This window comes from Candoia aspera, chromosome 4, assembly GCF_035149785.1.
Source record: "Candoia aspera isolate rCanAsp1 chromosome 4, rCanAsp1.hap2, whole genome shotgun sequence".
NCBI classification, from domain to species: domain Eukaryota; kingdom Metazoa; phylum Chordata; class Lepidosauria; order Squamata; family Boidae; genus Candoia; species Candoia aspera.
Window position 1 is genome coordinate 1,501,366 of NC_086156.1, and position 113,477 is coordinate 1,614,842.

General features: G+C 48.4%; 2 protein-coding genes, 1 long non-coding RNA gene and 1 other non-coding gene across 6 annotated transcripts; 1 reads left to right on the forward strand and 3 right to left on the reverse strand.

Annotated features, from left to right (window-relative positions):
- Window positions 1–1,808: 1,808 nt before the first annotated feature.
- Window positions 1,809–70,158, reverse strand: MYO1G (myosin IG). Of its 2 annotated transcripts, XM_063303217.1 has the most exons (22): window positions 70,004–70,158; window positions 64,969–65,177; window positions 62,493–62,586; window positions 61,967–62,132; window positions 56,611–56,664; window positions 55,937–56,035; window positions 53,934–54,050; window positions 51,776–51,982; window positions 50,597–50,742; window positions 50,373–50,487; window positions 49,213–49,383; window positions 47,261–47,331; window positions 45,767–45,841; window positions 44,514–44,646; window positions 42,858–43,024; window positions 41,045–41,252; window positions 37,978–38,201; window positions 36,670–36,814; window positions 27,644–27,748; window positions 26,100–26,213; window positions 21,374–21,528; window positions 1,809–2,695 (listed from the first exon to the last, which is right to left on the reverse strand). In XM_063303217.1, exons 1-22 carry the CDS (start codon window positions 70,096–70,098, stop codon window positions 2,539–2,541), a joined length of 3,027 nt encoding a protein of 1,008 aa, XP_063159287.1. In that variant the 5' UTR covers window positions 70,099–70,158; the 3' UTR covers window positions 1,809–2,538. The 2 variants fall into 2 exon arrangements, 1 of the variants encoding a protein (XP_063159287.1); XR_010067922.1 differs by lacking the exons at window positions 1,809–2,695; window positions 21,374–21,528; window positions 26,100–26,213; ... (1 more) ...; window positions 36,670–36,814; window positions 37,978–38,201 and having other exon boundaries at window positions 41,130–41,252; window positions 44,514–44,641.
- A 3,241-nt stretch (window positions 70,159–73,399) lies between these two features.
- On the reverse strand, window positions 73,400–76,755 carry LOC134497516 (uncharacterized). Its single transcript, XR_010067921.1, has 4 exons — window positions 76,312–76,755; window positions 74,461–74,585; window positions 74,043–74,274; window positions 73,400–73,505 (listed from the first exon to the last, which is right to left on the reverse strand). It is a non-coding gene; the product is annotated as an uncharacterized LOC134497516 (long non-coding RNA).
- On the reverse strand, window positions 74,670–74,807 carry LOC134498140 (small nucleolar RNA SNORA9). The gene has a single exon (XR_010068006.1). It is a non-coding gene; the product is annotated as a small nucleolar RNA SNORA9 (small nucleolar RNA).
- Window positions 76,756–77,324: 569 nt separating the features above from the next.
- Window positions 77,325–107,144, forward strand: CCM2 (CCM2 scaffold protein). 2 transcript variants are annotated; one of them, XM_063303204.1, is made up of 10 exons: window positions 77,325–77,536; window positions 94,134–94,307; window positions 95,136–95,219; window positions 96,105–96,288; window positions 98,943–99,079; window positions 100,596–100,731; window positions 101,747–101,804; window positions 102,723–102,861; window positions 104,043–104,181; window positions 105,819–107,144. In XM_063303204.1, the coding sequence occupies exons 1-10, from the start codon at window positions 77,507–77,509 to the stop codon at window positions 106,097–106,099; spliced, it is 1,362 nt and encodes a 453-aa protein (XP_063159274.1). In that variant the 5' UTR covers window positions 77,325–77,506; the 3' UTR covers window positions 106,100–107,144. The 2 variants fall into 2 exon arrangements, with proteins under 2 accessions (XP_063159274.1, XP_063159275.1); XM_063303205.1 differs by lacking the exon at window positions 77,325–77,536 and adding an exon at window positions 91,485–91,563.
- The last annotated feature ends 6,333 nt before the right edge of the window (window positions 107,145–113,477 follow it).

Below are 113,477 nucleotides of genomic sequence, written 5' to 3' on the forward strand. Positions count from 1 at the left end.
GTCCGGAGCCAGGGAGGAGAACAAGAGGGGAAGAATTGGCTGCACCTGCAGGATCCCTGCAACATCAGTGGGATTTCCTGCCAGCCCTTTGAGGTAGGCCAAGTCAAGAAACAGACACTGCAGAGATTCCAGGAAAACTTTATTGTTGTAGGGTGTAATAACGGAATCTTGAAAGCCTGCCCAAGTTTCCCTCTGCCCTCTCTTATGCTAAATAAAATCAAGATGGGGTTATTTTGAGCTTCCCTCTTATACTGGCTTCAATCTCTGGACTGTGTACAGGTAGACCTCACTTAGTGACTGCCTCATTTAGTGACTGTTCACAGTTACGACAGTGATGAAAAAATAACTTTGCAACCAGTCCTCACATTTACGACCTTCACAGGTCTGTAAAGCAAGGGAAAGCTGATAAGCACACAGTTTCACTTAGCTACCACTTTGCTTAATGACCAATTTGCTGGTCCCAATTGTGGTCGCTAAACAAGAACCGCATGTAATTGCTTCTCCAGATCCCTCCTTAATAACTTATTCCTTCCTCCCTCCCTGAAGGCCAGCTCTAAATTCCTTTACATTTCCCCAGAAAGCTCCGAGTCTGGCTGCAGTCAAGAGCTGGGGGGGCTACAAGTGTGAGGTGGTGGGGCAATGTTGCTTGGCAGAAATAGCCTACTTGGCCGTGACCACCATTTTAACGGAACCTACTTGATCCAGTTGTTTTAAGACAGAGGCTTCACATGGAGTCCTTGGCTGGGAGATTCATGGCTGGGAGATAAAACCAGTCAGTTGCAGGTGACCCGGTGCTGGGAACGTTTTTGTTTTTGTGTGTTCCTGCACCTAACTCCAGAAGCCTTGTCTTGTCCTCTATGACTGACCGCTTGGCTCAACCGGATCTGGACCCTAACCGGCACTCTCTCTTGGACCTTCTTTGGTGCGGCCTTCCATTGCCACCTGAGCTGAGGGACTCTGCTCCTGGCTGGTTGCTCTTTGATAAGAAGGAAGGCTTAGCAAGTCCTCTGTTCCTGTCATCATGGTGTCTCCTGTGGTATCCCTCAAGCCCTATAGCCTCATCTTTGGACACGCAAGGCTTCCTTTTACACTGTTTTTGGCCTAGAATGGGAACTTCCAAGATGCAGCTGCAATATTATAAATGACCACCAGAGGACAACAGACAGAAACTGTAACTTGTTGGTGACATCTGGTGGTGGGACAGATTTTTGCAGCTCAGATCTGGCAGCCCTAAGAGAAGATGAAACCAGAACACCAGAGTGTTACGGCTTTGAGATGATCGAGGTTTCCAGCCTTCACCACCTCCTTCCCCGTGGGTTCCACACCTCTGGTGTTTCCTTTGTCTGGACCGTTACTGGAAAGATCCTGCAAGCCCCCAGTCTCTGCTTGTTTAGGGGACAGTTTGAGTCGCGGATGTGCTAACTCACAGGGGCAGAACCGGGTCAGGGAAGTGATCCCCAGCCTTTGGCATTAGGACTTCGAGTTTTAAGGGCACCTTGATTGAAGTGGGAGACTACAGGGAGTGAGGGTTTCTGGAAGGCCAACTTCCTTATTCCATCCTGTAGGAATGTTGGCCGAGTTGCTCCAACAGAGTCTGCTGCCATTGGAAACAGAACCTGGCAGAGGGAAGCCACCAGGGTACCTATTCTGTGCTGTGATTACGTCTGCTTGAGTCACCCATTGATAAAGAAGGAATGTATGACACACTTCTGCCTCCAAAGGCGGCGAACCAGCCATGAGACAGACCCCCTTCAGACAACCACCCTCTCCCCTTCCCTTCCCAACTGTTCATGCACTTGTCAACACACTCCCCCACCTTTTCCTCCCCATCACCTGTTGCTGGATCCCTGGATGGGCGTCAGAATAGGACAGTGATCCAGTCCCTCCTTCCCCCAGTGGAAGGGCAAAAGGGGTGGGGGTGGGCGTGGGGCCTCTTCTGGGGCTGCTGCATCAGGATGCTCAGGGGGGGGGCTCCCAGCTGAACACCCTTCCTTCATCAGCAGTGGAGAAAAGGGGGCGGTGGGGCCTCCGCAGGTGGGAGGCCTGGACTGGTGACCAAAGGCACTGTGTGTTGTGGGGGGATCCAGAGAGGAACAATGCCCCGAAGCTTCCTGTCGCTCCGCACGGCTGGGCTGTGCCAGGGGAGCACCCAGCCATGAGCTCACGCAGCCTAGTTCATCGGATGAGTTACGGATTGGGTGGCCGTGTTGCTCTTGCGTGGTTCTTAGCCGTGGTTAGAATTAGAACCATGGTTTGGGACACTGGGTCGATTCCATAATCGGGATACGTGCATGGCAGGAGTTTAAGCCAGACTGTCTAATAAGGAGCCCCTGCTCGGCATTTCTCCATCACTGAGACTGAAGGAAGAACTTCAGGATAGAAATGAATACAGCTCCTCTCCCCCCCCCACTAACAGAATGCCACAATAAAAAAGAGGGATGCGGTGCAGAAGGGGAGCAAGAACTCGTGACTCTTGACCTGTCGGTCCGTTTCTGCCCCTCTTCAGGACCCAGACCTCAGCGTGTTCCTTCTCCTGGTTCATCTCCTGGGCCAGTAGAGCACGAAGCCATCACGGCTCTTTGCAAAGTCTGGCACCATCATGTCGCTGCGCATCTCCGCTGTCACCAGCCGCTTCCGACTGTTTAGGCTAAGCTGGATGCAGTCGGCCACCCGCACTTGCAACTCCCGCTTGATCCTGCGAACATAGGAAAAGATTGGTTTGCAACAATGGGCAAGCTTTCAGTAACCCAGCCGAGACAATACAATACAGGTAGTCCTCGTTAACAACCATTCATGTAGTGACAGTTCGGACTTACGACAGTGCTGAAAAAAACGACTTGGGACTGGTCCTCATGCTTATGACTGTTGCAGTGTCTCTATGGTCACGTGGTCACAATTTGGGTGCTTGGCAACCAGTTCACATTTATGACCATCGGGGCATCCCATGGTCATGTGATTGCCACTTTTGACCTTCCCAGCCAGCTTCTGGCAAGCAAAATCAATGGGAAACCACATGATTTGCTTAACGACCACATGCTTTGCTTAACACCCGCAGAGATTCAATTAACGACTGCCGCAAAAAAGGTAAAATCGGGTCAGATCCGCTTAATGACCCTTTGCTTAGCAACTGAAATTTTGATCCCAACTGTGGATGTTAAGAAAGGGCTACCTGTAACTATGGTTTGTTTAGCCATGATTTATTGAAAAGGATGTTCTGCTGCCCAGCTTACTAAGCCAGAAATCATGGGTTACAGGACATATTATGTTAGCACAACATGTTATGTTTAAATCAGGATTTCTCAGCCTTAGTGACTTTAAGATGTATGGACTTCGGCTCCCAGAATTCCCCAGCCAGCACAGACGACCTTCCGTTGAAGCCTTGCCTCTTCCGTGCACATAAAAAGGGGCAGAATTTCTATTGTGCAATTGTGATTGCCATTTTGACTCTCTTGACCCCCCCAAAGAACAGCGCTGCCAGGGAGCAGGGCGGATTCCCAGTTGGGGAACCCCTGTTCAGTACTTGTTAATCATACCTGCGCAACGCCAGTCCCTTTAAGAGCCGGGAAACCAAATTTTAAACTTAGCCAACGGCATTAATGACCAGAAAGCCCCTTCCAGTGGTAACATCAGCAGAACCAGGGCTCAGAAGGAGTATTGTGAATTGCCTTGTGTGAGATGGGCGGCCATATAAATGTGAGAAATAAATAAACAAAAATAAAATAGGATAAATTGTCCTTTTCCTGGGGGAGAATGTACAGGCCGTACATTCTGGTGGACCTCCCAAAAAACTGGTGGCAGTCAGACTGTTTGGAGCAGTGTTTCTCAACCTAGGCAAGTTTAAGAGGTGTGGATTTCAACTCCCAGAATTCCCCAGCCAGCCTTGTTGGCTGGGGAATTCTGGGAGTTGAAGTCCACACCTCTTAAACTTGCCTAGGTTGAGAAACACTGGTTTGGAGTGTGGCTCTAAACCACATCAGTACTTGCATCTTTGACAGATGCAAAGGCGCTGCAAGGCCACCGCCATGAATCCGTTCCGGCAAGTCAGGAGCGCTGGTTAGCCAAAGCGGTGTCTTTTCTCAGCCTATCTGGTGGCATCCGCCCCCTCCATTGGCAGAGGGATCCAAGGATTTAACCCACGTCTAAACTTAGCCCGAACCTGTCCGTCTCCTCCTGGCCAACCATCGCCATGGCAACTGGGTGCTAGGAAAGTGCCATGGCAACTAGGCCCTTGAGCACATCCCTCTTTTCCAAAGTTTCCAGCAGGATCCCGGAACACCGGACCAGGAGCAAAAGGATAAACATGCTGTCTGGGGAATTCTGGGAGTTGAAGTCCACGCAGCTTAATGTTGCTAAGGTTGAGAAACACTGGCTTAAATCATGTTTTGCTAACTGTTGCCTTCCTTTTCCAAGGTGCCTTTGTCAAACAGGATGTCTCCCTTTAGAGCAGTGTTTTTCAAACTTGCTGGCTGGGGAATTCTGGGAGCTGAAGTCCACACCTCTTACAGTTGCCAAGTTTGAAAAACACTGCTTTAGAGAAATAAGGGGAATCCTAAATGCCAGAAGGGAGCTGCCAGCTGACCTAATGATTGGAGGTGGCATCTGGCAGGTTCTCTAGATTAATTTGGGAAGGAGTCTGCTGTTCCCGATTCTTGGGACACAAATCCGGGGCTGCAGGTTGAACCCAGCCCTGGATTTGTGTGCCAGAAATCAGGAAGAAGGATTCCCCAGGCATGCACAGAATGCCTTTTTCTCCTTCCTGACTTGGAAGGACTTCTAAATGGGGCAAACTTCCTGCTTCTTCTCCTCCACCAGCACAGATGTTGGGAGGGGTACCTGGCTTCATACCTAGAGCCACCCACCCCATACCCATTTATCTGGGAGGAAGCCAACCTTGGCCAGCTTCCCATGGCACCAGGGCAAAGACAGGCTCTGCAATGGGAATTCAGGCATTTTTACATCACTATTTATAGACCACTGCCCTCTGGGCACCCCCCCCCCCCGCCATCTTCTGCAGCTGCAAAGGAGACAAGGCATGGCTTTGAGGAGCAGAAAGGAGCCAGTCCCGGAAAAAGCTGGTGGGGGCAGTGGGTGGGGGGAGGATATATTTTAGGAGTACCAATTACTGGGTTTTATTTGGGGCTGCAGGCCTGGAGGAAGACACGGAAAGTGCTTTCAGCTGAGGCCCAGGGCAGCTTGCACTGAGCCTGCATCCCCCAGGAATGGAGGGAGATAAATCAGAAACTGCTGGAAGACAGATAGATCAGCTGAGGAAGGGCCTTTTCTTCACCTATTTTACAAAAAACAGCCTCTTGGCTTTTTTTCTCTGGAAGAGGCCCCTCCTGTGCTAATTTTTAGATGCCAGGTATATTCCACTCTTACTTTGCAAAGTTTTAGACGTCTCTAAGTTATGATTGCTGTTTATTGCTGTCCTGTTGCCATTATTAGCTTAAAAAGCTGTGTTGTAAGAGATCTGGGCTTTAGGCTTTGATTTCAGGCTGTTAGCGTCTTTTTAATTCAAGTTTTTCCATTAAAGGTGGAGTAGAAATGTTTGAAATAAGAGCTGGTATTCAGTATATAAACTGACCCCCATGCAAGGGGTCTTCAACCTGCGTTGGTCTTCTGAAATGAAAGGGTTGCCTTTAGCAACCCTTTTACATTTGCGTCCTCCAAGATTATGCCTGCCAGTTCCCCTTCTGAGCCCTGCATGACTCAACTACGCCCAAACCAGTAATCGTGTGAAGTCATTCTAACTTTCCTGCTGATGAATGCATCATCGACAAAACCTTGACTCATTCAAGGCCGTTCTCCACTCAAACGTGGCAAGGCAGAAGTCCCAACTTTTGCTGCAGAATAGATGCACACAGACGCATACACATGGGGGGTCAAAAAAGTCAAGATGGCAGTCATGGCTGTATGATGGAAGTCCTACTGTTTAAATGAGGCTTCCATCACAGGGTCACGATTGTCACCTTAATTTTTTTGATCATCCATGCGGATGCCCTTTCCTGAAAAGGGATTGTACACTGCGCAACAAAGAGTGCAAACGCAGCAGGTTGAAATGGCGGTCTTGACCTGTTGAACCCTCTTATCAGTCTATTAGTTGGGTATGGTATTTTTAATTTTTGCAGACTCTCTCTCTCTCTCTCTCACACACACACACACACATTGTATTTATATTGTATTTTAATTCTTGTAGGCTGCCCAGCGGTACTGGTGAAATGGGTGGCCATATAAATCGAAATAAATCAATCAATTTCTAGGGACAAGGTTCAAGGTCTTACCAGCTTCATCGTCTACCAACCTAGGGTCTTGACTGAAAGGCGGCTTGTAAATCTAACAAATAAACCAACGAACAGCAAAGGAGGTGAGTCCCTTTCTACGCTTGGCTGGGGAGGATGGTAGCTGTAGTCCAGCATGTCTAGAGCAGTGCTTCTCAGTCTTGGCAACTTTAAGCTGTGTGGACTTCAACGCCCAGAATTCCCTGCCTGTCATGCTGGCTGGGGAACTCTGGGAGTTTAAGTCCAGACCTCTTCAAGCTGCCAAGGTTGAGAAACACTTGGGCTAGACTGATGTAGGAGGATGCACAGTAGCCTCACCTCAACTTAAATCCTACATTTAAATCTGACTAATTTTGTTAGTGGGAAAAGCATCTCCCAGGCTGCTGATTTTTTTTGCCACCGCAGACTAAAACAGCTCTCATTAAAATCAGCAGGAAATTCACTTTAATGTTTAAAAAGCCAGTTGAAAATGAGGTTCTGCTTTGCTCAGCGCCTCCTCCCTTTCGGGTAGGTTGGATGACAACACCCTCTTTCCCAGCATCATGGCCCATTAGGGCTGTGGATGATAAAAGTAGTCCTCACTTAATGACCGCAATTGGGACCGGAATTTCAGCTGCTAAGCGAAGCTGTCATTAAGCAAATCTGATCTCATTTTACGAACTTTTTTGTGGTGGTCGTTAAGCAAATCACCACACGCATTAAGCAAACCACACTTAGTAGTCGTTAAGTGAATCACATGGTTCCCCATTGATTTTGCTAGCCAGAAGCCAGCCAGGAAGGTCAAAAATGGCGATCAGGTGACTGGGGGGAATGCTGCAACAGTCGTAAGTGTGAGGACTGGTCGCAAGTCGGTTTTTCAGCACCGTAGTAAGTCCGAATCATCACTAAATGAATGGTTGTTAAGCGAGGACTACCTGTAGAAGCTGTAGCCCCTCTCTACCTGAGTTAGGGAAAAGTAATGGCAGGGGTGACCCCCACCGAGGCTAAGAACTGACTTCTGTTTCCATGCTCTGATTTTGTGATCAGCTGCCTGCAAAGAGTTTCTGGAAAGAGAGTCAGCAGCACGCCCTGCCCTGCCCTGCCCCCCCTTCCTTGGCACCTTCTTCCTTCCTTCCTCTTCCTCCTCACCTTTCCCTTTCTCTCTCCTTCCCCCCCAGCACTGGCTTTCTTTTGCATCTCGGCTGCTAATGACCTTTCCAGCAGTTACCTAGCAACCCTCAAAAGGGCTCCCAGATATGTTGAAAATGGGGCAGCAACTCTCTGTCTCCTCCAGCTTTACCAGAAAGGTGCATGAAGGGCAACCAACAACCCGGCCAGTGACCCCCAAGCTGGGCAGAAGATGGGGTTCAGTTCCTAGTTACAGCCCCCAGCGTCAATTGCGCCAGTAAAACCCCAGGAAGGGGCTGGTCCTATTCAAAGGGAGAAATACAGCTGCCCAACTCCTCCTCCCTCCCCATGGCCCTTGCGTTCCTCCTCTGAGGGGGCAGCAGTGGCCAGAAGGGAGGGGTCCCTTCCCAAAAACTGGGCCCTGGGCTTCCTGTCTGGCAACCTGACACCCCAGGGGGCAATACAGGCCCTGGAGGCTGCACTGAACACAACTGCTGGAACCCCATCATGCCATGCCTTGTCGTTCTGAGGTGGGAAAGATGCATCAACTCACAACCCATTTTTTTTTAATAGTAAAAGTAAGAAGAAAGACAATTTTCTGAACTCATATCCAAAAAACCTACCTTTTGCAACTGTTTGACCCAGGTTCTACCTCCTTCACATCTGTGCCCCACCAACTTGGGCCTTTACCCACCCCCAAACACTGAATGCACTCACCCCTCACCAAGAGGTTGCCAGCTCCAGCCCCTTTAAGTCTCCCCATCTCTATCTCCCCCTGTTCTTGGACTGCAACACCCAGGGGTTGGATTTTGCCACATGTGGTGAGGATTACTGGAGACCAAACCCAAGAAAAGTGGCAGGTGCCAGGCTGAGAAAAGTTGCTCTGGACCAGGAGTCAATAACAGGAGGCCTGGAGACCACCAGCCTTCTCAAGCTCCCCCAGAATGTTTGTGCCCCAGTAAAGGAATAATGGTTAGAGGAGGAGAGAGGAGATGCCAGACAGACCTGATGTGAAGGATCAAGTCCTCACCATATCGATCAGGCTGGACCAGGACTTGACCTCCCACTTGCATGAAAGCCATTGACAAGGTTGGCGGGCACAGAAGCGCGAGGAGGACACTTTGCCAGGATGGTCTACTCAGGAGAAGGTGGTTGCACCAAAATAGGTGCTGGGGTTGGCAGTGTCTAAATACAGCCAGACCCTTGAAAAATGTCCTTCAAAACCCTGGTCTTGGACACCCCCTCCAAGGATGTCTTGCCCCGGATCCTCATCTGTACCTGCCAAGGCCTTTTTACTTTGGCTGGGAAGAAATGTTGGCTTCTGCTGAATGTGGGCCATGCTAGGACTAGCCTCTGCTTCCTGAGTTCAGCTGTAAGAACCCTGCCAATTTACATCTTGATGACCTTGCTCAACTGCAGGTCAATGAGGAATCCCCTTTGATCGCTACTACCAAAATTGATGGCACGGTCCCCTGCCATTTTGAGTTATAAATCACACAAAAATGCCAGCCAACCAAACGAAACCCTACTTAAAATCGTTTTAAAGATAAAGATAAATCCCATTTCTCCTGAAATTGAAGGAAAACCACAGAAAATCCAAGCACCACTTATTGATATGACCTTACTGACATTGCTCAGATAAATGCTGTTTGGACCAGCATGCAAATTTGTAGCGCAGTTAAGAAAATCCTCGACTCCAGGATCCAGGAGCACAAAGCTGATCAGGCTGCATTCATTTCTAATGGCTGGAAACAGCCTAACATCCTATCCACAAATATAGCCATTGTCCCTGCATACAAAATTAATGCTTGAACGCAGTGCTCAGAAAAGAATCACCCACTTTTGTAGAGGTAGCCCAGCACACCCACCATTTCTCCTACCCTTCTTCCTGGCTGCATTTTACACCAGAACTCTGCCCCCACATAATTCATCACAGCCTGTCCTCTGCAGCACTCAGCACTTAAACAATGCTAATTCTGCTCCTCACCCACCAGATGGCTGCCCCACCATACTCCAGACCCACATTTCTGACCACTCTTAAATGTTCTTTCAGCTGTAGCACTTTCCAACCCATTGTTTCATGCCACAGTCCCACATGGCTTGAGGCAACCCATTAATGTGGGAATTCTGGCTAGGATTGACGCCATGTGTCATTGCCCAGAAAGATGATCTTACATGGCTGTGCCCTGAGAAAGAAGCATGGTGGGCTGGCAACCGCTCCTGCACATTGGCTTCATCGTGGCATCATCCCTGGCACTGATGGCATCATTGGCTTCATCATGGCTCATCATGGCATCATCACTGGTCATATGATGATATGACTGCAAGTGAAGAGCCAGACTCTGCATGCTTTTTTGAAAAATGGCTCTTTCAGTTTTCAGTAATTTTATATGTTGTTAATCTGTATTTCAAAACTAAACATGGTTACGTTCTTCTCATACCCTAAACCCAGGTTAAGGGCATTACAAAAACCATTTTTGAAAAAACTATGCATAACAGACCAGGCAAATCTAAATATAAATGTATCCCTTTAGAACGAGCGTGGTTGATTGCAAGGGGTGGTGGTGTTCTCATGCCAGAAAAATGAGAATTTAAAATGCATGCACATTATACCCTGCTATGACAGACTATTAAATTCTACCCTTGTCAGGGCATCAAAGAAAAATTGTGCAACAAAGATAGAAGTTATTTTCTCTTTGTGCTAGCACCTTTGTTCACAAGCACTCAGTCGCACCATCAGAACTGCAGAAGTGTAAATGAAAGTCTAAAGTAATGGATGAGCCTATTCCAAAGAGCTGTTGCTTCAAGTCTCACACTCTGAAATCACGGTTTCACAGGAAAAGTGGAACACAGCCTGTGTGTGTGTGTGTGTGAATTATGCTTCATATTTTCATTAAGAATTAAAAATGCAGATCTCTGGCCACATAGCTAAGAAGATTCCTGAAGCCAGTTTGGTCTAGTAGTAAAGGCAGTGTTTTTCAACCTTAGCAACTTTAAGTTGTGTAGATGTCAACTCCCAGAATTCCCCAGCCAGCATGACTGGCTGAGGAATTCTGGGAGTTGATGTCCACACATCTTAAAGTTGCCATGGTTGAGAAACACTGGATGAAGGTGTTGGAGCAGGAGCGGGAAGGCCCAAATTCTAGTCCTGCCTTAAGCACGAAAGCCAGTGGGTGACTTTGGGCCAGTCCCCCTCTCTCAGGCCTAAGTAGAAGGAAATGGCCAACCACTTCCCCAAAGTGTGTAGACTTGTCCATGTAGTTTCCAGGAGCCAAGACTGACTTGACAGTAATATAAATAAATAAAACCATTCTTGACGTTGGGCTAGCATTGGCAGGGCACTGAGGCGTGTTCTACATTACACAATTATCACAATTTTTTCACCTCTTGTGGCTTTTTTGCAGCGAGCCTTAGCACTGCAACCTAATTTAAAACCTACATCAGTGTAGCCAGTCCATACAACTGATGAAGTGGCCTGCAGCTCATGAAAGCTCCTGCCTTTTAATAACAGTTGGAAAAGGTGCCATCAGACTCCTTCTGGTTGTTGGCTACCCATAGACCAGCCTTTCTCAACCTTTTGGCCCTGGAGGAACCCTTGAAATATTTTCCAGGCCTCGGGGAACCCTGCACATTCAGGCCCAAAGATAGGCCAGAAGTTACAAAACTATTACATTCGTTTCCTGTGTAGGCCTGTCTATATGCGTTAACAGTGCCCTTAAACTAAAAATCGAGAATGAAATTTACCTCTTCAATGTGAAGTGGCCCGGATTTGAAATAATTTTTTAAATAAATTGTGGTCTCCCAGGGAACCCCTAGGGACCTCTCGCAGAACCCGAGGATGCCACAGAACCCTGGTTGAGAAACCCTGGCCTAGACTAACATGGCTGTCCTCCTACCTTGCTAGCAAGTCTTTGGAATCGTGATGCTAAAGGGAGCTTCCTTCTCTACCACGTTTATGGCTTGGAGATGGGCGAAGGCAATGGGGCAGAAATAAAAAATTACTTGCAAATCCCTCCCTTCTGTTTTGCACGTGGGTTCTTACTAGGATTGGCCAAGAAGGCTGTTGAGCAGTTGCATCACTGCGTATCAGGATGATAAACCCCAAAATCTTATGCACCAGTTCCCAGTGCAGACTGGTATCTTGAGAAACCAATCAAAGGATTCTGGAGCTAACCACTCATATGGTGCTGACCAAATGCCTTGGCTGGGGTGTGCTGTAACAAACTAAGATTATTGGGAGATGAGAATACAAAACTGGCCTCATGCCAGAGTTCAGCGCCAGGATTTCCTCGTTCAGGACCCTGGAGAGCTCCACTTCCCTAAACCCTAAGAAGGCGTGCAAATTAAGGCAGTTTCCCAGCCTGCTGCCTGCAGCATTTTGAAGAGGGTTTATTAAACAAGGCTAGGATTTTTATTCCTTGACTTTACCTAAAACTTGACCTTGTCTGGGTTGAGATGATGAGCAAGGTCAGACTTGGTTACTGTTTGACTAACCAGCAAATCCCAGGGCTGTGGACTAGACTGGGAGGTTGAAAAACATCCCAGCAGTCAGCAATGGGAAATTATTTCTGGGAACACTGCACAGATATTGAACCTCTTTCAGTTCCCATCAAGAGCATTGTTACCTTTTTTTAAAGCCACCATCAATCCACTATTATTCTTTGACTGTGTATTCTCTCCAGCCATTAGACTAGATCAGCCTTTCTCAACCTTTTGACCCTGGAGGAACCCTTGAAATATTTTCCAGGCCTTGGGGAGCCCCTGCCCATTCAGGCTCAAATATAGGCGAGAAGTTACAAAATTATTATATTCGTTTCATGGGTAGGCCTGTCTATATGCATTAACGGTGTTCTTAAACTCAAAATAAAGAATGAAGCTTACCTCTTGAATGTGAAGTTGCCCAGATTTGAAATAATTTTTTAAATAAATCATGATCTCTCAGGGAACCCCCAGTGACCTCTCGCAGAACCCTGGGGTGCCACAGAACCCTGGTTGAGAAACCCTGGACTAGATAAATCTACCCAGGCTCCCACTTAGAATTTGATGGAAGCCAAATCAGAGAAGTTTATTTTCTAACCTAATATGTCATCTTTCCCCTGCTATTGTCCTCCAGATAAGTTGGAGTTCTATTTCCATAATTCCAGGCAAGCGGGCCATCGATTTTGGCCATGGTCAAAACTATGGGAGTTTATAGTTATCGAATCTGGAAGGCACTTGGTTGTGGAAGACTGAAGTGCCGCATTTAAATTTTCCTGTTTCTGTTAATATAAAACCTGTTCTCTTTCTACATCTGTTTTCCACCTATCAAGCAAGCTGTGTGCTTCACTAAAGATAGGAGAAAAGCCAAGGTGAGAACTACAGCTTAGATTTTCTAAAATGAACCAATGATTGCTTGATTCTTTAACATAGTTGTCCTACTTGTAACTTCATCTGAATATCTGCAATCTCCTCCAATATCTCATCTAACTTAATAGATGTTTTTGACAACCCCCTTTGTGTCCTTTCTTATCCCTTCCTGCCTGCCTTCTCTATTCAGGAATGCAGGCCTTACAGCAGCTCATATGCCACCCAAGGCCTCTCAAGTCGAGGACTTGGCTTAAAAAGTGGATGGTCTTAGGATCCTGTTTAGGGGAGGCTCCAGGGATTTTAATCCCCTTCTCTGAACTCTTCCCCCCCCCCACACAAATGGAGGCTATGGGGGCCACAAAAGCAATGATGGCAAGCCATGTTTCAGGTTGAACCCATGGTATAGCCAGGTAATTATGGGTACCTTAAATGTTTTCATGCTATTTTGTACCTGAGTTGGGGTTATAAAGCTACTGCTCTAATAAACAGTTAATTTTTCTTCATGACATCTTTACATCAGTGCTTTGGTGTGTTTTTTTAATCAGGAAAGGTCTTATAAATATAGCACTTAAAGCAGTTAATCATCAATTCATAAACATGCCGTTTTCAACTACACTAAAACAATAGTAACTTCAGCAAATATACTGTAAAAGGGATTTTGTGGCAGGCCAGACTTCCAAGCATGCATTAGTTGAGGTAAACCAGTGTTTCTCAACCTTGGCAACTTTAAGATGTGTGGGGAATTCTGGGAGTTTTTTTTTATTGTGATGCTTCTGACATGAATTAAAAAAACTCCCAGAATTCCCCAAACATCTTGAGTTGAAGTCCACACATCTTAAAGTTGCCAAGGTTGAGAAATACTGATGTAGACTAATAGATCCTTATTGTCAACCACCATTCTACATCAAGAGATAGAAAGAAATACAGTACTTCCTCTGGAAGAGAATTCTGAACTGGGATGCAAACTGGGTGGGGTGGGGGAGGGCTCCCTAGGAGACAGTATGTGGTCTCCTGGGCTAAAGACTTTAAGGATGTTATAGAGATTACCATCATGCGCTGTTCCCAGAAATATACTAGAAATTAGAGCAGCTGTTCTAAAATGGGATCCATGCATTCTCTTTTTTGAGTTTCGATGAACATCCTTGTTGCCCTCTTCTGCATTAATGTAATGGTTAATGTGGCAGAGAAAGTAGGTTATTTTAAGGCTGTTTTAAAATTCAGTGTTTCCTGTAGCCAATGGGTCCCAAGAGCATCTATTCCCAGCTGCAGTGCATGTGATGCAAAATCAGGTTGAAGCAAAGCACAGAATTATAGGCTGGGTGTTCACAACATGTTTAACCAGGTCACTTGCACCATGCCCTAAATTTGGTTACTTTTAATCTGGGTTAGATATTTGTAGCTGAGCAAGTTCTACAAACTCAACTGATTGGGTTAGGTCAGGGTTTAACGATTGTGGGAAGCTAGAAAAATGGGTTAATTTAATAATTAAATTAATTTTAGAGTCCCTTTGATCTGCCTTCTTTGTTTTAGTGCAGCCAAAGCATCCTTGAGAGAGAGTCATCTAGCAGGAGTGTACAAAACATCAGGTTGGGAGCCCATCCCTTTCCCACACGCATTGCAGTTTTCATAATCTTATTGCTTCTGATCTGTTTTCTATGGAATAGGATTAGATTTTTACTATACAGTATTTATTAGCTATAGGATAATCAATTAAAGAATATGCAATCTGTTGTGAGGAATTAATGTCTATCAAAATAAGCCAAAATAGTTATATATAATAAGGAGTTGATGAGAGCCTCAAAAGGAGAGAGGTCAGGAAAACAAAAGATATTTTATGAAATGGTATACAGATGCAGTGGTAACACAGACGGTTTGCAAGGATAGAAAAAAAAATGGAAAGGTGTGTTGAATGGTGTTGATGTAAACTTGATTTAGTGAGTTTTCTTTTTATCTCTTGCCTTTAATTTCTTTGTCTTAGTATTCTTATTCATTTTTGCACTCTGCATAACATTCTATATCCCGAAAAACGAACCATATGATGGATATGTATGCACATATATGGACTGTGTGGTCCCAGAAGTCTGGGGGAGAGCAAGTGTCGTCTGCATCTTCAAAAAGGAAAGGAGGGTCAGGATTCTATAGTAGGAAGGTTTTCAGACTGATAACCAAGCAGCACATTTATGACATGCTGGATAGGCAGGCCACAGTTAACAGGAGTCAGCGTGGGTTTGTCCCAAACAAATCATGTCAGATTAATCTTCTTCTTTGATAGAGTTACTAGCTTAATAGATAGGGGGAACTCCACAGACATAGTATACCTTAGCAAGGCCTTTGACAGAGTCTCTCATGAGAATCTCCTTCCTAAAGTGGTAAAATATAGGCTGGATCAGGGTTTTTAAAACTTTTTCAGGAATGGAACCTCTTAATTTAAAATTCCCAGAATCAATGATCAAGAGACAAAGCTCTAGAGATAGGAAATTGGTGTCTCTGGGTGAACTTTTTTTTTTTTTGCACTGACTCTTTCATGGAACCCCATCAAATTCTCATAGACCCCTAGGGTTCTACAGAACACAGCTGAAAAACCCTGAGCTAGATGATACCACTTCTAAATTAACTCAAAATGGCTAAATGACCACACCCAAAGAGGATTCATGAATGGTTTCACTTCAGCTTGGAAAGAAGTATCCAATGGAGTCCTGGGCCCTATGCCGGTCAACATTTTTGTCAGTGTCTCAGAAGAGGGAGCTGAGGGGATGCATATCAGGTCTGCAGATGGCACAAAGCCGGGAGAGGTGGCTAATACATTAGATGAAAGAGAGAACCTCAGAAAGTTCTAACAGCTTGAGCAACGGGCTGAAATGGATAGGATGGAACTAAACAGAGAGAAATGTCAAGTTTTGCACAGGAGGAAAAACGTGTAGGCTGGAGGAGACCTGGCTTGGCAATAACACATGTTAATGGCATTTGTGTGACCCTGTTGACCACAAGTTGAACATAAGCCAGCAGTGTGATGCAACTGCTGAGAAGGCCAATGCTACCTTGGAGCCAATTAAGAGGAACAAAGGGTTCTTCCCCTTTAATCTACCCTGGTCAGACGCTGTTTGGGGTACTGGATCCAGTTCTGGGCTGCAGAGTTCAAAAAGGACAGTGACAATTTGGAGTGAGTTCAAAGTAGGTTACCAAGGTGTTAAAGAATCTGGAAACCAAACCCTACAAGGAATGGTGGGAAAAAAACACAGTATATTTAGCTTGCAGACAATGATATCAGTCTTCCCATACCTAAAGGGTTGTCACACAGAAGGAAGAGTGGACTTATTCTCTGTTGCTCCAGAGGGCAGGGTCAGACCACAAGGAAGTGGGTTCAGGCTAAACATTAGAAGGAACTTCCTGACTGCATGACCTCTCAGCCCGTGGAAGAGGCTACCACATGAAGTGGTCAGTTCTCCTTTCCTGAAAGTCTTCAGACCGAGGCTGGATGGCCATCTCTCCAAGATGCTCCAGTGGATCCTGCGCTGAGTAGGGGGCTGGGCTAGACGGCCTCTAAGCTTATCATTCTATCATTAACTCTATCATTCTGTGTAAGAAATAAATACATGGATGGACTAGTGCTCAGAACTGTTCCCTTCAGGAGATACCAACAGACATTAGGGGAGGAATTCCCTACTCCAGCAGCTGAAAAATTAACCAACTTATTTTGGAATGCCTTAAAATGGACATTAATTAAAATTAAAATCCAGCTAAGAGCAGAGGGCCAAGCTCCCATCATGACTGCAGCAAGGTTGAGGCTAGATCCAGAAATTCTGGTCTGTCCAAAAACTCAAGTACCTGAGTAAAAGATCCCCCAGCAATTGAGAGCTTTCTAATTCCGCTGCTCTTTGATTCAGGTTCAGCTCTCAAAGGTGAAAGCCTCCAAGGAGCCACTAAGCTGCCTTCCTTTTCAGCCCCCGCTGTTCAGAGGGGGGAGGGGCTCCAGGAGGCACAAATCCCAAACCCAAGGCTAACTCCTGCAAGATTCAAGCCCTGGTTTATTTGTTCTCGGCACCTGTGACTTCTGCAGATCCACAGCTCCCAAGAGGGCCATGAGTGGCCCAGCCTTGGCAGCTGTCTGGCAGTCCATCACTTCCAGCCCGCCAGGGTTGTGCTGTCCGCCTCCGCCCCCCCCATCCCCTTTTGTAAAGCTCCAGGAAGATGCACAGTCAACAGCGCAGTCTTCCTCACCCCCTTCCTTCTGGCTCCCCTTCCCTCCTCCTCCTCCTTCACTACCAGACAGACTCGGGCGTGTGCCAGCAGCTGCTGGGAGCAGATGGTGTTGGCTTGACCCAGCATTCGGAGAGGGGTCACATCTGTCACTTGCTGATGTGGGGAAGGACCCAGACTCTGCGTGCTTGCTCGGCTCAGTTCACCTTCTCCTGCCTCCGAGCAGATGGCTCTCCTCTGGTCCCTGAGATGCTCTGGGACTGGAGCTTTGTCAAAGGCATCTCAAGCGCTCCAGAACCCAAGGAGGGTCCCACGGGATCTGGCCCAAGCCCCTTCAGGGGGCATCTCTGCTTTCTAATGGTCCTGCAGCAGGTACGGTCGAGGTTAAGCCTGGAACAGGACAACAGCAACCTCTCCCTTTCCTCTTCCATCCTCTTCTGCTCCTGGAGGCTCTGGAGGGCCCTCCTGATGGGACCACAGCTCGTCTACCCTGGACCCTGCCCCCCAGCTAGGCATTAACTGTGCATTTTGGGATGCAGTGACTGCCAATCCCTCTGAACCATAGGATGGGTTTCAGCAATGCACCAGACAAACCTCTTATTAGGAAGCCAGGCATTATTGTAGGATAATGCCCATGGCACCATTGCGTGGTTGACTGCTTTGGCTGTTATGGGAACCCACCAGTGGTATCGCCTTAACTCAGGGAAGGAAAGAGGGTGATCCTGCGGGATACTCCTTGGATGTTGTGTGACTTGAGTTCATGAAAATTCCACCTGTCTTGGCCTGTGAGAGACAGGTGGTATCTGCGATCTCCCCAAGGGGTGGCCCCATCTGTCCCACAGCTGGGGAAACTGCTTTCAGGATGGACGGTAGCTATCACGGCATTTGGTCTGATCTATCGGGATTATCTCATTCGAAATCCTGGATTCCCTTTGGAAGAGCAAAGTATATTTTTATTTCTGTTGTTATTATTCCTGAGATCCCTGCCTTTCCATCAGAAGTGCTTCTCTAGAGCATCTACTGTATTTCATCTACCAAGTGCAAACTACTCTTTGGGTCACAGGCCAAGCTAATCCAGCTAAACTGAGGGCTAATTCAGAAGTTTTACCTGAATTCAAGGTCCTAGGCCACATGAGTCCCCAAAACAACATGGGGGCCACCTCCAGACTCAGAAATTCAGGCAAATAGTACAGTTGGATTATAACACATAATTAAAAAATATACTCTCAGGTTCAAGCTAGACTCCTGGTGACCCCATGGGTACCTCTTTGTATTTTTCTTGACAATGGAATGGAAGCAGTTTCTAATTGCCTTCTCCTGGGATATGTTTTCAGTTTCCCAGATGAAAACGTGGGGATTCTCTGGTGGGCTCCCATCCAAATACCAACCGGGCCTGATTCTACTTAGCTTCCAGACATGGTCATCTATGGGCACCCACCTGCTAAGAATGGCAGGAAGAAGTATGGAATACATGGGGCATAATCAGATAAATGGTTTCAATTTTATTTTGGCTGAATTTAAACAGGCCACCTTAGTTTTTGCTTTCCTACCCACTTCTATGTCTGGGGTTCTTTTTCTTTTTCTTTCTGGAGTATAGTCCTTAGATTTTAGCCCCCAGCGTCTGGCTCTTCATTAAAACATCTGTCTTGTCCAGGTGAAGAATACTTGAATAAAGAAGATCCCTCCCTGGATTCTTACCATCGGTTCTTGTCTCAGAAAAAAGTTTTAATAAGGACTGAAAAATTCTAAGACCATCTAATCCTTTTTTTAAAAAGAGAGAACACCATTTCTCTCCCTTCTATAAATTAATTACACTTCCTGTGAAGACTTGCTTCCCGTTGCCAGCCAACTTAATTGGATGCTCTTAAGGGCTAAGATTAGGAGGGAAAGAGGAACTTCCTACCTCTCTCTCGGGTACCTAGTCCAGCCATGCACAATGACACGAACCTGTCAGGTTTGGGCCCTCTTTGATAAAAGATAGTGGCACCCCGTGCACAGGTGGGTCCTCTTGGACTGCCACGGAAAATGAGGGGCCTGAGGAGGGAGCCCGGCATGTCCAAAGAAGAGAGGAAGTATCCCTCTCAAGATCCTTTCCTCCTTGTGGGGGAGATGGGTGGAGATAAATCTGATACATGAATAAAATAAATAAATCCCATTTTCTGAACAGACAGGTGGCCTCTTACTTTCGAAGGCCCAAAATATAATATCTGTCGGGGGCAGGGGCGGGCTGAAATAATATTTTCATGAGTTTACAGGAATGCTCGTTATAGGAAATCTGCCCTCCCTATTCTTGCAAAAATAGGAGATTGTGTTTTCTTAAGCGATTCCAAAACACTCTGACACCTGTGACGCGGCTGTTCAATACAGTATTGTCGATTTGGGAGGCACATTTGTACATTCTGTCATGTTTCTGTGTCTGGTCTCTTACATAAAAAAACCAAAGAGTACATGCTGCAATCACACACACAGACACACACACACGCAAACTTCCACCCTGAGCCATCTGTCAGTTCCCTGCTGCGTGCGTTTTGGATGATGGACCCCGGTTGCTACGTTTTCATGGCGGTGTTATGAGCTCTCTGTTCTATCTTTTCATGGGAATATTGAAAACCGCCCAGAGGCCTGTAGTGTGGCACTAAGGCAAGGCAGACACTCTAAAAAGATGAGAAAGAGAGAGAGAGAGGGATGCAGATGGATGGATGGATGGATGGATGTAGATAGATAGATAAATAGATAGATACTGTAGATAGAGATATAGAGAAATAGAGAGATAGAGAGAGAGATAGAGAGATAGAGATAGAGAGAGATAGAGAGATAGATAGATAGATACTATAGATAGAGAGATAGAGAGATACTATAGATAGAGAAATAGAGAGATAGAGAGATAGAGAGATAGAGATAGGTGGATGGATGGATGGACAGATAGATGATAGAGGGATAGAAGAGATGATAGAGATGGATGGATGGATAAATAGAGGGATGGAAGAGATAATAGATGATAGATAGATAGATAGGAAGAGAGGTAGAGGGATAGAGGGATAGAGGGATAGATAGAGGGAAGTCCACACATCCTAAAGCTGTTGAAAAACACTGCACTAGACTGGTGTAGGATTTAAACCTGGGTGAGTTACATTGTCCTGTATCAGCCTAGCCCCTCTACGCATCTGATGGAGTGAGCGGCGGCTGATGCCTGTTAATAAAATTTGTCAGTTGGAAAAGGTGTGTCCAGAGCGCTGATTTTCATCCCCACCCCACCCCACTTTAATGTACAGTATTTTATTGAGCGGCTCCAAGCATCTGTATAACGTTACTGCAAGGGAAGAGTTGCAGGATCAGGGCTACCACATCTGGGCTGCCAAAATCCAGGTGGACCCTGGATGGCAGCATTGAGTTGGAGTGCTCTGTATGCATATGTGTGTTTGTACATGTATCCAAGTGTGTGTGTGTGTGTGTGTGTGTGTGTGACTGGCTAAAATTAAATCTGCCTGGCTGCTTCTATTATTTACAGATAGAGAGTTGTGCATTTTCTCACACCTGAGAAGATGCAGCTGGGAGGGAGAGAAAATCCTGGGTGGAAAGGGTAAAGGTATAGATCTGAAATGTCTTCAGAACAAAAAGACTCTGTTTTGCAGGACAAGGAGTTTAGCCACATGTGACCTCAGGAGAACAAAATTGCAGCTCACCCCCCCCCCCCAGGATAGGCTGGTTTTCCTATTTAGATGCAGCAGACATAAGAAGAAGAAGGATGGATTTAAGAACCAAGTTCATTGCCTCTCTGTGATGTGTGAACACAGCCAGTATGCCTTGTCTAACAAATTATGGCTTTTAAAAGTCTGGTGTAGTAAAATCCATAAATGTGGCTTTGTCTAAGGCAGCCTTTCTCAACCTTTTGACCCTGGAGGAACCCCTGAAATATTTTTCAGGCCTCGGGAACCCCTGCACATTCAGGCTCAAATATAGACCAGAAGTTACCAAATTATTATGTTTGTTTCACGGGTGGGCCTGTCTATATGCATTAACGGTGTTCTTAAACTAAAAACAAAGAATGAAGCTTACCTCTTGAATGGCAAGTTGCCCAAATTTGAAATAATTTTTTTAATAAATCATGATTTCCCAGGGAACCCCTAGTGACCTCTCGCAGAACCCTAGGGTGCCACGGAACCCTGGTGGAGAAACCCTGGTCTAATGTATGCCTAGGTTTACAGCATTCCCACTTGGAAGTTAAGCCTCCCTGATGTCTGAAGGAAGGAGACACTAATCTGTCCTGACTTGCCCATTGGTAGCGCCACTCAAAAATGCGCTTCACCCCATGACTGAAGAGCAGATTGTATTAGCTTCAAGTGATTGGAAACCTCCTAGATACCTCCCTGCCCACAGATATATCCATTTTCACTGAGTACTGAAACAAATGAGAATATGGGATGCTTCAGACAGAAATCGCCCACCTTCTGAAGTGGTCCACCAGCACCCCCACCAGCTCTCCAACCCGATTGTCATTGGCCGGCTGCATTTTGTGGAGACACACCACCAGGCCCTTCTGGTTTTGCAGGTGGAAGACCACCAGCTGGTCCTCTCCGCTGGTTACGCTCACACCGGTCACCTGTCAGGACGAAGGAGCACAAAAAATGCGTGGTTTTTCCCCCACAGAACCCAAGTGCCAAGCAAAGGCCCCACAGCAGCACCTCACATGAATAAATCGGTTTTTAAAAAGCTAGTTTGGGCAGCTCACAACATGGGAGTGATCGAGGTCTGGAGAAAGGAATGAAAGGTTTCCTAAGGTGGGATCTCAATGTTGCGCATTGTCTGCATGGCTGCAGCCTCAAATAAGTGGAACATCAGAGAAAGAAGGGCGTTTCTGCCTGGAGGAATTATCTGTGGGTCCACTCAGCCAGCTTCCTTAGGTACTTCCACTAATGTTATGCCCTCAACAACCACCCTGTGAGGTAGGTTGGTTTGGAAGAAGAGGATTGGCCTGTCACCCACATGGTCTCTGTGGTCAAGTGGAGGATTGACTCTCATGCCGAGAATCCACAGCCAAGACGTCTTCCCTGGAATCAGCGAGGAAGCTGGCTTTTGTTGGCATTTGGGCTGAATGCCCTTTTTGTGGCTCCACCGCTTTCTCCATCCACGTTCTGATGCGCAACACATTTCTCTGCCCCCCATTGTTCCACCCTGCCACTTTGCCCTCTCTCCTGACTCCAGACAGGACCGCTCTCCCCACAGACAAAGAAACAAATCCCAAGCAGGCCCTTCGTTGTATTTCAAAGCCAGTAAAACCTTTGGCACCACCACGCTCTTTACTGGCTTAAAATGAACTTGTGTTGTCGTTTATTCGTTCAGTCGCTTCCGACTCTTCGTGACTCCATGGACCAGCCCACACCAGACCTTCCTGTCGGTCGTCAACACCCCCAGCTCCCCCAGGGACGGGTCCGTCACCTCCAGAATATCATCCATCCACCTTGCCCTTGGTCGGCCCCTCTTCCTTTTGCCCTCCACGCTCCCCAGCATCAGCATCTTCTCCAGGCTGTCCTGTCTTCTCATTATGTGGCCAAAGTATTTCAGTTTTGCCTTTAATATCACTCCCTCAAGTGAGCAGTCTGGCTTGATTTCCTGGAGGATGGACTGGTTTGATCTTCTTGCAGTCCAAGGCACTCTCAGGATTTTCCTCCAACACCACAGTTCAAAAGCATCCATCTTCCTTCTCTCAGCCTTCCTTATGGTCCAGCTCTCACAGCCATATGTTACTTCGGGGATTAACAACATATGCTTTAACTATGCGGGCCTTTGTTGTCAGTGTGATGTCTCCACTCTTAACTATTTTATCGAGATTTGTCATCGTTCTTCTCCCAAGGATTAAGTGTCTTCTGATTTCCTGGCTGCTGTCAGCATCTGCAGTAATCTTCACACCTAGGAATACAAAGTCTTTCACTGCTTCTACATTTTCTCCCTCTATTTGCCAGTTATCAATCAGGCTGGTTGCCATAATCTTGGTTTTTTTGAGGTTTAGCTGCAAGCCAGCTTTTGCACTTTCTTCTTTCACCTTCATCATAAGGCTCCTCAGTTCCTCTTCGCTTTCAGCCATCAAAGTGGTATCATCTGCATATCTGAGATTGTTAATGTTTCTTCCAGAGATTTTAACTCCAGCCTTGGATTCCTCAAGGCCAGCTTGTCGCATGATGTGTTCTGCATACAAGTTGAATAGGTAGGGTGAGAGTATACAGCCCTGCCGTACTCCTTTCCCAATCTTAAACCAGTCCGTTGTTCCGTGGTCTGTTCTTACTGTTGCTACTTGGTCGTTATACAGATTCTTCAGGAGGCATACAAGATGACTTGGTATCCCCATACCGCTAAGAACTTGCCACAATTTGTTCTGGTCCACACAGTCAAAGGCTTTAGAATAGTCAATAAAACAGAAATAGATGTTTTTCTGAAACTCCCTGGCTTTTTCCATTATCCAGCGGATATTGGCAATTTGGTCCCTAGTTCCTCTGCCTTTTCTAAACCCAGCTTGTACATCTGGCAATTCTCGCTCCATGAATTGCTGAAGTCTGCCTTGCAGGATCTTGAGCATTACCTTACTGGCAGCGAAATGAGTGCCACTGTTCGATAGCTTGAACATTCTTTAGTGTTTCCCTTTGTTGGTATGGGGATATAAGTTGATTTTTTCCAATCTGATGGCCATTCTTGTGTTCTCCAAATTTGCTGGCATATAGCATGCATTACCTTGACAGCATCATCTCGCAAGATTTTGAACAGTTCAGCTGGGATGCCGTCGTCTCCTGCTGCCTTGTTATTAGCAATGCTTCTTAAGGCCCACTCAACCTCACTCTTCAGGATGTCTGGCTCTAGCTCCCTGACCACACTGTCAAAGCTATCCCCGATACTGTTATCCTTCCTATACAGGTTTTCTGTATATTCTTGCCACCTTTTCTTGATCTCTTCTTCTTCTGTTAGGTCCTTGCCATCTTTGTTTTTGATCATACCCATTTTTGCCTGGAATTTACCTCCAATGTTTCTAATTTTCTGGAAGAGGTCTCTTGTCCTTCCTATTCTATTGTCTTCTTCCACTTCCGCGCATTGCTTGTTTAAAAATAATTCCTTCTCTCTTCTGGCTAACCTCTGGAATTTTGCCTGTAATTGGGCATATCTCCCCCTATCGCTGTTGCCTTTTGCTTTCCTTCTTTCTTGGGCTACTTCTAGTGTCTCAGCAGACAGCCATTTTGCCTTCTTGGTTTTCTCTTTCTTTGGGATGTATTTTGTTGCCGCCTCCTGAACAATGCTGCCAACTTCTGTCCAGAGTTCTTCCGGAACCCTATCTACTAAGTCCAGTCCCTTAAATCTATTCTTCACCTCCACTGCACATTCCTGAGGGATATTAGTGAGCTCACATCTAGCTGATCTGTGGGTCTTCCCTAATCTCTTTAGTCTGATCCTAAATTGTGCAAGAAGAAGTTCGTGATCTGAACTACAGTCAGCCCCAGGCCTTGTTTTTACCGACTGTACAGATGTCCGCCACCTTTGGCTGCAAAGGATGTAGTCCATCTGATTTCGGTGTTGTCCATCTGGTGAAGTCCATGTATAAAGCCGTCTCTTAGGTTGTTGGAAGAGAGTGTTTGTGATGCAGAGTGAGTTGTCTTGGCAAAATTCTATCAGCCTATGTCCTGCTTCGTTTTGTTCTCCCAGGCCATGCTTACCTGTAATTCCAGGTGTCATCTGACTGCCCACCTTAGCATTCCAGTCTCCCGTGATGAAAATAACATCTCTTTTAGGTGTGTTGTCCAGTAGGTGCTGCAGATCCTCATAGAACTGCTCTACTTCAGCTTCTTCAGCATCTGTGGTTGGGGCGTATATTTGGATCACTGTGATGTTAGATGGCTTGCCCTGAATTCGAATTGAGATCATTCTGTCGTTTTTTGGGTTGTATCCAAGCACTGCTTTAGCCACTTTACTATTAATTATGAAGGCTACTCCATTTCTTCTGTGGTCCTCTTGTCCACAGTAGTAGATCTGGTGGTCATTTGATGTGAAGTGGCCCATTCCAGTCCATTTCAGTTTACTGACGCCCAGAATGTCTATCTTTAATCTTGACATCTCACCAATAACCACATCCAATTTGCCCTGGCTCATAGATCTTACATTCCAGGTTCCAATGGTGTGTCGATCCTTAGAACATCGGATTCGCCCTTCACCACCAGCACCGTCGGCCGCTAGCCGTCCTTTCGGCTTTGAGCTAGCTGCGTCATCACGTCTGGGGCTAGTTGAACTCATCCTCTGCTCCTCCCCAGTACCATTTTGACCATCCTCCGACCTGGGGGTCTCATCTTCCGATGGTATACCGACATATCTCTGGTTGTACTGATCCATTTAGTTTTCACGGCAAGAATACTGGGGTGGGTTGCCATTACCTTCCCCAGGGATCGCACTTAGTCTGACCTCTCTGTCACGACCTTCCCATCTTGGGTGGCCCTTCACGGTTTAGCTCATGGCATCATTGAGGTGCTCAAGCTCCAGCACCACGACAAGGTAATGATCCTTTGCTGAAGAAAATGAACTTAGCATCCCTTAAAGGCATTGTTTTGCTTTTCAAGGAAGAAGTCCCACAGCTGGCCCAGAAAATCCTGTCTCCAGATGTGTCCAATGCCATTTGGGTCCCCGGACTCTGCCTAATTTAGTATGTGGGGGCGAATCCCCCATGCTCAGGAAGGGCCAAAGTGGAGAACGTCTGTATAGCAACCGGGCATGGGGCAGAATTTTTTCTGCGGGGGCACCCCATTTGTGGAATTCCCTGCCCAAGGAGCCTTGACTGGCACCCACACGGCCATCATGTTGGCATCAGTTGAAGACTTTTGATCTTCCCTTTGGATTTTTCCCTGGCTTTTAATTGTATTTTCATTCCGATAGTTTTAGCTTTTGAATAACCGCCTTGTAGCTGCCTAGTTTATATTGTGCTTTTATTCTGCATTTTACTGAATATATTTTTACTGTATTCAGATTGGATTTTTGCAGTCTGTTTTACAGTAAACTACCCAGAGAGGTTCAGCTATCGGGCAGATAACATTTTTTAATCAATGTGAATAATTTTTTTTCTACCTCTTTTTTTCGTAGCAGCCCTGGAAACCCCTCCTGCTCTGTTCTGACCACCCCCTCCAAATCAGGAGACCTCCTACTTACCGTGCTCAGAGCAATTGCCTTTTTCACTCGGTACTGCTTCCTGGGATCCATCTTGTACAGGTGCTGGTCGGTGAGGAGAAGGGCTCGATCCGTCCGCTTGTTGCAGCGGTTGATCTGCGGCAGGTGTGAGACAGTCAAGAAACTCCCCTGGAAGAAGCGACCCAGGACCCTTGGCACCCAGAAAGGGTAGGCAGGCCATCCGTTTCAGCCCCCGAGAGAGAGGAAGGCTCAGTGCCCCGTCCTGCAGGTACCTCCTGCCTAAAACTGAACCGGCTTCTCCCTGGCACCTGCTGGAGGTGGTATCATAGAGACCTCCAGTGACAGAACAGCCTTCTCTAACCTGGCACCTTCCAGATGTTAGGGGACTTGGCCATGCAACAGCTGCGGATGCCAGATATCCATGGGCCCTCAAACAGCCTCTCACAACCTCCCCAAATTAAATTAAAATAAAACGAATCTTATTTTTAAAAGTTGAATGGAAGCTGTGTCCAGTGAACCCTAAAATCTGTTACAGGTAGTCCTCGCTTAACGACCACAATAGGGACTGGAATTTTGGTCGCTAAGTCATGCGATCATTAAGCAAGGCACTACGTGACCGGACCCAATTTCACAACCCTTTTTGTGGCAGTCGTAAAGCGAGTCATGCGATCATATAACAAATTGCAATGGTCATAAAGCAAATCAATTGTTTCCAATTGATTTTTCTGGTTGGAAGCCGGTTGGGAAGGTCGCAAATCATCATGCAACTGCAGGATGCTGCAAATGGTCATAAATGTGAACCAAGTGCCAAAACTGCAATCACATGGCCGCGGGGGTGATGTGACGGTCGTAACTTCGAGGACGGGTGTAAGTGAAATGTGCTCAACCCCAGGGTGGAAGCGAACCCCCTTCATCCCCAAGGTTCTGGTCATTTCTTGGGGGATACATATTCCAACACATCTGGAGGGCACCGGGGAGGTCAGTATTTTGAAAAATACTGCTTGAAAATATTTGAAAATATCAGTATTTTCTTGGGTATTATTGGGGGAAAAAATCTGAGCAGAAAAGAGCACCAGAGAATTACACTGCAAAGTTCAGTCTGTGTGAAAGCAGTTTCTATTCTCCAAGGCAGTGATTCTCAACCTTGGCAGCTGGAAGACGGGTGGACCAACTCCCAGAATTCCCCAGCCAGCATTGCTGGCTGGGGAATTCTGGGAGTTGAAGTCCACCCGTCTTCCAGCTGCCAGGGTTGAGAAACGCTGCTGCAAGGAATCCTCGGGATTATAACATGGAACATGCTGATATTTATGGTTCCCAATGCTCCAATTATGAACTGATCCTTCCAGGGGTGTCCTCAAGGCATGGTCCAAAAAGTCAAGTTGGTGGTCACAATGGTTCAACTGCACCATCATGACCACCATCTTGACTTTTTGGACCGTGCCCTGCGGATACCCCTGGACACCAAGGCTCCTGCAGAAGAGGACATTCCCGTTAAGCCGGTTCAGCTCGGCCATGCAGATATGCCCACCCTTGAGGCAACCACCAATGGCCCACTTGTCTCTCACCTTACGGACATGGCAGGAGAACAACACCGAGCTGAAGTGCATCTTGTCCTTCAGGGCTGACACCTGCTTGACAAACTGGGGAGCCAAGGTAGGGTTCTCCTCTGCCTGAAGGAGAAGCAAAAAGAACATGAGTTACCTCTTTGGAGAGGAGGAGGGAAGAGTGGGGAATTCTGCCTGTCCTGCCTGGAGGGTAGGACGCTGAAAGAGGCAGTAGAATCCAGGAAAATGGATTGTGTCATTTCAGGGGGATCAAATGTTTGAATATTCCCCAGCTAAGAAATGTCCCCCCAAACATTATTCTGTGGAAGCTTCCAGCCATGCCAGTTTCTTCTAGATGTACTTCTAAAGTGATGTTTCCCTCTTAGGTGAAGGGAATTGTCTGTCTGTCTCTCTGTCTATCTCTCATCTATCGCCATAGCTATCAATCATCTATCATCCATCCATCCATCTATCCATCCTTCTCTCTCTGCCCCATCCATGTCTGTCTGTCTGTCTGTCTATCACCTCTATTTCCTTCTCTATCTATGATCTGTCAACCAACCAATCTATTATCTATCTATTTCCCTCCCTATCTATCAATCTGTCAATCTACCAATCTATTTCCCTCCCTATCTATCAATTATCTCTCTATCTCTTTATCTCTCCATCTTTTGTATCATCCAGTCCTTCTTCCTTCTTTGCTGTAAGCCAGGGGGTGCTTTCGCTGGGCTTTAAGATTTCAGGGGATCCATGAACTCAGATGGACAAAAAATTACATTTTCACCAATCTCTAACTGGAATTTACCAGTAATGAATGTAGGCAATGTGGCCTCTAGATTCCAAATGTTTAATTTTAACTTGCCTTTTATATTTATTTGTTCTCTTGCTCTTGATTTAATGGATTAATAAAGCAGCACATACTGTATATACTCTATATTTGTTATTTTTTAATAGTTCGGTGACTGGGCATAATTGGTTTACTTGATCATACAGTACAGCAAGGTATATTATTTTAGGCTTCTAAATATATTTTTCTGAGAAGGGGTCCATAGGCTTCACCAGCCTCTCAAAGGGCTGCATCGCCCCAGAAGGTTAAGGGCCCCCCCGATCTGAACGCAAGGCACCTGAGAGAGTTTTTATTCTTCTTGTATTGTTATTTATCTGTTGTTAGCCACCCAAAATTATTTTATACAACATGAGCATCCATATAAACTTTCAAATAATAGATAGATAGATAGATAGATAGATAGATAGATAGATAGATAGATAGATAGATAGATAGATAGATAGTAATGCAGATACCCTACACAACCAAACACACACAGTACGCAACCCCACAAGTGAGATGTAGCTGTTGGTTACCTACAGATTACCGCAGCCCCTCCTTTGGCTGACTATAGAAAAAGATGGCCTTTTAAAACAAGGGGAGTTTAATGTTCCATATCAGCTTTACTGCATATTTCAGGCCATGTCCTTGAAAATATTTTTTTTCTTTTTTTTCTTCAGAATCTGCTGGGGACCAGTAATAATTTGAAATCTGTCCAGTCTCTTTATGGAGATGTTGGGCGGTGCAAGCATACCGGATTAGCACTGTCTTATAATTTCTCCAGAGCACTGTCTTTTCCTTTGGATTCTTTTTTCCCCACTGATTTGCAAATGGCTGTTATCTTCATGATCTAGGCTGTCTTGGAAATTATCTCCTTTCGCTCCGAATGCTTGTAGTTTGATATATAAAGTTCAGAAGAGTTACATTTTATCTTTTCTTTTTAAATGACATTTGCTTTTGTTCACCTCCTGTGAGATTGGTCTCTCTCTCAAGGGAGAAAAGGAAGGGCTGAATCCTCTGGCCATCCCACATATAAGCTACCTGGTCAAGAGATGGTGCTGTATATAAATTATTTCAACTGTTGACCTTTTAATCACTAAAAAGGCCGTACAGATTGTGAAAACTCTACCGTCTCACACAATGGGGTTAGGGGGTGGCTGCCATGTGAATCACCTCCAGGAGATAAAACAGTGACGGAAGGAATTAGTCACTAGGCAAGAAATGGGACCAGGTTATGAAGACCCAGAGAAGTTTCAGACTTCCAGCCTTTAGCCTGCAGACTTCAGCTTTTTCATAAAGGGTCAAGTGCAAAATTCTGCATCAGAGAACTTGGGAAATGGGGGAATTGTCTGCTTGACAGTCTCCCCATGTTTTTACAAATTCAAACAAACTTTTACATATAATACAGGTAGTCCTCGACTTATGACCACAACTGGAACTTCCATCGCGAAGTGAGGAGGTTGTTAAGTGAGTCACGACCAATTTAATGACCTTTTTCGCCGCAGTTGTTAAGCGAGTCACTATGGTTGTTAAGCGAATCCAGCTTCCCTCATTGACTTTGCTTGTCAGAAACCAGCTGGGAAGGTTGCAAATGGCGATCGCATGACCCTGGAATGCTGCAACCATCATAAGTGCAAGCTGGTTGCCAAGCACCTGAATTTTGATCATGTGACCACAGGAATGCTCTGATGGTCATAAGTGCGAGGACCGGTCGCAAGTCACTTTTTTCAGCGCTGTCTTAACTTTGAATGCTCACTAAATGAATGGTCGTAAGTCGAGGACTACCTGTAACCCACTCCTGGAAATATGAATGAAAGCTAGCTCCCTGATATACAACTTGCTTTAAATGGCAGCACTGAAATAGGAACAAAACGGCACAGCCCTCCTTCTGTCTGTTCCGTCCTCCTTTGATGCCTAACGCTTTTGACCTCTTTTAGGACAAATGGCTTTCTGCAGGTGTCATGCATGACGCTGCAGTCTCTTGACCGCAAGGCAGCTACTTTCAGGAGAGTTCTCATTCCTGTGGCCACCTGCTCAGTTCCTCAAAGATCAGACCCAGACTTTGGATACCAAAAGGCCAAAAGGCCTCGGATTCTACACCTAGTATCAGAAGGGGAAGCTGGAAAAGACTCCTGTCTGAAGGGCTCTGTTGACTAGACTGCTCCAGCTCGGTGCTCTTCAGGTGGACTGATGCCGAGGCCCAGAATTCTCAGCCAACATGGCCAAGAGCTGTGGAAGCAGGTGTCCAGTGCATCTAGAGCAGCATTCCTCAACCATGGCCACTTTAAGATGGGTGGACTTCGACTCCCAGAATTCCCCAGCCAGCCATGCTGGCTGGGGAATTCTGGGAGTCGAAGTCCACCCATCTTAAAGTGGCCAAGGTTGAGAAACACTGGTCTAGAAGCCCCAAGTTGGGGGATCTTGAGCTAAAGGTCCCCTCAGCTCGATTCACTGCAAGGCAGCCACTTCCCTGTTTCGGAGTGCTGATCCCATGGAATGGGTCTCCTTCCTGGAGCCACTGGGGACAGGAGGGCCTCTGGGTGTGTGTGGGTGTGGGTGCAAAGAACAGGCTATCCTTCCTTCACACAGTACAACTCCACAGCCGTCTCTTGCAGACACATCTGGGAGGGGGGCAAGCCACCCATACAGCGACTTGCTCCAACTAAGAGGCTTTGGGGAGGAATCACCATGGAGACGACACGTGCGCTGAAAAATACCAATTCTCCCGGATGCCCTTTTCTGCAACTTGCAGCACCCAGACTCTGCCGCATCTGCTTGTCTCCTTTCAGGAGATCCCAGGTGAGATGGTGGTTCTCAGCACAGGACCCAATCCCCAAATCCCACAGCCTCAGGAGGGAAGAACAGCCTCCCCCCATTCCTGGCCTGGGGTCCTGATCTAATTCAGGAATTCTTATAAGTGAGCCAAGGGGGGGGGGGGAATCAAAGGAAGGAGCTCCTGAGGGCGAGCGGAGAGCTGGAGTTCCCTTGTGGAGGGGCGGAGGAATCCATCTGCTTTAGCAGACCTGACTTTTGCTCCTCCCCAGAGGTCACCTAACCCCCTGTCCCCCGCAGCTGCTTTGGCCAACCCAGAAGGTGCAGGGGTCTCCAGGTCTCAGTGGGGACACCTGAGCAGCAAAACAGCTGGTGTTCTGGGGGACACCATCATGGTGGATGCCTGGAAAGGCTGCTCAAATGGCTTCACAGGATTTTCACAGTGGGCCCCACGCAAACCCACCCTGATCCTTCCTTCAAGGGCAAGGCTGTGGGTACCATCCTCCCCTTCTTGAGCTCCAGTGTTCCTGATCATTGCTCAGGACAACAACATGGTTCACACAGGGCTGGATTCCCACGAAACACCAACCAACGCCCTTTGAGCCTTGCCTAATTGGTTTGGAGAACCACTGTGGCATCTGGAGAAAGAGAACATTATACAGAACAGCCAGCCAGATTTCCTGTTATACAAAGAACCTGCATGATGCGTGCTCCCCTTTCCATACCTCCCCTGAAAGTCTGCTTTGTGAACGAGCCAGGATCAGAAGTCAAGAGTTTATTCCTGGTTTGGCTGAACAAACCCGAGTTCCCCAATAGAGACACTCCCCCAAAACATGGCTTATTTAAATGCCATCACCCCTAGTTACCGCCTTTGAGAAAAGTCTAGTCCAGCCCTGCCTTCCTCCAAGTTGTGCTCCCATGCTGGCTGGGGATGATGGGAGCGGTGATCCAACCCATCCAAGGGGCCACAGCTTGGGGAGAGCTGATTTAGTCTGCATTAACGAAAACCCTTTAGAATCCTGCCTTTGAACGTTTTGAGGCGTCAGGAAAGGAAGAGATTTTTTTTTCTTTACACATTTAGTTGCTTTGCAAAAATTCTGTCAAGATTTGCAGGGGGAGGCGGATGCCGCACGCTGAGAGGCTGTTAAAGGATGCTGAACAGCTCCTTTGGCAATAGAGCTGTGCTGTTTTTATGGCTTACCTTGTATTGCTAGGATAAATGTTTAATAAGGAAGGGTCTTGCATTTCTGTTGTTTATGGCACTGCAAGCTGCAGGGACCGGAGCCGTTTCTCTACCCCCCTCCCTCTTTGCACAGTTCAGGGGGGTCTTTAAGGGGGGGTCCAAAAGGTCAAGAGGGCAGCCCCCACAGCCATGCCATCCAAGCCCCATCGCTTTTTTATGTGGGTTGCATGAGGCAACCCCATCTTTAGTAAAGTTACTCCTCTTGTGTACCAGCAATGGAGGACAGCCTTGAGGGAGGGAATATATAAACCAGATACAATCAGCAGGGATTGAGCAAATTCAGGAGGAATGCCAGCTGAATCTGTAGCTCTTAGCTACCCAGGCTCGCAGGTAGCACAACTGTAAACAGCGGCTGCCAAGAGCAAGCAGGGAGACAGAGTTGTGGCTTCCAAGGACTTTGAACTTCCGAGGGGATATCTTGACATTTTTTCCCCAATATATACCCCCAAATAATGCATTTGATCCAGTACTTTAATTGGTAGGCCCTTTAGTCCAGAATCATGAAAGGAGATGAGAGCAACAGTCTATATCAGTGTTTCTCAACCTTGGCAACTTTAAGACGTGCGGACTTCAACTCCCAGAATTCCCCAGCCAGCATGAAGAACTCACCACTCAAAAGAAAAGGAAAAAAAACCCCAAGCTTCCCCAGATATGGGTGAGGGATGATCATCAGCTGCTTGGCTGCTACAGCGACTGGCCTGTATATTTGGCCTGCGATATTTCTTTCATGCTTTCTTGAGGGTTCAAAGTATTTCATGGGGACTTTGGGGAGCAGCTACCAGCAGTCTTGCAAGAGATCAGGGGTGTCCGCAGGGTCTGACCCAGCAAGTCAATATGGCAGCCCTGATGATGCGATCACACAGAAAAGCAGCTGAAGCTTCAATCATACCACTGCGGTCTCCACCCTGACTTTTTGGGTGGACACCCCTGCGTGGGATTCTAACATTTTAACCCATGCGGTTATGTCAAGCCTAAGACTCTTCACTCAATGTCTGGGGTGAAAAAAGGTGGTTGCTAAAAGGCGGAGAAGCAGGTTTTGGCTGGCTAGTGAGGAGAAACACTCTGCCGTACTGATCAGATCCAGCAGTGGAACAGACTGGCTGGGGAATTCTGGGAGTCAAAGTCCACGCGTCTTAAAGTGGCCGAGGTTGAGAGACACTGCTCTATATTGCTCATCAACTGACACCAGAAATATACTGGTTCTTGCAATTGGGTAAATCGAAACAGGCTCCCTAATGGCTATTCTGGTGTGAAATTCTTAGGTAGAAGAATTGTGGCAATTTGCTTTCCGGCTTCCTTCCCTCCAAGCAACTCTGCGCGTTCTCTAAAACCCAAGTCTCTGCTCCAGCAGCTCATACACAACTGGCTGAATTAGGCTAACAAATGGCTTGGTTTGTGGGCCAGTGCGCAACTGTTGCTTCTGTTTTGAATACCCTTTTTTCCCCTAAATACACTGCTTGACATTCTTGGGCTTCCTTCTTTTTCTTAAAAAAGAAGATGGTTCTCAGGAGTTTCCCTACTAAACTTCCATCCTAAGACTGGGCCTTCAGCTGCTCCAAGTATTCTTAAGAAATGTCACACATTTAAGACAATAAACCCAACATTCTTTATGGGTTAATATTGGTTAATATTTCTAGAGCTGTGGGAAGAGAGGGGGAGAGAAGCTGGCTGGGGAATTCTGGGAGTTGAAGTCCATACATCGTAAAGTTGCCAAGATGGAGAAACACTGATCTGAACAATTAAACAGCCTGCATCTCACACATACACACACACACAGTTTGCTTCCTTTTGCCAACATAGCCCTCATGTCTTCTAGGATAATGGGGGGGGGGTACCCAGAGAGCTGAAACCTGGGTTGAACCTTTGCAAGGATAGAATCAGAACATGAATAAAACTGGGTCTATTAGGCTGGAATTAAAAACAAGCCCTTGGAGATCATCCAATCCATCCCGGCTTGCAACCCAAATCTCATCCCCACAGGGTCCTTGATGGGTCCAGTGTTTCTCAACCTCGGCCACTTTAAGACGCGTGGACTTTGACTCCCAGAATTCCCCAGCCAGTCTGTTCCACTGCTGGATCTGATCAGTACGGCAGAGTGTTTCTCCTCACTGGCCAGCCAAAACCTGCTTCTCCACCTTTTAGCAACCACCTTTTTTCACCCCAGACATTGAGTGAAGAGTCTTAGGCTTGACATAACCGCATGGGTTAAAATGTTAGAATCCCACGCAGGGGTGTCCACCCAAAAAGTCAGGGTGGAGACCGCAGTGGTATGATTGAAGCTTCAGCTGCTTTTCTGTGTGATCGCATCATCAGGGCTGCCATATTGACTTGCTGGGTCAGACCCTGCGGACACCCCTGATCTCTTGCAAGACTGCTGGTAGCTGCTCCCCAAAGTCCCCATGAAATACTTTGAACCCTCAAGAAAGCATGAAAGAAATATCGCAGGCCAAATATACAGAGCAACGGCCAGTCGCTGTAGCAGCCAAGCAGTTGATGATCATCCCTCACCCATATCTGGGGAAGCTTGGGTTTTTTTTTCCTTTTCTTTTGAGTGGTGAGTTCTTCATTTTTATTTTTGTATATTTCCTTGGAAAGGGACTGTTGTGTATAATGTAACCAATTAAATAAAATTATTTTTTAAAAAGCCTCCAATCTCTGCTGTGGACTCCAGCAGAACATTCCCAGGAGCCAGCAAGATGCTGAAATAAAAAGTTATTTTGAGCTTGGAAAAAACAAGGAATTGATTCATGGGAAACTGGGAGTGAAGGGGAGAGAAGTCAGTAGGGAAGTGTGACATCAGCGCAACAGGAGGTAAAGTCAGGGAAAAAAAGGAAAGAAAAAAAAATAGGGCTCTCCCCCGCCCAATTTTGCCAGAAACAGGAACTCCATGGCCCCAAACTGTATAGCCTATTTGTGGCCCTTTCCTGGAGTGTTTGTTCAATGTTCCAATCTAGTCTATAGGCCTGTGATTTTCTAGTGGTCTCCTTTCCAAGCACGAACTAGATCCTACTGAATTTTCCAGATTAGCCATGTTTGCGAACTGTGAGAATTTTTTTTTTTTAGTCACTATTAAATGAATGAGAAATAAAGACTGAGCCTCTCATGATCCTGCCTCCTTCACCCAGGGCAACGGTCTGCATTTTTCCCCCACATTGACTTCATTTATTTATTCAGTTTAGGTGCCGCCCAACCCCGGACTGACTCCAGGCACTTGACTCACAGTACAAGACAATATAAAAATAACTACGTAAAAGAGTAAACAGATGGCAAATCTGGTCAACAGATGAGACAGACTTCCCACATCCATCAGGGTCTCCAACCATCTTAGCCCACAGCCTGCCAGAAATAAAAACTTTGCCCAAGGCCTGCTTAAAACCCTGGACTGCTTGAGCCCTGGACTGGCATCTTCAAAGTGGGAGATGCCTTGCCTGGTGCAGGGCGCCTTCCTGCAAGGACCTTTAACGACCGAAAGGCACTTCCAGGGCACTGCTCTTCCAGAAATGAGTGATCCGTTCCCTAAGCATTCATGTGAAGCCAATCTGGCAAGTGCCAACTTTTCCATGTGCCCAGGAGTCTGGAGGGAGGCCTGGGGAAGAAGAGGAATTTTCCAGCACGCTGAAGACTTTCAGCCAGGGAACCCTGGCTTGCTGGAGCAGTTTAGTAGATCTACCCTGACTGCCTTCATCCAGATTCCAGACCTCAAGGGAAGAAATTGGGTAGCACACAGACAAAAGGGGAGGTTGGGCCCATTCATGGACGTCCTGGGGATCCGTGGCTCTTAGCCGTGATGGCAGCGAGACGGCCTCTGAAGGCATCTGCTGAGTGGGCTTCCTTGGGCACCGGGTGGACTACTGGGAGAACAGGTGGCTGGACCAGCAGGGCGTGGCTTATGTTCTTAATGGAATGGCAGCAATACAATGGAGTTAAACACCCTCTCTGCCAAAATGAAAATCAATTCCAAAGACCCTTGAGGCTGAGAGAGAAAAAGAAAAGCCTCTTTTTTGCAGGGGAAGAGAACAAGGGAAATAAATGTGCACAGCCCATACTAAAGTTTCCTAGTCATTTGTCTCAATCTCTGTGTGTGTTTTAGCTTAGGGTATAAACCCAGGCCACATAAAGGTGCCCGCTGCAGACCACAAAGTCCTTTTCTGATAGAGAAAAACCTTCAAACAAAGAAAGTGCACGAGAGCTGCCCGGGGCACCTACCAACACCAGATAGTTCTGTCTCCAGCTTCGGCAGCAGCCCCAGTTTTTCCGCAGGCCGTGCAAGACCTCGAAGGCTGCCACCTTGGCCTTGATTTGGCCCATCTCGGACGGAGGGATGTTCGTCACCAGCTGCCTGGCTCGCCACCTGCAGAAAAACCAGAAGCACAGAGCATGTTCTTCTCTGTTCGCTTGCCTCGTGGCAAGCGGGAAGCCAAGCCGTGCCCCAGCATCCATTCTGAAGCGGATTTTCTCTCTCTTTTTTTAAATAATAATTTTATTAAACTTTAAAACCAAGAGATAAAACCTAACAGAAACTAGTAAAGAAAGAGAAAGAGAAGTGTGGAAGAAGAAGAAAAAGAAGAGAACAAAAATAGAAAAAGGAATAACTCCCAACTGCTTTTACAACAGATTCAAGTAAAACTCACAGTAAACTCTTACTCTGAGGTTACAACATCACCTCCATTTTTTCTATTGTCAACTAATATTATTAATCATCAAATCTGTATACCATAATTTCATTCTTTTTGGTTTCATGCAAAAAGTCCCAAAGGGGCTTCCAATTCGCCATAAAATTAGTCAACGTCTTTTCTCTAACGAAAGATGTCAATTTTGCCATCTCAGCCATCCACTTTACCCTCCCTTCTTCCCTTGGAGGCAAGATCGAGTCTTTCCACCTTTGAGCATCGGAAGTGGATTTTCTCAGCGAGAAAGCCTTCCAGGTTTCGAGTTCCTCAGCAGGAAAGGAGAACATGAAAACAAGCAGGCCACGGAAATGCTAGTGGGACCTTTCTCGGCCTCTGAAACTTCAGCACACGCTATCCCCGAATATCCAAGCTCCTGGTGCAGCCTTAAGAATGTCCCTAACTTATTGTTTTCCAAGCACAGCCATGAGAACTGGAAACTTGTTTTTCAGAAACAACTAATACTGGGATTCTCAAGAGGTCTGGTTTTTGCATTTTTTGCTGAAAAAAGCCATCTCTTCTTAAGGAACGCGCCCTCTCCCTCGCCTGTCGAGAGGAGCTTTGCTGTTCTCGTTTCACGGGGAAACCACGGGCTTGCCTGAGGCGACGAGGGAATCCGTGGCCAAGATCGGAAGGAACGTCCTTCTCCCGTGGACCCCCAGGATTCAAGGGTCTTTTCAGCAAGCCAGTTCAACGGGCAGCCCCTGAGCTTCATCCCTGCTGCTTTTCAGATGGAAGCAACCAGGAAAACCTCTGAGGCTCCGATACGGGTTGCAGAGAGGTAGAAGTGGAACAAACTTGGGGGGCTGGAAATTAGGACGGATCCCACAGGGCGACGGGGGGTTACCTGCAAAATATGAGTTTGCAGCTCTCCTGGAACTGGGCCAGCACCGCCGGAGGCTCAGGCCATGCCACGCTCTTGCCGTAGTCGGCCATGCTGCGCGCGGCTTGGAAGCGCTGCATGAGTTCCAGCAGGTGAGACCGCACTTTGTGACGCCTGTAGTAGGACATGATGGTGTAGATGGCCCGGAGGTACCGGCAGCGCTTGCGGGCGAGGGCGCCCCTCCAGACCTGGGGCAGACAGACACATCAGACCCCTGCCGACAAACCCCTCCCACCCTTTGCTGCCCGCCTAGTGCATGGGACGTGGGTTTCTTTCATCTGGGAATCCCAAAGGCAGCTCCCCTCTGGGGTCCTCCAGCTGTGTGGGGTTTCAACTGCCAGAATCCCTAGCTCAAATGGTCAATGCTGGCAAGGGATTGTGGGAGTCCAAGGCATGACATCTGGAGGGCACCAGGTTGAGGACATCTGAGAGGTATAAGCTACAGGTAGTCCTCGACTTACGACCATTTGTTTAACAACAGTCCAAAGTTATGACAGTCTTGGAATGGGTGCTTCACAGACTGTAAAACACTTCCAAGCGTCGGAAAACATCACACACACACCCTGCGGTCACCTGATTGCATTTTGTGCGCTGGGCAACCGGCTCGTATTTACAACTGGTTGCAGCTTCCCGTGGTCATGTGATTGCATTTTGCGACTTTTTTGCTGTTTTCTGGTTAAAAAAAAAACCCATTGGGGAAGCTAGATTTGCTTAATGACTGGTGATTCACTTAATGACCACCATAAAATGGTCGTAAAATCGGGTCCCGTGACATGGTGACTCAACTTACAACTGCAATAACTTACAATAGAGATTCTGGTCTCAATTGTAGTTGTAAATTGAGGACTACCTGTACTGCCAAATCTGGATTTAGACGATGAACCAATTGGGGGTGACCTGGTGGTTCCAGATGGGGAGAGGAGAACCCCAAGATTATAGACTGGCCCCCTTTTTAAATTAATGTACATTTTTATTTATTTATTTATTCATTCATTCATTCATTCATTCATTCATTCATTCATTCATTCATTTATACAGCTGCCCATCTCACAGACAAGTGACTCTGGGTGGCGTACAACAAAGCTAAAAACAATATATACAAACAAGTATTAATATTATTAAAAACTTCAAAATTATAAAAGGCAAAGAAGTAAACAAATATCAGGCGAAGAGCAGATGTTAATTACATGGGAGCCATCTCAATATTTCGCCAGTCCCCCGGGGTCCCCAGGCCTGATGACACCACCAGGTCTTGAGGGACTTCTGGAAAGTTAAAAGGGATGAGGCCAGCCTCGCTTCAGGGGGAAGGGTGTTCCATAAAGCGGGGGCCATGGCAGAAAAGGCCCGTCTCCTAGGACCCGCCAAGTGAAGCTCCCTAGCCGACGAGACCCGCAGCAGGCCCCCTCTGCTGGATCTGGTGGGACGGGCAGATGTCATCGGGGTGAGGCGGTCCCTCAGATAACCCAGCCCCATGCCATAGAGGGCTTTAAAGGTCAAAACCAGCACCTCAAATTGGACCTGGAAGCAAACTGGCAGCCAGTGCAGCTCGCCAAGCAGAAGGGTAACATGTGCCCTTCTAGGGGCACACAGAACGGCCCACCCCCCACATTCTGTACCAGCTGCAGGTTCCAGATACTCTTCAAGGGCAGCCCCGTGGAGAGTGCATTACAGTAGTCTACCTAGGGGGTGACCAGGGCATGAGTGACTGTGAGCAGAGCCTCCCAATCCAGGAACAAGCACAACTGGCACACAACACAACACTGTGCAAAGGTCCTCCTAGCCATGACTGCCACCTTCTCTTTGGGCAGGAGTTGTGAGTCTGGGAGGACCCCCAAACTGCACATGGGGTCTGCTTGGGGCAGTGCCACCCCATCCAGCACCAAAGATGGCATAGTCCTGGAACCGGCGGGCCCCAAACCCCAGAGCCCCTCAGTCCTGCCAGGGTTCAGCTGAAGCCTGTTGTTCCCTATCCAGACCCCCACGGCCCACGGGCACCGGGATAGGACATCCACAGCATCGCTTAAGTCGCCAGGGGCAGAGAGGTGCAATTGGGCATCGTCAGCATACTGAGGCCACCTCGCCCCATGGCGACGGACAAGCTCACCCAGCGGCCTCACGTAGATGCTGAACGGGAACGGAGAGAGCCCCCACCCCTGCGGCACCCAAGACAGTACAGGCAATCCTTGTCTTACAAGCACAATTGGGACTGGAATTTCCATCATAAGTCGCTGTGGCCATAAGTTGAGTCACCACATGGCCAAACTTGATTTTACGGCTATTTTTATGGTTGTTGTTAAGTGAATCATGGGTTGTTAAGTGAACCCAGATTCCCCAGTGGGCGTTGTTGCAGGAAAATGGCAAAAAACGTAAAATGTGTTCACATGACCGTGGGACGCTGCAACCAGTCATAAATGCACACTAGTTGCCAAGTGCCCGAAATGCGATCATGTGACTGTGGGGGTGTGTGTGATATTTTGTGACGCTTGGAAGTGCTTTACAGGCCATAAAGCACCCATTCTGAGGCCGTCGTAACTTCAGACTGTCGTTAAAGAAATGGTCGTAAGTCGCAGGATCTCTCCTCCCCAATCCCCACCAACTGGAATTGACATTGAGGAAAGGAGGCAAACCAGCACAACGCCATGCCGCCCACCCGCAATCCTCTGAGCCGATCTACAAGGATCCCACGGTCGATGGTATCAAAAGCTAACGAGAGATCAAGTAGGGCAAGGCTGGATGCACTGCCCCGCCCACGCCAGAGGTCATCCCAAAGCGTGACCAGTGCCGTCTCCGCCTGTTACTGCAGCTTTACAAAAACAGTAAAGCTCGATTTCCTCAGGGTGTCATCTGCCCCGAAGGGTCGGCGGCCAGGAATTCTGTGCGCAGCGAAATATGCTCATCGGCTCCCCTGGAAGCCAGCAACCCTGGCTTTCACCGAGGGTCTGGCTCCCGGCCTCCCTGGGGACGGGAGACCCGGCCAAGCGGCCCCCTCCCAGCAACAGGTGAGCCGCACCTGCCCAGAGTCCCTCGGTACCTTTTGCAGCAGCAGCACGATGATGGGGATCAGGTTGGCGCGCTCCTGTTCCAGGGCGAAAAGGGTCCGGGGCGTGCGGATGAAGATCTTGGTGTGGCCGTAGGCGACGTCGTCCTGGAAGCCATGCTGCTCCATCAGGGCCCGGGTGGCTGCGCCGTCGGAGGCCATGAGGTGGTTGGGCCACGTGTATTCGCAGGTCATCTTGTACCTGGGCCAGGGAGAAGGGGCTGAGAGCCGGCCTGCCCTGGCCGGGCCACGCGGGCCTTCAGAGGACCAGCTGAGGCTCTAGAGCTGCATCGCGGCTCCAAGGCAGCAAAGCCGTCCACTCCTCGGCAGGAGGCATGGAGGCACAGAGCTCAGATTGCCCACCTGCCACATCTAGCAGGGCTTGTGTGTTCGAGGCTTCTCCCCATTGAAAAACAAACCAAACCAAACCATCTGCAGGACCCTGCAAGGAAGAGGCTAGCAGACCAAAGAGGAGGGTTATAGCTCAGCCCGGCTGAGAGCCAGGACTGGCCCCTTTGGAGCTGAATCGCTTCTTTCTGCTGTGTGCCCCAACCCAGTCTTTGGAATCTTGGGTCACAGAAGGCCCCGCTGACCCGACCCTCCCTCCCCACAGATTCCTGCCGGGGCCGCTGCTTCTGAGCCAGCCTGGAGGCCTCTGGAGGGCCCGTAGTCCTCTTTCACCTTGGGGTGGTTGCTGGGGGGCAGAGGGGGAAAAGGTTGATGGACGTTTAGGAGAACCTGGTCCCCTGGGGATCTAGTCACATTCTTGTACATTTTTTCAAATCTGCAAGTGGGGTGGGGAGGCAGGGAGAAGTTTTGAAAAGTTCTGCTTCCAGCAGGGTGACTTGAGGAGGGAAAAAGGGTCCTAACTGTGGCACACGACCTGATCCAAAGCTGGGTGGGAGAAGGAGATAATGTGATTTTATTCCCACACTCAGTGCTGCATTTCAGTGCCCTTTCTCAGAGGCAGCTGAACTGCTTCCTCAGTACCCCCTCAAGAAGCCCAGCTTGGGGTTGCCCCCTTCCCAGGGCTTCTTCACAGCCGAAGTCCCATTTCTCCCCCCACCCACTCCTCACGTTGGCACCAAAGGCCCACTTCTTGAGTTGGTCAGCCTTATGCCCCCTTGACCAGTCACGTCACTGGTTAAAGGCCGTGTGCCTTGCACTCTCCTCCTCCAGCGTTTTCCAAAGGAGCCAAACCATCTATGAAATGTTTAGAGGTAGTCCTCACTTAATGACCATTTGTTCAGTGACGCTTCAGCCTTACAATGGTGCTAAAAAACTGACTTGCAACTGGTGCTCACACTTATGACCGTCACAGTGTCCCCACGTTCACAAGATCACAATTTGGGCATTTGGCAACCGGTTCGCATTCAGGACCGTCGCAGCATCCTGTGGTAGCGGGATCGCCATTTTCGACCTTCCCGGCCAGCTTCTGGCAAGCAAAGTCAACGGGGAACTGCGTGGTTTGCTTAATGACCATGTGGTTCGCTTAACAATCACAGTGATTCACTTAATGACCACCGCAAAAAAGGTCATAAAATTGGGTTAGATTTGGTTAATGGTTGCTTCGCTTAGCAACTGAGATTCTGGTCTCAATTGTGGTCGTTAAGCAAGGACTACCTGTATACCAAGGTGATGCTCAGCCAGGTTTGTTGGCTCTGATTTGTTGGGCCTGCCTGCCACCCTCCTTCCCCCTGCTGAGCTAGCAGCCTGCAGGCCCAGAGAGCCCCAGAGGCTGCCCTAGATGGCTCCCTGGGCATTTCTTCTTCTCCTGGGGGTGTGGAAAGACCCTACGGCGGCCTACCGGAGCAGGAAGCGATTGTAGGGCTGCCGGTAGGCAAAGCCGGCTCTCCGGACACGCACGTTCTCCAGCAAGCCCAAATACGACACTTGGTGACGGCAGCGCTCCCCGTCAAAGACCAGCGGCGATTTCTGGTCGTTTGGCTTGATGCAGCGGACATAATAGGGCTCCTGTGGAGGGGAGGAAGGAGGCAGGTGGAGGCTGCCGGAGGACCAGCGCCCCTTCCCACCCTCGATGAGCCCTCCCTCCCATGGCCTCCAATGTCTTTTCCAGCTCGAAAGAGCAGCAGCTCTCCTTGGGTTGCGCGGCACCAACCCCCAGCCTTGGAATTGTGCAGGACTCGCTAAGGGGGCAACGCTGTGTGAGGGTCCCTAAGCCCCCTTTTTCAACAGGACTCAGCTCCAAGTTGGCACAGGCAGGATCACACCGAAGCTTTTCATTCTTCCCCTGCAAGAAAACTTTCACCCTTGGCAGCCCATTCCCCAGAATACAGTATATTCTCGGGGGATTTCTCGCAGCGTCCTTGAGACTGAAGACAGGCACCTCAAATAAGGGTCCTCCAGGGTGGGGGTGGTGGGGACCAAAACTGGCAAGGTGGACGGACCGAATGTCACAATCCACCATCGTGCCAATGTGGACCCCCTGCCCTCCACAGATGCCCCAGTCTCACCAGCCAGCACTGGAACACGGTCTGGTGTTTTGCTCTGTAGAAAAATCTGGACGGCCCTGAAATGAGTCTGGGTGGCTCTCTACGTGACCCTGGTTCATCTCCCTCACCTTATTCTACCTTTCAGGGATGTTGTGAGGTAAAACTGGGAGCGGGGAGACTCGTGTTGTCTCCAGCCCTGAGCGCCCTGTTTTGAGAAACTGGGATTGAAAAGAGCCCCGGGGGGGATCAGGGAACTGAACACCAAGTCTTACGAGGAGAGACCGAGAACGGGGAACATCTCCCCATAAGAAGAGATGGGGGCGGGGGGATGAGAAACTTGAATGTCAAGAAAAACTCCCTAGCAGTCAGAAGGGGCGGGGTGTCCCCTTCATTAGACGTGTTCCAGCGGATGCTGGACCACCATCCGTCTGAGATGCTTGGATCTGGATGCCTGCCCTGGGCAGGGGCTGGATGCCCGAGCCGAAACGCCACGATTCCTCGCTCCCTCTGTATTTATGGAGGCATTGCATAATAAGCCATTTGAAACAAAAAATAATAACCATCCCCAAGTGGCTTATTTATAGCGCACCAGCAATGCAGAGGGCACCATCTGTGCTCCCCTCCCAGGCCGCTAATTTTAGCTCCCGTCACGTCTGGCAGCAGCCCCAGGAGGCGAGGGGAGCCAGCCCCAACGCCTTCCTGAACCGAGCCGGACCCCTGGGGCCAACCCTAAGGCAGCTGAGGTCCTCCGGTGCCTGTTCTCCCCAGGCTCCCTCTTTCGGAGCCGCGTTCACGGGACCAAAAGTGGGGCTTGAAAGAGGGAGGTCCGGAGACGGCACCTTGCCTGCACAGGGAAGGAAGCGGGCCCAGGTGTCCAGCTGCCTTTGCCCAACACCGGGAAGTATGTTGACGTCATGGAGGACAGGAGGCAAGCAGCGGTCCGGGCATACTTCAAAGCAGGGGAGGGGGCCAAATGACCCCCAGTGCCATAGGAGGAGGATCTGAGATACCTTGGAAGCCAGGTTCTCCACCAAGGACACGATGGAGTTCTTGAAGAGGGTGGCAGCCGTCAGGGGGCGCTTGGTCACCTCTGTGATGCTCTGTTTGCCCTCGGGCCACATCTCCTGGAGGAGGGGGTCTGTGCTGGGAAAGACCCCAAAAGGGAATGAGGCGGGGCAGCCACTGTTCCCACCTGCCAGCATTCTCTTCTCCTTCAGCCCCCTGCTTAAGCCCCTTTTGTTGCCCCCCGCAATCACTTGAAGCAAACCAGCTGGACATTTGGCCCTTGCTCCAGGCCAAGGGCATCTGCAGGAGGGTCAAAAAAGTCAAGATGGCAGCTGGGACTAGATGATTGTGGCCGCCATTTGCAGTTTTTGACACACACCCCTTGCAGGTACCCCTGTAGGTCCACCCACTGTTGGGGCATGCGAGGTGGTATTGGGCGACAGGCATTATCTCTGAAGGCTTTCAAATCCCATCTAGGTTAAGGCTGAGCCCTCTCCCCCACCAGATGCTGGTGTTGGATGATGAAAATTGTAGTCCAATGCATTTGGAGGCTAGCCCTCTATGCCAAGCAACTTTCTGAACTGACTTGGACCTGGAAAGGCCATTTAAAAAAGTAGTACTCGATCCCTGGTGCTGTCTTCCAGGCAGCATTACTCCAGCAGTTTGCAGTTGGCCTCTGTAGCATGATTTTCCAAGTTCCCAGCCTGGCCTGCAAATCTAGGCCTTCCTGGTAGTCTCCCATCCAAATATAACCAGGCCCAACCCTGCTTCCCTTTTTGAGCTCAACCAAAGGCTGGTGAGAGGAACTGTGCCAGGACCGAGCGGGTCTCTGGACACAAACAATCAGCAGATGGCTTAGCAGAGAAACAGATTTTTAGCTCACCCTGCAAAATCTGGGGGAAAAGAGGTTCAGAAGCTTCACAGAGACCTGCTTTAATGAACTCGCTAATGAAGGGGGGCTGGAGGGTGCCAGTCTCAGTTCTCAAGATTCTGCACTCAGACCCCTAATTCTTGGCCTTAAAACTTGCCATAGACTCCTTTGCTGTGTTTGGCTGTTAAGGGGGTTGAGAGCTAGTTAAGTGCAGAAGGGCATCCAACTGGTTGGCCACCTGTTCCGGGGGGGTTCCCTCTTCCCCCGTCTCCTCCATGCTGAGACCCAGAGACCTGCTTTCACACAGCCAAGATACACTGAGGCCAGTGGCCAACCTGTCCAATTCCTTGAAATCCAGCCTTTTCCCAATAGCTCAGCCTGACATACCTGTTATACATCAGTCGCTTGAAATCCTGGAAAAGGGTGTCCTTGTTCTTGTCTAGAAATCCCTCCACAGAATACCTGCAACCCAGATTCAGAGAGGCCATGAGCAGCCATTCAAGGTGGAAGGTACGTGTCATCCTGTGCACCACAATGCGCTTGCTCAAAAGATGCAAAGGATGTTTTTTGCAAAAGCTGTGCAAAAACCAGCTTGTTTTGCAAAAGCTCTTTTGTTCAAAAGGTGACGTCATGATGCGTGGCAACTGATCCAAAGGACATCACTGATGTCGTTTCTGCAATGACATCACAAGGCGTGGGACGTCATCGGGGCTCGTTCTGGAGGGCAAACCATGGATCACCCCAGAAAGATGGCTTCCGAACCCCCAACCACACCCATCCCCAAACGCTCTCTTGTTGATACCCTTCCAGACACCGCCCAGGTGGCCTGGTCGCTGCTCTGCAGTTACAGCTCCAACATGGGCAGTTCGCACAACGCCCCAAAGTTGGAAAGGTTCACGTCAGCATGTGGGGGGAATTCAGGCTTTGTCGTCACATGTTGGTTTGGGCACTGCGATGTGACTGGAACTCAGCCAGCGTGATTTACTAAATGGGATTTCAGGTGTGATGTGTCCATCCTTTAGGGAACACCACCCGTTTGCTAAGCTCGATAGGGAAGCCTCGCTGAAGAGCACAGCAGGTGTCTTACCTGCACGCATACGGCAGACTCTCACGTGGGAGGGACCTGCACCCTGCCTTGCTCAGTGAAAGAACAAGCCTAATCTTTGACATTGCAATAAGCCAAGATTCATTAACACTGGTTAACTGAATAAAGTCACCGTGGCTGGGGTCAACAACGTGCCACACCAAGCCAACAACATCTATGGCTGATGGGCTGAGACCACAGCCACCAGAACTCTCCTGCTTGGGACCAGGCTGGCTAGGAATTTTGGGAGTTGCGGTCCCCATCCGTTTGGAAGGGGTCAAGTCGGGGAAGGTGGGTGAGCAGCTGTGAAGCATGTCATGGCAGAGGAGGGGACACGAGAGGCGGGTACAGCGTGGGCCATTCGGCACCCACGGTTTCTGCCAGAGCCGGTTCGTGCGCTGTTCATCCCTTGCGCGCACACTCCCTGCTGGGGCTGCCTGCCGTGAGTCAGGCCTCCCACTTCCAGCCCTGAGTCACGCACGGGGAAGAAGTTTTGCACGCGGACAGGACTGCTTTTTCCTGACCCACTTCCTGCTCCTGGCACCCCATTTGGCAGGGGCAGCTTTCCAAGAAACACGACCGCTTTAGCACTCACCCATCCAGTGCCCTTGGGGTGGGCAGAGTGGGGGAGACAGGGGGACAGTGTTTTTCAACCTTGGCAACGTGAAGATGGGTGGACTTCAACCCCCAGGATTCCCTAGCCAGCAGGGGTGGACTTCAACTCCCAGAATTCCCCAGCCAGCATGCTTCCTCAGCCAGGGGAAGCGAGGGAAAAGGGATTAAGAAAAGCCACTTGCGTAACGTCTCCTGCGTAATGCTTGATCCGGAAATCGCGTCCGTACTCCATGGACTTGTCGGCGGAATCGAGCTGTGGGAACACACAAGCCGAAGGTCAAGGTGGGGTGGTGGGGGTGGAGGTGGCCTTTCTCCCACTGAAGCCCACCTGCTCTCACGTGGCGGAGAAGACCTCAGGTGGATGTCCTGGCACTTCGCCTTGCGTTAATCTTAGCCACTCAGATTGCCAATTTGCCCGGGGTTAACGCTTAAGCTGGGGGCTCCCCAAACTCAGCCTCCAAAGGGGGCGCCAGACGGGTTTGAAAAACTCTACTGAGGACTTAGCAAACAAGCTAAGGATTCCATCTCTGTGATTTAGGATCCAAACAATCCGAACAGCCACATCAGCTAGGAATGTAAAGTGCTTCCAGACTGTAGCTGGGTGACCATCTGGCGAGAACCCCCGGAAGCGAAGAACACGTCAGAAAGAAACTCAATATGACTCCGCTTCGGGATAAGAGGGAGAGAAGAGAAAATGCGGCCAGCCTTCAAAGAGTCTGTTCCTCCAACTTCTATCAATAAAGTAGGGTTCTACAGGTAGTCCTCACTTAACGACCACAATTGGGACTGAAATTTAGGTCGCTAAGTGATGTGGTCATTAAGCGAATCAGGCCCCAATTTTATGACCATTTTTGCGGTGCTTGTTAAGCGAATCATGTGGTTCCCTATTGATTTTGTTTATAGGAAGCCGGCTGGGAAGGTCGAAAATGGCGATCATGTGACCACGGGACACTGCAACCATCGTAAATGTGTGACGGTTGCCAAGTGCCCTAATCGCAATCATGTGACTGCAGGGATGTGGCGATGGTCGTAAGCGCAAGGAATGGTTGTAAGGTTTTTTTCGAGCGCCCTTGTAATTCTGGATGGTCGCTAAACAAATAGTCGTTAAGCAAGGACTACCTGTAGTATCTCTTGAGAAATTTGTTTCCTGATCTGGCTTACCTTGAAGGGCTGACATTAATCACTTGGGCTTCTCTGTAGGAAAGTGACAAAACAAAACTGAAACACAACAGGGAAATGTAGGGAAGCATTCAAGCCCATATCTCTCCTTCGGCAGCCCAGAGGAACAGACTATCTCGTATCCTTGTTCCTAATGTGCCGTCAGTTCCCAGGGCGTGCAAGTCACGTGGCTTCTCCAGCCTCGAGAAATATTGGATGCCCTGACCAGAAGGCATCTGGTGAAAGCCATAATGCTCACACATGTATCATAACTATGGTGACCCTCTTTTCTTGGAAAAAATAAAGCGCAAGCCTGAAAAAGGGGCATATCGGAAAGAGTTTCATAAGGATAAAAAAAAATAATTGTTTATGTTTATAACCTTGCTTTACAAAGGAAAATTCAAAAGCAACACCACGAAAAACTTTACAAAAACGCATATTCTAATAAAAATATCTACAATCGGACCGTACCTGTACATTTATTTTAAAAAAGACAATTCCATTTCCATATTTTCCCCATGAATGGGAAAGGCGGCACATTGCGTGGCACCACTGGTACGGTAAAAGTTAAATGGCCAAAATAAAGGACAAAGTGAGTTTTTGAAAAATAAATAAATCTAAAGGACAGCTTGCTGAAATAGAGGACTGTCCTTTATAAATATAAATAAATAATAAATTTATTATGAGATAAATAAATATTTATAAACGTCTGGACGTCTGGTTACGGTAGTCATAACACGCATGATGTCTATGGCCTCCCCCTTCCTCCCAGTGGACGCCCTTGGTCCTAACGACACTGACGCCTTCTTTAAATTTCAGAATCTCCAGTGCCCCTCCAGGGTCACCCAGATTGCTTCGAAAAAACAAAATACCATCCAGTATGCAATTGCTGCATTACTCCCTGCATCCGTGGCCAGGTGGAAGAGGATGCTCAGATTATCTTCTTTTTGGGACAGGGCTCCTACGGCCCTCTTACCTTCCTGCTGGTGTAATGGGGGTGCTTGCCAAGCCTGGCATCCATGCTCTCCAGGAAAAGGGCATCGGTGATTTTCCCCACAGTCAAGCAAGCTTCATCCAGGATGGCAATGATGCCCTTATGGGGCTCTTCCACCAGATCAACAATGATTTGATTGTTGAAATATTCAATCTGTCGAGAAAAGGCAGAGGCACTCCTTGGCAAGGGAATTGTTAAAGCAGTGTTTTTCAACCTTGGCCACTTGCAGATGTGTGGACTTCAACTCCCAGAATTTTCCAGCCAGCCATGCTGGCTGGGGAATTCTGGGAGTTGAAGTCCATACATCTTCAGGTTGCCAAGGCTGAGAAACACTGCTTTATGCTTTTTTCCTTTACAAACTACTTTGAGCTGGCCATCTAAAAAAACATTTGAAATAAGTAAATAAAATGAAATCTTCTTGTTGATTCTACTTTCCTGCACTGTGAATAACACTGCTGACCCCAGGGGGGAACAGCAGTAATGTATGGATGTTTGTGAAGAGACACCAGCATCCAGTCCTCATAACTCTTTCCACCTTATTATTTTATCATTTTGGGGGGATGAGTAACATGCTAATCTACCAATCTTTGGGGATGCTCAGGGCTGAGCAATGCATAAATTATGGACCTGTGGAAGTATCGGATTGCAGCTCCCTATTAAAAACACGTACAGAAGCCCGGAGATGCGTCCTATTTTCCACCTGCCATAAAAATGGTAATTCCTGCAGCTGACAATCTGAGAAAATAATACAAACACTTCACAAACATCTCCCAGAATTCCCCAGCCAGCATGCTCTGCTTCTACCTGCATGCTGGCTGGGGAATTCTGGGAGTTGAAGTCCAGACCTCTTCAAGCTGCCAAGGTTGAGAAACCTTGCTCTAGAGAGCCACAAAGGGCTTTTAGCAAGACTCTGCAGGAGTTGCAGTTTAAGAACTAACGTGTGGGGCTAGGAAAAAGACAGCATTTGATTTCCCTTTGTTTCCACTGAAGTTTTGAAAACCCACTTCGTGCTCTATAGGCAAAGCTCCAGGTCCAAGTGTGATCCTTGGCCCCCTCCTCCTGTTGTATGAAAAAAAATTAGTTTCGGACGGAAAACCACTTTGGAGGGTCTCTGGGGTGGCATCGGCGCCAGAGGGACTCACGTGCTGCCATTCGATTCCCTCGCGCTGGTATTCCGCCTGCTCCTGCTGCAGGATCAGCTCGATGAACAGCTGCTGCAGCTTTTCATTGCAATAGTTGATGCAGAACTGCTCGAAGCTGCAATAGAAGGGGGCCCGCAGGCTCAGCGCCACCGCCCGGCTGTCCAGCACAGCCCAGCCGCGGGCCCGCCGGGGGCCATCCAAACCACCCCCCGTGTGTCTTCTACCTGTTGTTCTCGAAGATCTCGAAGCCGTAAATGTCCAAGACGCCAATGACGGTATTCTTGCCGTGGATTCGGGCGTTGTAGTTCTTGACCTCAATGACTGTGTTGATGCGGGCCACGATCCAGCCAAAAAGCCTCTCGTAAATAGCCTGGAGATGAACACGGGGACAAGGCTGCATTGTCATTTTGCTGGGGAGGAACAACACTCCAGATCTCAGGAAGGGATCATCAGTGTTAGAACTAAAGGTACAGGCAGAATCTTGGAACCTAGAAGAGGAATTTCCCAGCCCCATTTATAGAGAACGACAGGTAGTCCTCGCCTAACAACCATTTGTTTAGCGACAGTTCAGACTTATGATGGTGCTGAAAAGAATTGCTTGTGATAGGTCCTCACACTTATGGCCATCGCAGTGTCCCTGTGGACACAAGATCATGATTTGGGTGCTTGGCAACTGGTTCACATTTATGACCATTGCAGCATCCCGTGGTCACGTGATCGCCATTTTCAACCTTTGTGGCCAACTTCTGGCAAGCGAAATCAGTGGGGAATTCGCTTACGACCACATGGTTCACTTAACGCACACAGTGATTCGCTTAATGACCGCCACCAAAAAGGTCATAAAATTGGGTCAGATTTGCTTAACAACCGCTTCGCTTATCAACTGAAATTCCGGTCCCAATTGTGGTCGTTAAGCAAGGACTACCTGTAATTAAGGCAGACCCTCTTGGAACACTTGGAGTCCTCCCTTCCCTGAATTCGTGGTACCTGGCCGAAGTTGTGGTTCATGAGATGCCAACGGAGCCCCCTCTTACCTCTTGGCTATTAATATCTCCCGCCAAGGGTGCCTACGGGGAGGGTCAAAACAGTTGAGACCGCAGCTGCAACCACACGATCGAAGCCCACCCCCTTTGCATGCCTCACGGATGGCATGGCTGCAGCTACCATCTCCCTGGGAACAGCCCATCTCCAAACTTTGGTCATTAAAAAACCCCCAACCCACCCCTTTGCTATTATTTCCAAGCTTCCTCGAAAAGTTTTCCAAGGTCACAGCGGTCTCTGTTTCCACAGGAAAGAAAAGATCTCGGCCGCCATTCCAAGCTGGCTGTTTGGTGACCGTTCCATCACCCCAAAGCCACATCAGGCCAAGGAAGAAGTCCCTTCCAGCCGAGCACTGGGGTTACCTTGGCGCAGGCATCCCGGGCGTAGTTGGCCTCATCACAGCTGTGGCCTTTCTGGATTACCTCCCCACCCCCGGCAGCCACCGTGCGATACAGGAGTGTGTTAAGGAGGCTCTCAGGCTCCGTGGAAGTCAATTCCGCAAGGTAGGAAACCAGCTGGGGGTTCCCTACGTCCACCTCGTCCCCGGGGGAGATGAACTCCACGTTGCCCTGGAAATTCAGTGGAAAAAAGGATCCATCAGACATCAAACAGCAGTGGTGCCCCCTCCCTGGACAGCCATGTTCCAGAGACCTCGGTTTCCCTGAAGGACAGGAGGTCGCTATCCTTCCAGAAGGCCACTAGCATGGAACCATGGCCCAAACCTATCCTGACAGCCTCTTTTCCTACCACGTCCCCATAATGTTATCTTATTGTCTTCATCTCATCTCTAACCATAAGCCTTAAGTTGTCCTTAGCCGTATCAGTGTTAAAGGGGTGTTTTCCTTTTTTATCCTGATACCCTCCAGGAACAGCCTCAGGGTATGCAAAATCTGGCTGAAGTAGTACAGCTTCCAGATTAAATTCATTAATTTGGAACCTGCGATGAAATCAAAATATGTCTGCAAGGGTTGCTAACTAGGACCAAAATCTGTTGGGCTTCGTCAACCAAACAGTTGGTGGGCGGTCAGAGGCCTGGCAGGGACTGGGAACAGTCTGTTGAAGCAGGAGAGGGGTCAATCAGGGGAACAAAACATTTCATATTGTTTTCCACCAACTCAAGGGTGAGTGGAGAGGTCTTCAACACATGGTAGTTTGGAAAAGCCCTTAGAAGACCATGAATGCATCACCATGATGATGATGGAGAAGGGAGAAGGGAGAAAGGAGAAGGAGAAGCAGAAAGAAGGAAGAAGGAGGGAGGGAGGAGGAGGAGGAAGGAAAGGAAGAAGGAGGAAGAATGAAGGAGAGGAGGAGGAGGAGAAATATGATGATGATGATAAAAGAGGAGGACAAGAAGGAAGAACGGGAGGAGGAAGATGGATGATGAAGGAGGAGGAGGGGCAGGGGGAGTCTCATCCCCAAAAGGCAGGTTTTTTAAGACTCTGAAAATGTTCACCTGAGCTTTCATCGCTTTCTTCTTGTTTATTTTTGTTTATTGCTCATTGACTCCAGTGACCCAATAAACAAGAACATGGGAGAAAATCCCATAAACTGGGAGAATTCTTAGGATGTTTTGAGGGGTTTTGCCTTGAAGTCATGATTCTGATCTACCCAGTCTGTTCAGACACTGAATCACACTTTGGATCCCGTACCCCCCATAAAAAACCCTGGAAAAGGAAGAGATGCGTGAAGTCAAATGAATAGACGTATATTTGGAAGTAATTGCTGTAATTCAAAGACTCCTTCCTCACACAGGATAGCCGGATTAAATTATTTCTGTCCCTGCTCTGCTAACTCTTTATCTGATCATTTAAATTGATATATGAATTGAAATTTACAGTATATATGTTTTTACTATGTTTTTTCTGGGCTGCCATATATTATGTTGCCAATAGTTCTAAAAGATCCTGTTGTTTGGCAAATTAGGAATATAAGAAATACAAAGACAACTTTGAGGCAGGGTCTCGCTCCCTCTCTAAGGCTCTGGAGCATTAACTGGAAGTCCTTCAAATACTGTAAAGGCTGCCTTTGGTGGGACTGAGCACTCTGGCAATTTCTAGAGGTGTCTGTAGGAGATAGATAGATAGATAGATAGATAGATAGATAGATAGATAGATAGATAGATAGATAGATAGATAGATATAGATAGATGATAGATAGATAGATAGATAGATAGATAGATAGATAGATAGATATCAGCTGTGACTGCAGAATTTAAGCTGTCATCTTGACTCTGTAGACACTCTGCAGACACCCTTGGTTGTAGAAGGAATTCAGCAACCATTAGGGTAAGCATTAGCTTAGCCCGGTTAGACAGGAAGGAGTGAGGAAGAAACTCAAAATTGTCTTGTCTTGATTCTCTTTCATATAAAAGGAGAGAAGGAATCCCTGTCAGCTTTCAAGATTCTGTTATAATACCCTATTACAATAAAGTCGTGTTCTAGTACTTCAGGTGGTATCTGCTTCCTGACCTGACCCACCTCAAAGGGCGGACCAGTAAAGCATAAAATAAATGTAATTTACCAGGTGTAAAATGGCTGCCAGGATCTTCTGCACAGAATCAACCTCTTCGGAAGTAAAACCGATCACTCTCATGGCATCCACCACAGCTTGATAGTTGGTTTTCTCACTGTCTGAAGACTGTAGAGGCAGCAGGGCACACGGCAGGTGGGTAGGGAAGAAGTGGAAGGGGGTAAAATAAGAATGAGAATGAATCAGGTCCCTTCTGGATGTTCCCGAGGCGGCCTGAGAGCTGCTTGGGAACCGACTTGGGTGCATTCAGCCCACGCCTGTTTAAACTGATGCATTGGGGCTCAACAGATCCTGAATTTCTAGGTCATTCTGTTTCAGGGCATGCCCTTTTGCATGCCTTTTTGTCTGTATCTTATTTTCACTCATACACACAGATCTGTTGCTGCTTTCCCTGACGGAGCACATCTCTGGCTGTGTTTTTTTTAAATGAGCAAACTGCATCGCATGAAGAATGCAAGGATCCACGGATAACCATGTTTCAGTGCTTGCATTAAGGCATGGAGTCCAGTGTAGGCAAGCCCACATTAAAATGCAAACTGAACAAATGCCCCTGTGGATGCCCTTTCAAATCTTAACTGACATTTGCACTGAGGTTTAATAACACCTTTGAAATAATAAAGGGGTCTACCTAGCTGTGGCTGCTGGGGGAAGCAGGGCTCCCAAACTGCTTTATGGCCCGTGGCAATCAGGAGGAAGACTGGAATTCTGCTTCCTTCATTTATTGCATGGAATAAAACATTTCTGCCCTCCCGGCTCTTTTGATCCATTGTACCAGATCTCTCAGCCATCCCTTCTCACCCTGCCTCATTATGGAAGCAGGAAATCAGGAGTCTGGTCACACATGATTATGGAAGTTCTCGCCTTTCCATAAAAGGTTCTTAGTCAGAAAAGGTGCAGCCGGACGCCTGCCGATTTTTGGCCCCCATAGGCTAACCAGGCTGTCCTCCAACAGCGTCTGTTAGGGAGGTTGGTCCAAGACAACGTCTCAGATCTGGAGCCTCCTTTTCACCTCCACAGGGAACAACTTTCAGAAAGAATTCTACAGCTTCAGACGTGAAAAAATAACCACCCCTTCCCTGCTTTTGCACACGTCCACCCTTATATTGTAAGACGTTGCAGTCCAGTTGTGCTAATCGTTGAAAACTAGCCTTTTGGGCTCACCCGGCCACCCACATGACAAGCAGAAAACTCTGTACCCCCATTAGCTTGATCCCACCCTCCCTCCCTTGTGCCCCGAACTCCTCCTGGCTTTCCAAGATCTGAATGTGCTCACAGCCTCCACCCTCAGCTGGAAATCCAAACCTTTTCACTGGCAAGCGAAAGAGCATTGCCACACAGTGGTGGTTTCAGGGGATGACAAGAGTGATGATATATCCTGGGCCAGGTGCATACAAACACACACACACACACACACACACTCACACACACACTTATATCTGGACACATCTCCTGGAGAAAATACAACACTGTTTGGGTTCCAGAACTCAAATGCTTCCTCAAGACTCCAGAGATGAGGAATGTTTTTCAACACACACTTTCTCTCCCGGCTGGGAAGAAGGGTATATATGAGATTTTGAACACTTTGGACTAAATCCTGAAGTCTTTCTACCAATTTTTAGCACTAGTATTTTCAGGAGCACAAACATTGACACACACACACACACACACACACACACACACACACACCCCTTCTGAGATTTCTGCAGATTAACTGAAAGGGCATTTACAGAACCCATGTCCTTCTATTATCTTCTAATACAGGGTCCCTCAACCTTGGCAACTCTAAGCTGTGCAGACTTCAACTCCCAGAATCCCTAGCTTTGCTGGCTGGGGCATTCTGGGAGTTGAAGTCCGCACAGCTTAAAGCTGCCAAGGTTGAGGGACCGTGTTCTAATATACTTCATTTTCTTTCATTTTCTCTCCTGCTTCCCCCCCCCCCCGCTTCTTCTTATCATCAGAATGACTTGCCACAGATCCAACTGCATGGCACTTACCCTGTTATTATTGGCACCCTCCTTGGTAAACCTGTAGGCCGTTGGATCTCCAACAAGGTGGAGAGATTCCAGCTTAGCGTCCGAGGCACCAAGAAGTAACTGGCAAAAATAGAAGAATCTTCCTCATCAAAGCCTGCACATCTGGACATCTATTTCTTAACTTAATCCATGTCTTACCTTTCCTCTAAGTAGCTCAAGGTGGATTACATGAGATCATCCCACATTTTATCCTCAGAACCACCACCCCATCTGGACAGGTTGAAGTGTGAGAAAGTGACTTTGGGCTCGGTGGATGAGGGGGGGCTGGATTTCCCTGGTCCCAATCTTTTTTGACTACCCTCTGTGAACACCCCTAGATCTAGCAAACAGTTTATGATCTCAGAATGAACCATGCCTAGAGGACAAATGATGGGGTTTTGCCTGGGCACCACAATGTCCAAAGGAGTGAAAAGACAGCTTCAGAGAAAAGGCGGAGCCCATGTGGTATGGTCCTGATTCCAACTGAGAAAGCCCTTTGGCATCCCGAATAGACAACGCTGGTCCAAAATGCCATCCTGTTAGTATCAGAGCCTCACATTGACCTGTCTGGCTCAACTGATACAAAGATGAGCTCCAAGAAGCAAAGCAAGAAGAAGGAATGATGCTCATGGGTCCTCTTGTAGAAGCTGGCTCACCTGATAGAAGGCATGGAAGTTCCTCTCACCTGGTTGTTGCTTGAGGATGCGCGACTGCAAGGGAAGGAGAAGGCATGGGCATCTGGAGGAACTGGTTTGATAGACTCCCCAGTACCCAAAGCCCAAAGGCAACAGACAATCGTGGCAGCTACAGATGCCCAGATAGAAGACCCCACCTTGTGAAGGGCTAATCCAGAACCACCCCTGGATTTTGGATGTCAGAAAGGGAGACCCACTGCAAAACGGGCACAGGATCAAAACGAAAATTGGCAGGGCTGTGCAAAAAAGACATTTAGTTGAAGTCCCCATGAAAGTAATGGAAATAGGACTGAACCTGTGTTTTTCATAATGCTCCTTTCAATCCGGTCAAGAGGCGGCAACGTTTGGAGGAGCACTGTGGATTACCAGAAGACACTGGAACCATGTTCAGGCAACCCCAGGAACTCAAGTTACACCTGGGGGAGTGGGAGGGCTAACACTTTATTCTGATAACGATTGCCAGGGTAGGATCCTAATCCTTCCAAAGCTGCTGTGATCCAAATACTCCGGAAGGGAGTGACCATTGGATCATCTAAGGACGGAAGAAGGCTTGGGGCATCTCTGAAGGACCCCTCCAGGCTTTCAGTGAGGAATTGCTACACTTGAATGGACGTTCAGATAACTTAATCTTCTACCTGGAATCCCCCCCTGCTTGTTCCGCCATTCCTTCCAACTTAGGGTTAGCGAATTCAGTTTTCAGCTGCGGCTGTCCAGTGGACACTTCCATGCCACCAGCCTGTCCAACTCTTTGATTCCAGTATAAAATGAACCCAAGATTCATCTGCCTATTTATGGATCTATTCTCTATCTCTCCCCACTTGCCACCTTCCTGTGCCAGTACGGGTAAACTTGACCAGAGTTAAACAGTTACACACCAGTGATTAGCAGAGCATTCAGGGTTGCCCTTAGGGTTGGGCTTGCCCAAGAAGTTGGCCCTCTACAGAAAAAAATGGTTGAGATTTTGGGCAATCACAAAGCCATGACGTTGTTTGATCAGCAGGGGGCTCATCACAGGCCAAAATTGGTGCAGTAACTTAGTTAAGACACTCTCTTTCAGAAATAAGCAGCTCAGACTGAGGAACAGGAAATCCCTGGGTGTGGTTGGGGGTCTTGATGGGCAGATGTCACCCAGAATGTCATTCATAAGCAGGGATTTCTAGCCAATTTACGGCTTGTTTTTTTTATGGGGATTTCCTTGTTTTTGCACAATTTAGGGCATACATTACAGATGAATTTCCTCCTTTAAAGTGTTGCAAAAGGTTCTGGGAATCTTGGCTGATGGGGGACTCCAGAATCTGCCCCAAAGGGGGTCAAGAGGCTGCAGTTGCCTCTTTCTGTATCAGGAGACCCAACTTATCATTCATGTCCTTCAGTTCATCAGACCCTGATGCCTGCTCTTCCCAACCAGATCCTTAACAAAGTCAAGACCAGCCTTCAGCATCCCCTATTCTGCAGCTGTCAGCCACAGCTCTTACCCTGAATTTGAAATTTTGCAAAATAAGCATGCACTTAATGGGAAACCTGTGAATAAAATTAACCAAGTGTGGATGGCCTGACCCTTGGAGAAAATGTGGCTCTTCCAGAGGGCCTTTGGGGATTAAACATATATAATGGTGCCATTTCCTATAATTCTAACTTTAGCTTTTTATTTTAGTTATTATTTTAACTAATTTCATTCTGATTTCGTACCCTGTTTTCATTATGGGGATTCTCTAAGCCACCGAGAGTTCCAGGCAATCAGATCCATTTCAGAGGAAATTCATCCGTACATGACCATTTGCAAAATGATTACCCTTAACAGGTTTGACTACATCAGCATTTCAACTTGGCAACTTTAAGACGTGTGGACTTCAACTCCCAGAATTCCTCAGCCAGCATGGGCTGGCTGGGGAATTCTGGGAGTTGAAGTCCACACACCTTAAAGTTGCCGAGTGTGAAAAACACTAGACTACATTCTGTTTTCACAGACTTGGGGATTTAGGGCTACTAACTTTGGGATCTTCAGCAAAGGATCGTTACCTTGTGGTGCTGGAGCTTGAGCACCTCAATGATGCCATGAGCTAAACCGTGAAGGGCCACCCAAGACGGGAAGGTCGTGACAGAGAGGTCAGACTAAGTGCGATCCCTGGGGAAGGTAATGGCAACCCACCCCAGTATTCTTGCCGTGAAAACTAAATGGATCAGTACAACCAGAGACATGTCGGTATACCATCGGAAGATGAGACCCCCAGGTCGGAAGATGGTCAAAATGCTACTGGGAAGGAACAGAGGATGAGCTCAACTAGCCCCAGACGTGATGATGCAGCTAGCTCAAAGCCGAAAGGACGGCTAGCGGCCGACGGTGCTGGTGGTGAAGGGCAAATCTGATGTTCTAAGGATCAACACACCATTGGAACCTGGAATGTAAGATCTATGAGCCAGGGCAAATTGGATGTGGTTATTGGTGAGATGTCAAGGTTAAAGATAGACATTTTGGGCGTCAGTGAACTGAAATGGACTGGAATGGGCCACCTCACATCAAATGACCACCAGATCTACTACTGTGGACAAGAGGACCACAGAAGAAATGGAGTAGCCTTCATAATTAATAGTAAAGTGGCTAAAGCAGTGCTTGGATACAATCCAAAAAACGATAGAATGATCTCAATTCGAATTCAGGGCAAGCCATCTAACATCACAGTGATCCAAATATACGCCCCAACCACAGATGCTGAAGAAGCTGAAGTAGAGCAGTTCTATGAGGATCTGCAGCACCTACTGGACAACATGCCTAAAAGAGACGTTATTTTCATCACGGGAGACTGGAATGCTAAGGTGGGCAGTCAAATGACACCTGGAATTACAGGTAAGCATGGCCTGGGAGAACAAAACGAAGCAGGACACAGGCTGATAGAATTTTGCCAAGACAACTCACTCTGCATCACAAACACCCTCTTCCAACAACCTAAGAGACGGCTTTATACATGGACTTCACCAGATGGACAACACCGAAATCAGATTGACTACATCCTTTGCAGCCAAAGGTGGCGGACATCTGTACAGCCGGTAAAAACAAGACCTGGAGCTGACTGTAGTTCCGATCACAAACTTCTTAGTGCACAATTTAGGATCAGACTAAAGAGATTAGGGAAGACCCACAGATCAGCTAGATATGAGCTCACTAATATTCCTAAGGAATATGCAGTGGAGGTGAAGAATAGATTTAAGGGACTGGACTTAGTAGATAGGGTCCCGGAAGAACTCTGGACAGAAGTTCGCAACGTTGTTCAGGAGGCAGCAACAAAATACATCCCAAAGAAAGAGAAAACCAAGAAGGCAAAATGGCTGTCTGCTGAGACACTAGAAGTAGCCCAAGAAAGAAGGAAAGCAAAAGGCAACAGTGATAGGGGGAGATACACCCAATAAAATGCAAAATTCCAGAGGTTAGCCAGAAGAGATAAGGAATTATTTTTAAACAAGCTATGCGCGGAAGTGGAAGAAGACAATAGAATAGGAAGGACAAGAGACTTCTTCCAGAAAATTAGAAACATCGGAGGTAAATTCCAGGCAAAAATGGGTGTGATCAAAAACAAAGATGGCAAGGACCTAACAGAAGAAGAAGAGATCAAGAAAAGGTGGCAAGAATATACGGAAGACCTGTATAGGAAGGATAACAGTATCGGGGATAGCTTTGACAGTGTGGTCAGGGAGCTAGAGCCAGACATCCTGAAGAGTGAGGTTGAGTGGGCCTTAAGAAGCATTGCTAATAACAAGGCAGCAGGAGACGACGGCATCCCAGCTGAACTGTTCAAAATCTTGCAAGATGATGCTGTCAAGGTAATGCATGCTATATGCCAGCAAATTTGGAAAACACAAGAATGGCCATCAGATTGGAAAAAATCAACTTATATCCCCATACCAACAAAGGGAAACACTAAAGAATGTTCAAGCTATCGAACAGTGGCATTCATTTCACATGCCAGTAAGGTAATGCTCAAGATCCTGCAAGGTAGACTTCAGCATTCATGGAGCGAGAATTGCCAGATGTACAAGCTGGGTTCAGAAAAGGCAGAGGAACTAGGGACCAAATTGCCAATATCCGCTGGATAATGGAAAAAGCCAGGGAGTTTCAGAAAAACATCTATTTCTGCTTTATTGACTATTCTAAAGCTTCTGACTGTGTGGACCAGAACAAATTGTGGCAAGTTCTTAGCGGTATGGGGATACCAAGTCATCTTGTATGCCTCCTGAAGAATCTGTATAACAACCAAGTAGCAACAGTAAGAACAGACCACGGAACAACGGACTGGTTTAAGATGGGAAAGGAGTACGGCAGGGCTGTGTACTCTCACCCTACCTATTCAACTTGTACGCAGAACACATCATGCGACAAGCTGGACTTGAGGAATCCAAGGCTGGAGTTAAAATCGCTGGAGGAAACATTAACAGTCTCAGATATGCAGATGATACCACTTTGATGGCTGAAAGCGAAGAGGAACTGAGGAACCTTATGATGAAGGTGAAAGAAGAAAGTGCAAAAGCTGGCTTGCAGCTAAACCTCAAAAAAACCAAGATTATGGCAACCAGCTTGCTTGATAACTGGCAAATAGAGGGAGAAAATGTAGAAGCAGTGAAAGACTTTGTATTCCTAGGTGTGAAGATTACTGCGGATGCTGACTGCAGTCAGGAAATCAGAAGACGCTTAATCCTTGGGAGAAGAGCAATGACCAATCTCGATAAAATAGTCAAAAGCAGAGACATCACACTGACAACAAAGGCCCGCATAGTTAAAGCAATGGTGTTCCCCGAAGTAACATATGGCTGTGAGAGCTGGACCATAAGGAAGGCTGAGAGAAGGAAGATCGATGCTTTTGAACTGTGGTGTTGGAGGAAAATCCTGAGAGTGCCTTGGACTGCCAGAAGATCCAACCAGTCCATCCTCCAGGAAATCAAGCCAGACTGCTCACTGGAGGGAATGATATTAAAGGCAAAACTGAAGTACTTTGGCCACATAATGAGAAGACAGGACACCCTGGAGAAGATGCTGATGCTGGGGAGAGTGGAGGGCAAAAGGAAGAGGGGCCGACCAAGGGCAAGGTGGATGGATGATATTCTGGAGGTGACGGACTTGTCCCTGGGGGAGCTGGGGGTGTTGACGACCGACAGGAAGCTCTGGTGTGGGCTGGTCCATGAAGTCACGAAGAGTCGGAAGCGACTGAACGAATAAACAACAACAAACTTTGGGATGCAAAATTTCACCTCCATTAATGTTGGAAGCCCATTTATCACCCCCAAGTTCATCATCAACCCAAAACTCCAGGGCCTGAGTCCCCTGTACCTTTTCTAACAAGTAGTTGCTGATGTGTCCTCCGGTGGGATCTCCTTTGAAGTCAAAATTGATGTCCATGTACTTGCCAAACCGGCTGGAGTTGTCGTTGCGGCTGGTCTTGGCGTTGCCAAAGGCCTCCAGGACACGGTTGGATTTCAGCAAGATGTTTTTTACCCTGCAGAAAGCGGGGGACCGGGGAAGAACAGAAATGCAAAAGAGTTGCTGGGGTGCAGGGGTTACACCTGGCCTTCAAGTGGGGTTCTAGGGCTCCTTCTGGCCCCCAATGGGCCATTTGCCTTCTCTTTGCCTAACCTACTTCGCAGGGTTGTGAGGAAAAAGAAAGAAAAGAGTGGGGAGGGGTATACTTAGTTTATTTCATACATTTCCAGCCCCGTTTCCTGTCCTAGCCACTGCACCCTAGAGCAGCATTTCTCAACCTTAGCAACTTTAAGGCTGGCTGGGGAATTCTGGGAGTTAAAGTCCACTCATCTTAAAGCATGCTGGCTGGGGAATTATTATCGCTAAAGTCACTTACTTTTCCACTTCAGCCCTCTGGCTGGGATTTGTGATTGCAGCAATATACTGCATGATGTACTTGCTGGCCTCCGTCTTTCCAGCCCCACTTTCTCCTAAAAGAGACCATAATACAAGCAGGGGACAGTTTTTTTATCAGCAAAGACAGGCTGATCCACAGGAGCACCCGAATCTTGGTGGAATGGACCATGCAGTGTGTGTGCGCTGTGTTTCTGGCTCACACCCTACAGCCGTGTTTCTCAACCTTGGCCCCTTTCAGATGAGTGGACTTCAACTCCCAGAATTCCCCAGCCAGCAAAGCTGGCTGGGGGATTCTGGGAGTTGAAGTCCACACATCTGAAAGGGGCCAAGGTTGAGAAACACTGCCCTACAGCCTTGATCAATAATGTGCCATCAAGTGGGTGCAGATTCTTATCAACCACCTAGACAGACCTTCTCCAGGAGGATCTGCCCCCAGACTGGTCTTTCAGTCTTCCGACGTTGCACCCATTGATGCTGCGACTGAGTCCCTCCCGCTTGCTGCTGGCTGTCCCCTTCTTCTCTTCCCTTCCATCTTTCCCAGCACTATGGACTTCTCAAGTTTTTTTGCATAATGTGTCCAAAGTAGGACAATTTGTGCCTGATAATTAGCGCCTTGACTTAAAACTCTGGATTGATTGGTTTTATGAATCTTACAATCAATACGGCAACCAATCTTAGTTTAAAAAAAACCTATCATCACAGAGAATGATCTCTGCCATGTTTCTTTAACTCTGAAGAGTGCTAAGGTTTCGTTCGACTATGGGTAGCATTAAAAAATGTATTTATTTTCTAGTTACACCTATTCTCTATCTACCGGTAGTCCTCACTTAACGACCACAACTGAGACTGGAATTTCAGTTGCTAAGCTAAGCGGTCATTAAGTGAATCTGACCCAATTTTACAACCTTTTTTGCAGTGGTCATTAACCGAATCACTGCGGTAGTTAAGCAAACCACGTGGTCATTAAGTGAATCACGCGGTTCCCCATTGATTTTGCTTGCTAGAAGCTGGCTGGGAATGTCGGACATGGTGGTCACGTGACAGCAGGATGCTGCCAATGGTCATAAATGTGAAGCAGTCGCCAAGTGCCCAAATCGTGATCACATGACCATGGGGACACTGCAATGGTCGTAAGGGTGAGCACTGGTTGTAAGTCAGTTTTTTCAGCATTGTTGTAAGTCTGAACCATCACTAAATGAATGGTCATTAAGTGAGGACTACCTGTACGCCTGTGTAACATTCCTGAGGATATTGCCACATTTTACTGCATGTCAGAGTTAGATATAAGTGACGTGGGTTTTAGTAAGACTTACTCAAAGCATTTGCCACCCATCCTGGTGAGACACCCTTTAAAAGGACTGGGAAACTTTGGAGCAGAAGACACACCCATGTACAAAAGGGGTGCCCCTCCTAATTAGAGGGGCCCCAAAGTTTCCCTCTGAGGTTCTGCACAGACTCCATGACTCTTATCTCGATTATTGCATCATCTGTTCCTGGCAAAGGGGACTTGGCCTTGAAAATACGTGCTGGAGCTATGACTGGATGAGCCAGTGGTAAGGAACATGAGTAGCTCAGGGTTGGTCCATGGCATTACTGAGGTTCTCTGAACTTGGTTTTGAGGTTGCAGACGTCTCATGATAAATAAGCGTCATTAGTGAAGAAGTGTGGGAAAAGAACACCACCCTCCAAACAAGCCATCGTGTCATTCGGCTGTCAGCACCACCGTTCACACAGGAAGCTACCAACACATGGGTAAGAGAACCAGCAGGCAACTCACCGGCCAATCAGTTATCACCCACTTAACAAACATCCTGCTTCCTCTGGACCATCCTATCCAAGCAGGTACAAAACAGGCAAAACAGAAGGATCTAGACCAAGAAAGGCTACTTCTCCTAAAGTTCAGCACTCTGGTTGTCCCCTAGGAGGGCAGTGAAATTTCTGCCGCCCTCAAACGCCAAAACCAAGAACTGCAGCAGTGCAAGATGTGGTGATTCAGACACGAGCTTAATCATTAAGGTAAGCAACAATAGTAGCCCATTCCTAAAAGAATAAAGCTGCCAGGGTGAATCGGTTTGATTAAATGGTTAAAAAATATTGAATTGACCAAAGAGATTCCCCCCACTTAATTGGTCTGCATCTTTACTGCATACGTGTCTCTCCCGGTGCCCTCCAGGTGAGTTGGTGTCCCACCAAGGGTTAACTTGAAATCCAGTACATGGGGAGGACAGGAGGGGGGCAAAGGTTGATCATGCATTTTTGAAACAGAGGAAGGCCGGAAGGAATCTTATTTCAGAGCTCTTGTATTCACTTAAGCATTCATCTGTCATCAACGTCAAGCTAACATCCAACTTGATTAATCAACTATGATTTCTACAATTGGGTAACCATGCTACGAAAGGCAGAAACCCGCCTTTTTTGGATCAGGAAAGAAAAAGGGAGAGAGAGAGGAGACATACCTGAGATGACGATGCAGGTGTCCATGGCCCGGCGCTTCATGGCTTTGTACGCTGCATCAGCCACTGCATAGAGATGAGGTGGCCTCTCGTACAACTCTCGACCCCGATAATGCTCAATCACATCCTTCCCATAAAGCTCCAGTTGTTTGTATGGATTCATGGAGACCACAACTTCCCCAATGTATGTGTAGATGCGCCCCTTCTCAAACCTTGGGTGGCCAAAGAGAACAGAGTTAGGAAGGCATCCTGTATGCAACACTGCAGTGGCTATGCTAGGTGATGGATTTTGGAATACGCCTGGACGCCACCGGTTTGGGGAAAGCAGCACGTTTTATTGTTAGGAGGCTAACTTTAGGAGGAAACATCTGGCCAGTGTGGAAAGGGCACCGCAAAAGTTCAGGGGGAAGAAGAAGTAGGTGAACAATTGAAGATGAATTCGTCCAAGCTTCCTGGAGTGTCTCTCTGCTCAGGAAAGGCATGGAGTCTTGGGCCTGCCACCTTCTGTTCCCCTGGCTCTTCTGAATAGGGCACCCAGCTAATGCTGCCTCTGCCCATCCCTCACTTTGCTACTTGCAGGACTCAGGGTTGGTGGTGGTGATGGAAGCTCTTCTCTTATCTGTTTTGATGAGAATCTGCTTCATGGTTAAGAAATCAGCCCCTTCCTGTAAGCAAAAGGAAGGGTGGTTGGCTAGAACCGCCCTGGGTGCGTCAGCCAAGACGGGGAAGAAGGCTGGTAGTACCAGGAACAGACCTGTAGAGCACCAACTGCCTTCTCCAAAGCCCAAGAGCTGTCTTCTCCCCACGAAGGCAAGGTGGGAGACCTATGGATTGTCTCTGTGGTGGCCCCAACCTTCAGGAGGTTTTCCTGGCTCATACACAGACACTCTGGGGAGACTCTCAATGTGGGGAAAGGGCCTGCTGAGCTGGTAGTTTGACACTGGGGGTGGGTTGCTTGTGGAGATGGTTTACTGTGATTTTTAATACTTTCATGCTGTCTTCAGCACCAATTCTGAAGTGCTTTCTAGGTGAATTGCACCCGGAAGCCCTGTAGGATCCAGTGCAGCTCACAGAGCAGTGGTGTCCAATGGGTGTACCAGGCTGCCCATCAATGCTCGTGCCACCACATTTTGGATCAGCTAAAGCTTCCAAGTGGTCTTCAAGGGCAGCCTCTTGTAGAGCCCATGGCAACAGTTCACATGTGAGATTATGAGGTGCTTGGGGTGGAGATTTCCATCACTTGCTGGTGAGCTTCTCCCAGGCACCATGGGAACTCCTAATGCTCTATAACTGCCCACCCAAACGTCCGCAAGAAGACAACAAGGCTCAGAGAGCACCAAGGACTCCACAGTTTCTTCCTCTTTCCAACAAGGGACCACCCCATTTTTTCAACGCATGGACATCATGTCCCCCCTACAACAACACTCTTTGGCCCAACCGACTTCAGGGGGTAGCTGTTTGGGGGGACATGATGTCCACGCATTGAAAAAGTGGCAGTCTTGAGTCTCTCAAAGCTGAAAATTATTTGAACCATAAAGACATTAAGAACATGAAGGTATAGCCCTGAGCAAAACAGGGCAGCAGAAAGAAAGAATCCAAGCCTGTTAAGCACAATAAAGTGTCTTCTGGTTGGTAACGTCGGCCCCACCGTCTCCATCCACCAAATTGTTTCTTCGTGGGGCAGAATAGAGAAGGGATTCCCTGGTGTCCTACTTTCCATATCTATTCTGCTGCTGCTAAGTACATGAAGGGGCTAAAGCTGGAATTACCAAAAGCTAACCCTTTCCTAATTAGCTTTTCCCCCCCTAGCTGAACCAGATGGTGGGTGTCCTTGCACTAATCTGGATAGACCAGTGTTTCTCAACCTTGGCCGCTGGAAAATGTGTGGATAACTCCCAGGATTCCCCAGCCACCCATGCTGGCTGGGGAATTCTGGGAGTTGAAGTCCACACATCTTCCAGCGGCCAAGGTTGAGAAACACTGGGATAGAGGAAGTGTGCTGGTGGCACTCTAAACTGGAAATAACCTAGAGGAATTTTCCAACAGAATCCCAACCTCTTGCTGGCAGAAAAGAAAGGTCACAGGACCAGCAAAACCCTCCTAACGGAAAGAGAAACTCTGGAGCTTTGTTGCCCTTTAAAGATGATCGCAAAAGCTTTTGGGGATCCAAGAGGAACTTCATCAGATGAAGAGGGTGTTGTCTCAACAGGAGGAGCAGAGTTACGTTCTCTTTCTCATGCACACCACACATACTTCAGGAGGGTGTCAGGAGAAGAGCACCATGTCTTCTAAAAACTTGCCCAAGAAGTTGATTTATTTATTTTTAAGCTGCCACTATATTCCCTTGGCTTCTGCGGCAAGAACTAGCATGGCTACCCCACTGGGAAAAAAAATGGGTGGGTGGGGCTTCCGTAGAAGCGGCATCATCCTTCCTTGTAGCAAAAGCCACCATCTGTCCCTCTGGAATTGCAGGGACAAGGCTGGTACCTCCCCAGGGCCCCGAAGGAGGGAAATTGGTAAGCAAAAGGGCTGCCCCCCAACAAGCTTGGCATGCAAAGTGGTTCTTATACAGAGTTCAGTCCAGCTGATGCTCGCAGTGCCAACAGCCGCTTAGAAATAAGGACATCTTTGTTTCCTGCAGAGAAGAGCCGCAAGTGAGACACGCTTGGCTAGTTCATTTGTCAGCCCTACAAGGGGGAGGCTGTGAACAGAAGTGGCAGCTGAGGAATTTGCACACCTGCCCAAATGCAAATCCCAAAGATGCAAAACCTGCCTTCTTTCACCCGGTGGGGAGGTGGCTCTGCAGACCTTGCCCGGCCATTGGTCTCTTGGGGACATCAAGGACCAATGAAACGGCTGAGCTATGAGCCATTCAACATTTTCTTTCAAGTGGCCCCACCAATCCCAGGAGAGCTGATGGGGAGGGGAAATCAAACGTAAGGAGGGAGCCGCCAAGGAAGAGGAACTGAACTTGCTCCTCTGCCTGCTAGTGGGTGGCAAAGAGATGATTCTTCAGCTCTCCGGCAGCTTCAGCTTCACCCTGATGACCCCACAGATCCTTCCCTTTCATTTTCTTAGCAGTGTAAAAACTTCCCACCCACCCCCAACTTCCCACTCTAGCTGATAACCCTGGGATTTCTCACCCCTGTATTACCAAAGACTGACCCCACTCAACTGAGATCAACGAAGGCTGGAAAGACGCTACAATCCATGATGCCTGCCCTCACCCAGAATCACAGAATGGAAGCAATGCAAGGAACTTGGAGCTCTTCTTCTCCAACCCCCACCCAGTGGAGGAACCCCCCACTACAGCACCCCACCACAGATCCAGCAAGGGACAGCCCACCACCTCCAGAGCCAGGCAGTTCCACAGTTGAAGGGATCCTACCATGAGGACATTCTTCCTGACGCCCAAACTCTGCTTCCTCGTCATTTAAACTCAACTGTTTTCTGACTTGTTTTTGGACACAACTCAGAACAATCCTGCTCTGTCTTCTACATCAGGGCTCCTCAACCTCGGCAACTCTAAGCTGTGTGGACTTCAACTCAAAGGAGTTGAAATCCCCACAGCTTAGAGTTGCCGAGGTTGAGGAACCCTGTTCTACATGACAGCCCTCCGGGGATTTCCCACAGTCTTCTCTTCTCCAGGCTAAACTTATCCAACCGTTCCTCATTCAGGTTTTCCTTCTGGGCCCGTTATAACCTTGGGTGCTCTCCTCCAACTATGCTTTCATTTGCCAAGATGTGGTGGCCAGAACTGCACTGTTCACCACACATATGGTATTGTTTCGAACAAGAAGCAAGTGCAGCCACACCTCACGAGTGCTACTTCTGTGTTGGATTGTTTCAAAACCCCCTTACTCTTGAATCATTTAAATTCTTTCTCAGCACCGTTGTTCCCCCTATATTCAGTGACACATGACCCAAAGTCAAAAGTCATTCCATGCATCAAATGAAGCAAGTTCACAAAAGCTTCTGCCTTGTAATAAACCGTGTTAGTTGGAAAAGGGGCTGCCGGACGCCCTCTGATTTTTTGTCACCGTAGACCAGCATGGCTCTCTCCCACAAAGATCCAGAGTTAGGAAGTTAGAATAGATGAGGCCTTAAAATGAAAAGGAAGGGGATTTGGGGGAGAGGGAAACTCCTGGTGGTCCTAGCTAAGTCTCTCTCCCAGATGCAGTCCAAAATCTCTCTTCCCTGGCATGCAGGCTAGCATTTTGCTAGTACAATACCTGTGTAAGTAGTAGTAAAGTCTGAACAGGGGGTCTTCAATTCTCTTTAGGTAATGACTTGGTTCAAGCCAACCACAGAAGTTTAGAGACAGGATGCCCCTGAAGAATGGGACTCTTCATTCTCAAAGTACCAGATTTACAGAGTTGTCTGCTACAGCTCTGGACATACTCTATCAGAAGATGTTTCACCCAATATGCATTATTCCTCCTAAAACTAGTTTTCTACCCCCCTAACCATCTCTGTTCCCTTTCTTCTGCCAGCCAAGTCTGTTCTAGAGTAAGATGTTCACAGCTGGAGCCACGTTCAACTCTGAGTTCCAACATTAAACCTCAGGGCTGCCCAGCGGATGGGCAGAAGTTTCAGCTTGACTGAAGGATGGACTTTCCCGCCACACCACGTAACAACTCTCTGCTGCAAGATTGGCAATGGCTGTGCCAGCCTCCAGGTTCTGAGGCAGCAGGCTGGTAAACGTCAGTTGGGAGGGCACAGAATGAAAAAGGTCTCCATCAGTTATATGAGGCTCCAGAAATCTCTACTTGATTATTCTGGAACAAGTCCCTTAGACAAGGGTTCCCCAACCTTGGCCACTCTAAGCTGTGCGGACTTCAACTCCCAGAATTCCCCAGCCAGTTTTGCTTTTCAATTCTGGGAGTTGAAGTCCGCACAGCTTAGTGGCCAAGGTTGGGGAACCCTGCCTTAGAACATCTTGAAGCAATGGATGCCACAGACCACTTGGGTTTTGCTCAAAACAGGATATGGCTTCCCCAGCACCATCATTCACTTTTTTCCCCCTTCCAAATATTACCTCAGCTTCAGATTCTCCAGGAAGTCCTCCATAGTGACCTGGTCCAGGAGAACAAAGTCAGCTTTTCCATACTCTAGACTCTCTTGCTCTGCCATGTTCCTGGGGAAGGTAGCCCACTTGCCAGGGCAAAGAAAACTGTTCTCCTCAGCAGAGGAAAGAAGAGCGAGTCAGAATGGGTGGTTTCCTTCCGAGTGAGGTGGAGCTTGTGGTTAGCAAAAATAACTGTCTCTTTCCAGGTCCACCCCCTTGATGTGTCAGAACCTGGGACATCTCTTTATGGGTGGATCAGATAGGATGGATAGATTCCCTCTAGAGAAGAGGGCTCCAGAGTCACCCACCTAGGACCCTAAACCATGTAGATCACCAGAGAGGACATCTAATGTCTCCAGAGGAGTCTGTTGAGACAGTGAAGCTGTGAAGAGGACTGCCTATGTTGTTGCTGTGATTCAGTCAGTCACTTCTGACTCCCTCTAGATATAAACTAAGGGCTGTTTCCATAGATCTGAAATTTTAGGGGTTGGTTGGGGGAATGAAACATTTGTCAGTTGAATTATGCAAGGGATGCACAAGCAGGGTGTCAAATCAGGCATTTAAAGATGTAAGATGTCTCCCTTGCTTCCTGATGAGGCACCTTCACAAAGCAACGAAACGCATTTCACTTCCAAGTGCCGCCAAGATCCTTAGGCCGTTTCTACAGCAGAAGGCACACTAACTTTGCACACTTAACCCTCTTGGCTTAAAGACCTAAGAGCTTATTCAGGTGGGGAAAAGGCCAACTGTCACAAGGAACTCATAACCAAGTTATTACCGTGCAGAGTAAGATGGGGCACCCACTCTCCCAGAAACAGTGGGAATAGCAGCTACGACTCAAACCTTGGTTTCTCCACCACTTGGCACGTTCTACCAATTTCTTCCTCCCTATGATACAGCCCCCGCAACAATGGGTGCCAACACTGGAACAGCCGGGCATGTGGTGCGAGACCAAACGGCATTTCGCTGTGTTACACCTGGGGTCGTCATGGGCCACGGACTTGGGAATTCTGGGAGTTGAAGTCCGCACCTCTTCAAGCTGCCAAGGTTGAGAAACGCTGCCTTCACCTCTACACCAAACTGGTTCTCTAAAATCTGAAGGGGGCCCGATAGCCCCTTCCCAACTAACCAATTTTATTGAAGACACCAGCTTTCCTGAGCTGATGACTTCAAATTGCAAGTCTTCCGCCAGAAGCTGTTTTGCCACTTTTGAGGCTCGGCTCTGGCCTGCGGTTGGTAACGTCACTTCCCCTTTCTCACGCGACCTGCTTGCAAGGCAGCTGCTCCACCCTCAAACCAGCCGCAGTGTTGACTGCAAGCAGGCTTTGAAGGCAGCGCGTTCCCCAACAGAAGAGCCCCGTGGACGCTCAGCCCGCAAGTGGGGACCTGTACACAAAGCCCACGTTCTGCAGAAAAATAGAACCACTTGGCCATGGCATCTGGCCGGTCCAATTCTTTGAAAAGCCAGCCTAAAAAAGCAGCTCAAGTGAAGACATAAAACAGTAGGAAATCTAATTACATCAGTTGAGATACCTGAGGACGTTTTTTAGTAGCAATTCCCTTCTGCAGGCCCCAGGCTGGGGAAGGCATAACAACACACCCAGAGAGAAAAGACATGTTTTGGCTGCAATGGTACCTTTTGCTGAAAAATGAAAACAAAGGGAGACAGATTGCTCCAGACATGGGGTCATTTATTCTTTATTGAATGTTCCCTGGGAAGATACAGACACGCCTCTTTCTGTTAAGCGACAGGAGAACACCCCCCCCGGAGAATCACAGCGCAGGTGGCAGCTGCAAATGTTCAAAGCGGTCCTTCCTTTACCCCGTTGCTTAGGACCTCTCAGGAGACTGAGAGATGAGCTTCATTCATCTCTTTCCAGAAGCCTAAATTCAAGAAGGCGGAAACCCCCCATATACCCTCAAGTGGCATGAGCCAAACACGGCCCTTATTGTCATCTCTCTCTGAAGAACCTTCCATTTGTCAACCACAGACTTCCTCATTTCAGCTGTCTCAATTCAGCCAGGCTGCGATGACTCAGAAGGAACCGAGACTGGCCTGCGGGTGCCCACAGCCACTTCCCCTTCCGCCTTCAGGGCAAGATGCGCTTGGTGGATGATGGGTGGACTCTCATGGTGATGGGTTCTGGAAGCCCCTGCCCAAACAGCTAGGGAGCACAGTGACCAGGCGCGGCCTCTTCCTAGGGCAACCTGGAACACAGGAGCTGAGAGCTTCAAGACCACACGCTTTAAAATTCACACCCTGTGAGTGTAAAGGTATTCTCTTCCAAGCAAAACTTTGCTACTTCCTGCAAGACAACTCCAACTTATTTCAGCATCATTTAATATGCATACTGTTTCAAAAATGAACCCCACTCCATGTTTAAAAATGCACTGACACTCCTGTGTCTTTTTTTTTAAAGGTCAAACACTGCTTTTATCTCTGCGAGGGATTACTTCCCCACCCCCTCATTATTATTTTGGGTCCAGAAAAAGTTTCACTTCTACCATGAGATACGGTCCAACATCTGTGCAGCCAGGAGGAGCCAGAAGCAGCTGCTTTTCAGATGCTGCCTGTGACCCTTATGCTTTGAAGCATCCAGAAACCAGGAGGAGCACCTGCTGTTACTCTGTTAAAGCAAAATTAAATTTGTACGAAGTGGATTTTAGCCCACAAAAGCTTGTACATAATTTGCCAGGTTTTAGAGTTACCACAAGGCTGTTTTACCTCATGGTGCTAACCTCATCAACTTCCTTTTACAAACAGGTAAAGAAACACCTGGCTGACTTCTTCTGAGCTTGGAAGCTAAGCGGAGTCAGGCTTGTTAATATCTGGATGGGAGGCCTCAGGGCTATAGGCTAGAAACAGTGAAAAAACCTTCCCTGGGAAACAGCAAACCGTGGTTTGCATTGCTGCCAAGAAAACCATATGGCCGAGCCTAGACTGTCACCAGGAACTGGCTCTGTTCGAAAAGTCTTTACTTTCTACAGAAACGCAAATTTATTTATTCATTTATCTATCTATCTATCTAATTTATCCCCGCCCATCTCCTCCCGTCGGAGGCCTCTGGGCGGGTTTACAACAAGTGATTAAAACCATCACAATACAAAAAACAAAATACAGTAAATATACTATAAATAGAAATTAAAAATAAAGAATAAAAAATCCAAGCGGTGAAGCATCTAAAACAGGCCATGTGTGGGAGGAGTGGTCTATAACAACCATCCCCATGTAACTCTATTCCCCTCTCCACCCCAAGCGAGGCGGCAGAACCAGGTCTTCAGACTCCGCCGAAAGGCCAGGGACAACCTCACCTCCGGGAGCAGCATGTTCCACAGGGCGGGAGCTATTGCGGAGAAGGCCCGCTTCCTGGACCCCGCCAGATGGAATTCTCTTACCGACGGGGTCCGCAGCAGGCCCTCTCCGCACGACCGGGTGGGACGGGCTGATGTAGTGGGGAAGAGGTGATGGCTTCTAGGGGTAACCCACCCCATTAGAAACTTTATTATCACCAAATTCCGCATCTCTTTCTAAACTTCAGAGAATTAGGGACCTACAGATTATTTAAATCTCTAGTTCTTTATGTAGGACTCAAGATTCTTAGGACATTCAATCCTGAATTTTCCACCCAGACCCGCACAAGAATCCCACAGATATGCAAAACAGATCATATTCTGAATAGGAAGAGAACACAGTCAAACAAATGGGTCAGATGAGTTCGATCAATCTTTGTTTCCAGATATCCCCATGATCCCAAATAAAATCTACCTGAATTATTGTGGCAGTAATAATTGCTTTAGCTTTTGTAGATCACAATCAAAAGCTTTATTTTAACGAGTCGTTTGTTCTTCCATAGGCTCAGACAACTTTTGCTGCAGAACTGAACCACGCAGGAAGGCCTGCAAAGTCCAGAAACAAGCAAGCCCCCCCACCAAATAACTGGGTTCTTGCAACATGCCAATACTTCCAATAAAGCTTCTAGAGATTGGCAATCGAGACCAAAATATCTACCTTTGACCATGCCGGAAGAGAGAAACAAAGCTTCAGAGCTGGATTGGACAATGAACCGTCTCAGAAACGGGTGAGAAATGGCTCCTCGGCGAAGGCCCGCTCCATCCTCACTCCAGACTGCTAGATGTAACCTGAACTAACTCACGCTGCCTTCCAGGGCTGTAAGGAGGCAACTGTGGGAGCCCAGTAGAAGAATTGGTAGATTTGAGATCCAGAGAAGATCCAAAGGAGCCTATGGAAGAACAAATGATTGGTTAAAAGTTTAAGCTGGGTGGACTTCAAGTCCCAGAATTCCCTAGCCAGCATGCCAACTTTTGCCAGTGATTCAAAGAAGGAATGTCACCTCAAGATGCTGAGCAAAATTAGGGATCCTGGCACACTTCAACTGCTTTGAACCACAAGTCCCACAAGGCCTTACCTCAGAAGCGGCCATAATGGCTGGGGATGATGGTAATTTGTGTCCAAAGCATCCTGGGGGCACCTCACTGGTTGTCCCTTCAACTGGGCAAGCACCATGGCGAGGACAGATGGGAGTAGATCCTTCTTCACAGAAGAAAGAGCGGGGAAAGAGCTCAGTTAGAGGGAAGAAGTTATTCCTGGCCAAGTTCTAGCCTGTTTCTAGGAAGGGCTTGTCCGAGATTTCTATAACCTCTCCCTGAAATCAGCGCAGGGTGAGGCCTCAAACCGTCCCGTGCCTGCTCTTGCAAACGCAACAGGAATGATCAGGGTCACCAAGCAGACCCAGCCATGCTGGAAGGTTTGCGGGAGGGCATCACCGTTATCCAGAGCAGATGCCAATCCTACCCCAGGGCAGCAGCAGCACGTCAGAGACAAGCTTTGGGAGAAGGCCCCAGCTAATACCCAGAGAGGATCCTGCAGTCCACTCACACTATCTAAGCGAACTTCCCCAAATAAACACAGGCTCCTCCGCCCGTCTTCAGCAATCTGACGCTGCTCGATTAATTCAAGGGACCTCGACTTTAGGGAGCAAAAGGGAAGGTCGCCCCAGAAGTGAGATACCCTTCTCTGAGCACACAAAACAGCCCTGCAGCCCTAATATCACCAGCAACCTGAAAGGGGAGGAAGGAATGCTGTTGAGAGAGAGATGAAACGGGAAAATGTGGGGGATTTCCCCCAAAATGGGGAAGACTGGACGACCATTTGTCCGAGGTGGTATGAGGACTCCTGGGCAGGGGCTTGGACTAGAAGGCCCCCAAGGTCCCTTCCAACCCTGTGATTCTATGGAACTGCCCCCGTCCCCAGAGGAAATCCTGTCCTGCAAAAGCCAAGAGAAGTTAAATTGATCACTGGGGCATGCAATTGTGGGGCAGGTGACTGCTACTGTCCCACCGAAAGTTACCTGTACCAGCCCCATGAACTGCATTCCCCAATGAAATAAAATAAAAATACAGGTAGTCCTCACTTAACGGCCACAACTGAGACTGTAATTTTTGTTGCTAAGCAAAGCAGTCATTAAGTGAATTTGACCTGATTATACAACCTTTTCTGCAGCGGTTGTTAAGCGAATCATGCGGTTCCCCATCGATTTTGCTTGCCAGAAGCTGGCCGGGAAGGTCAAACATGGCGATCAGGTGACCATGGGACACTGCGACCGTCATAACTGGTTGCCACGCACCCAAATCACGATCACATGACCGTGGGGATTCTGCAGTGGCCGTAAGTGTGAGAACTGGCCGTAAGTCAGTTTTTCCAGCGCCGTCAGTAAATGAATGGTTGTTAAGTGAGGACTACCTGTATTGAATTGCTTAGAAGTCCACAAACACTTGGGCAGCAAATACCAGGACATCTGATCTATTCTATAAAATGTAAGGAAAAAAAACGAACAAAAATGCAAGAAAACTCTTTAAAAACAGGCCCTCAACGGATGCAAAACCTTTTCACAAACCATTGTGGCTTGGGATGCACACTCTGCAATGAACCACTGTACAGGCATTCTGCGGAACTATTGTCAGGAAGGTCCTTCTAACAGCCCCCCTCGGAAAGGACCGATCCAAACAAATTACACAGAAGTTAAGACAACAGGAGAAGCCGAACGCTACAGCACTACACGTGTGTGTGCATGCTCGTGTGCACACGTTATCTACACAGGTATCTGCTATCTACCCCAGTGTTTCTCAACCGTGGCAACTTCAAGCTGTGTGGAGGGAGTTGACGTCCACACAGCCCGAAGTTGTCAAGGCGAAGAAAACACTGAGCTATACCCACCCACGCACGACCATGCACACGCGCACGTAATACATACACGTACTTCATGCAGCCAAAGCTAACGCGTGGCTTCTAAGCGTTCTGAGCTTCGTTTTCAAAGGGGCGATCAAGCCGCTAGTCCACACCGCGTTCTCTGCCCCCCCGCCACGTGGCCAGCTGCCGGCGGAAAGCGCCTCGGCTCCAAACGGGCAGCTAAAACGAGCCGAACGTGGAAATGCACGGCAGCGCCCCGTTCTCCAACAGCCCGAGAAGACTTGGGCGATGCCGCGCGGCCTCCTGGGGATCGTAGTCCGGCGGGGCCCGGCGGGGCAGGGCGGGCCCGGCCAAAGGACCCACGACAACCGCGGCCAAGAGTCCCTCCATCAACCCGGCTTGGGACTCACTCCTGCGCGCCCCGCTCCCGGCCGCAGCCGGCGCCCGCCCCGCTTCGGATGGAGGCGGATGGCGGCCCGTGGCCGTCCGGCGACTCCGCTCGCCATTCCCCTCCTTCGACTGCTCCGCCCCTACTGCGCACGTGACCTGCCGCGCCCAACCGCCTCCTACCGTTTCGCTCAAGGCGTTCTCGAAGCCCGCGCCTTTCAGAAGGCGTAGGCGGGGCGACGGGCACCAGCCAATCATTATCGGGCTGTGGCGGGAGTAAGAGGATGGCGAATATAGACTTGCTACTTTGTTAAAATGACTTCCGGTCTCCGATTGGACTTCGTGAACTCATTTCTGACACAGGGCAGCGGGATGAAGATATGCGAAGGAATTAATAGAGAGCAGGCAAGAGTGTAAAATACCGTTTGCGCAGCTCTCTGGAAAAATAAGTCTGAGAAACTACTATAACTTTTATAAACTTTTGCAGGTCCGCGGATGAAGACTTCTACAGCACCGGAATTTGTCTGCATTATTCGTAGATCTACCCCGCCTCTTTGGGGTAAAGCCTTCACTTTGCGCAGGCGCCCGAGGCCCCGACAGGCAGCCTTCTCTTCGTTTCTTCTTCTTTGGAGGACTGACGTCAGTCCTCCGGAGCCGAACGTTGGCCCGGCTCGCGGCAGACCTGAATGAGGGGAAGGCGCGGTGCACGCCGGGAAGCCGACGCCCAAGATGGCGGCAGGATTGAAAAGTTGTTGCCGGGGCGGCGGCGCCTCCCCGGGCTCGGCTTGAGCCTCCTGGGCTTCCGGGGGCGGCTATGGCGGCGCAGTGAGGGGAGAGGGGACCCGGGCGGGGAGATGCCTCCGGGCCCCGCCTGAGACATGGAGGAGGAAGGCAAGAGGGGCAAAAAGGTGAGGGGGCGGGGCCGAGGGTGGGGCCGCTTGGCGGGTTTGTTTATATGGGCGCGGGGGGAGGGGCTTCCCGCGGGGGAGGGGCCGCTCTGCCCCCCTCCCGGGGAAGAGCAGAAGCGGGGGCGCCTCGGCTCTCCTTCCCCAACCGGAGAAGGACTACAGAGTCCATCATCCCCTCCGCGCCCGGGCATCATGGGGATGCAGTCGGGGCCCCTGGGGGGGCCGTGCTGGCTGGGCTTCGCTCCCCCCGAGTTTGGGGGCTGCTTCCCCGGGTTGGCCCTCAGCTGCGGGGCCAGCGGCGTTCCTGATCTGGCCGCCCGATCATTCAAACGGATAAATTTTTCTCCATTTGGGGGGGTTTTTTCTCTCCCCCTCGCTGGCCTCGGGGAGGTGTTCGTGGGGGGCTCCGATTCCCCCCGTCGGTGTCTGCGCTTCAGGGCTTGGCTCCCTCTCGTGAGAAAAGTTTTTCTTCTCTCCCTCTTCGCTTGCCCCATAGCAGCCTCTTGTTTTTAGACCTTTTATCCCACCTTGATTATTTTTATAAATAACTCAAGGTGGCAAATATACCGAATACTCCTTCCTCCTCCTATTTTAGATCAAAATGCAGGACCAGCGTGGCTAGATGTGCCAGCTCATGACTGCAGCCCGAGCTCACCTTGGCTGCTTTAATTCCGCTCCCTGCCCATATTCCGGGCGGTGAATTCAACTCCGTGGTTTAGGAAGAAGCCCTTTCTTTTGGCTGGGCTGAATTTCCAGTCATCTGGCCTGAGAGGGTGACCCCAGCAAGAAGGGAGTTTTCTGCCGTCCTCAGGCATGACGTCATCCTCTCCTGTCAAACCCTCCTTGGTGTCCTTGGTCCGAGCTGAAGCCCCCGCCCCCAGCGTATTGAAGGCTTCCTCCTTGGATAGGTTTGAAAAAGGGATTGGTTGAGGTTAGGGTAGGTTAGCCTGTTTGTGAAGCTGGTGGGCTCTCTTCGGGGTTCAGGCTTTCTGGAGGCATCTGTTGTCTTCAGAAGGTATGGAAGGCACTCATTCAGGGCAGTATTTTGTATTCTGTTCTTCCATGAGAAGGACAGAAATCAGAAGAATTCTGGTGCATTTGAGTTAACCCTGATGCAACATTCGAAGGGCATATTCCATTTCCCCCAAACTCAAAGAAGTATTCCATGAAAAGGAACCCAAAAGTCATGTCTCGGGCAATTAGGAATTGTTGGAGGAAGGATGGAGAACGTTATTTTAAAGAAATGTTTAATTTAAACCACCTATTCTCCAAGGAAATCATAACCCAAACACTCAATTTCTTTCTTGTTTTTGAACAAGGGTAGTGACGATTAAATCCTAAACCTATGTTTAATCTTGTAAATAAGAGTTACTGACTCATTCAGTTTTCCATCAACTGAGACATACCATTTGTTTTTTGTTTCGCTATAATTATGCTGTCTACCCTTAATCATCAGCACTTGCTTCCTGAAAGCTCTACTAAGGTTCTGTGCCCGAAAACACAGGACAGGATTTCTCAAATGTAGGGTGGATTGCATTGATACGAAAGTTTCTGCCTCTTGACCGGATAAAAGCCAATGAGCTGAATGACATTGGAGCGATTCAAGGCTTCGCAAAAGCAATTAAAAAGCATCAATGTGATCTTGCTCCTAAAACTGAGAATGAGGGCAAGATGTCTTTTGGGGTGGAGGGCGTTTCTCACACAGGGAGAATTTCAGGTTGGTAGGTGTATTCGTTTATATCACAGCAACTACCCCTTTACACAATCTCCCTTAAAGCGTCACGGCACTTTTGATCTCATTTTGTTCCAAGATAAGTTCATCTCAGATACTGAAAGAAAGGGCGACTTTGGCTGAGAAACTACATTCCCGAGCTGAGAGCGGAAAGCCAAAATGAGAACAAGATTTCGGAGGCACTCAAGAATTCAGAAATGCATCTTAACAGTTGGAAATTCTTCAGAGGGATGGATTTTCCATGTTAGAATTATTACTGATGAGTGAAGCACTTCTTCCCTGTCTGAGAGAGCACCAGCATAATTCTGAAGCAGGGCAATTGCCATCCCATTTTTTCCCCCTAGACCTGGTGGAATGTTTTGAGGTTAGAAATGCCTGCAGGGACTGCTCTATTATTACTGTCCTATTTTAATGGTGAAGAACACTTTCTACGTGCCAATTCAAGAGTTCAACAAGGAGGCGTGTTGCTGTCCTACTCTTCTGTAGTTCATGGTGGCAGCTGTGGAGGGAGATTCGCTGGCAATCCAGAGGTTAGCGAGCAGAACTGAAGGGAATAAATATCAGGTTGAGTTCCAAAAGTTTGGTCCGAGGGGTTTGGAAGATCAGGCGTGGGGTGCTCTAAAGGGCGGAAAGTGGCAATCGGGGAGCGACAACACAGTAGCTTGCCCGCAGTCAGATGTTACCCTTGAACTCATCTGCTCTCAACTCTCTAGTTCTCCACTTAAAACCCATGATGGTTGTTTATCAAGGATTAACTGGTAAGAGAACTGCTTACCCCAAAGTGGAGCTCCCATCCTTAAAGAGCCTCTCCTTTTAGTAAGTACTCCTGCGTTCCTTCGAGTCCCTCCGTTGATCCTCCAGGCGTCTGTATTCCTGGGGGCTCAGCAAGTTCTCAGCCTCCAGGTTGGACTCAGCTGCTGCGACTCGACCCTTGGAAAAGATCTCATCTCTACTAGCTGGCTGATCGATCCCATCTGGCTCGTAGACTAACCATGAGGCGTCACGGGTTGTGCGAAATGAAATGGGGTACTAGTGCTCGGTGAATATGTATGTGGAATAATGGCCCTGATAAATCAGCGGTGGTGGTGGTGGTTGCAAAGGATATGAGGGTAAGATTGCGGATGACTAGTGCAGCGAAGGCAGAGTAAACAGAGCGTTGGTTTGAATTGTGTCACTTTCAGGAATGCAGCCCTTTAGAATTGAAACCCGCCCAGTTAAATTTGCCATTCTGGGGCACACAGATTCAGCAGTCCTTGTCTTCATGTATTGTAACTGCTGCAGGTTTAGCACAACCATTCCCCTTCTTTTGCCTTTTTAGTGTAATTATTAGGTGGGAAATTTTCCATGCATCTAGACCCTACTGGATCTAAAATACTATAGCGTGGGTTTTTTTTTAAATTCCGGCTCATTTGAATAGAAACAGATTTTTCAGGGTTGGGTAGCGCTGACAACCTTGTTGCTTCTCATGCTTCCTGTCAAAGTTTTGTGGTTAAACAAGGACTTCACAAGCAAATGAATGTATTTGCCTTAGATACGTCCTAGCGTTTCTCAGAAAATCTAAGGTAGAGGTTGGATTTTCTGAATGAAATTTGTGGAGAAGACAAGCCTGCAGTTTTTCTATAGGGGTGTGGTCTAAAGAGTTTGGGTTTTCACAAAAAAAAGTTCTGCTAAATGGAAACTTTTAGATGACAGTTCTTGCAGATAACTGAAGCATCTCAGAAGGACCGTGATGGCCTTTATTTCAAGCTGGCTGTTCTGAAATGGGCTCAGGGTGCTTCCCAAGAGTAGTGCTCTAATTAATTTTTGCATCTAATTTTCATTTGTTTTCCTTGTGGAATAGAAACAGTCCTTGGGATGTATGAGTGTGTATGCGTGTGAATATTGTTTTAGTGTGTGGAAGAGAAAAGAGCTACCTGGTAATAACCAATACAGGTTGTCCTCGACTTATGGCCATTCATTTAATGACTGTTCAAAAAGAGTGGCTTGCTACCAGTCCTTGCACTTAGGACCATCGTCGTGTCCCTGCAGTCACATGATAAAAATTAGGGTGCTTGGCAACTGGCATGTATTTATGACGGTTGCAGCACCCCAGGTTCACGTGATTGCCATTTGTGACCTTCCCAGCCAGCTCCCAACAAGCAAAATCTATGGGGAACCATGTGACCTGCTTAAGGACCATGGCAAAAAGGTCATAAAATTGGGCGCAGCTCACTTAATGTCCGCATTGCTTAGTGATGGAAGTTCTGGTCCCAATTGTGGTCGTAAGTCAAGGACTACCTTTACTGGCCTACTCTCTCTCAGCCCAACTCACCTCACAGGGTTGTTGTTGTGGGGAAAATAGGAGGAGGAATGAGTATTAGGCATGTTCGCCGCCCTGAGTTATTTATAAAAATAATAAAGGTGGGATAAAAATTATAAATAAATGTATGTATGTATGTATGTATGTATGTTCCATTGCTTTATGCCAGTCATTCCCCCAGTGCTAGGCTGGCCACTGTTTTTGACAAAACCTGGCTTGGATACTGTGACCTTTAACTGCTTTGCACGATCCTGCCTCATCTCCTTTGTCCTTCCCTTGGGAGCAGCATCTCAGGACCGAAAGATAAGATTCCCCCATCCCGCTTTGGGTATCTCCAAGATAAGCCCTGTGACTGCAGATACAATGTAGGGATCCCAGTGTCAGGCGGGAGACCTGGGTTCAAACTGAGAGGCAGTCACAGGGCTTGGGTTGATCCTTGGCCTCGTCTGCTTCCAGATGAATACCCAGCGGCCCCCTTTCCTGACCTCCCTCCGGTTAGCCAAGGCTCTGCAGGAGAGCTGAACTCACATTTGTTGGAAGTTCAGAGGAGCTCCCTGTGTGATTAGGGACTGTAATAACACAGCCTCCCAGCTTGCACTAATAATTGTACTTGCATTCCTGTCAGTTCTTCTAGCCCAGTGTTTCTCAACCCTGGCAACTGAGGATGTGTGGACTTCAATTCCCAGAATTCCCCAGCCAGCCATGGGAGCCATGGGAAATCTGGGAGATGACGCCCACACGTCTTAAAGTCACCACGGTTGAGGAACGCTGTCCTAGCTCTTGAAGACTTCTGGCTGGATGTTAGAGGTCCAGACCTGACTGGGCGACACAGATCCGCTCTCTACCCATTGCGAATGCCTGAAAAGGGCTTATATCTCAGCCAAGTCTGCTGCTTCCTAGGGTCGTTGAGGTTTAAATTGCGGGAGAGAACGTGGTACACAGACTGGAGCAGCACCGGGAGATAAAAATTGTAAGTAAAGAAATAAGTGGAATGATTGACTAGGGGAGTCTCTTAACATTTCCGAAAGGACTGCTTTCGTTTTGCAGAACTGGTTGCTAGTTGTCTTCAGAATCAGCATGTTAGCGCTGGCATTCAAGAAGACGCCTGTCGGGTCTCTGCTTGGCCGGTTTGGCTGGGAGAACCAAGACCAGAGAAACTTGGCTGTCAGGCCCGAATGCGGTGGGAGGGCCACCCTATGAGCTCATCGCCTTTTAACGCCGCATGAGCACTTGGAAGCCGGTTTCCCCCCCACCCTCTCCGGGCAGAGACATAGCTGTGGGAAATCGGCTATTTTTAGCCCAGCGTTTTCGCCATAGAGGACTTCAGGAAGGGCTGTTTCAGAAGGTGGCAGCAAAGACTCCCATTGCTGGTGGGCTGAGCGGCTTCCCTAATTGATGCTTTGGGCCCCAGTAACTCTCAACGCGCAGGGCTGGTGATCTTTGTGGGGAGTCACCATCTTTTGTGATGCAAGAAACATACTTAAATCTTGGGTTCTTTTAAGTCAAATGCCAGCTCTCCTGGATTCAGCTGATTTGGGGGTTCTTTGGGAGACATATCCCAGGGGGGTTGGAATATGCAAATGGAGAACAGCTTGCATAGCGATATGTCTTCCCCCTCTTTCGCTTTTGAATTTGCTATTCTCTCCCTGTTATGGGCAAGGATGGATGTCCTGGTAGCACTTTGCCACGCTCGACGGTGCCAGCCTCCCTGATTCTTTCTGCATCTGACCAAATGGCAACCCTGTGTGTGTTTACACTGAAGCAAGGCTCTTGTGCAGGGGGCGTTTTGGGGATGCTTTCAGGTTAGTCTTGAGTCCTGGTGACGGCCTGGACAAGTCCCTGCAATTTTCTTGGCAGATTTTTCCGAAGTGGTTTGCTCTGGCCGCCTCCTTCCTAGGCTGAGAGGAGGGGACTGGCCCAAGGTCCCCCAGCTGGCTTTGTGCCCGAGGCGGGACTAGAGCTCACAGTCTCCTGGTTTCTAGCCTGGTGCCTTCACCACTACATCAGACTGGCTCTTCTTATGCTGTAGCTCCCAGCTAAATATTTTACAGGAGAGAAGCACAAGGCAATAGGATCCAACTCTAGCCTGAGTTATACTCCAGTGGGTTTGTTTGGTGGGGGGCATCAGTAACAATTGAAGCTTCTCACTCCACTGGTTGGAAGTTGGGTGTTTCTTATTTTTGTTGATTGGAAATAGGATTCATTTGGATAGAAATCAGTGACCTTTAGAAATGTAAACGAGTTCTTCCATTTATTTTTGTTTTTTAATTTATTAAGCAGAAATGGCATTTTTAAAGTTATTACTTAAAAATAATATAGTGATAGTTAACTATAGTCATTAAAATGCTGAACCTGTATCTGCAGGCCCATAATTTTTTTTTACCAATTATCTATCAAGGAAATGTACAAGAAAACGATGAAAAGGCACAAACACATCTACACCCACGCTTAAAAGAGTAAAAATAGACAATATTGGAACAGCATTTAAAAAACAGCTGTTAAAAGACAGCTTTTAAAAAACAGCTGTCCTTGTGGGGGGAGATGGGTGGTGTTGAAAATTTGATAAATAAATAAAATAAAGGGGGATATATCTTAATTCCTTTGCAAAACCCAGAGATGGTGGGCTAATCTTTGCTCTGCAGAAAGAGCCTTCAAGAATATGGGAGCCCCACAGGAGAAACACGCTCAGAGAACCACAGCAACGTCCTGGGCTGCTTAAAGCTTGAAATATTCACCTGGGCCTGGGAAACATTTGGCCATCAATGCTGATGTTTCCATGTGAGGACAGTGCTGTGCCCCAATTAGCAATCTCCAGTGCTGATTCTCCAGCAAGTGGCATCTTCAAGTAACATCTGGACTTGATAAGCCCAGGAATGTTAGTACATGACTTTAAGTGGTTTCAGCTGGCCACCATTAGGTCACATTGCAGCTGCTTTTTTTTTTAAACTTGTGTATATTTATGGTACCTTTAAATGTTTTGCTAATCCAGAACTGCTACAACTGGGTCTCCTTGACCAAGACTGGTCAACCAGCATCTCCCTTCCACTGTTCTCCAGGCACAGTTGTATGCAGTTGGACATGTTGGCAAAGGGGCTTGTAAATCTTGCTTGCCCTCAGTTTAGATCAGTGTTTCTCGACCTGGGCAACTTTAAGGTGTGTGGACTTCAGCTCCCAGAATTCCCCAGCCAGCGCATGCTGGCTGGGGAATTCTGGGAGCTGAAGTCCACACATCTTAAAGTTGCCCAGGTTGAGAAACACTGGTTTAGATTCTGGCTAGACTGGAGGAGCATGATTGCATGCTACTTCCTGGGTTCTTATGTCAAGATGTGTGGAATAACAGAAGACTCCCGGTCCAACAAAGACGGGGTGTGGCGTATTTTGGGGGGGGGGGCTTTACCAGCTGCACAGGCATTTATGTTTCAGACTCCAGAGCTTCAGCCAGATCCTTAGTGCAGCGTTTCTCAATCAGCGGGACTCAGGAATAGCTGAGGCCAGTTGCAAATCGTCACTCTGTACAAGCACCACCAGTTCTTTGGGTCCAGGGAAGTGGCCTTGCAGTACTTCCAGCTTACGGAGCGGGAGATGCTGATTCCTCTTCACACCCACTTATTTGCAGGGCTTTGAGAACAGAAATAGACTGCCCCCCCCCCCGCCTCTGTGTTTCTCCAAGCGGCTTGCAAAGCAGGAAGTGTGTCCAAAAGCTTGGCTGAATTCGGGAAGCCTCACCTTTTTGCGTTGCCGTTCAACTACCGATGGAATTATGATGTGTGTTTGTGCTTTACAACAGTAGCAATTAAATTCACTAAAAAAGAAAACCACTGCAATTTGTTATGGCCTTGAAACTTACTGTGCATGACAAGCAAGCATAAAAATGCCTGTTAAGCCAGACGGGCCCTTCTTTTTGCTTTAATCATGGTAGAACTCCAGTTGGGTTTGCTCAGTTTCAGCCAGTAAATATTCACTTTATTCTTCCCCTGCTGCCTGTTCCATGGAACAATTCAGGTTCTCTTTTGGAGGGCCTGATGGATCAGGGAAAAAGAGATCCTCTGGAGGAGTAAGGCGGGCTTGGGATTCCTGCTCCCCACCACCCCCAAGCCAAGGGAAGCAGCAAAGCAGACCTAAAAATAGCCTTCGGGGGAAATTATTTTCCCTTCTTTTCCTTGCTCAGGCAGCAAAACAGATGTGGAAAGCGAGAACCTGCTGCAGTCAGGGTTCGGGCCGAAGGGGTGTAACTTTTTCAGACCTGCCAAGGGCACCTGTTGGTGCAGGGGTCGTGTTTGGGCCTCCCCTGATATACCGGCCTTTTTTTTTTAATCGCCTAAGAGTCAAGTGGAATATATGCGCAATGACTCCTGCTATTGTTGTTTGAAAGTCTCCACCGGTCTCGGAAATATCAGACATTCTTGCCGGTATTCTTGCCGGCAAGGATGTAAGAACTCAATCTCTCTCAATGCTAGATTTGAATGCCATCCAAATGCTGGATTCTGAGATTTCCAGTGCATCCCATCTAGAGGATGCTGCGTTGGGGAAACGCTGTTTGGAAAATCTAGGTCTCGTCTCTGTGTCTCAGACTCCACCCAACTGATAATCTCTTCCCCAAATGGATTTTCTCTTTACATCTCAAAAACGGGCAGCTGTTTTTCGCCTGTTTATCTCCCTGGTCTCAGAATTAGCTCCTGCTGTGATGTGAAAAGGTGGGGCCAGCAAGCAAATCTTGAGAAACACCTCTCTACTTTTTGGCCCTTTTTCTTTCCTGCCCTCACTCCAATAGTTGAGATTTTTCTATTTTGAGTGCAAGTGTAAAGATGAATATGCACACCTTAAGTCACCACTGTAACTCGGTGTGCGATTTCCACACCTCTGAAGCTGATACTGTGTTGGCAACGGTCCAAGCAATGGTTCTTCTGCTCTCTTTCTTCTTAATGTCAGGAAACTACGGTGCATGTCAAAGATGTCGCAAGAGCATCGCTTGAGATGTCCTAAGGTGGGTGGGAGCCTCTTTCTCTCCCCGAAGCTTGGCCTGGAGCAGCCGTCTTTGGCTAGCAAGCTTCTGTGTCCTGCAGCTCCTTTGCAGAGACCCTCTAGGCTGCTGACTGGCCTGTTTGCAAGCATCACCTCTTAGTAGTGAGTGAGTAACGGCAGATGAGCTGGCCTGTCCTCTTACTCCAGCAAGGAGGTCATCGGCGTTTTCTCAAAACATCTAACTTTCCAAGCTTAGCTCCTCATCTCCAAAACAAACACGGTGCAGGGTGGGGAAGAGCTTTCGCACAAACCAATTCGCCGCAGGCCTGCCTGCGCATTCTGGAATGCTGGGATCGAGTCAAGGGCTGGGAGTGCCAATGGGTGTTTTGGTCTTGCTGAATTCGGCTTGTTTTTCTGTTTTGCGTGTGGGGAGGGCTCAAAGGGTTTGGCTTGAGTTGGGAAGAAGGCTTTGCAAAGTTCTCCATTGTCTGGTCCTTTCTTGGCCTGTCCGCTCCAACTCATTCAGAATCTTAGAACTTCAACTATCTTTTTTCCAATAAAACCAGATGATCCCAAATATCAGGCTAGTCTCAGCTTTTGGGGAAAGATGTCTTGCACAGTTGCTGTCAGGGGAGCTACGAGGCGTGTCAGGATACCACACACCTGCTTTCCCTGCAGCAGTTCAGGGAATAGTTTCAGTCATTAGCATCTCTGGTTCAAAGGATTAAGCTGGAGGAACGTGAGAAGACTGCTGTCTGGCCCTCTAAAACGATGTTTCTCAATCTCAGCAACTTTAAGATGCATGGGTTTCAACTCCCAGAATTCCCCAGCCAGCATGTTGAAGCCCCCAGCAGTTGAAGTCCACACGTCTTAAAAGTTGTTGAGATCGAGAAACATTGCTGCAAAGCGTACCAGCGTGCAGAGTGCTGTTTGTTGGGCTGCCTTTGAAAGCAATCTGGACACATCTGTTAGTCAGGGAAAAGGCTGCCAGATGCTACCTGAAATCAGGCCAGAGCAACATCATGCGCTGTAGTTTGATCTTTGGTTTTCAGAGGGTTGATGGTGAACTTTAAAGGCCTTGTGACCAGTCTTTGAAGGATTGGGCCCTCCCTGGTCTACCTACCTGAACATTAATGCATTTTCAAGAGGGTCTTGCCCTCATCAGTTGAGGGGCTGGCAGGAGAAAAGGCTTTTTTGTGATGGGAGAGGATGCCTCAGTTGTGTAATAGCCTCCCCAGAGGAGCCATGGGTTGTGTTTCGATATTTGAGTACTCCTTGGTTGCTGAACCTTTTTGTAATGGTAGTTGTCACTGTTAACCTGTTACACCTATGGAACAGCATCCCCTTGGGGATTTGGGTGGCCCCAGGGCTGTTAGCCTTCTGCAAGGCACTGAAGGTAGGCTGTTTCCCGGGCGTTTCGGCCCGGTGGTTAGAGACACTCTGCTGTTGTTGATGTGCTTGTTCTGTGAGTAAGATTAGTTATCCTTGGGTGCCTGGGAATATATGGTGTGAGTTTCCAATTAGCAGACATTTTTGAAAAATCCAAGGTGATTACCATACAGAGAACAGCACAAGTGGAGGAATGAGTATGAACTGGATGGGAGAAAGCTGAGCTTCCAATGGAAGAGAATCTCTGCAGCTCAGGGTTGAGCGGTGGAGTCCTTGGTACTCTCTGAGCTTGGCGGTTGGCTTGCAGGCGTTTTGTCGCCTGACTAGGTAACATCAGTGCTGTTTTATTTTTATTTTTATTTTGCCACCATCCATCTCCCCCCAGAAGAGGGACTCTGGGTGGTGGCAAAATTTTGTATGGATCAAACTTACATGGATCAGGAAAGTGGTGGTAGGTCTTGGGGAAAACTTCGTTCAACACTGATTGATGAAGTATGTGCCATCAAGTTGGGGTCAACTCTTGGCAACCCCATAGATAGATTTTCGCCTGGGCGATCTGTCTCCAGCCTGATCTTTCAGGTCTTCCAGATTTGTATCCATCGCTGCTGTAACGGAGTCCACCTTGCTGCTGGTCATCCTTCTCTTCTCTTCATCTTTCCCATTATTAGAGATTTCTCAAGAGAGCTGGGTCTTTGTATAATATGTTCAAAATACGATCATTTGAGCCTCATCATTTGTGCAGGTAAGGGCTCTAGATTGATAGTCTACATGATTCTGATCTTGGTAGGTACAGACACATCCCGGCACCTGAATGTCTTCTCCAAGGCCTTCGTGGCTGCTCTACCAGGGGCTCATCTGCAGCATGTTTCTTGACTGCTGGTTCCTTCACAGTTGATAGCCAGTCCTTAAAGGCAAAGGCTATCCTCCACTCTGATACTTTGGTTGTGAACTCTATAAGGCTGATCGCTTTACCTGCTGTCGTTAGTTTGGTCCTCCTTATATTTAACCTTAGTCCCATTTTTTTCACTCTGTTTCTTGACTTTCATTGCGAGAGCTTCCAGCTATGTCGTGCTGAAAGTACTAGTGTTTTCAGCTACCAGTAATGTCATCTGCGTAACACAAGTTATTAATGTTTCTCCTCCATTTTTAAAACCATCTTCTAATCCAGCCTCCCTCGGTATATATTCAGTTGAATAAATAAGGGGAGAGGATACAGTCTTGCCTCACTCCTGTGCCAACCTGGAGCCGGTCTGTTTCACCATGTTCTGTCTGTGCTGTGGCTTCCTGGCCTGTATACATGTTTCTCACGAGGACACTGAGATGTTCTGGGATTCCCCTTTTTCCTAATGATGTTCCACAGCTTGACATGGTCAGCACAATCAAAGGCCTTTCTATAATCAGTCAAGCCTTGCTGACTTCTTTTTGGTCTTGTTGGCTTTCTGAATTATCCAGTGGGCATCAGCAAAAATGTTGACCATAGTTCTGGTTAAATACTGGAATGACAGGCTAGGAATGGGAGAAACTTTGGCCCCTGGGGAGGGAAAGAGCAATTCTAGTCAAATTCATTACTGAATGTCCCACCAGACTCGCCCCTGGGTTTTGGGACACTTGGCATCTCCTTGCTGTCCATAGTAATTTCTGGGCGTCAGAGAATGATAGGTCAACAGAGTCCCTACAAGTTGGAGCAGAAAAAGGAAATACCAGCTTCCTGCTGATGCCTAAAAGCAACTTGAGCAGAAATAGTTAATTTCTAAAAGAAACTAAGCCACATGCTTGCAAATGCAACCAAAGACCAGCCATTTGTGGATGCAGCCCAGCGTATCTTTGTGCAAGGCCAATGATTTAATCCAACTTGACGCTCAACTTCTTCACATTCCTTGGAGCGAAGCTCCCCTGTCTCCCAGCCAGCCAGAGTCGCCCCATATGGGAACTTGGATGAGCTGTCATCCAACCCAGCCTCAGCAAGTGTCAGAATGTGGCTGACCTTGGTTGATCTCAAAAAGCAGAGCAGGGTTCGAGCCGCTTGCTACTTGGATGAGAGATCACCAGGAAGTCTTAGGACCGCTGGCCACACTGGGAGGTTGAAAAAGAAAACATCCCCAAATAAGGCAGCAGCAAGCCCCTTCTGTACCGTCATGAGAACGGCGTGGGCATGCCCGGGAAGTCCCCAGGCATTGAGCTTGACAGGAAGAGGACGTCATCTTTTGAATCAAACACGTTGGAAGGTCACCAAGTTGGAATAGTCTCTGACAGTCAACCTTAAGGGAAAGGGTCTTCACAGACACATCCGTGTAGCATTTTTGGCAAGAGAATGGAAGGTGGTGCCCTTGTATTCTTCCAGGATATTTTTCATCTTCCCAGTCTTCTCTGCAGCCCTCCGGTTTCCTAATGGTCTCCCTTTCAAGTATTAACCAAGGCCAGCCCTGCCTAGCTTTTTTGGGTTCTGCCTGTTCTTGCCAAGAAGTCGATTTACATATTGTACTAGACCCTAAAGTGATGGATTTGGCGCAGGGTGATGCGGGAACTCAGACACATTTTGTGAATGCTTTATGGACCAGGGTGCTGTGGCTTATTCAAGAATCAAAGTTTAAAGCAATCTGTCCCTTAACACCACATATATTCCCAGCCCTGGTTACCTCTGTATAGGTGGGCGGCTCTCGGCCTGATCACCATAAGCCCATTTCTGCATGCAGTAACGTTTTTGATGCGCTCTCTCTCTTTTCTGCCCACCACCCTGTGCTGCTTTCTACGCAGAGCAAGGTGGCCTCATGAACTGTGTCTAGCTTCTCTCCTACATTGGCACAGCTGCAATGAAGCACAACACAATTGTATGTGAGGTTTAACAATCCTCTTGACCACAGTGGCTTCAGCTATACCTGTTCCACCAAATGTTTTGGGGGTATTTGTCACTGGCCCCCCAATACAGTCTCTAACTTGGGTGAGTTTTGAACCTCTTGGCTACTTAATTTCCCCCTCCCCATTTGAAATTAAAGAGATCTCTGTACGTGGCTTGGCTTGGCTTGGCTTGGCTTGGCTTGAAGTCTACATGGTTCACTCTATCGACCAAGCTTCAGTGTTTACTCTGTGTGTGTGTGTGTGCGCGCACGCTGGATGGAAATGGAAGAGTTTTCTTGGAACTCCAGTGAGAATTACATAATTCTTGAGCAAGCAGCTTCCTCTGCTGCTGAAATGATCTTGATGCTTCAGGATTCTCCTTCTGTTGAGCTTAAGTTCGTGGAGGCCCTGAGCACAGCCCTTGGTGAGATCTTCTGCCCCTCCTTTGGCAGCGTGTGTGGTGCAGGCAGACCCTGGTTTTGCAAAGGGCTGCAAGAAGCAGGCGTTGAGGGCCCCTCCGAAGGTGAGCCTGTTGCCTCTCTGGCTGTTTTCTCTTGGGAGTTTCTGATTTTTTTTTTCCACCAACAGCTGTATCTCTCGCTTACAAGCTAGCTCCCCAGAAGGAAGCTGTGGTCGGTCCGCGTCCTGTTCTCTCTTGCTTAAGAGCAAAGGCTGACGCTCGGGCCTTGCCTCTGAAAATGCCAGACTTTAGCTGGCTGCAGGGCGAAGCCCAGTAACACCCGGCTGGGACGGCGGAGTGGGGCCTTTCCTGGGCTGCCCCACTTCCTAACGGTAGCCATGGAGAGTGAGGTAAGGCTTTGTGATCGCAGTGTCAGGATTTTCAGAGCGTGCTTGCAAGAACAGCTGTGCTCTCTTTCTTGTCCCCCTCCCTTGCTTGCCCCTTTTTGTTTCTGCAAAAGCTCCTCTGCCACCGGTCTCCTGACCTGCCTTGGCACCTTCTGCCCATCAAGCTGCCTCAGCCTTGAAGGACCTTCCGCATCACCACTCATCTGCTCCTTCCAATCAAAATTCCTCTCTCTGACCTCCTGAAAAAGTTGGCAGGTGGTCGTCTTTATCCTTCAGGTGGTCCCTCTCTATCCATGTCAGGAGGGCCTCCTCCCCTTCTGTGGCAGCTCCCCGAGGTCCCCGCGGAACTCCGTCCCACTTCTTGACGACAGCTGTGTCTTGCGTGGGTTTTGCAAGCCGCAGAATCCCAGCTCCCTTCTGGGCTTCTTTGCACAGGCGGACTGGTCCTTCTCAGTCCTGCAAGCGTCTTGCGAGCCACTGCAGTTCTCCCATCCTCCTCCCTCTCGGTTTCGTGTCCGTTGCCCGGCCTAGCAAAATATCTCGCTCGAAGCTGCCATGTTGCTTGAATGGTAAAGGCTTTCCAGATGGGAACTGGGTTTTGCGAGAGGAGAGGAGGGGTCTGTGAATGACGTGAGCTACGGCTCCACATCAGCAGCACTGCTGTAGCTCTACTTTGAAAAAAGAGGCATCCGTGCTGTAAAGCAGTGCTTCTCAACCTCGGCCACTTTAAGATGGGTGGACGTCAACTCCCAGAATTCCCCAGCCAGCTCAGCTGGCTGGGGAATCCTGGGAGTTGACGTCCACCCATCTTAAAGTGGCCGAGGTTGAGAAGCACTGCTGCAGAACCAGCATGCTGCACCCCAGCTAATGGGGTGAGGAAACTAGAGGGGAACTTCTTACGTCAGACGCCTCGTTTGGGTGAGGAAAATGCTGCTGTACCCCACTTTCTCCTTGCTCCGGAGGTCCTGGCGGAGCGTTATTTTCTGTCAAGCTCCTGAAACTCGCCTGCTGAGCACGTTCAGTCCCTCCTGCTGCGTTCTGGCTCCCTCACTCATAGTTAAAAATTGCACCAGCGTAACAGAGGGGGCAAATGGTTCACATTTCGCTCGATCGCCAAGAACCTGTGGGGAACAGATGGCAGGAAGCAATGGTTTGCAGGTCATTTTGGAGGCAGGCAGAAGGAGACCAGCATTTCCAGCTCACCCCGCGACACAGGGGTCCTGATCCAAGCAGTCAGCAAGTGGGATCCCAGCAGATCCAGTAACGTAGGGAGATCCAGCCTGGCTCCATGCGCTTTGGAGTGAGTGTCTACAACCCAGAGGTGCTGTTGCACCTGGGCCCAGGGCAGCTCTGCCTTGAGCATGGAAAAGACCTCTTGCCCAACCGTGAGGTTGAGTATACTGTGCTTTTGTTATGGGGTGGAGTTAGGCATATTTGTGTACATACAGGTCATCCTCGACTTACGACCACAATTGGGGCTGGAACTTCTGTTGCTAAGCAAGGCGGTTATTAAGTGAGTCGTGCCCAATTTTATGACCTTTTTGCCATGGTCGTTAAGCAAGTCCAGCTTCCCCCATTGACTTTGCTTGTTGGAAGCCAGCTGGGAAGGTTACAAACGCCAATCACGTGACCTTGGAGCGCTGCAATCGTAAGTGTGAGCCGTTTGCCAAGTGCCTGAATTTTGATCACGTGACCTCAGGGATGCTGCGACGGTCGTAAGTGCAAGGACCAGCTGCAAGTCACTTTCCCCAGCACTGTCGTAACTTCAAACAGTCGTAAATCAAGGACCGCTGGTACTTGTTATCTTGGGTGCTTCTGAAACTGGCCGCATTCTGTCAATCTATAAATCATTAAACTTTGTGGATAAACGTACTGGAGGAGCGTGGAAATAACTGCTTATGAAGCCAACGGGAAACGTTCCTGTCATATGTAAGCTGTTGCTTGAAGAGCCATGCATGACTCACATGCAGACACACACGCACCCTTGCACTGTTGCAGCCCACATTTTGCTCAAATTTTGCAGGTGCAAAAGTAGCAGAAATGGATTGTGAAACGGTGTAGGCCAGCCTGGGGTCTGGAGGTCAAGTGACTGGAGGGTTAAAGAAAGTCACTCGGTGCCTGTATCCTCTTTAGTTAATGGGACTCTGGGCCTGGCAAAGAACCAGCCCTGCATTTGGAAAAAATCCTAGGGACAGGTGAATAATGGGCCTTTCAAAATAAGGACGAAGCCACTGCAATTAACGTAATGGGTGTTCACCTTACTGCAAGCAGGGACGCTGTGCTCCGCTCCATAAGTGCATCTTTTTTTAAAAGAAAAAGTTCCGTAATTGTTTTATATTGAACAGTAGCTCTGTACGTCAGTGCTTCTCAACCGTGGCAACTTTAAGACGGGTGGACTTCAACTCCCAGAATTCCCTAGCCAGCAAGGGAATTCTGGGAGTTGGAGTCCACCCATCTTAAAATTGCCAGGGTTGAGAAACCCTGCTGTAGATGCATGAATCAAACCGATCAGTGTGTAAAGGTAACCCAGAAATATCCCCATGTTCTCCTCTCCCCCTTTCCTTTGCTTGCAGCCTGGAATCGCGTCCCCTTTCAAGCGCGTCTTCCTGAAAGGTGAAAAGGGTCGGGATAAGAAGGCCCAGGAGAAGGTGACCGAAAGGCGTGCTCTGCACACGGCGCCTCTTTCATTGCCTGACCGCTTTGAGCCGGACGTCCTCCTGAACGATTACATTGAGAAGGAAGTGAAGGTAACGTTCGGCTTGCGTCTTCCAGACGCGTGGGCCGAAGCCCCAGGAGCACCAGGCCGGGCCCCGCCCTGCCCCGCTTGAAATGTGCTGTAGGGCAGGAGCCTTCGGGTGAGGGCTGGGGAGCCGCTGGTCTTCCGGATGCTGCAACTGCTCCTTCCCAAAGCCCCGCCTGCGTGGCCAATGGCGAGGAATGCCAGGCGGTGGAGTCCCTCCCTGCTTTGAGGGCCACAGGTTGCCTGCACTGTGCTCAGCCCTTCCCCACGTAGGAGTTAAGCAGGCTGGATGGAAGGTTCACCCACTGCTGGGGGTTCAAGGCTAGGGACTGTTCTCGTCTTCATACTGCCTTGGGTCATCATGAAACCAATCAACCGCATGGTCATCGGTGCGTACCTTCTCTCAAAGTCAGCCCATGTTCATGATGTGCCATCCGGATCGGTGTAAATCAAAGACGGTGTATGAGCCTGTCCTTTTCCAACCTGCTGCGTGGCCCAGGTCAGGAGCGGGCCGTCTGGCATTTGGAAAGCGTGCAAGCCTTGGCTCGAACTCGCCTCAGCAGATGTGACCACGTGCGCGGGGTTGGGGCAGCCGCAGCACAAGCGCCCGGAACGGCCAGGCCACCTTCAGCGGTGCTCTCGGGGAATAGTTTTCTGCTTTAGAAGCCAGCGGTTTTCTGGAGGGCGCTGGGGACCCGCGAGACTTCGTGTGGAGGAATCGCTCCAGTTGCATGTTGCGAGTTGTGAAGTGGCTCACATCAGGGGGTTGGGTGTGAGGACTCATTTGTGCATGAATACATTTCTCTCCAACTTTTTTCTTTTTTTTGCTTTCCAGTATTTAGGTCAATTAACATCTGTCCCAGGATATCTGAATCCCTCCAGTCGCACTGAAATTCTGCATTTAATTGACAATGCAAAGGTGGGTGGCTGTTCCTGAGCCTAGAGTCATTATTCCCAGTGAAGGTTCCCCTTAAAGCTATTTATGGATATCTGTGGCGTTATAATCCAAGGTATAGAGCTTTTTACTTGCTCACGCTGAACAGATTATTTTACTTTATTTTTTTAATTCCTCCTTAATTATTTTTATAAGTAACTCAAGGCGGCAAACATATAAAATGCTCCTTCCTCCTCCTGTTTTCCCCACAACAACAACCCTGTGAGGTGGGCTGGGCTGAGAGAGAGGGCCTGGCCCAAGGGCACCCAGCCGGCTTTCCTGCCTCAGGCGGGACTAGAACTCACAGCCTCCTGGTTTCTAGCCCAGCACCTTCACCACTAGACCAAACTGGCTTTAATTCCTGTCCTTCCATTGTAACTGGGCAGTTTGAAACCTGAGAAATTGGACATTGTTTGGAAATTTGGCCTGCCTTCTAGTCACCCCTAAGTGCTGATCATGGGTCCCTGTATTTTCCTTGGAGGGCCTGTCAGGGTTGAGAGACAATAACTGCTTTGAATTCACATGGGGCTCATTTTCACATTAATCAGAAACTGTTTACTAGGAACGGGTGGCCAGGTGTACAATATATGAGAAAAGGGACTGTTTTTCTCCATCCGTCTCTTGACAAATCCTTTGTGGCCTCTACTGGCCTTTGGGGTTCTTCTTGTTATAAGGACTTCCTGGTCCCAAGTACACCGTTCTTCCATCTCTCATTTTCTCTGAGAAATGTGCATGCTTCAGGCCTGATTGGCGCACTCAGGACTTTTTCCCCCATTCCCAGTTTTCCTGTCCTTAATAGGCTGGGAAAGCTGTCAGCAGAGAAGACGGGATGTTTATGGCCTGCCCCCTCTTTTCCGTTCTCTCTCTCAGCGAGCACATCAGCTTCCTGGCCAGCTGACCCACGAACACGATGCTGTGATCAGCCTCTCAGCCTATAACGTCAAGCTGGTCTGGCGAGACGGCGAAGACATCATACTCAGGGTCCCCATCCACGACATCGCGTCGGTTTCCTACATCCGGGATGATTCCTCACATTTGGTGGTGTTGAAAACAGGTAGGCCGGGACCAGCAGAGGGGCAGCCTTCCGGTTGGGGTGTCTGAATGGGAGGTGACCGAATGAGGAACATGAACGTGATGCAGCAGATCACGAGGAGATCAAAAGCCAGGCTTACGTATATTGAACATCTGCCAGCGTGTTAGTGCAATACCCAGTATCTCGAGAACTTCAATTAGAAATCGAAGTTTCTAGTCCTTATGGCCGCCACAAACACATGAAAACCGGGGAGCGACTTTGCGCCCTCTTGGAACCAAGTCGATTGCTGCATTAGGCGTTATCTGTGGGACGTCTGAGCAGCCTCCCCAATGATGACAGCAGGAGCAGCATCAAAACCCCAACAAGAGAGGGCAAAATTGCTGCATTTATGTTTTTTTCCCCCAAATAGCAGAATGTGGCTTTCCCCGGAATGGAACGTGGTGTTCTTTGGCAGTTCATGCCAAATAATGATTAGTGCACGGTTTTGCTCACGCTTTCGAGGCTCACGTGAATTTTTGTGCAGTCTTTACCGTTCACAGGGCATTACTGATCGGGAGCCAAGACGAAGTTTGATTCCCGTTTTTCCCGGCCGTGCTGGGCTCCTGTCTTGCTTGAGAGCCTGAGCTTCAAGGGGATCCTGGGATGGGTCTTCTCTTTTGAGTCACAGATTCCTCGAATTGGAAGGGATCCTTCAGGCCGTCAAGTCCAGCCTCTGACTCAGTGCAGGAAGCCCCACTGAAGTGGATGCCTGTCCAGCCTTGGCTTGAACACATTCAGGAATGGAAAACTTACCGCCTCTCGGAGTCTTTGGCTCCACCGCAGAACTGCTCATACTCTGAAGAAGCTTTTTCCAGCGCTCAGCAAGATCTGCCTTCGTGTAACTTCTTTGTGTTCTCTGCTCTGGAACTATGGAGAACAGCCCACCCTCTTCAAGTAGTTATAAAATGCTGTCGTGTCGCTCCCGTCCAGCTACCTTTCCTTGGGACTAAGCATCCCCAGGCTCTTCTTCCTTTCTTCGTTTGATTTATCTTCGACTGCTCTGATCCTTCTCACCGCCCTTCTCTGGCCTGTTTCAGTTTATCGGAATCTTTCTTCGTGTGATATCCAGAAATGGATTCACTATTCCAAGTGGGATCGGAGCAGAGCCAAATAAACGGCATGTGGTTTGGAAACGGTATTTTTATTTCATGGTGCCTAAAACGCATGCCTCTTTTTTGCAGCCACATAATATTGCTGACTCATATGCAGTCTGTAATCAGCTGTTGCTCCAATCTGCTTTCCTCAACCACTACTGCCAAATTAGATGTCCTTTTGTACTTTTAATTTCTGTTTCCTAAACAAAGAACTTTGCGTTTGTCTATGCTGGGTTTCATTCTATTATTTTCAACCCATTCCTCTTGTCCATCAAGATCATTTTGAATTCTTTATCTGTCTTGCAGAGTGTTAGTGCCATCTGCAAATGTGATAAGCATTCCATCTACCTCTTCATCCAAGATAAAGACTTTAAAGGCCAGGATGAATTTAGTGGCACTCTATTCAATATTCCTCCCCAGTTTTATGAGGAACTATTGCCAAAGAACGCGTTGGTTGGATGTAATCAAAGCAGACACAGGCCAAAATATAAAGCAACTGAAAGAAGCAGTACAAGATCAGAAATCATGGAGAGAGCTGGCTTATGGAATCGCCAAGGGTCGGATACAACTGAATGGATAATTAGATTCAATTGATGAAGACTCTTTTAAGTACAGTTTTCAAGCCAGCTATGTATCCACTTAATTGCCTTATCATTCAGCACACAGCTAAATTGCTAATCAGAATGTCATAGGACGCTTTGTCAGATGTTTTGCTGAGAGCAAGTTATATGATGTCTGTAGCATTCCCACAGTCCACTTAGGACATTTTCCAGTCAAAGAATAATGCAAGGTTTCTCTGCAGGACTTGTTCTTGTCAAATCCATGTTGACTCTAGTAACTATACATAAAGGATTGGCCAGACTCTCAGCAAGTTTCTTCAGTACACAGCTGTGGGCAGAAATTCCTTTATGGTGCAGTAGAGACTCACTAAGATCTTCTAGGTTTTCTCAAACCCTGTTCTCCTTGGTTTGCCTCTGCCATGCAGTCCCTTGCAAAAGGACTGCAGAAAGCTCATCCAGATGTTGGCAGGAGTCTATCAAAAAGGACTTGTTCAAAACAAACTGGAACCTAATTCTGTTTACTTCTGCCATTTGCTGCCATCACTTAAACAGTGTCATCTGGCAAGACACAGGAGACAGGCCATCCCCGGTGTTGTGCCTGCCCCGTGAAACAGCATTCCTGCCCCACCTCCTACCCCCCAGGATCCAAATTGCCCCGACCATCCCTGCCTTTCCTGGCTTTTCCCTCTGGGTATTGGATCAGGAAGTTTGGGGGTGCTTTGGCTGGATGACTGTGCCTTCTGGGCAATGTGTTGCATTTTTTTAATGGGAGGGGGTGTTGTTGGCTGTTGTGTGTGGCTCTTATTTCTATACACTGCCCTGAGTCGCATGTTGATTGGGTGCTGTATAAATTGATTTAATTAATAAAATGAAGGTACTGTACATGCTACGGGCCAGCAACTGCTGAGCTGGGCTGGGGGTGGAGGGGTGCAGGGCTGTGTCTTGCGTACAGGCTCCACTAACAGCCTCTGGTTTTTCTCAGCTCAGGACCCCGGGATTTCCCCCACCCAGAGTCTTTGTGCGGAAAGCTCGAAAGCTCTCACATCAGGGTCCCTTTCAGAGAGCGGAGTGGTTCCTGTTGAAGCTTGTTGCCTGGTGATCCTGGCCACAGAGAATAAAGTAAGACCCTCGGCCACGGCTTTTTGCAATTGTTCTCGGGGCATATCTGTGGGAGTTGTCGTGCCTCTGCCTTGGATGGGCGGCAGCAGTGTCAAACGCCAGACCAAGCACTGACTCAAGAATTAGAAGTTCTTCTGAGGCAGACAGGTGGAGTTCATATGCCACGTTATCCCATTTGAAGCATGGTTTATGAAACAAGTCACAACGGGCTGATTTTGCACCCTGTGCTGAGTCCTAAACCACAGTTTACAGACCTCAGTGGCTGTGATGGTATGTGGGAATGACCTTTGGAGACTGGACTCAGACGCTGCCCAGGGAAAGGTCAGATAAGAGGCGGCTTAGCCCACAGCTGCATAACAGGCAGAGAAAGAGGCTCAGAAGGGACCCTCCCTAGTGTTTGGGCTGTAAAGGGGATGGGGGGAGAATTGTCCTTCCAGACTTGCAAGATTCTGTCAATGTAGCCTTACAATAAAGTAGAATTAGCTCACCTGGGAGTGTTTCCTGCCTGGTCTGCCTGGGAAGGCTGATGGTGGCTCTGTTCTTATCGGATGCTAAGCCAGAATTCTGGCGTCCCCCAGTGGCAGGAGACAGTAAAGTTTGCTAGAATCACAATACTCTGAAGCTGCTTGCTGAATTAACCCCCCTTCTGGGTCCGCCCAGCACAGAGACACTGGACTGGCCAAATGAGCTGGGCTTGTACAACCCCTAAGCTAATTAAGATGAAAACTAACCAATCCTGGCATATGACACCCAACTGCGAGGGCTTCGTCTGACCTGCATAAGCATGTCGTGGGAATCCAGCCTATGTGTGAACCCGGCTTTAGTGTTAAGGATATGTTTTACCCCAGAAGAAAAACAGCTGCCCTGTTTTTTCTCGTCCCCAACTGTCACTGCCGGAAGCTGTTCAGTCAGGGCAACTGGAACTGTTTTCAGCCTAGGCTCATGTTTATAAAAGAGTAACGGTGAGAACTGGTTCCTGATTTTCTGCTTTTTCTCCCTCTGCCCCTTTCTTCCTTTCTTTTAAGTCCTGATTTTTACGTTGCCTGCCTGTGGGCCAAAGGAGGATTTCTTAAAAAGTGGGCTAATCCTATTCTAAGTTTATAAAATGATTTTTAAAAAGCCCTCTCTCGTTTGACTGTATCAGAGCTAGCCACTAACACCCAAAAGTCCCACATACGTATGTGTTACTTACGGTCCCCAGAGACTGTTCGTCTTACTTCTCTCCAGAGGATAATACAATTTGGTCCAGCAGCGTTGGTGGTAGTAACCGACTGGTATCCTCTCTCCATTTCCACTAGAGGCTGAACCATTTTCTTCTGAACACAGATCATTTTGGCCCCCCGTATAGCCCTCCTTCCCCTCCATGTACGAGCAGTGGAACGCTTCTCCCCACTGCAGTAGCTTTGTACCGGAAGTGGGGCAGGGAGCCTCCATCTTCAGGAAGTCCCCCTCTGCTCCTGGAGGGGTTCGTGGAAAGGTGTCCGTCTCCTCTTCATTCTCGTCCCTCTTTCTTCAGGGAACTGCGGAGGAACTCTGCTCCCTTCTCAGCCAAGTCTTCCATATCGTTTACACGGAGTCTACCATAGATTTCTTGGACAGAGCAATATTTGATGGGGCCTCCACACCAACCCGGCATCTGTCTTTGCACAGCGGTATGAGAAATACGCAAATTTTCCTGGGGTCGGGGGCATCTTCAGCAACCGTTCTGGAGACGCCTGGATTTGTAGGGGAGACAGCAGTCATCAGGATGATGTCATTCTCTGGAACTGCAACGAATTGATGGGATGAAGTGGCTTCCTGCTGTTTGTCACATTTCATGGGACGGGTGTCTGATCAGGGAGCCCAGGGTTGTCTTTCTGGGTTCCCCAAAAGAGATCTCCTCTAGTACTTGGTAGCAGGAATGCCCATAGCTGGTGAAAGTAGGCTTGAAATGCCAGTTTTTGGCATGCGGTGCCGGCTCCCCCGCCAAGGCCCATGCCCCCCGGATAGCTTTCCAGAACTCTGTGGAGTCATTCCCCACTTCATTCAGAAAGATCTAGTAATGAGTGGCTGACCAGGCCTGGTTAGAATAAGAAGTTCCTGCTTGCAGGGAAGGAGAAGATGAGCAAAAGGGGCCTGTGCTGTGGGGCACCTTCTTTTCCGAAGGACTTCAAACAGGTTGCCGGTCACGCCCCACCTCTGGCTGCTCCTAGCCAAAGCCCTAGTTTTCTGCCTCCTTGCAAAGGGGTGGAGGGGTATATTTATGGAGCACAGAGGGTGTTCAGGGGAGAAAAGTGGGTTATTTGGACACGGGCTTCGGCATCGCTTGCCTCATGTTAGATTTCCATCGCTGGTTCAGCGGGTGAAAGGGTTCCTGTGGAGTCTCTCACGCTGTGCTGGAATTTGGCTTCATTCTCAGCCAGAAAGCTTGGAAATTCCTCGCAGATCCGGAACGTAAAAAGCGAGTGAAGAGCCCAGCAACTCGCATGGCTTCGCCGTGTGGCTGAGGGCGCTCGGTGGGGCAGTCCGAAAGCCCTGCAGATCTCCTGCAGCAGGGCTGGCGGGCAAGAGGCTCCTGCTCCGGGCCGGCCATCGGAAGGCGGCTTCCAGGGCCGGCCCAGGGGAGAGCCAGAAGTGGCCTGGCCCCTGCAGCGTTCTTAGCTCTGCTGTCCACCGTCTTCCCCGCAGATGACTCGTCTACAAAAGTGGATGTCAAAGATCCCTACGAAACGGAAGCAAGCACTTTGTGAGTTCCTTGCAAAGCATGGGTGACGCGCTGGGGGTCCCTAGTCTGAACACACCACTTTCCATCCTCTGTTCCGGGGGAGCAGGATGTCCTAGGTCAGAAGGGTCGGGACAAGCGATCTGGGCAGGGCTGTAGGCACCCGTTGGGATCGCTTCGGTGAGTTCTGATCCAGAGCCGTGAGCCTCTGCTTCAAGAGCAGAGAGAACATGGAAGCAACATAGCAGTCATGGGGGCAGGAGGTCTGGTGGGGGCAGCGCCACGTCCTGCTGCTCGCAGGAAGTCCCGAGGCCCCGTGACCTTGACAGGAACGGAGGGGAGGGAGGTGGCCTTGTGCCACTGACTCAGCATGGTGGGCCAGGCTGTCCCCAGTTGGGCTTCCTCTGGATGGGTTGGCACTCCCAACTGACTCGGCCATTGCCCACATTGCCCACACTGCTGTACTTTCGCCCATCTGTCAGACCCTGTGCTGGGGAAGGAGGCTGAGCTGTGCCCTCGATGTGGCTCATTGGCTTTGCCCCTGCTGTTTTCTGAGCTCTGGATGAGGCCTCCAGGCTGGGGAACTGGCTGTGAGATTGATTGATTGATTGATCAATCAATCAATCAGTCATATTTGTATAGCTGCCTGCCTCACAAGAAAGTGACTCTGGGTGGTGTGCAACACTCAATTAAAAGAACCAATAAATACATAGAACACCATCATTAAAACTACAAAAACTATAAAAAAAACACAAAACAGGAGAGGAGGATGTTAACCGCAGTGGGGGAGCCGTCGCAAAACCTCCCCGGTCCCCTGTCACACGGGCAGGCCTTGAGGGCCTCGCCGAACTCCAGAAGGGCCATGGCTAACCTCACTTCCGGGGGGAGAAGGTTCCACGAGGCAGGCGTCTCCTCATCTCTGGATCGCTTGTCTCTTTCCAGTTCTTTCCCCGAGTCCTTGGAGACGGGTGGCAACTCCCCTTCCTCCTTCTCGGCGCAGCCATCTCCCCCCGCCAAGACGGCCAGCGACAGCGAGTTGAGCACAACTGCCACGGAGATGCTCCAGGACTACATGATGACGGTAGGCAGGGCACCGCCAAGGAAGGAACGCCTGCCTCGCCCGGCGACCGCCAGGGCCTCTTTGGGGCAGCAGGCAGGCGGTCCCCTCCCTAATGTTGGGCGAGTCGTGCCCCAGTGGAGGTGTGCGTGGTGGGTGAGAGCCAGAGAAACAGAATCCTTAGGGATACGCCAGAATTTGCTTCCTGCTTAGAGCTCTGGATTGCTCCGTTTTATCAGGCGGTGCCACTGGATTGGGGTAGGGGGAGAGCAGGGCTGGCTGGGGAATTCTGGGCGTTGAAGTCCACCCATCTTCAAGCTGCCACGGTTGAGAAACACTGAGCTAGACCCACTGAACTGGGAAGTTCTCCCCACCCCGTAGCTTGGATTAGTAAGGTAGCTGCTCTGTTAGGCCCTATGCTGTTGCATCACCCTCACTTCCAGCCCTAAGACAATGCCCCCGTATCCACAGAGGGTGGGGGGAAAGCCCAGCTGTTTTCTCCACACCGATGAAGACCTTTTCCTCCAGGTTAGCCCTGCCAGTGGCCTGGCCTTTGGTATTTCCCTGGCTCATTTTCTCAATCCCATCTTTGATTTACGCCACATCCCTTGGACTGCCTTCTTGTCCCCTTGTGTAAAACCATCACTAAATACTCGGGAGTGATAATGCGCCAGAAACTGAGGCAGGGCCCTTAGTCAGCTGGTTTTCCTATTCATTGGGTAGAAATTGAGCTTTTCTCTTGCTTTACGAATTCCAGGCAATCCAGAGCTCTTCCCACTTCCTTGAAATCTTGCAAGTGCGCAAGGGCAGTCCCGACAATGCCATCCTTTGTGGGGTTCTGTGCAAAAACTCCCAGTTCGGGTGACCTGAATGAATCTTGGGGTGCAGAAGGAAAGATGAACTTTGATTGCATCTCTTTGAATTGCCCCAAGTGATCCTTTTGCCCAGCACTGGAAAAGGCGCGCCTGGGCATCATTCAGAGTCTTTCTCAGTGCTGACGTTGACAGGACAGGTGTGGGTTCCACTGAAAGGCCATAAATGGTGAGCCTGAAGCAGCAGATGCTCTACTCATGGAAGATCCATTAAATGAGAGGATCCTGTCCAACTTTGCAGGGAGGTGGCCCTGAATGTCTGCTTGAACTCGGTTTTCTTCCAGCCTTCGGTTCTCTGCACTTTTTCTTAACTAGGTTCCTCCTCCTCTCTAGTTACGGACAAAACTCTCTTCTCATGAGATCCAGCAGTTTGCCATGCTCCTGCACGAATATCGCAACGGGGCATCCGTACATGAGTTCTGTGTCAACCTGCGGCAGCTGTACGGGGACAGCCGAAAATTCCTTCTACTGGGTAAGCCCCCCCGCCCCGCTATTGATCTGGAGGGGGTGTTTTACCCATTAGGTTAGGGACAAGGATTGCAAATTGGGAAGAAGTGGTCGGTGGAGGCTGAGCAGCTGCGCATCGGGAAGAAGAGGGAAAAAGTGAGGTGGTCGGTGTGTACGTTTAAGTAATAAATAAAAATTCAAGGGACCCCGTGGAAGGGAAAATTCAAGGAATGCTGCGGAAGGGAAGGAATCACACAACTGACAAAAAACTGGGAGAGGGTTCTGTTTATAGGAAATAGTTGGGTGTGAGAAGGGGGGGTCTCCTAAGGGACAGGAAAATGGGCTAAGCAACGCTAAGCCATGGTTTAGGACACACCTGGTTACCTCTTTGGAAGTGGCTGCTCTCAGCTGATATTCTAAGGCTGGCTGGGAGTTATGGGAATTGAGGTCCAGCACATCTGCAGGCCCTTGGTTGGGACAGGGTGGCTTAGACCTCAGACCCATCTGCTCCCTTCTCTTCTGGCAGATGCTCCATTTTAATGCCCTTTTCCCCCTTCCCCACCATTGTGGGGATTGTTTTAAACGCCGACCTCAAGCCGTTCTTAAAACGCCTCGATTAGGGGGCAGCTCTAGTATTGACTGAACAAAGTCTGCAGATGCTTTCTTAACATTTTGATTAAATAGCCAGGGAAACAGAACTACCCGCTACAGTGATGTGGTTTTTAATTGTGAGTTGTTAGGTTGAAATAAAATTGAAAACAATGGCAACAGAAGGGGAGAACAAGCCAGAGCAGAAGATGAGTAATTGAATTTTTGAAAAGGGGAATTAAGAAGGAGATGCATTCATAGGCTAGTGGAAAAGGAGGCCCTTTCCCCGCACGGAGCTGCCTTTTGCTGTGGCTCCCTCTGCTGGCTCAGCAGCCAGAGCGTCTGGGTGCCGCCTGGGAGGCAGCTGGCCGGAGGCACCACCACGGCATCACTGCCTAGGAAATTGGGAGGAAAATGTTCTCCGCGCTGTTTGCTGAACGTGGATGGTGAAAGAAAATGGCTAGAGAGTCGTATTTTTTTTTTCTTGCAGTCTAGTCCTTGTAAATGACCCTTCTGCCCTCAGCCATAAACATTCATTTTTCTCTTGCCTGCACTTGGCTGCTTCAATTGTCATAATTTAATGACAAAAACGAAAATAAGAATCTGCCCTGTTAATTATTTCGAACAGCGATCAGTGGCTTTTTGGCCTTAAAATTAAAAAAAAAACAAAAACTTTTTTTAGAACGAGAGAGTGTTAAAAGGTGTAGGAAGTACACAAAACTGGGTAAACATTCCCACCTTCACAGCCTCTGGGGGAATGGCTGCCCCCCCCCCAAGTAACATTCAGGAACCCTTCAGATTTTTGTGACCTGGATTAACCATCACCCCCAGGGTTTTTCCAACCGTAGAGGGCTGATAATCATTCTGATTCTCCCACGTATAAGTTCAGGGACAGCCTCTCCTCCTCCTCATCTGCTGGGAGGCAAAACAGCTGTGCTGGCCGGGGATGGCGGGAACGTCCCCTGGCACATCTGCTGGACATCCGCTTGGGGGAAGCGGCCCGAGGCAACGGACAGACTTTGGGAGGCCTTGTGGTGCTCCCCTGAGTTGCCTCTCCTCCTCTTCCTCCCCAAGGCCTTCGGCCCTTCATCCCAGAGAAGGACAGCCAGTACTTCGAGAACTTCCTAGAGACCATTGGCGTGAAGGACGGGCGGGGCATCATCACGGACAGCTTTGGGAGATACAGGTGGACCGTGAGGACAACCTCCAACTCCACAGCCAATGGCAACGGAGCCACGGGTAGCTCGGACGACCAGTCTGCGCCCTCGGAGGGGGACGAATGGGACCGGATGATCTCGGACATCAGCAACGACATCGAGGCCTTGGGGTGCAGCATGGACCAAGACTCTTCCTGAAGGGGAGCCGGGAGGGAAGCAAGACAGGGCCTTCTTGCCCACCCCAGACACCTCCCTCCCTCCCCCGGGATAACAGCCGCTTTTCTGTTCCAAGTGAATTCCTCGAAGGCTCCCCGCTCCCCCCGGCATTTTGCAAGGGTCTGATCTGCTGCCCCTCACAGGCTCCCTTCTGTGAAGGAGTGAAAGCCAGCGAGCTGTGAAAAAACACGGCCTTCGGTTTGCCTCTTGCTGGGGGGGCAAATTGCAGAGAAGCCATGAACCCAGGGAAGAGCAGCCCAAGCCTCCCGGGGGCTACCAACCCCCCCCCACCCTGGGGGGGTTTACGGTTTTGCACATGGCCTTTCTAGTGCTTGCGCCTGCACGTATGAATGTGTGTTTCATGACCTCCATCACAATGTGAATCCCTTTAAATTCCAAGCGTTTGTCTTAACATTTCAAGCAAGGAGGGGGCCTGGCCGGAAAGCCGAGGGGGCAGCTGAGGTTGGGCAGGGCAGGGGTCAGCAGTTATCCCGGCCTCAGGGCTTATGGGGCGTGTGGGGCTGGTGAGGCCGCCTCGGCTGGAACGTGAGAATCTGGTCGAGAAATGCCAACCACCTCCTTCAAGAGGTGCCCTGGATCATTTGCCTCTCCCGGTCTGGGCAAACCATCCCCAGCTGGGCCAGGCGCTGGCTGTTCCAAGGGGCAGGACCTCTGTGGCTGGTCTGGCCCCTTGAGCAGGGCATCAGGGGGGGGGCTTCATTGAGGGGAGGGCTTGGCATCCTTCCAAAGCGGCGGCAGTGAGGGGGCAGTTTGAGATCCCCCCCGGCACTGGCATGGATCCAACTGACCAGGGAATTCTGGGAGTCGAGGGGGGGCCGCAAGGGAGAGGATCGCGAGACATTTTGATTCTGGTTTGCTTTCTGCGGGGCAAGGCAGGGAGGCAATATATACATAATGTATATGTGTTGTATATATTATACATATAAATGCACAGTTATTTTTGTAAGTGTATTTTGTGCCACAAAAGCCCTCCTGGCGTCTATAAACTGACACGTATGCTCTTTTAGCCCTTTGGGAAGCGGATGTCTGCGTGGTTTTTTTTTCAAAATCTCCCCAAAGACCGGTGGGGTTTTGTTTTGTTTTAAACACACCAGTTCCATACAAAAAGCTGGCCAGGGAAGACTGACGAATGCAGTGAACTTGAGGACTTCTTAGCTGTCTGTCAGGGAAACGGAAAGGTGCCCTTCCTGGTTTTCTTGTCTGTGAAAGTGAGGGCAGGGCTGCAGGGGGCACAAAAAGTTTCCGTCTCCATTTATCGGCCGTTTCTTTCTCCTTGTTTTGGGTTTTCGGCAGCAGTCGCTCTGGCCAGGGACGGGGTTGGCATGACGATCAAGCAAGTGTCGTGCCTGCCTTAGGGAAATGTTCTGGATATCAGTCGTTTGTCTTGGAGACAAAGCTTTACGTAACCAGCAGAATGTCTACCTTTTTTGCAGGGGACAGCATTTCAAGCGCCAAGCATTTGCCCTTGTGAAGAAATGGGCAAGTCCAAAACAACTCAATTTTTCTTTTTTTTTGCAAACACACACACACAGAGAGTGGGACAGCTTTATGTAACACACGCCAAGCTAGGGGTACTGAAACTTCAGCACCCCTGAACCTTCTAAGGAGGTACAGTATCAGAACCTCCTAAAATAATGAAATTGTACAAAACACCCCCCCCAAATAAAAATGATTTCATCAGGGCTAGAATCAGGCAAGGAATAAACATGCCAGTTACTATTGATAATTAAATTACGGTTACGAATCACAGGGTGGTCTCAACTTCCCTAATACTGCAACTGCCCCCTCAACTTGTGCAGATAAACTGAGGCACGTGTTCAGTGTGAGGCTGATCAGATTAAAAAGCTGCCACCACCCACCCCGGTTGCTCCTGACCCACAATTTGGGGACTTCTGTGTCAAGCCACCAAGACGTGGTTTACGAAGTGCAGTGGGTTCAGGTTAGTATGAAAAATGAAACAATCCATACTATAGTTCAGTAGGAAACTGAAATCATGCTTTGTTTCAAGCTTAGGCTAAAACGGCGGCAAAATGGTCTGTTGGACCAGTCAAGTTAGCTGTAGGCCCCCTGAACAAAATGCCAAACAGCTCAAGGTGTGTGTGCTGATTAAAAAAAAAACCCTTGGAACATTGTTTTGCACTTGGAATGTTCAAAGCCATCGTTCTGTGTTTTGTGTGCTTCCATAGGGCTTAGATCACTTTCTCAACCATGGCTACTTGAAGATGTGTGGAATTCTAGGAGTTGAAGTCCACACATCTTCAGGTGGCCAAGGTTGAGAAACTCTGGCTTATATCGATGCGTGAGATTTCATCCCTGAAACAGAAACGATGCTGAAAGCGACTCTCCCTGCGCAGCTTTGCATAAGATGGTTCAACGTCCTGTAACTCTGAGAATAAGCAGAGTGTAATCTTAAGGGGCTGTGCAAACCGTTTCAAGGCTAAAACGTGGAGTTCAAACGGGTGGTTCCAAACTTCCCAGAAGTACTTTTAATTCAAATCATGTTAATTTTGAGCTCGGAATACTTCCAGAATGATGAAACAGCCCATTCTGAGTCTGCTTCCATGCTAGATCCCTTTGGGTTTGAGTCCAGATCTTGGGATAACTGCCAGCTTCGAGTTTTTTCTCACTTGCAAGAGGTTCCTTTCATGCTGCTGAAGGGCCAGTCCTGGCTGGCTGGCATGTTAATCGCATGATGAGTTGCACATCACTAAGTGATGGGTGTAGAAAGATCAGCTGAATTTGAGCATCAGTTCTGCTGGGTTGACATCATTCCACCTGCGGGAATTACATCTTCTGCATCTTCAAAGCTAGGATTTGGCTTCAGTGCGACTTTTCCCGATCCTTCTCCCTTATGACTCTGCCTTTAATGCCCTTCATCTTAGGAGAAGATGCTTTATTGCCTTTGTTCCCTTGCAAAATCACAACTGAGGTGGATTTGGATAATCAGAGCAGTGATATTTGGACGTCTCCCCTCACTTTCCCAAATGTGCCTGTTCTGGCGAAAGAGCACCCTGGACTGCCGTTTGAGAACACATTCACCTCCTAAGTTGTTTGCAACAACATCCACAGCCCTTTGTGCCGGAGTTTCTAGTTCCTCTTTGCGTTGTCCTGAAAAAAACGTGGGGTTTGGTCAAAAATCCCCTGTAGCCCTTAAAACCCGGGTCATTTTTTTTCCTGCCCTGGAGCTTCCTGACCTCAAGAGGGCGAAGGGCTGAAAAAGTCCATCTCTTTGTAAAGAAGTCAACTTTTTGCACCTACGGTAGCCACAGGTGGCTAAAAATGTTGGTTCTCAATCTAACTCATTGCAGTGGAAAAGGTTTGCACACGCCTGTGCCCTTCACTCACATTTTGATCACACGCAAGGGATGACCAACCCTGGAATACTGAATGCATTAATGGGGATTTGCACCAAACCGCCTGGTCATGAACAGTTGCAAACCATCCACATAAGTAAAAATCCAAGTCCATGACGGGTCACGCTCTACACTTGACAACTTCACATCCCTTTAACCTTGGTGATGGTGTGGGAGTGGTGTGCCAGTGTCTTCCAGGATGTTTCAAGTCTTGCCATGACAGCCAGGGGACAGTAGCCGCTGGAACGACCAATATACCAGTTGGCAGATCAGTAAAATGGGTCCCCATCACCCTCCCTCATCTGCAGGACTGCCCTCCGCCCACCTGCCTTTTTCCCCGCAGTAGCGGGCATGGGTTCAAGCCGAACACTGTATCGCAGCCCTCCACTTCTATTTTCCAGGGATGTTGCTGTGGTAAATGTCGGGCCCAGGTATATCCTGGGAAATGAAAGTTTTGCTTGAGCCTGTAACTTTGCACACCAGCTTCCCTTCTTTCAAAATAAGTTAAGAAAACTTTAAAAAAAAGGGAAGCTGGCATGCAAAGATCAAATCCTCTCTCAGGTGAAGTTCTCAAGGTGCCAGGCCCCATGCCCCATTTATGTAAGTAATAAACGAAGTAATAAATGGGGTATGGGGCCTGGCACCTTGTGAACTTCAGCCAAGAGAGTATTTGATTCTGAATCTCCCCCGCCCTCATCCAAAACTCTCCAACCTCAGCTTAATGCAAAATCCATTAAGAAAATTATCTTTAAAACAATGAAGATCGCCTGTAAAGATTGATTTGGAGAGAATGCATTTTGACAAATTATTAAAGAGAGAATTGCAAGCTAGGGAGCCTACCCATCTCTTGATGTTGGAAAAGGGAGAAGTGGATCAATCATCTCTCGTTGCAACAACTGCTGTAAGGGAATTGTAAACTCAGAAACAAGCAAAAGGGGGGGGGTGGACTTCTCTGCAAACAGCTGCTCACGAAAGCTGATACCTTTTAATGAAATTTGTGAATCGAAAAAGCTGCCGCCGGGCGCCTTCTGACTGTCAGTTTGCCAAACACATTTGATGTGAATCCTGCAATTCAGCCTTGCTAAGCCTGACCTGCAGCGTTCAAGCCCAATGCACAGGGCCTCATCCAGCATCAGGGAGGCATGCTTGTAAAATCAACACTCATCTGCTTTCAGTCTTCTGTATGGCACCCAGTCCACAGTGAGCCATCTTCTTCCTCTGCTACAGCAGCTTTCTCACACATGCACGTGCATACACACACACACACACACACACACTTACTGCAGCTTGGTTTTGGCTTGTGAGAACCCAGCCCATTCTGGTTTATTCAGTAAAGCATGATTGGTTGAACCCTGGCTTAACAATGTGCACACCAGGTCTGTCCCCCTAAAAGCTGCTAATCTGATGGAGTGGCCTGGTTCAAAGGGCTCCAGAGATGCTAGAGTTACCTTCTGTCTGTGACCAGTCTATCCCAGAGGGTGATGCTGAGAAAAATGGAGGGCAGAGGGAAAGCAGGATAATATTTTAAACAAATAACTAGGTTTGGAAGATAAAATGGACTCTGATTCTCTGTTGAATAGGATACCACTTTAAAGCATCTCTACCAAGTGGCTGCAGGCTTTGCTTCCACCATCAAAGCTGTTTTTCCTACCATTAAACCAAAATCTGATTTCTTTAACAAGTTCCTTTTCAGTGTCCAGCATTCTGGAATGAGGCCCCTTCAAGTATTGGAAGAGATGATTGTATTCACACTCCCCATTGGGTCACATGAGACACATTGGTCATACTGGAGAGGCGATACAGCTGAAGGAAGTCCAAAACATCTGGAGGGCACCGGTCGTCCACCCTCTGCTGAGCTATATCACATCATCCACCAGTGTAAAATTCCTGCACACGATCAGGAGTTCCATAACACACACAAAAAACAGGTGGAGATTCAATCACATCGTCACGGAAGCCATCTTGACCCTGCAGAGTCCCAATCATTAAGTCTTCTTAAATGGGGTCAGCCTTTCAATCAAGCTCAGGAATCCAAGCAACGGTTCTAATTCAAGGGAAGGGCAAATATGACCCATTAGTGTTGATTTCTAAATCACTCAGCCCAGGCCAATATGGCCACTAGTAAGGAACGGTGGCAGCTGGGTTCCAACATCCTTCAAAGGGGTGTCAGTACTCATGCCTGTTAATTCATCAGCAGAACTGAAGCCAATCTTGGTGCAGGGAGGTTATGTAAAAAGACATGTTGGTTGGAACTGTGGACACCCCCTGTCCCAAGAGGACAGCACGCGGGCACACACAGATACATACTGGTTTAATCTGGGTAAGTTCTTACTCAAGGCACAAATGGCCAGGCTCAAATTAGCCTACTTTGGACACATTATGCGAAGACTAGCTCTGTAATGCTGGGGACGGTGGAAGGTAAGAGAAGAGGATGACCCGCAAGACCGAGAAGGGGGATGGACCCAGTTACAGTAGCAATGAGAGTACCGTCGGAAGAGCTGAAGGACCAAGTTAAGGACAGATCATCATGGAGGAAATCTATCTAGGTGGTCGCTAGGAGCCAACACCAACTTGGTGGCACCTAATCAACCAATTTTCTGAAATCACCTAATTAAATGAACCATGAGCCAAGTAAATAGATGAGCATCCTAAACCACCAAGCACTAACCTAGTTAACATTAATCAAGCTGAGCACGTCAAGCAAAGTACTTGCTGAGCCTTGACTTGGTCAAGTGTGTTGGTGCTGAGTCCTGCATCTAACCCTCATTCAAATGCGGATGCCTTCCATCTCTCCTTAAAAGCTTGGTCTGATCACAGCTTAACAGGACTGAAAGACGGCCCTGGTACGACTTCCCTTTGCTGTGTGTTTGATGGAACAAGTCTGGCTTGGCATACCTACGAGAGATCCAGCTTGAGCCACGCTAGCATCGAAGCAGCAACACCCAGCCAGTAGTGCTGTTCTTGCCTCTTCTTGCATCAGATTGTCAGCTCCGTGTTTCCTCCTCCACAGGGTCTCTCCAGCACTCTGGAGCTTGGCTGTCAGCTCATTTTCAGGCTACAAGAGACGGTTAACTTCTCAGCAGGCAAAACTCTCCTGTGGCAGATCCAGCTCCTAGGGAAGGTGCGTTTTGGTGCTCAGCCGCCGTGGATCCCCCACCCCATTCGGTTAGAGAGGAATTTCACAGCAGCTCCAAGGTTAGTGTCAAGAGATACGGTGCAGAGTTAGAAATCTCGTGGATCCTCCATTTCAAAGTGCCAAAAAACCCATCTCCACTTACAAAACATTATGCAACAATGCGGAAAAAGTCCTGATGTCACGAATGGGGCGCTTGCCATCCATCCCACAGATCCATAACTACTGCAGCTTCGGCACTTCTGCTGAATTTGAACTATGAAGATGTAGTTCTGGCAAATTCCTATAATCTTTAAGGAAAGGCAACATTCTAAATCTTGGGGTTGCAAGAAATTCTGCTGAAGTTCCCACCAAACGGGACCCGGGTGGCACCATGGTGTGGACACCTCCCTCTTCTCATGGCGGCATTAAGCTCGCTCCGTTATCCAACCTGCTCCTGAAAAGAGAGGCTGATATTTGTGGTATCAAATGGGCAGTTAGCATCTTCCCCATTAAATGAAGACCTAGAAAGAAAACCAAAGCTCTGTGATAAATGAGAGCCAGCAGAGACTCTAGAGCCTGGCCCCCTGCTCGCTGCAACCAACTGTCTTACTCTGAATCTGTGAAAATCTTGCTTTCTTGGCTCTGAACTGCTCTCTGGGTTAAACAGAGGCCACTCTTCCTACAAGTGGACCGCTGCACTCACGACTGGCTTAACCCATTTCCTGGGCTCGTTTTCTGGATCCATACAACACCTTGAATTATAAACTCACTAAATGCTACAACACGCTATGAAGCTTCCCACCTTGGTGACAGCTAACCAAGCTCAGCAGGATGTGTGAACGTGGCCACTGTGTGCCTGTTTTAAAAGGTC

Coding starts and splice junctions, on each gene's coding strand:
- CCM2 (XM_063303204.1), top strand. CDS start 77,507: ATGGAGGAGGAAGGCAAGAGGGGCAAAAAG. Junction 77,537..94,133: donor AAGGCAAGAGGGGCAAAAAG/GTGAGGGGGCGG, acceptor CTTTGCTTGCAG/CCTGGAATCGCGTCCCCTTT. Junction 104,182..105,818: donor CCGAAAATTCCTTCTACTGG/GTAAGCCCCCCC, acceptor TTCCTCCCCAAG/GCCTTCGGCCCTTCATCCCA.
- MYO1G (XM_063303217.1), bottom strand. CDS start 70,098: ATGGCAGAGCAAGAGAGTCTAGAGTATGGAAAAGCTGACTTTGTTCTC. Junction 50,488..50,596: donor GAGATCTTCGAGAACAACAG/GTAGAAGACACA, acceptor CTTCTATTGCAG/CTTCGAGCAGTTCTGCATCA. Junction 21,529..26,099: donor AGGCAATTGCTCTGAGCACG/GTAAGTAGGAGG, acceptor TCGTCCTGACAG/GTGACCGGTGTGAGCGTAAC.